This window comes from Macrotis lagotis, chromosome 2, assembly GCF_037893015.1.
Source record: "Macrotis lagotis isolate mMagLag1 chromosome 2, bilby.v1.9.chrom.fasta, whole genome shotgun sequence".
NCBI lineage: Eukaryota > Metazoa > Chordata > Mammalia > Peramelemorphia > Peramelidae > Macrotis > Macrotis lagotis.
The window spans coordinates 191,637,508-191,780,258 of NC_133659.1; the positions used below are offsets into that span (position 1 = coordinate 191,637,508).

General features: G+C 42.2%; 5 protein-coding genes across 18 annotated transcripts; 3 read left to right on the top strand and 2 right to left on the bottom strand.

Annotated features, from left to right (window-relative positions):
* The first annotated feature begins 52,292 nt into the window (after positions 1–52,292).
* Positions 52,293–78,706, top strand: SP2 (Sp2 transcription factor). Of its 5 annotated transcripts, none has more exons than XM_074224145.1 (8): positions 55,914–56,002; positions 56,932–57,041; positions 69,895–69,974; positions 70,923–71,897; positions 74,907–75,219; positions 75,325–75,499; positions 75,680–75,873; positions 76,938–78,704. In XM_074224145.1, exons 3-8 carry the CDS (start codon positions 69,912–69,914, stop codon positions 77,036–77,038), a joined length of 1,821 nt encoding a protein of 606 aa, XP_074080246.1. In that variant the 5' UTR covers positions 55,914–56,002; positions 56,932–57,041; positions 69,895–69,911; the 3' UTR covers positions 77,039–78,704. The 5 variants fall into 5 exon arrangements, with proteins under 5 accessions (XP_074080243.1, XP_074080246.1, XP_074080244.1 ...); XM_074224146.1 differs by lacking the exon at positions 55,914–56,002 and adding an exon at positions 56,493–56,711; XM_074224142.1 differs by lacking the exons at positions 55,914–56,002; positions 56,932–57,041 and adding an exon at positions 52,293–54,004 and having other exon boundaries at positions 76,938–78,706.
* A 2,139-nt stretch (positions 78,707–80,845) lies between these two features.
* On the bottom strand, positions 80,846–87,368 carry LOC141513882 (uncharacterized). 4 transcript variants are annotated; one of them, XM_074224149.1, is made up of 7 exons: positions 87,322–87,368; positions 86,697–86,948; positions 84,096–84,733; positions 83,281–83,351; positions 82,413–82,661; positions 81,789–82,035; positions 80,846–80,960 (listed from the first exon to the last, which is right to left on the bottom strand). In XM_074224149.1, the coding sequence occupies exons 2-7, from the start codon at positions 86,909–86,911 to the stop codon at positions 80,851–80,853; spliced, it is 1,530 nt and encodes a 509-aa protein (XP_074080250.1). In that variant the 5' UTR covers positions 86,912–86,948; positions 87,322–87,368; the 3' UTR covers positions 80,846–80,850. The 4 variants fall into 4 exon arrangements, with proteins under 4 accessions (XP_074080250.1, XP_074080248.1, XP_074080249.1 ...); XM_074224147.1 differs by having other exon boundaries at positions 83,281–83,384; XM_074224148.1 differs by lacking the exon at positions 87,322–87,368 and having other exon boundaries at positions 83,281–83,384; positions 86,697–86,954.
* Positions 87,369–87,727: 359 nt separating this feature from the next.
* On the top strand, positions 87,728–92,488 carry PNPO (pyridoxamine 5'-phosphate oxidase). Of its 2 annotated transcripts, XM_074224152.1 has the most exons (7): positions 87,728–87,898; positions 88,036–88,160; positions 89,660–89,759; positions 90,173–90,226; positions 90,500–90,628; positions 90,754–90,824; positions 91,128–92,488. In XM_074224152.1, exons 1-7 carry the CDS (start codon positions 87,743–87,745, stop codon positions 91,291–91,293), a joined length of 801 nt encoding a protein of 266 aa, XP_074080253.1. In that variant the 5' UTR covers positions 87,728–87,742; the 3' UTR covers positions 91,294–92,488. The 2 variants fall into 2 exon arrangements, with proteins under 2 accessions (XP_074080253.1, XP_074080254.1); XM_074224153.1 differs by lacking the exon at positions 90,173–90,226.
* Positions 92,091–104,499, bottom strand: PRR15L (proline rich 15 like). 6 transcript variants are annotated; one of them, XM_074224157.1, is made up of 3 exons: positions 104,481–104,499; positions 96,324–96,387; positions 92,091–95,932 (listed from the first exon to the last, which is right to left on the bottom strand). In XM_074224157.1, exon 3 carries the CDS (start codon positions 95,899–95,901, stop codon positions 95,599–95,601), a length of 303 nt encoding a protein of 100 aa, XP_074080258.1. In that variant the 5' UTR covers positions 95,902–95,932; positions 96,324–96,387; positions 104,481–104,499; the 3' UTR covers positions 92,091–95,598. The 6 variants fall into 6 exon arrangements, with proteins under 6 accessions (XP_074080258.1, XP_074080256.1, XP_074080257.1 ...); XM_074224155.1 differs by lacking the exon at positions 104,481–104,499 and adding an exon at positions 100,417–100,515; XM_074224156.1 differs by lacking the exon at positions 104,481–104,499 and adding an exon at positions 99,749–100,403.
* Positions 104,500–120,466: 15,967 nt separating this feature from the next.
* Positions 120,467–132,588, top strand: CDK5RAP3 (CDK5 regulatory subunit associated protein 3). Its single transcript, XM_074224151.1, has 14 exons — positions 120,467–120,575; positions 120,866–120,911; positions 122,692–122,823; positions 123,590–123,690; positions 124,907–124,955; positions 126,918–127,096; positions 127,326–127,462; positions 128,180–128,324; positions 128,722–128,832; positions 129,684–129,765; positions 130,456–130,544; positions 131,331–131,536; positions 131,956–132,127; positions 132,274–132,588. Exons 1-14 carry the CDS (start codon positions 120,570–120,572, stop codon positions 132,337–132,339), a joined length of 1,521 nt encoding a protein of 506 aa, XP_074080252.1. The 5' UTR covers positions 120,467–120,569; the 3' UTR covers positions 132,340–132,588.
* The last annotated feature ends 10,163 nt before the right edge of the window (positions 132,589–142,751 follow it).

The following is a 142,751-nucleotide window of genomic DNA, read 5'->3' on the forward strand; positions in this document are numbered from 1 at the left end:
TTGCTCTAAATATTTCTGTATATTAAAGTTCTTTTTCTCTTTCTTTGATCTCTATGAAGTAAAGGCCCTACCAATAGTACATGAATATGTCCATTTACCTCCAGCATTTTCTATCACTTATTATTTTTCCTTTTTGTCAGCTTTACCAATGTGATGGATGACAGGTAGAATCACAGAGTTGCTTTAATTTGCCTTTCTTTCTTAGTGATCTGAAGCATCTTTTTCATATGGTTAGTGATAATCTAGATTTCTTTGAAGCTGACTATTCTTATCATTTGATCAAATGGCTAGGAATTTAGGGAATGGCCGGCTCCTACTCTTATAAATTTCAAGCAGTTGAATCACATTTTTTATTTGATGTCATATAGTCTATCACCTTCTCTTCTTCCCTTTCTCTACTATCCTTCTCTCCATGGGACATGGTGTAAGATAAAAAAAAAGAAAAAAGGTGCTGTCTCTTGCACTAATAGTTTTTAGTCTGTTGAGGGAAACCATGGTGCCATCTTCAGAGAGCTTCCAGTATGATGGGAAAGACTCAGTCCCTATCCTTGAGGATCTCCCAGTCTAATGGGAAAGGCTTAATATACATCTAGTACAAAAGCAAATACAGACATGGGAAATAGTCTCTAGCTAAACAGAGATATAGATGTTAGTCTAGGGAAGGGAAGAGTGAAGGGAAAAGAAGAGAAGAGAAGAGAGGGGAAAGGGAGAGAGAAGGGAAGGGAGGGGGAAGGGAGGAGAGGAGGGAAGGGAAGGGAGGGGGAAGAGAGAAGAGTGAATTGAGTCAGGATGAACTTCCTGAAGGATGATGGTGTGAAATAGGGTTGGGAAACAAGGGAGGGACAAAACTGGGTGGAGAGAATGAGAGGGTGGAAAGTATCAATGTGTCTTAGGCCTCTAGCTGGAGAACAGGGGGACCCTTGAGACTATCTAGACCACTCCCACCTTTTTTTTTCATTTTCAAGCTCTTGGGAACTTCCCCCTTTATAATCTATAAAACTACCAATGAGGAAATTGAAGCACACAGAAAAAGGTTGGGATTGAGATAAGAAAGGTTATTTGGTGAGGAAAGACAAACAATTGCCTTAAAAAATGGAAGGAGGCAGGACAGCTAGATGGTGAAGCTGTTAGGGCACTGGCCCTGAAGTCAGGGGAATCTGAGTTCAAACCCAACTTCAGACATTTAATAATTACCTAGCTGTGTGACCTTGGGCAAGTCACTTAACCCCATTGCCTTCAAAAAAATGGAAGGAGGAAGCAAAGTGATGGCACAAAAGATAAAGCATCAAAATGTATCCCCATTGCTTAGCATGGTGCCAGACATGGTAAATGCTTAATAAATGCTTATTGACTGACTGGAGTGGAGAATTTAAAAGTGGGAGTATCCAAAACAAGGAGCAAGGACTCTGCCAGAGTCCTGAGAAACCAGACTTGAGAAAGGGAAATAATTACTTTGCTGAGGACTCAAAGACTGGGTTGAGAAAATGGCTGATAAAAGGAAAGGGAGAGTGGTAGAGGAAAGGAGAGACAGAGGAAGAGGGAAAGAGGGAGGGAGGAGAGGGAGCCCTAGATAGCTGGAATGAATCCAATTCATAGCTATGACTGGGACAGAAGGTATGAGAGGGGGAAAAAACAAATAGCTATCTTCAATTATGTGGAAACATGCCATTTGAGTCTAGGCTAAAAGGGAAAATTTATTGGGAACCAGTTACTTGACTAGTACCATCACATATAATAACTAGAGCCAGGAGGAGTTCTACATCAGAGGGAGGATGATGACCCTCAGAGGTCTTCTTGTCCATTCCACTGCCTCAAGACACATATGTTCCTCAAACTTTGAGTCTACTTGCCACTTCCCTCAACCTTAAACTCCAAAGGAAGTCCCTACATCTATCTAGCTTTAATTCCTCCTGCTTTTATTAGAGAAAGGAAGCAAGGAAAAAACTGAAAACAACCCTCAGGAAGGGAGAAGGGGAGGAGATGTTGAAAAATTGTCTGAGTTCATGTCCAGGCAAAGCCTTTGGCTCATTGGACATGCCATGATGAGAATCCAGGTGATGGTCGAGGGAAAAGGCCTGCCTTCTTGAAACAAAGGATGAAAGTAAGGGAGTGTAGCCAGGATACACACACCCCAACTCTGATGTCTGGAGGCCCAGTGATTTCAGCTGGTCTGTCTCAGGCTCCCTCCTCAGTCTCCTTGTCTTGTTCCACACATAGATCCAGGAACCAGTACACAAGAAAAGGAAAAACTAGACTCAGAATTTCAAATCAAAGATAGACAGGACCTTAACAACCATTTAGTCCAGCCCCTCCTCCCTCCCCTTAGTGAACAGATGAGTAAAGTGGAGCCAAGAGAAGGAAATGACTTGTCCTAGGTAATACATGAGTAGAAAATTCCTGGAAGGACTTCTAGAGTCTTTGAATAAAAGCCATCAGAGTAATAAGGAGGAGAAAGAGGGAAGAATAGGGTGGAAGCTGGGGCAGCCCAGAAGAAGAAGAAAGGATTACTATGTGTCAATGATAATCAGTGCCTTTATCTGGGAACCTCAGGCAGGGGGAGGGACCACTATGTAGCAAAGGACTCAAAATTTTAGAAGGTCAGAACTGATAGGAATCTTAGAAATCTCTTATTTTACTAAATCTGTTGATTTTACTAAAGAGGAACTGGGAAGAGTGGACAAGGGTCAAGTGACTGAAATCTCAGGAGTGGGTCAGAGTTTGAGATTGAATGATTGAGTCTAGTCTGAGATGTGGCAAGAAAGTGCACAAGATCCAGAGTCAGAAGGAACCAGACATTCTGGGACACAGATAATGTGGAAATTTTGTTTTACTTCACTATGGATATTTATGACATTTTTCTTTTATTCAATGGGTGGGAGATGGGAGGGAGAAAAAAATTAGATGTTTATTCATTGAAAAAATACATTAAAAATATTAAATCTGTGGGGTGGCTAGGTGGTGCAATGGATAAAGCAAGCACCGGCCCTGGAGTCAGGAGTACCTAGGTTCAAATCCGGTCTCAGACACTTAATAATTACCCAGCTGTGTGGCCTTGGGCAAGCCACTTAACCCCATTTGCCTTGCAAAAAAAAATATTAAATCTAAAAGGGGAAGATACAAGAACTGAGATGCTGAAGTTTTTCTTTTCTATTTCCCTTCAACTCACTCTAGCTCCTCCTCTCAAACCTTCCAGATGTTTAGATTGGGTGGGACCAGTGAGATCCAGTTGCCATTGTTTCCATTTTACTCCTAGGAAGAGGTGGTCAAGGGTTGTCACTATGAGCAAAGTGGTCAGACTGGAGAGCTGGTTATGAGGGGGCCAAAGCAGGTTGGACAGGTTTCTCTGGAAGGCTCTAGTCCTTAGTAGTCTATGGTTCTTTGTGGGGGGGGGGGTGGAGAGGAGGAGGGGAAGGGTCGGGGCCCACAAAACCAGATCTGAAGTGTTCAGTGGGGAAGAGGTTAGGGGATGGGAAGCAAGTTGACTATCTTCATCTTAGAATATCATAGAATTGGAGCTAAAAGGGATCTTTGTAACTTATTTCCTTTTCAATTCTTTCATTCAACAAGTATTTATTTATTAAATGTGCCAGACGCTGTACTATATATTGGAGACATAAAGACAAAACCAAACAGCCCCTGACCACAAAGAGCTTACATTCTATTTAGTGAAAATGAAATACACACATAAAAGAAAATGAAGTATAGATATAAGGTATATATATATAGAATAACATGGAGTCCTAATCACTAGGGACATCACAGCAGGTCTCACAAGGGGGTACATAAATGAACCTTTAAGAAAGTTAGGGGGTAGTTAGGTGGTGTAGTAGATAGAATACCAGTCCTGGAGTCAGAAGGACTTGAGTTCAAGTCCAGCCTCAGATACTTGATATTTACTAGCTGTATGACTTTGGGCAAGTCACTTGACCTCATTGCTCCCCCCCACCCCTAAAAAATACACACACAAAAAAAGAAAGTTAGGGATTTAAAAGGAGGAAGTCCTAGGTTCATAGTTTTAGGTCTAAAAGGGACTTTGGAGGTCATATAGTACAATTCCTTCATTTTACAGGTAAAGAGATTTAGTAAGGTTAAATGGCTAACTTAAGTTCACACATAAATTCAAAACCAGTTCTCTGACTTCAAATCCATGCCCTTTTCTAGTGTGCCACACACTATCTCCAGACCTGGGGGCACAGTTGGTTCATGGGAATTACAATGTCATTGAGGAAACTGAACACACTTCAAAATGCCCAAAGTTCCAAAGTAGAAAGTGATAAAGCATGGGTTTAAAGGCTAGCCTTTTGGTTCCAAATCTTTTACTTTTCTTATTACACCTTGTGGTCTCTCATTTTTAGTATGGGCACACTAGAGAGAGTCAAGTGCCATGACCTGCATAGGTGCTTCCACAATCTTGAAGGACTCATATATTTCATCTCATAGATTCCCAGGAAGCTAATCATCTTGGTCACAGGTTTGGAAATGCTGCAAATTACTCTTCCTGGTGTATATTCTGAATCCTTCTTGCTACCATTTCAGCTAAAGATCCTTATCGTGAAACATGATGTAAGAAAAAGAACACTAGAATAGGGGTGGGTGGGGATCAGGAGACCTGGGGATATTAGTCTTAAATTCATTACTAATTCACTGTGACCTTTCAGAGATACACAGACTAATGTATTCACATCGTCCCAGACCCACACAGATTCTCATATACTTATTACTTTTCCCCCTTATCATTTCCATTTTTTTGTGGTTTTTTTTTACTTCTGAACCTAAATACCAAATAGAATGGGAATTTCCACATACATAACATAGCAAAATGGAAAAAAAAAGATGCATGGAACATGAAACTAAGAATCTCTATCATGTATAGCTTGCTCCAAAAAATTTAATATCACACAATTTATTATGTATATTATATATACTGTTTAAAAATTTTAATAGTTTAAAATTTTGATAGCTCAAAATATTTTCTATATAGTATATCAAATATTAAGATTTTAAATATTCTCTCTATATACATATATCTTAAATTCAACATGTCACTTTCAAAGTTATTCTACTTGTCTGGTGTCCTTTCTGAACTTCCTTCTGTTCTTTTCACATTGCAACTCCATATTGAAAGAAAAGCTGAGCCCTGCACCAAAAATGCGCGCGTGCAGACACACACAGACACACACACACACACACACACACACACACACACACACAGACAGTGACACAAAACCCCAAGAAACACATGTTTCCTTCAAATTCTAAGACTCCATTCTCTCACAAACATTTCTTCATCTTTCTAAATTCAGCTCAACAAATCTTTATGAGGACTGTATTGTGTACAAACTTTATGAGGTCTCTATTTTATACAATCACATTAAGTGATTACAGCAGACTCAGAGTCTCAAGTCTCCCTCCAATCTCACACACATTTGCTCACTCTTGTCTCAACCACAGAGCCTCTCTAGACCTCTCCTGTACTCACACTGTTGTGAGGATCAAATGAAAATAGGTTAAGTGTTATACAAATTGGGAAGTACCATAGTAATATCAGTTATTATTGCCATATATGTACCTTTCAAACATTCACCTCTTCCCAGAGACTCTCTCCTATTTCCCCCATGATCAGCCTTATACAAGGAAGCTAGATGACATAGTAGATATAGCATTGATTCTAGAGTCATAGATAGTCATAGTTCAAATTTGATTTGAGACAGTGACTAGCTGTATGACCCTGGGCAAGTCACTTCATCTTCTTTGTCTTCTTTGTAAGATAAGAAAGAAATGTCAAACCACTCTAGTATTTCTGCAAAGAAACCCCTAATGGGGTCAGGAAAAGTCAGAAACAACTGAATATCAAGAATTATCAGACTTACATGAAATCTAGCACATGCTAGATCATAATAATAACTATCATTCATAGAGTACTTTAAATGCTTTGAGTATTACTTTGAATTATTTGCAATTACTTTGCAATAATTTGCAATTACTTTGAGTATATTATCTCATTTGAACTTCATGATAAACTCATTTTACAGAGAGGGAAACAGGATCATAAAACATAAACAACTTGCCCATAGTTAAAACACAAAATATCAAAGGCAGAATTCGAACTCAAATCTTCCTAACTACTGATCCATTGTGCCTCCCACTACATCATGCTACCTCTCAGAGTTACTACTTTCAGTCTCCATGTCCTTCCCCCCACCCTTCTAATCTATTAGTTATCCAGCTGCCAAATTGCAATTCCTAACATACAGGTGCAACCACATCACTCATACCCCTTCTCAAGAAACTCCATTGGCTCCCTATTGCCTCTAGAATAAACCACAAGATCCTCTGTTTGGCATTTAAAGTCCTTCACAATCTGATTCCAACCTATCTTTCATGATTGTTATAATACTTCACTTCACAGACTCCATTTTCCAGGCAAACTACTCCACATCTGTGATCTCCTGCCTTCATGCCTTTGACTGTCCTCTACTAGCCCTCCTCACCCCTAGAATGTCTCCCTCCTCATATCCACCTCTTGGAATCCCTTGCCCCCTTCAGGACTAAGCAGAAAAATTGCCTCCCACATTATGCCTTTCCTGATCCCACAAGTTGATAATGTCTTCCTCAGTGCCCCGGAATTGAATTTACTTTATATATATATACATTCTCTCTCTCTCTTCATATATATATATATATATATATATATATATATATATATATATATATGTATGTATGTATGTATTACTCTGACTCCAGCAAAATGTAAGCCTTTTGAGGGCAGTGATCATTTCTATTTTTGTTTCTGTCTCCAGAAATTAGAATACAACATAGCAAATTGTCATTTTCAGTTGCAACTAACTCTTGGTGACCCCATTTGTGGTTTTCTTGGCAAGGATACTGGCATGGTTTGCTACTTCTTTCTCCAGTTCATTTTACAGATGAGGAAACTGAGGCAAACAAAGTTAATGACTTGCTCCAGGTTACACAACTAGATAAGTGTCTGAGGTTGGATTTGAACTCAAATCTGCCTGACACCAATCCTGGTGCTCTTTCCACTGTACCACTTAAGCTGCCTTCATGGCAACTGGTAGAAATTTAATAACTTTTTACTGAATAGAATTGAACCCACTCACACTCCTGTGGACCCTTTCACTTTTTTAGATTTGTGTGCTAAAAGACACTCTCACAGGGAGTCAATCATTCCCATTCAACAGGATGCTGGTGCCTCCCATACTTTTCTATATTACTAGGACCCTTGTTCTGCCACACTTCCATACCCTCACAGCCTTTGACACTCACCCCACTAGATCCTCAGAATCACAGCTCTTCTTCACATATTGCCTCTTTGATCCCGACCCCCCCCCCCCAAATACATCTCACTCCTGACTCTGGGAACTGTCAGGAGAAATCATAGTAGCAGTAAAACTAGTCTCTGGGGTTCCAGAATTGTGCATGGGGTAAGGGTAGGGTGTGTTCTGGGGCTGGGGGCTTGGGAGCAAGGTCTAGAGGAGGCAGGGAGGGGGCTGGCTCCAGTGCCCTCTCCTGCTATCCGCAGGTGTAATTAGCCCTGGCAGATGAAAGGGCGTCTTTGAAAGCCGGTGAGATCCTTGTCTGTCAGCAGGTCTCTCTGGGTGGCATCGGAGCTTATCCTGAAACCACACACGGCTTCCAGAGACGGGCTGTCTGGGTGCTGCCCAGGCAGAGGGAGGGGCAGACCCCAGGGGGCATCAGGCCTTGGTGCCCCCCCCCCCGCCTCAGGTTCTCCACCTCCCTGGGGTAGCAGGATCTCCGAGTCAGAGAAAATATTATGAGACTGGCACTACCCACTCTGCAATGCCAACCCAGCTTGTTGGTGCCTGTCCCCAGGGGTCTAAGGACACAGGACAACTCCTTCTTCCTCCTCCCCCCCCTTCACTAGAGGCCAAGGACAATGGCCCTAGGCTGGCCTTTCATCCGGTGATCTCAAAGCTCTATCTAATTAACCCCACCCTGGCCTAGACTTCCTCCAGAGGCCACTTGAGGGGTGCGGCCTGGGATCCCAGATCCCAGTTTGGATTGTGAGCTGCAAGAAACTTGGATGTCCTCTCCTTGCTCCACCTCCTGCCCCCCCACCCCCAACTCTTATGAGGGGGATGCCATTCTGATTAGAGTTGAATATGAGAGAAATGAATTCCCATAGGGGATAGGCAAGAGGGAAGAAGATAGACTAAGCCAGATAAAAGGGGATAATCAAGAGTTTAAACATTTATTAAGCATCTACTATCTGCTAGGCCCTCTACTAGGCAGTGGGGACAAAAATAATACAAAATTGAGACAGCTAATGTCTTTAATCATCTTAAATTCTAGTCAATGGAACAGTTGTTCCATTAACTGCTGTTAATCTTGTGAATGTGAATCTTCGTGACCCTTTTTGAGGTTTTCTTGGCAAAGATACTGGAATGCTTTGCCAGTTTCTTTTCTAACTCATTCTACTGATGAGGAAACTGAGGCAAACAGGGGATTCCCCGGGGTCATATAGCTAATAAGTGTCTGAATTGTATTTGAATTTAAGAAGCAGTCTTCCTGACTTCAGGTCCAGACTCTATAAACTGGACCACCTAGGTATCATCAGTGACATATAGGACCCTAGATTTAGAATTGTAAGGCACTTAGAGGGGATCTAGTACAATTCCCCCTTTTACAGATGAAGAAAAAGAGGCACAAAGAGATCAAATGACTTACCCACAGATTCAAAGGGCATTCTAAAAGTCTTAGTGCAGTTTTAAATTCCTATTATAATGTATTCAAGTTTTAAAACTATTAAAATATACATATACAATACATATATACTATACTTTCTATATAAACTCATATATACATATATACATATTCATATATATATATATATATATATATATATATATATATATATACATAAAACACATGACCCTAAAACTTAAAGTTTGGCTAAAGATTTAAATATACGCACACATATGTGTATAGTTATATGTGTGTATGGTATCCTAAGTCTTACTGAAGTTTTAATTATTTATTTATTATACACACACATATACAAAGTATCTCAAAAGCCTTTGTGTGGTTTTAAGCTGTGATAGCTTAAAACTGCTTTATGACTATTGAAACATCTTATATGTATATGCTTAAGCAGGTAGTAATAAATTGACCTATTTATGTCTCCTGCATCATTCCCTTGATCAGCTTTTAAACATACTTTGTTGGTGTCCTGTTTCTCAGTTTCATCACAATCTATCAAACCACCTCCCCCTTCTGCCCTACAAAACCTCCTTTGTATAGGATACATATAGACAACCAATCAATCAAATCAGTCAATATACATTTATTAAGAATATGTACCAGATACTGTACTAAACACTAGTACAAAAAGGGACAAAATATAGTTCCTGACCTCAAAGATCTTACAATCTAGCAAAACAAATGGACACATTAGCCATGTCTGAGAATGCTTGTCTGGTTCTATAGTCTCTAACCTATCACTTTTCTGTCAAACAGGGCAAAGCACATTCCATCATCAAGTTTTTGAAGTCATGAAAGTCTGAGATCTTTCAATTTGTTTCCTAAAACATTATTTGTCAGGTCCATAAATTTGAATGGTCTAATTCTGCTCATTTTGCCAGCAGGTCTCCCAAATTCCTCATTTCTTAAGAGTAAATAAAATTCCATTATACTCCTATATTACAATTTGCACAAACATTCTCCAGTTGATGGATACTTAATTTGTTTCTGTTTTTTTTGCCATGATTATTGTTTTATATATATACATATATATATATATATATATTCTTTTGTAGATGGATCCTTTTCTTCTGTTTTGAGTCAAAGGATATGTAACAGTGTAGTGACTTTTTCGGTATATTTCCAAATTATTTTCTAGAATAATTGAACCAATATGCAACTCCACCAACAGTGTACTACATCTGTCTTCTCACAACCCCTCTGACATTTTTTTTCCTCTTAGCATCTTTGCTAATCTAATGGTAGTGAGATGGAACTTCAGAGCTACTTTAATTTACATTGCTTTAAAATTAGAAAATGGGAGCAATTTTTCTTATGATTGCTGATAGCTTCTATTGGTTCATCTTCAAATCTTTTGACCACTTAGCTAATAGGGAATGGCCATCATCTTTATAATACATAATGGTTATTTGTTATAGAGAAATTTGTTGTGAAGATTTTTCAAAATTCTTTGTCTTCTTTCTCATTCTAACTGCATTTATCTACCTTCTGCAGAAACTTTTTGATTTTATGTAATTGTTTCTTTTGTCTTTTATGTTCATCTCTATCCTTTGCTTAGGTAAGAATTCTCCCTGTGTCTGTAGTAGTAAAGATATTTCCTTTCTAGATCCTCTAATTTTTTATATACCCTTTTATATTTAGGTCATGTAACCATTTGGAGTTTATTGCGGTGTAAGCATGACCCACTTTTTCTATGACAGTCTCACTCATTCTCACTAGCCCTTCAGCGGGGTCACCAGACCATTTAACTTCAGTTTGAAGGCTTAAAGATCTTAGATAAGGTGCTTAAAAACCCTTCTGATAAGTACCTGAACAGATCATAGGCTTTAGAACTGGAAGGGTCCTTAGAAGTCATATAGTCAACTCCCTCATTTTAAAGATGAAGAAACTGAAAATGTGTACAGTTTATATTGAGAGAGAAGGGAGAATTGGTGGGGACATATAGTATCAAGACAGAACCTTCTTCCAGGGATGATCCCATCTATTTCTCAGCCTCCCTCCCATCCCTCCCCTCCTCCCCACTCTCCTAGATTTGCCAAGTGGAGTGATTCTCCACTTAGGAGTTTCAAAGCAAACTCTTTAGAGCCAATAAGTCCTTTGATGCCAAGACATCCAATGAGATTGCCAGGAGGCAGCTCTGTCCCTGCCCCGCCCCCACCCTGCCCACCCTATCTGCTAAAGTGATCCTTTCCCATTCGGGCCTCCCTCCCCTTCTTTCCCTACGGTCAGCTCTCTTTCATCTCCTTTCTTTCTGCTCCAGGGCATAAAAGGGGTGGTGTTGATGAAGGAGCAGTCTGACCCCACCCTACCAAATGATACCCCAGTCTTCTTCACCTGTCTATCTTTCTTCCCAATGATAACTTCCTTTTGATAGAGCTGAGGGGGGAAAGGCACTTGAAATAAAAGGAAGAGTTTACAGCTAGAACCCAGGCCGAACTTCCTAGAATCCTTCCCAAATTAGGGAAGGGGACTAAGAAAAAGGGAGCTAAATCTCTGGGGTCATTTCAGTGCATATGGCATAGTTATATCTTGAAATCACAGAATCTGAGTTGGAAACTGGGAGCAATTCTTCCTGGAGACAATAATAAATGGAATGACCTCAAAAGGTCCCACTAATTGTATTCTAGATGGAAAGAATCACTCACCCACCTCTAGAAGGAGGTGTATTAAAAGCAAGGAATATCTATGGGGTTTTAGAACTATTCCTTCATTTACACTGCCTTCCTAGCTGGGAAGAAGGCTAGGGCTTCATGGTTTCCAGTTCCTGACTCTGCATTCAGAGCTCTACCAGAGACTGAGGTACACCACAGGGCTGTAAGAAACCATATTCTCTTCTACTGCATTAATCAATTTTTTCCATAGTGTTAGAAAACTTTAGTTTAAATAAAATTATCACAGACCTCTTGTGGTAAAATTCTTCAAAGTTATTATTTTTAACTGTTAACAAAACATAATGTTCATTTAAAAAATATGCAACTTTGGGGTATTTTAAGGTTCTTAAAACCCGTATTGAGAAAGACTAATGTTACAGTTTCTCCCACTTGGAACCTGGAGACCCCATTGTTAACTTCCAGTCTCTCTCTCTCTCCCCTCTCCTCTCTTCTCTCTCCTCTCTCCTCTCTCCTCTCTCTCTCTCTCTCTCTCTCTCTCTCTCTCTCTCTCTCTCTCTCTCAGCCAATTTTCAATCTGGAGCTCATCTTTTTGTCAAATCTCTCCCTCCACCCTCCATCTGTCTTGGATTTTAGTCCAACCCCCTTCATTTTATAGATGAGGGAAATGAAGGTCAGAGAACTTAGGTCACATACCCAGGGTCACACAGGAAGAAAGTGATAGAGAGTACCAACATCACTAGAAAACAGATATATTTGCTTTTCTGAGCTACCCCCATCAGGGAAAGTCCAAAATGCAGCATGATACCTCATAGACCTTCCTCATAGTTGACAAGTCCTTATGGTTAACCCAAATTTCCCCTCCCTTCCCTACTTTCACATCAAACTTCTTTTGTTTTGGGATCAGAATAGATGCTGAACTCTTCCTTATCAGTGCTCACAAATCAATCAACTATTCACTGGGCACTTTTTTTTTAAAATCAGAGATAGGAGCTGTTGTGTCATCCTTTAAGAGTTTAGAAATTTTATTTCATTCCAGCTTTTCTCCTAATCCCCTACAATGAGTTTCTTCTCATTCACTTCTCATGTCACTGCCTCAGTTTCTTACAAAAATTTGATCTTACTGTAGATTTTCTCCAACTGATTATGTCTATACCTTGTTTTATGTAGTTTGCATATTCTCTCCCTCCATTAGATTGGGACTACTTAAGTTTCTAATGAGGACAGAATCTTATTTATATGAACATTGTTCTTTCTCTTGTCCTGCTTCCCTTTTTCCCTTTCCTCTATTTCCCCCCTTATTATTGAGAGTATTTTATATACTAGGGAAAAGAGAGGAAATGTGGAGAAAGAGGAGAAATAAGGGCTGGAGGCAGGAGGAAATCCTCCATTCCTTAACTCCTCCCTTCTTGCCCAGACATCAGAGACACAGATGATTCAATAGCTAAATATGGAGAGGATGGACAGGTGCATTCAGCTGTTGTCAGTGAACATGCCCAGTTTTTGTGAGCTAGTATGGCCCAGGTCTGGCTCCTTAACCCAAGAAATGGATACGTGTGTATGTATGCATGAAATACAAACTCATTTTGTCTATTTTGATGGTTCCCTATCTTTTGGTACCATGGGTACTTTAGTAGTATGCTAAGATTATGGATCCCTTCTCAATATATTGTTGATGGGTTGTTGTTGTTGTTTTTTTTAATTCACAGCTACAAAAAAAAGGCTAAATTTCAATTAGCATCGGTGAAAAATAAAGATTTAATATGTCTTTCCATTCACGTTTGCAGACTCCAGGGTAAGAATCCCTGGTTGAACAGGAGTCAAGAAGTCCATGCCCTGTTCCTGGGGTCTGGGGGGTTGGAACGAGTATTTGAGGGGGAAGGGCAGTTGAGAGAGGAGTGGGGAGTTCCCTATGTCTGGGGCCACGGTGGGGGGGGGTAGGAGCCGCAGCCAGGGGGGTGAGTAAGCGCCTGAGCGGACGCGGGAGGCTCAGCGGCGGCGGCGGAGGAGATGGGGAGGAGGGTAATTACTCAGGGAGGCTCTCGCCACAGCACGTCCCCACAAATGAGAGGCCCGGGGCCCCAGACACCACACAACAAAGGAGTAGGCAATTATTTGGCTCCAGTGGGAGGGGACAGCCCCTCACCAGCCCACTGCAGCTGAACACTGTGGGCTCCTTGGAGGATGGGGGTGGTGGCTGGGGACCACTCTCCCCACCCACCCGGGCAGCCTCAGGGTTCTGTGCCCACTCAGCCCGGGGCATACCCTTTGGCTTTCCTTTTTAGACAACTGAGAGGAGGGGCAGAGTACTCTTAGGGCTACGGTCTTTCGAGGCAGCGGGGAGGTACTTCTAGAATAAAATGGCGGGAGACAATTTGGGGATTCCAGTGATCCTTCTGCTCTTTCCCCCTCCACTGACCATTGACTCTCATCACCAGTCTGAGGATTCCATAATGACACCCCCAGTCAGTGAGAATAAAGTTGTTTTGTTAGCTTTGGAGGAACCAGTGGCCATCATCTGGGCTGCTTCTCTCCAGCTGTGGCCACACAGCTGGCAACTAGGCTACTTTCAGTCAGGCAGGGAAACCGCAGAAGAGGGGGCCAGGGAGATTCCAGGGCACATGGCCATGCCATGGAATTCATGCAAGTGATATGCAAATGACTTGCAAATATGTGTCCTTTTATTCTTCCCTTTTTGGGGTCAATATCTCAGACTTTTTAGGGAAAACTGTGGTTCTTCTAGCTGGTTCTCGCCTGGGTACTTCTATACCCCATCTTGAAGCCAGAGATCTTGGTCCAAAACTTAACCTTTGACTCTAGCAGAGTGATCATGGACAAATCATGGAACATCCCTGAGATTCAGTTTTCTCATCTGTAAAATGATAATAATTCTTATACTAACTCAAAAGGTCCTTGTGAGACTTTAATGATATAATGTATACAAGGCAATTTTCAAACCTTAAATCAAAAGTGTAACTAATACTTACTACTATTGTCCTGGAGAGAAGAATTCTTTCATATATACCTATATCTCCCTCCCAGAAGGAAAGGGAAAAGGAGCCCACCTCAACCAAGTCCTTATTGATCCAACAGTCCTCTGAACAGTGCTCAATTAATTAGCAAAAGCCTCTTTCCCCTTCACATCAACCATATCTATCTTTCTCTCTCTCTCTCTCTCTCTCTCTCTCTCTCTCTCTCTCTCTCTCTCTCTACCTGCCTGTCTGTCTGTCTCTTACCCCACACCTATCCCTTTCTCCCTTCTCTCCTTGAAGCCAGCAAGATCTGGGTTCAAATTCTGCCTCTACAAGACTTAGCTAGTTTTGTGACCCTAAACAAATCATTTAATTTCTCAGAGCTTTGGGCAGTAAGCTATAGAAATGTTGTAATCTGTCTCAGTGGAACTTATTGATAATGCCCAGGGGCCTTTCTACTGAAGCATGGTTAGCCAGTGTCTTCAACTTGATCATTCATTCAAAGTAATACTTATTAAGTCCATATTTTGTACTTAAAATTTTTTTTTAGATGTTTCATCATGACACAAACGGGGTCAACTCTGAGTTCATGAAAATTATTTCAGCAGAAAACCTTTCTCAGGGTCTACAAAGTTCCAAAAGTTCAGAAAGGAACTTTTTCTATCATCAAGGACTGGTGAAGGTTGTTCAGTTGATGAAGTATTTGGACCATAGCAACTCAAAGAGTCTGGCCATTGAAGCAGAGAGGGGCTGCAATCTTCACTGTTGGATGGAATGCTCAACTAATAACATCTATGTAGCTTTCAGCAGTATTTGAAGCTTCCTAGAGGTAAGATACTGGACTAGGCAGTCACTACTCTCAGGGTTCTTTACTCTCTCCTTCCTTCAATCCATATCCTACAATCACTGAGTGTTAGAATCTTCAAGATCATCTGATCCTAATGGTCCTGTTTTAAATTTTATGGAGAAAGAACTTCACATTCCAATAGATTGTAAGTTGCCTGGGGAGGGACTGTCCTATTTTTGTTCAGATAGACACAATGTCCAGTACTGTCCCTAAATAAAAGTTAAAATTATACAACTCTTTAAAGTTTGAAATTCACTCCATATACATTATTTCCTTTGATCCTAAAACAATTGTGTGGGTGGAAGCTATTATTATCCTTATTTTTACAGATGAAGAAACTGAGGCTCAGAAAGGTTAAATGACTTTTCCAGGGTCACACTCAGTGAGGAATAATGCCTGAGACAGGATTCAATCCCAAATAAGGACTTCAAATCTTGTCTTCTTTTCATCATATTTTCATAATTAATAAATGTTGACTAAATTGTCAAAATGGAGGTCTTTAGACAGGAGGTAATGAGCTAGAGTCTTCAATGAGTTACTAGCCGTTCTCTGTTTCTTGGTCAATTTGGACATCAATCTACCACTGATACTTCTCAATTTTATTACCCTTCCCTCAGTACCCCTTGAATCTTCCCTTTTTTTATGTTAAAACTTCCCTTTCTTAAGACTCACTGCCAAAAATATCTCCAGGAAACCTTCCCTGATTCCTCCTTTACTCTGGGTTCCCCTCAGCATTTCATTTAGAATTTATATAGCATTTTCAGGGCTGTAAAAAATACTGTAAATGTTAATTCCTCAGAAAAGTACCCCAGGTATTATTTCCACCTATTACAGATAGGGAAACTGAGGCTCATAAATGTTAATAAAATTACCTGTGATCACAAGTGGTTGATGTAGTATCTGAACCAGATCTTACTGGGTTCTATTGCCCATGCTGCCTCTCAACTGCATTTATTTGCACTTGTTTGCCTATTTATTTTGACTTTGTGTAATCCACACTTTATCATATGGCTTTAAACTCTGTATTTTTTCCTAACCATCATCCAGCACTTAAAGCAATGCCTCACACACCATTGGTGCTTACTAAATGGTTATCAAGTGATCGATGATTCTTAAAATATCTTTAGCATGAGAGACCTTATCAGTCATCAAACCCAACTTGTCCCTGTTGCAAAAAAACACTGAGATCCAGAGAGACTGAATGACTTGCCCAAACACACAACTTTGCAGGAGGGTCAGAATTAGAATTCTGGTCTTCCAACTCTAGATCAGTGTTTTTTTTCTTTCCGTTCTATAACCTGCCTCTTGTGACACTAAACTTTCCAGGACAGGAGATATCTCCTTTTTTTTAAATTTAGTATTTTATTATTTTAAAAGCAAACTTAGAGGACAACTAGGTGACTCAGTGGACAGAGCAGAAACCTTGGAGTCAGGAGGACCTGAGTTCAAATAGGGTCTCAGACACTTGATACTTGGTTGTGTGACCTTGGGCAAGTCTCTTAACCCCATTGCCTCACAAAAACAACAAAACTGTGAACTTAAACACAAGTATTTCAATACACAAAGAATAAAAAAAGAATTAGATATGAAACTCTAATTTTCTGTTGCCATCTTTCAAATGGTAGTAACAACTATTACTCATCTATATCACCTTCTGAATAGCCTGTTTCTGTTTTTTAAAATATTTCATTGATTTTTTTTCTTCTCATTTGTTTCCTCATTACTATCACACTCCCCTACTCCTTACCAGTGTTCCCCACCTTAGGCTGTATTGGTTTTCCTGCACCTCACCTAGACCCAGCCTTATACCCATCCTCAGTAACCTGGATGCCTAAAGATCCTTCCTTCCCTATCCTCACTTAACCCTCCCCCCCCCCCAATAACTGCCTTGGTCCCCTGCTGGGCCCCAGCCCAAACCTGGGTGGCAGGCTTTGCCATCTATCTCGTGCCTAGGCATGATTTCTCTTCTTCCTTCCTCAGGAAATGTTGGCCTGGCACCTGCTTCCTTCTCCTCCTCCTCCTTCCCCTCCCCCAAGTCTCCTTCCTCACTGATCTCTCCCCACAGGGCCCCGGGACAAGTATTTGCCATTTGCCTAGTCAGTGCATTCCCCTTCCCCTGCTCCCAGGCTCCCTGTGCTGCCCCAGGGGGCTTGGGAACCTAATGTTTCTCAGCTTTACAACATCTCCATCACTCTCCACCCCACCCCTGGATGCCTGGGTCCCCTGATTCTCCTTTGGGCCCCAGGGGCTGGAGGACCTGCCTTCTCTTAAGGTACCTGTTTGGGTGGAGTTAGAGAGCTCAACCTTAGCTCTAATAGCTCCCCATACCATCGCACCTTGATACCTTCCTCATCCTCTCCCTGAAATGCCTTCTCTTTTCATCCTCTACTCCTTTCTCTTCATTTGCATAAACTATTTACTTGACCAACCCAAGCAAATTAATGCAAATTACACGCAAATCACAAGTGAATTCCAGCCCTGGGAGGTGGCTCTTGGGAAAATACTAGGGGCCACTGGACTAAGTTATATAATGCTTTGTAATTTTCTACCTCCACTTATATCTACCTAAATTTTGGACTCTGAGGATTTCTCATTCTGTATCCTGGCCCACACTGAAAAAAAAAACAAAAACAAAAACTGAACTTAGAACCAGAAAATTCTGGGTTTGAATCTTGTCCCAAATGCTAATACCTCTGTGATCAAGTTTAGGTCACCTTTACTTCTCCAAAACTCAGTTCCTCCATCCATAAAATGAGAATAAGAATATTTTGCTCACCCTACCTCCCATGTTGTGAAGAGAATACTTCATAAACTCTAAAGCATTATATAAATGAGAGCTATTATTCCCATCTCAAAGACAGCACAAGCTGGTGTATTTCTCTCCCACCTTTTATCCTTAATTCTTGAAGTTTTATTCAGGACAACTCTACTCCAAATAGAGTCTATTAATGACCCTCCCTAAGGTAAGATTTAAGGGACACTCTAAATCACACGTTCTTACCCTTTTATGTATCAAGGACCCTTCTAACAGTCTGATGAAACCTATGTGCTATTTCTCTTATTGTTTTAATTGTATCAGAAACATATATAGAATAACAAAGGAAATCTTCCAAAGGTCAGTGAAAATAAAGAGGGTTTTTTTTTTTGTTTCAACCAAGTTCACAGGTTTTCTGAAATATATCCATAGAATTCCTGCTCTAAGGCTTCCCCCACCCCAAAATCCCTACCCTACCAACCTTCCAAAATGTCATGGATTCCTTCCATGAAAGTCACTCTTTGGGAAAAAGGCATTTTTAGAAGGCATGTTTATCCATCTGCATTTGTTACTTGGTTTTAGCATTACAATATTAGTCCATTTGCACCTTAAGGGTGGAGAAATGAAGGAAAGTAACCCATGGAACTTTTTTTGGGGGGGGGGAGACTGGTAGGAGTTATAGAGAGAAGGCCTAGAGCAAGAGGCATACTCTGAGGATAGCAGGTCCTGGTTAGACTATGGGAAGATATTAACTTTAGGGAAGCAAGAATGCATGTGGAAGGAAGAAAGGAATTTGGGAGTGAATGAAGAAGGCAAAGACTTCACCTGCAAAGACATCAGCCTGCTCTGGGGGACCTCCTTCCTCTCACACACTAAACATACAACCACCTGATTTCACTACTCTCCAGTTTCAACTGCCCTCTTTTCCCTAGGGAACCTTCTTCTGCAGCCTTAGTTGGATATCCAGGTTGGCAGAACTGTTTAGAAGAGATCCCAAATCACTGTCTCTACACCTGCAGATTTGGGAAACTTTTCCAGAGGCAGCATCCAGATAGAACAGTGATAGATACCAAATGATTCTGAGAAGGAGGAAACTATAGTAGAGAGCCAAGGTGGGCTCCCCAGTTCTAGCCCCTGGCTCCCCTGTTTCTCTTTCCTCTCCTTCTACCCCCTCCTCCCCTCCTCCCTCTCTTGCTTCAGTGTTTGAAGCTAGGGGTGGGAGAGACAGGCTCCACTCCCGGAAGCTCCAGACCAGACAGATAAACACAGATGGAAGGAGGTAGTCAGCTGCTTTATTTATGGTCCCAGCGACAGGCCCTCTCCTGTCCTACAGTCACTAATCTACTCAGACAGAAGAGGCAGCCCAACCTCTCTCCACCTTCCCCCCCTCTCCCCCCCCACATTAACTGCCTCAGGGGCCACAGTCTGAATATAGATCAGATGCACCCCACCCCCCCAACTTGGTCAGGTACATGCTCATGATTCCAGTGTACCCAGGGGTATTCAGGTCACTGCTGCTTCCTCTTCCTATAGAAAAAATGGGATGACTCCATACACTTCAGTAAATTTAGCCCATTCACTCTACTGGGGAGGAAGGGGAGATTGTTGTCTCTGTTTCTACTTAGTCACTTAAGACTTGGGTCTGCAAAGAGCTACCATCCCATCCCTATCTCTTAGCCTAGTGATCTGGGCCTGGGAAAGGAAGATTCTGTCCAGAGTCAAGAGAATGATTGGGATGGCATAGCATGAAGTATGAAGTTCAGGAAGCTGGACCACCATTTGGTTGCTTCAGGAGGTCATCTAGGTCAATCCTCTGCCTCTGGGCTGACCCATATCACCAGTTGAAGGAGACTCCACTATAACCCTGGACTTGAATCATCCTGAATGCCCTGAAGTTCTTCCTTACATCTAATGAAACTCTCCCTTGTTGTAATTAGTGTTCCTAATAAAGAGGGACCAGACAGCCCAGGCCCATTCCTCCTCCTCATTTTCCCCCACCCCCCATCTTTCCCACCCACCCCCACCCCCAGGCACACACACTTCACATACATACCCTTCCGTGAGCTTAATTTAAGCACCCAGCTCTTAAGGGTTAGTTTTTGCATTCCTACTATTGATTGCTGTCCCCAGCAAAGACTAGGATAGTTTCCTCCTTTTTATTCTTTCCCTGATTCCTCCTGCTCAATGCCCCCTCCTGCTCAACGCTCCCTTTGGGGCAATCCCTTAGGGGTTGGGGGAGAAAGATCAAGATCTTTCCTAATAAAAGGGGCTTCCTTAGGCCACAGGGTCAGAGGTCAGAAGGCATCAGTAGGGCAGGGTAGGGCAAGAAGTCCAGAGAGGAAGAGGCAGATCCATACTTGTCAGTGGCTTTGAGGCTGGACAATTCGAGCCTTTAAAGCCTTAAAGATTCTGGGATTTGGCTGGTTGGATCAGACAGCTCTGACTCCCTGACTCATAACTAGCCAGACATGGACCTGCTCAACTTGCCTTTTTTTTCCTCTTAAACTAAGTGATGGTGGGTCAGCAAAGGGCCCTGGAGGGACCAGTCTTTGCTCAGATCTCTTTTGTGTAGGGTCTAGGAGCTGGAGATGAAAAGAATAATGTAATGAAGTTTCTGTCCTTGAAGAGCTACCTCGGGGCTCCTGGAGGACAGGGATTATATTTCCCCCTTCAGAGGAAAGAGTTCTTCAAGAACAAGAACAAGGTTCCTTCCATCCCAAGGAACATCCCAACTACAGGTACTCTGTCTCTTCCCCAACCCATCCCCATCAGATTGAATATCACTGAGAGCAGGAGCTGAGTGTCTCCCTCAACTCCATCAGATAAAATTTTCTGAGGACAGGGACTATGTTTCCTTCCTTGGATTAGGAGCTCTCTGAAAAAAATCCCTCCATCAGGCTGGGTGTTTCCCAAAGCCAGGGACCCTGCCTTTTCAATTCCTTCCCCTTCCACTTAAACTCTAAGTGAAATTTTAGGATAGAAACTGTTTCTCCCCTCCAACTTCATCAGCCTGGAGTTCCTTGAGTATTCCAGGGACTCTCAACAGGTAAGAACTAATTCTTTGGTAGGAAAAAATATTGGTTTTGAACTTGGGTTCAAAATCCATCTCTGATAATTACTATTTATGAGATCTTGGTTCAGTCATTTATTCTCCTCTGGGTCTTTCAGATTTTTCTCCTAACTAGATTCTACATCCTCCCCTCAGTATCTACTGCAGGGCCCTACTCACAGAAGGTGTGCAGAGGGGACCTACAGATCTTATTCAGTCAGATGGGGTAGATGAAAGGATGGGATGAAGACACTGATTACTCCCTTGGGTAGAATTTACCCTAATGACTCCATTATACCTCTATCTCTGGTACCTCTAACACCCCCCCTCACCATCACCCTTGGCCACCTCAGCTTGTATATCCCCTGAGGCTACTTTGGTAAGGGGAGGACAGGATCCCTCCCCATACTTTGGAATAAACAAGAATTTTTAAAATCATGAGAAAATATCTTTGCCTTCTCCTCTCTGCCCTGCCCACTCCTAGGCAGAGATACAGTACCATAGTTATCTCCAGATTACCCAGTCCACCACTGTCTCAATCAAGAGAGAACTGGGATTTAAGAATGAAAGAAAAACACTTTCCAAAGAAAGTGGCCAGGGAAGTAAACAATCCCTTACCTGTCTCACCTGCCATTCCCAGTGCTCCCACATCCAGTCTGGAAGAAGGTAATTTGTGTTGATAGGAATATGTGTTTTGAGCAATATTCTGATCATAAATGTGCCTCTGGACACATATGCACCATATTCATATTCCACCTCCATCTCTGTCCATCAGATTGGGCTCTTCTCTGAAGTATTCAAAGAATCCAGGGGTGGAAGGGGAAAGAGGTCTGGGTGGGGAGCTGATTTTTGAGAATTCTGGAAAAAAGGGGAGGCAGGGGCAGCTAGATGACACAGTGGATAGAGCACCAGCCCTGGAGTCAGGAGGATTTCAGTTCAAATCTGGTTTCAGACATTTACAATCTGTATGACACTGGCAAGTCATTTAACCTTAATTGGAAGAGAGAGAGAGAGAGAGTCATATTTTCACTCCTTTTGTCCTTTTTTTTTTTTAATTGGACCTGTGATTTCATCAGGATAGGGAACTCTTGTTAAGGAAATTTCCTATATCCTTTCAAATTATCACTTGATCTTCAATTTATAATCTTCATTTAAAGAGTAGCATGGGGCTATGAGAGGTCAAATGACTAGCTCAGAGTCACACAGTCAGTTTGTGTAGGTAAAGGGACTTAAACCTTGGTCTTTCTGGATTCAAAGCCAGCTAGAGACTATCACTGTCACCACAGTGTCATTGTCACTGTATTTTTCAGCATTTTGCATTCCTCCCTGAAGCGTCAAGATGCTTTTTTTTTGGTGAGGCAATGGGGGTTAAGTGACTTGCCCAAGGTCACACAACTAGGTAATAATTTAGTATCTGAACTTGAACTCAGGTCCTCCTGACTCCAGGGTCTGTGCTTTATCTACTGCACCATCTAGCTGCCCCGAGAGCCTCTCTTTAATAGAGTACATCATATCCCCAACTTCTCCAAGTTCATTGTTCACTGTATCTGATCACAACTCTCCCTGCCACCTACTTGAAAGAACAGCCCAATGCTTTATCCAGGACCCCACCCCAAGAAAGGAAGCTAGTTGCTTTCTCTCTTTTCCATTTTGAAAGATGTTCAGTGCTGACACTTGGGACTTCCTCCCACCCTTTTTTGGTTGCTGGCTCTCAAAGGCTGCCTCAAGCTGATTACTCTGTCTACATTTCTCTTCCCCACCCAGAATGTAGCCATTTCTGGGCTGGGACTTCTGTCATCATTGGGTAAACAACAGTGACTGAGTCGTTAGAATGACCTAAACTCTGATCATAGATTTAGAGTGGCTGGAGCCAATTTGTACTGGCTAGTGAGAGCTGATTGTAAAATTTTTAGGGAGAGCATTTACTCCTCAGAAATCTGCAAGGACTACAGATCGGGCTTAATTTATTGTTTTGTTGATTGCCTAGACTTAAGAAGTGTTGTAGAAAATGAGCCCAACCCCTCACATTTTCAGGTAAGGAAACAAATTAAGAAATTTCCAGGGACACATATAGCTATAGTATCTAAGGGAAAAATGGAACCCAAGATTTCCTAATCCTGAGTTCTTTACCTTTTTCTCTGCACTGTTATGCTACTAACTAGCCCTGAGGGAAACATGAGGACCAGGGGATAATCTAGAAATTCCAGTCCCTAATCCCATGCCCCTTCCCTTGGTGGGGGATAAAGAAGGGGGGCCAAGGACTACTAGAGACATCTAAAGACCTTTCAGTCTCAAATAATGTCAACAAAAGCTTTTATTAAGCAGTTTTTGCCAGGCACTGTGTATGTCAAGAACTAAGAATATAAAAACAAGCAGAGATTCCCTGATCTCAAGGTGCTTGCAATCTCATAGGGAAATATAGCACATAAAAGGAAGATGAAAAAGGGATAAGAAAGAAAAGGGAGAGAAAGTCCATAGTCAAAAATGCAGCCTAGGGAGGAGTGAAGATATGGATGGGGGGTGCCCTTAAAATGGAAGTTCTGGTAGGAACCAATCCATCAGAAGGAGAGGCAGCAGGATGGTGTTTTGAGAAATCCAAAAGCTGAGTGCACTTCCAGAGGGAGATTTCTGTGACAAGGTAGAGCTAGTCTGGAGAGTGCAGAAGGACAGCTTAGAGAGAAATGAGAACTCTAATGGAAGAGATAGGGATTTAATATGGAAAAGTTTCCAGTCATCTACTAATTACTAGTCCTAGTGTTCATAACTCCAGAAAGGAAAATTATTTTCTATTCTACAAAAAAATCATCTATTCCCACCTTTGTGTCTTTGTCACTATGTGGGGGATTGTATCAATTGATCTGTATATGTACCTTAATATGTTATGTTAGGCCCCTCTTTCCCAGTGCCTAGAATGCTACTCCTCCTCCTCTCTGCCTTTCAGAATCCTGATCAGCATGAAGATTACAGGACTTGGAGTGGAGTCAGGAAGACCTGGCTTTGGATTCACTCTGATGCTCACTAATTGTGTGACCATGAGCAAAATCACAGTCTCTATGAATCTTAGTTCTCCAATATATAAGGGCCTGTGCAGATTATTCCCCCCCCCCAACTGACAGTGTTCTCTCCTTTCTTAAATTTTCTAACACTATGGTTTATAGCTATATATTTATCTATGTATAAGTAACATGGTAAAATATAAGTTTTTTGAAGACAAGTGTTATAATCTTTTTCAATTTATGCATCCCACAGTTTCTTGCATTATAAATGTTTGTTGAAACTGAAAATGGATGACCTAAGTGGAAATCAGTGATCATATACAATACAAGGGCCCAAACAGGAAGGAGTGGCCACTCTCAATTGGCTAAGAGTGAGGGGTGTGGCTTTTAAAGCAGAATTGTTGTTCAATCATGTTGACTATTCATAACTCCATTCGGGGTTTTCTTGGCAAAGTTACTTGCATAGTGGATTATTTTCTTTTCTAGTTCATTATACAGATGAGAAAACTGAGGCAAACAGGGTCAAATGACTTTCCCAGGGTCATATAGTTCAGATAGGATCTATCAATCAAGCAAGACAGCAATTCGCTTTTATTTGATTTCAGGTCTTCCTGACTCCAGGCCTAGCATTCTACCCACAGTGCCACCTAGATGCACTATTTTTCAAAAACGGGCTAAAGCTCAAATTGTATGAAGCTAAGGAGAGCCAGTCTACCTTAAAGAGTGATAGGTGAAGAAATGAGATGATAGTGGGTGGGAGGTGAGACCAAGCCAAAGGAATGTTAGCTTTGTGGCTCTGATGAGAAGATGGTGGATAAGGAAAAGGGTCCTGATCTGGATCTACCTAGATTTCTGGGAGCTGAAATAGTTTAGAATGAAACAATTTTAGTAAGCTGGTGAGCCTCTCAGTTATTGCACAAGGTCCCAATTATTTTCATTAGCATTCCAAGTATGCTTGTCTCCTGTCACTTCTTCGATGAATCCAAATCTCTTCCACGTGGGTGTTTTCCCATCATAGGAGTCACAAATCACCTCAATCTGCCTATCCTGAATATAAGTAACCTCCTATGAGTCTCATGCAAGGAGCTTGCCCAGTGTATTGAGGGCTTTCCTCTAGTCTAGACCTCCTGACCAACTATGGATGCTAAAAATACTTAAGCTGTCCATTAGTTACAGAAATAAATTGTAACTCTATTCTTCCCTAGGCACTAAATACTAACAAATACCACTTGAGCAAAAGCATTTACAGAAGGGCAAGAGGGAAGGAGAGATAAATGCTACATGAGAAATAGTTTGATACTACAGACTAGTGTGTGGCAGAACATTGAGCTTTAGATGGTTATGGTTTCCAGATTAGCAAAGACATTAATCCACATAGCTTCAGGTTGAACTTCCCCTCCTGAGCTAAGGTAAAGTATACAGGCACATATTGTCTACCTCCACCCACCTCACCCCTCAACCCCCAACTATCAATAGATAGCAAACTCCTTAAAGTCAGGGACTATTATTTCATTTTTGCCTTTGCCTTCCCATCATCCTAGTGCAGGGCATGTCACTTGTTAGTTTCTGGATAAAAGCGAATTGCTGTCTTGCTTGATTGATAGATCCTTATCTGAACTAAGCTTTGAAGGAAAGGAGTTATACAAAGAGACAAAAAGGAAGAGGAGGAAGTGCATTGGAGACAGAGACAGATCTGGGGACACCTGAATGCTGTATGTAAAGAATAGGAAAACCATTATCATCTCCATTTTACAAGTGCAGAAACTGAGATTTGGACAGGTGAAATAGCATGCCCAAACCAGATCTAGTCTGGATAAGACAGCATATGAAGGGAAGTAATTATAATAGGACTGGAAACATAGATTGGAGCTAGACTGTGAAGGGTTTTAACTTTCTAAAATAGGAGTGTATATTTGATCCTAGAGGTAAGAGAGTGCCACTGGGTAGGGTGCTAGAGGTAATGGGTAGCCAGTCTGGGTGTGTCCATCTATTTTCTAAGTATATGTCCCACTTCTCACTCCTTACCCCCTCACATGCCAACACTGACCATAAAATTATTATTATTATTAATAATAACATAATTGGCACAGAGTACTTTAAAGACTACAAAGTACTTTACAGACCCTATCTTACTGCAGTCTCACAACAACCCTATGGCTGAGGACGCCATTGGTATGCTCTTGATGTCAAGAGAACTCTAAGAAGACACCCATCTTAACTTTTGGCAAGAATCTCCCAAAATGGGTGTGCATAAATGGATTGTTATCTGCATCTTTGAAGGAACAGATGGAGTGGGGTATGGGGCTTTGAGAGAGAGGAATTGGAGAAATTATATTCATTTTATAGAAAGAAACTGAGGTCCAGGAAGGTTCAGTGTGACACCCATGTTCCCACAGTTAGTGTCAGGAGTGGGATTGACATCAAGATTTTCCCAACTCTGATTCACCATACTTTCCAATATACCACACTGCCTCCATAACAATTTACTATGTCCCTGGAGAAATGGGCAAGAAGATAGATTCTAAAATTGAGGGAGACTGATTTAGGTTAGAAGAGCAGTGCCATATAATAGAAAGAGCACTGGCTTGAGCTAAGATAACCTGAATTTAGATCCTGGTTCTGTTGCTTATGGCTTGGGTGACTTTGGTCAAGTCCTTTCTTCTCCCTGAGGCTCAATTCCCACCCCTTTAAAAATCAGGAGATTTAGATATGAATTTGGTGAGATCAAAGCTATGCAGAACTTGTCCTGTCTTTCCCAAAAGACCAAAATGGTATAAAGGGAAAGTGTCCTTCCCAGGTGTTGGGGACAGGAGATGTTAGACTTCTTGTTCTTGCTCCTTCTTTAAAGTAAATCTCCATTTGTAAATTGTAAAAATATAAATATAAAACATTATAATATAAGATAAGAATAAATAATATAATTTAATAAATAATAAAGCATAATGAAAAATAAAACCATAAATGAAACATAAAATAAAATGAAGTTGGACTAAACCATCTCTAAATCTTAATTTTGAGGAAGTTCCCAGGCAAAATATATTTATTTCTTCACCTCTCCTGAGGTTTGGCCTCTCAGAACGTCTCCTCTGCTCAAGCATCTTTTACTGCCCTTTTCCCCTTTTCAATTACCTTTTATGTGGTCATTTCCCCCATTAGAATGTAAGCTCCTTTAGGGTAGAGACTATCTTTTTGCTTGTACTTATATTCCCACAATACCTGGCAAATCTGTCCCTTAATAAAATGCTTGTTGACTATGGCATTGTAAAGGTTTAATAGCCATTGGGGTAGGCTAGTTCTTTTCTAGAAGCTGTTGGGATATGCGGGTTAGGCTGTTCTTCCCAGAGGCAAGAGAGTGGCTAAGACATCGTCTATACAGGTTCTTAGCCCAATAAGGTTGGCATCCCATCCCATTTCCTCTTCCTTGTCCCAGCAGGGCTCTGCACAAATTATGATAGCGTGGGCAATAAAAAGAGCCTAATTGGTTGTTGTCCAGCTGGTGCTTCTCCTGTTTCCCTCTGCGGGGCTGGTGGAACCGGCCAGGTCAGTTTCACTTTTGCTGGTACTCAGTTTCCCGGGCTGGTGCTCTGGCCCAGGAGTGGAGCCCTCCAAAGCAGCCAGATCCGGCCACCTAAGAAGCATGTGGTGGGAGCCTGGCGGGTGGGCCGGCCACCCCCCCCCCAAAGTCAGCAAGCCACAATTCCCAGAAGCTGGATATCACCCGCAGAATTCCAACCTTGGGCAAGGATGGATAGGATAAATGCCCAAGGATAATTTTCCCTCCCTGTTTCCCACTCAGATGAATCCTTAGAATTAAGGAAAACCTAAAATAGAATTGATTATCCCTCCGGTCCATAGATACATATAGTGACGAGTTTAATCTGATGAGGAGAGGAGAAAAGGAAGAAAGGAAGGAAGGAAGGAAGGAAGGGGGGAGAGAGAGAGAGAGAGAGAGAGAGAGAGAGAGAGAGAGAGAGAGAGAGAGAGAGAGAGAGAGAGAAGAGGCTATGTTGCCTGAAGGGATGGATAAGAGGAACTTCAGCTCAAAGGACCTGGAATCGATCTTGTTTCCTTTTCCTTGAGAGAGGGGATCCCCAAGGGCTCAGTGAGATCCGGTAAGATCATAGAATGGTGAGCCAGAAGACCCATGGCATGCTCCCAGCCTCCTGATCCCTGCCTGAAAGGCTGTCAAACATGAAAACCAGCAACCTTTGCCAACCTCACCCCAGTGCCAAGATGGCAAAACTGGGGCAGGTTTCCAAGTCCTCCTCCCTACCACATTGTCTCTTCTGATCTCTCCAATCACTGACAATTTATTTTAATTCAACCTCTCTGGGTCCCCCTCGAAATCATGATAGGGTCCTCCAGAGGGCAATGGGCCATGTGCACAGTGCAAAGAAAATTTGGCTTGATATTGGAAGACCTGGGTATTATCTCTGCATCCTTCTTTCTGCTCTTTCTGCCCTAGGAGCCTCTGGTTGGTACAGTGATACAGTGGAAAGAGCCTTGGCCTAGGAGAAGTGCCCTGAGTTTCAGTCCCAATTTCTCCATTTATTAAATCTGGCATCATGAGCATACTCTTTCTCCTGTCTGAGTCTCTGTCTCTTTATTTGTAAAAAAAGGATATGGTAAGTACTTGTACTACCTACTCTTAGTACTGTTGTGAAGAAAGTTCTTTGTAAACTGTAATTCAATATATAAATGCAAGCTGTCTTTCTTATTCTTTTTTGCTTGAAGGGTAAGAGGGACAGATGGTATCAATGATCTGAGGTTCTAGACTCTTTACCCTCGGCTCAGTATCAGGTCAGTGGTGGGACTGCCATGCTCAACTGACTTAAGGAGCAGTATTTTTGTTTCTCAGACCCTTTCCTCCCTGTACCAGAGTATTGCCTGTTCCGATTCCCTTATGGATCCACATTGAAACCCTGAGTCCCAGAAAGAGGGTGCAAGGTTCTATGCTGCTTACCATTTGTGGTCTGCTAAATCCAGTGGAGGGCAAGACCAAAAGCCTGGCTCTTAACTCCAGCCCAGTCAATCCATTTCCCCTGTCTGACCCATATTTCATCATCTCCCACTTTGTACAAACTGTTCCCTTGCCCTAAAACACCCTCTTCTATCTTCTTTGTCCAATTCAGAGTTTCTTATCTCCTCCATTCCAATCACAGAGTCATAAGACCACCAAAGTACATAAAACTGGGTCATTTTATAGATGAGAAACTGAGGCTCAGAAAAGTAAAATGTCAAACAAGGTCACATAGGTAGCAAGTAAGAGTCAGGGACTCTGCCTTCAAATTCAATATTCTTCCACACCAATAATGTCCATGGCTTGTTTGGTTGGGGTTTTTTTGGCAAAGATAATGGAATGGTTTGCCATTTCCTTCTCCAATGGATTAAGGCAGAGATTAAGTGACTTACCCACGGTCACATAGCTAATAAGTGTCTGAAGTCAAATTTGAACTCAGGTCTTCTTAACTCCAGGGTCAGAACTCTATCCATAGAGCCACCTAGCTGATTTGCATAACAATTACCAAGAATGTAAAGAAAAGGAACATTAAAAATGAAGCCATACTTTAAGTAACTATAATGATCAACCTTAGCCCAAAGTAGAAATGGGGAAACAGTTCCCTTCCTTTTTTCCTTATTAAAATTTTATTTTTTCCCAATTACATATAAAAACAATTTTAACATTCTTTTTTTCCCCAAACTTTGAGTCCCAAATTCTCTCCCTCACTTTCCTCCCAACCATTATTGAGGCAAGTAATTTGACATGTGTTATACGTGTAGTCATGCAAAACACATTTCCATGTGTCATTCTGTGAAAGAAAACACAGACAAAAAACCAAGAGACATAAAGTAAAGAAAAAAGTATCCTTGATCTGCATTCATGTTCTACTGGTTCTTTTTCTGGAGATGGATACCACCTTTTATCATAAGTTCTACAGAATTGTCTTATACATTGTAATGCTGAGAATAGCTACACTATTCATAGTAGATCAAAATATAATATTGCTGTTACTATGTACCATGTTCTTCTGGTTCTATTCATTTCATTTTGTACCAGTTCATTTAAGTCTTTCCATGTTTTTCTGAGAGTATCCTGCTCATCATTTCTTAAAGTACAATATATTCCATCACATATCACAACTTGTTCAATCAGTAGATGGACTTCCCCTCAATTTCCAGTTCTTTGTCACCACTAAAGAGCTGCTAGAAATGTTTTTGTACACATAGATCTTTTCCTTTTTGTATTTTATTTCTTTAGGATATAGATCTGATAGTGGTATTGCTAGATCAAAGAGTATTCATAGTTTTATAGACCTTTGGGCATAGTTCCAAACAGTCCTCCAAAATGGTTGAATCAGTATACAACTTCACCAATAATACATTAGGGGGCTGCTAGGTGGCACTTCCTCCAGCATTTGTCATTATCCTTGTTATTTTCTGCCAGTCTGACATGTGTGAGGTAGTAGGTCATAGTTGTATTAATTGATATTTTACTTTATTTTTCAAATTACATGTATGGAAGTATTTCAACATTTTTGTACTTGCATATTTATAAGTTACACATTTTTTTACCACTCTCCCTTCCCAACCCTCCCCTCCAGTGGCAAACAGTCTAGTAAAATTTATACATGTTCTTTTGTGTATAACATATTTACATATTAGTCATTTTGTGTATGAGAAATTAGGACTAAAGGAAAAGAAAGGAAATGATGGGATAGGAGGGAAAACCAAAAGAGAAGTTTTAAAAAAACTGAACATAGTATCCATTCAGATTTTTTGGTGATTTTTGAGTTTTTTCTCTGGATGTGGATGGCATTGTCTATAACAGAGATGTCTCCCAGGGTTGTCCTAGCTCTCTGAACTGATGAGAGAAGTTACATCCATCATAGTTGATCAACTCACAATGTTGCTGTTAATATGTCCCATTTTTCCCACTTCTTCAACATTGATCATTTTGCTTCTTTATCATCTTAGCCATTCTGATAGGTGTAAGGTGGTACTTCATATAGTTTGCTTCGTATAATTTGCATTTCTCTAATCAGTAATGATTTAGAGCATTTTTTATATGATTAAAGACAGCTTTGATTACTTTCTCTTGCCACCTGTTCATATGCTTTGACCATTTATCAGTTGAAGAATGGCTTTTATTTCTATACATTTGTCTTGATTTTCTGTAAGTTTGAGAAGTGAATGCTATATCAAAGAAACTCATTGTAAAATATTTTTTCACAGTAATGATTACCAACTATATATTTTCTTCCATTCTATTTCTCTTCTTTTACCTTGTCCAGTCTCAAAAATGTTATTTCTGACTTTTACTTCACCCAAACTTCCCTCCCTTCTATCAGCTTCCCCTTACTTCTCTTATTTCCTTCCCTTTCTACTTTCTTGTATAGTAAAATAGATTTCTACATCCAATTGAGAGTGTGTATATTTTTCCCTTTCTGAGTCATTGCTGATGAGAGTAAGGCCTATGTGCTCCTCTCCCTGCTTCTCCCATTTTCACAAATCTTTTATGTGAGATAATTTATCCCATTCTTCTTCTCCCTTTCCCCTTCTCCCAGTGCATGTCTTAATTTTATTTTTTTATATAATCATACCATCATATTCAACTCACACTTCTGCTTTCTATGTATACTCCTTTTAACTATCCTAATAATAAGAAAATTTTAGAAGTTATAAAAATAATTTTCCCATATAGGAAAATAAGCAATTTAACCTTATCTAATTCCTTATGATTTTTCTTTCCTGTTTACCTTTTTATGCTTCCTTTGCATCTTGTATTTGAAAGTCAAATTTTCTATTTAAATCTGGTCTTTTCATCAGGAATGCTTGAAAGTCATCTATTTCATTTAAAATCCCTTTTTTAACCCTGATAGATTATACTCTGTTTTGTTAGGTAGGTGATCCTTGATTGTAATACTAGTTCTTTTGTCCTCTGGAATAACAAATTCTAAAGTCCCCAAGTCTTTAATGTAGAAACTGCTAAATCTTGTGTTATCATGACTATAGCTCCACAACATTTTAAGGTGGTTTTTTTTTGGCCCTTTACAGTATTTTCTTCTTTATCTGAGAGCTCTGAAATTTGGTTGTAATATTGCTGGGAGTTTTCATATTGGGATCTCTTGCAAGAGGTGATCTGTTGATTCTTTCAATTTCTATTTGGTTCTAGAATTTCAGGGCAGTTTTCCTTGATAATATCTTGAAAGATGATGTCTAGGCTCTTGATCATGAAATCCAGGTAGTCCAATAATTTTAAAATTATTTCATCTGTTTCTATTTTTCAAATCAGGTATTTTTTTCAGAGATATTTCACATTTTCTTCCTAATTTTTCATTCTTTTGATTTTGATTGTTTCTTTTTTTTAAGTTTTTTTTTTTTGCAAGGCAAATGGGGTTAAGTGGCTTGCCCAAGGCCACAAAGCTAGGTAATTATTAAGTGTCTGAGACTGGATTTGAACCCAGGTACTCCTGACTCCTACGCCACCTAGCCACACCAGATTTTGATTGTTTCTTGATGTCTCATAAAGTCGTTATCTTTCTAACTTTTTAAATTAAATATTTTGTTTTCCAATTATATACAATAGTAGTTTCTACTTATCACTTTTTATAAGGTTTTGAATTATACAATTTTTACCCCACCCTTCCTTCCCTCCCCCACCTTCCCTTCCTTCCATTCACAGAAGAAAATCTGATAATCTTTACATTGTTTCCATCTATACATTGATCAAAATCGAATGTATTGAGAAAGAAATCATATCCTTGAGGAGAAAATATAATAATAGAGATAGCTAAATTATGAAGTACATGAGACACTTTTTAAGAAAAATTGAAGGTAATAGATTTAGGTTTTTGTTTAAACTCCACAGTTTTTTTCTGGATACAGATGGTATTCTCCATCACAGGTAGTCTAAAATTGTCCTTGATTATTGCATTGATGGAATGAGCAAGTCCATTAAGGTTGATCATCACCCCCATGTTGCTGTTGAGGTGTACAGTGTTCTTCTGGGTCTGCTCATCTTGCTCAACATCAGTTCATGCAAGTCTTTCTAGGCTTCTCCAAAATCCCATTCCTCTTGGTTTCTTTTTTTTTTTTTTTTTTAAGGTTTTTGCAAGGCAAATGGAGTTAAGTGGCTTGCCCAAGGCCACACAGCTAGGTAATTATTAAGTGTCTGAGACAGGATTTGAACCCAGGTACTCCTGACTTTATCCACTACGCCACTACGCCACCTTCCTCTTGGTTTCTAATAGAACAATAGTGTTCTATAACATACATATACCACAATTTGTTCAGCTTATTCCCCAACTGATGGACATTCACTCCATTTCCAATTCTTTGCTACAAACAGGTCTGCTATGAAGATTTTTGTACAAGTGATATTTTTACCCTTTTTCATGATCTCTTCAGGGTATATAGATCCAGTAGATCCTGGATCAAAGGCTATGCACATTTTTATTGCCCTTTAGTCATAATTCCAGATTACTCTCCAGAAAGGTTGGATGAGTTCACAGTTCTACCAACAATGTATTAGTGTTTCAGATTTCCCATATCCCTTCCAACTTTGAACATTGTCATTTCTGGTCATATTGACCAATCCTTAAAGCTGCTTTAATTTGCATTTCTCTAATCATATCTTCTAATTTTTAAGGAATTATTTTCTTAAGTGAGCTTTTTAACCTCCTTTTGCATTTGACCAATTCTACTTTTTAAGGAGTTTTCTTTTCAGTGAATTTTTGTATATATTTTTACATTTGACAATTCTGCTTTTTATGGCATTTTTCTTTTCATGGAATTTTTGTTCTTTTCTTACCATTTGACCTATTCTGTTTAATAAGGTATTATTTTCTTCAGTGATTTTTTTATGCCTCCTTTACCAAGGTGGTGACTTTTTTTTCATGATTTTCTTGCCTCACGCTTGTTTCTCTTTCCAATTATTCCTCTACCTTTCTTACTCAACTTTTAAAATCCTTGGTCTGAGACTAAGTCATGTTTCTTTGAGGCTTTGGAGTCAGGAATTTTGACTTTACTGACTTCTGAGCATGTGTTTTGATCTTCCTTGTCACCATAGTAATATTGTATAGTCAGAATTTTTGTCTGTTGTTTGTTCATTTTCCAGTCTATTTCTTGACTTTTAATTCTATGCTAAAGTGGGATTGTCCTAAACTTCATTTTGTGTGTGTGTGTGTGTGTGTGTGTGTGTGTGTGTGTGTGTGTGTGTAACTGTTTTCAGAAGTAATTATGGGGACCTGTAGTTTTTTATCTCTTCCAAGGTAGTATGATCTAGGGAGAGATGTGTTTTCTACTTTCCTGTACTGTGTACTAGTTTGTGAGTGACCACAAGTGCTCTTTTCTACCATGATATGATCAGGGTTTGTTATCTGCAGCAGCAAGCTCTCCTATGTTAGTGCTTCCCCCTCAAACTGGGACTGAGACCCAGGACTATGACAGAGATTCAGGTTTAGTTAATGCAAGAGTCCTGCTCTTGGTGTCAGGAAAGGGTTCCCTATAAATCTCCTTCTGACCTGTTGTCTGATCCTCTTATTGTCTGTGGATGAGAGATCTGAAAACCAACACTCCTGCCACTGATTTGGTCACTCCAAAGTCTGCTCCTAGTTTTTTGGGACCTGGTCTGCAATGACTCAGAAACTCCCTGCACTGGACTGTACTCCTCTCTCATTCTAGTGCAACAGACCTTTCCTTCTGAAGTTCTAAGTTGTCTTGGACTGGAAAATTGTTTTACTTTATCTTTTTGTGGATTCTGCCACTCTAAAATATGTTTAGAGTCATTATTTAAAGGTTGTTGAAGGGGGTTTGTCATAATGCTCAGAAGAGTCCCTGCTTTTACTCTGCAATCTTGGCCCTACCTCTGTCCACCTCCCTTCTTTTATTTTTTTATTTTTTTTTTTAGGTTTTTGCAAGGCAAACAGGGTTAAGTGGCTTGCCCAAGGCCACACAGCTAATTATTAAGTGTCTGAGACCGGATTTGAACCCAGGTACTCCTGACTCCAGGGCTGGTGCTTTATCCACTATGCCACCTAGCCGCCCCCCCCCCCTTCTTTTAATAAAAAGGTGGGAGACTTCAGTCCAGTATGTACCATATTCTGGTGAAGTCACTATGTCAATTGGTCCTACTTCTTTTCTATATCCCATTCCCCTACCAACCCTACACTCTGTTTCTTGACAGTCTCTCTATCTCTGCCCAAACAACGGGAACTCCAAAGGAAGGACTGAATCTCAACCCTCCTCCATATCAGATTGGGAATTCTTCATGGTCAGAGACCTGATTCATCCCGCTAGAGCTTCCAGGTTTTCCCTATTTCAAGCCTAGCTCTCCATCCATAAAACTATGTTGCTTCTATCTCCCTTCTTCCTTAGCTCCTCCTGGATCCATGGGGGAGAGATCCTGCATCCCTCCTCCCCATTTGAATGTTTGGCCTCCCCTGCAATCGGGCCTTAGTTGTCCCTTCTGGAAAGTGAAGGAGATGAACTTCATGTTCTCCTTTCAGAATCTTATACATTTTCCCCATCTCAGATGAAGAAGGGACAGTCTGGTTCACAGCTCGGGAGAGTCAGTATATGACTGACACAGTATTCCTGCAAGTCAAGACATCACCCTTGTGATGTCATTAGTCCTTTTAGAACAAAGAATGAGCTACAACAATTTGCCACAATGACCAGTAAAGGAAAATAAGGATGACTTCCATGTCTATAGCACATAATTACAAAACACTCTCCTCTTGCAACTCCCTGGAGTTTCTAAAGCAGCTGAGAGCTGACAAAAGGCTTTTTACATCCATTATCTCGTTTGAGTCTCATAGCAAACCTCTGAAATAGGGGATATTATCATCCCTATTTTACAAGTGACTTGCCCATTGTCACACAGTCCTTCCTTAAGTATCTGAGGCCAGATCTGAGTTATGCTTTCCCCCATGCCATCTTAACCTCTACAAGAATAAACATTTGTTCAATGAATGAATAAATGAGGTAGTGGAGACAAGTGATCTGAGACTCAGAGAGGTGATTTCCTTCTTCAGATTTGTATCTATTGTGCCTGGGTCAGTGCCAAACATTTGATCAATACTTGTTAAATGACTGATTAAGCAACTTATGTAAAGTTGTACTGCAGAGACCCAGTTTGATCTGTAAAATGAAGGTTTTCAAGGTTCTTACAATTCATCTTTGTCTGAACCTAAAACTTCATGTCCAATCTATTCCCCATTAGAATAAGAATTTCTCCAAGGGCAGGGATCATGTCTCCTTGCTCTGGATCTCACTTTAGTATCTATCTACCAGGGTTCAAGTCAGGGAATGATGGGGTAACCTGAAGGTGGTTATGCCCAAAGTCTCAAGTCCTTTTCCCATCCCTCCGGTTCTTCATTTTAATTGAGAGTGGCGTATACATTAGATAGGCTGCCTCCTCCCTCCCAACTCCACCCTAGGGGCTTGGCAAAGAGACAACCAGTTATCTCAGATGATTCAGGTGCATTCTGACATAAAAACAGTAGACTGGACCAAATGACATTAGGAAGACCCTTTCACCTTTTGGATCATTCTTCAATCAGGGAGATCAGATCAGTTCAGGGTCCAAATTCAACTTGGCCTGGTAGGGAGAGTATTTGGTTGGAGAGGTAAGAAGAGTGCAGAACCCCAATTCTCCTATCCCTAGAGGATTTTTCCCCACCTCCACCTCTTCCTGGGCTCTGTCCTCTCTAGAAGTCAGGTAATAGTACATAACTGTTTATGGTGGCCTAGACTCCTGGGGCAAGGGGGAGGGCGGATTTATAGGGTTGTGTTTTCGAAGGCAGGGGAGAAGCCCCAGGTGGGCTTGAGATCCTGAACCCGACAGTGCAAACATATTAAACTACCTGACATGAAAGTCATAGCAGTATTACCTCCCTATCCTCCTTCCCCACCTCCCCAGGCTTGTGAGTGGTGAGAGATTTATAGTTCTTACACAAGGCCTTTCAGTTGGGTGGGGGGGGAGAGGCAAGGCAGCTGGGACATTACAGTTGGAGTAACTCCCCACTAAGGCTTTTACCTTTTTCCTTCAGGAAAAAAAAAATTACTCACAAATAGAACAGGTTGAAGCTTCCAGGAAGATGGTTATCAAGGCAGGGACCCCACCCCATTGGGGACCTGGAGACTAGGCGGCTCCTAACTTCCTCCCCCTCCCTAAATTCATCTTTTTGCTCCAGGACCAGGAGCAAAGCCCCAGTGACAACTGTCATCAGGGGGATTCCCTTTTTGAAGTGGAGGGGGGGTGAAGGGGAGGAGGGAAGGGACCATCTTCAGTCTCAGACCCCGGACACTCTACCCTTTGGCATCAGGGGGTCATCCCTGTCATCCCTGAGAAGGGTGGTCCATCCTGGAGCTTGGGTCAGAGAATGCCATCAGAGTATATGTGGGAGCTAGGATGACAGAAGAGTCTTGGAGAGAGCCTAAAGTGAGAAGACTGGAGGAAGATGGAAAGATTGAGACAAGGGAAAGTTTGTTCCCTTCTACTATCATGTCCCTAACAAATGAGTCAAAAGGTTAAAAAGGGGTGGGTCTTTCTACCCCTAGAGTCCAGGCTGATACCTTAAAGGGAAGCTAAGAATCCCTTTAAAGATGGAGGCTCTTACCTCTTATTCTGAACAAAATTGCTGCCAGTTTTAGTTTGGACTGCCTCTCTGCTCCCACCCCCTCCACCTCCATCCATAGTAATTTCTCCAGGAGCATTGGGAATCTGGTTTATTAGACCTTTTCTTTATAGAGGCCTTTTTGTTTTTATGTTACAGTCATTTCTGGGTCCACTAACTCACTTGCCCAGTGAACCTGCCATTCATGCTTTTTTGTTTTTACATTACAGTCATTTCTGGGTAAACCCACAAACTCACTTAACCAGTGAGCCTGCCATTCCTTTTAGAAGGAAAAAAAGTCAAGAAAATCATTGTCTAATGACTCGTCTCTCAGTGAATGCATACAACACTCTACACTTATAGTTACCCATCACTCTATTAAAAGTTGAAAGATACAATTCCTCATCTCTTCCCAAGGCCAAGATTGGTCATAATAATTGCTCAAATCGACTTCAATTTCCTGGTTTTTTTTTTTAGATTTTTGCAAGGCAAGTGGGTGTTTTCCTGTTCTTTTCACTAAATTACTAAGTCATGGTGTTTATTATATTCCTGGTTCTGTTCCCTTCACTTTGTAGCTATCCCTGCAAATATTCCCATGGTTCTTATTTTTTTTTGAATGTCCTCATTTGTCAAGCTTTTTACCCCAATTCCCACTGTATTCATATGCCACAATTTAGGTACCCACTTTATTTTTATTTTACTATTTTATTTATTTATTTAATGGGGTTTAGGGTTTTTTGGTAGCATTAATACCAACAAAAAATTCTAACAGGGAAGAGAAAACGGCAGAATCCCGAGTTTTTAGACAATGCACACATGATTTGTTATCCCTGGGGGTGTCCTGGTCTTGCCTTCTAGATTTCATCCTGAGAAGAGTCCCTCTCTTCCCTGCTCCAGAGTGACCTCTGTCTCAGCCTTCCCTACATGTGCATGGAGAAGACCCAGTCCCAAAGAAAAGAGGTGGGGATGTTCAGGGGTTCCATTCTAACCACTTGAAAGGCTCTGGAAAGCATCCCCAAAACAGGTGAGGAGCTCAGAGTCTTTGAACTGGGAAGGAGGTGGGGGTGGTGCCAGAAGATAGAAATCCTGAGGTTGGGCTTTCAGCCTTGAGAGAGAGGAATAAGGCAAGGAAAACAGGGAAAACTTCTGCTTCTGTTCTTTCTCTATCCCAACTCCTGCTTCCATTGCTGAGCAAAGTGATATCTCTTTATAGATCAGCAAGGTGGACACAAGTCTTCAAACCACAAGGTCCTACCTTGGCTGCTCAGGGTTCCCCAGAGCCAGAGCCTGGCTAAGTAGGGTAAAGGTAGGATTGGAGAAGGAAGGTTTAGGTAAGTGGTTCAGTTCACATTTCAAGCCAATGGGAGAGGGACTGGAATAAGAACAAAACCCCCTGAGATTAAGATGGTAATAACTAGCATAGAACCACTCGATTCATTCTATTCTGATTCCACTGACTAGAGGTGAAGAAAGGGGAGAGGCAGGCATAGAATGGGCAGCCTGGGAAGAGAAGATGGGCATGGCTGATTTGAATAGGTGGTTTTGCTTCCTCAGATCTGCCTTCCCCCATCCTTACCTCCTCATGCCACCAGCCACCAGCCACCAACCCCTGACTGTAGGCCCAAGAAGAATAGGGCTGGGCCTGCCTGGACCTGCCTCTGGTCCGCCCTCTTCCCCAGCAGGTTGGGGGAAAATTACTTGCCTGTTACTGCTTTTTATTTTTTGAAGCCAGATCAAAGGTGGGACCCAGCTGGGAGCCCTAGTAAAATCTCAGCAATGTAGAGACTTGGGAGTTTCGGAGGCAAGACCTGGAGCTGGGGAGGGGCTGTATCAGGCCTTGTCTAGGGAAGAGGGAGGGGAGCAGGAGTAGGAGTGGGGAATGTGTGGGGAATCTGGGCCAGCTTGGGTGTCACCTTGGTTTCCCCTATGGCTCTTCACTTTATAGCCACCACCCCCCCTCCCTAATACACACAACTCCCTAAACTCAGAGTCCTCAGGTTGGAAATCATTTCCCCGAGGTCTATGATCAAACCAACTAGGGAGACATGTTATTTGGTCACCTGTTGCAGTGTATGTGTTTATTGAACACCATCAGAGAGTTCTCAAGTTGCCTAATCTTACTTATTCTTCTTTAGTGAAGTCCATTCCCCTTTGACCCTGGCCTTGACTATCCCCTGTCTGTATTTTTATTTGTTTGGTGTTTTTTTTTTAACTGTTTACCTGTAGAGACTTAAAGACAGAATTTAGTCATGCCCCTGACTAGCATGGATAATGCTACCAGTTCTTCTACCTGTTTTCTTTCCTCCCCTCCCCCCCCCCAAGTCCTGTTTTGTTCAGGCTAAATAATTACAATTGCCTTTCCAGGGAAACATTTACATTGGTCTTGGACATCTCAGAGGAAGTGAACCACTTCTCTCTTCCACTGCTCCTTCCTCTTTATCCAAGCCTGTCATCTCTCTTCCCTCTAGAGCAACAGTTCTTCAGTGAGTCCATGTACTCAAATGAGAAAAAGTTAAATCTTTATTTCAATAAAAATGGTAATATGATGGGGAAAATTATTCCTTTATTTCAATATATTTAGTTTCCTTTGTTACCCTATTTATTTTATTTCAGATTCCAAAACCATTATTCCACCTCTTGGTTTCTCAAAGGAAACATGACATACATAAGTTTAGAATACTCACCCAGATTATTTGTGCCCAACCTGTGGTAGAGCATTCTGAGTTTGGATTGGGATGATCAGTCACAGTAGGGCACTGTAATTTGTCTCAAACGTAGTGATATCATTTTGGTCTTCTTTGATAATGAAGGACAAGAACCAGAAAACAAAACCAGACCACTTCTTGAACATCTTGAATTGATGTCCATGCATCTCAACCTTAATATGCTCAAATTCATTACTTTCTCCCCTTTCCACCCAGCTCTCTCTTTTCCTTCTTCCACAGAGATGTCAAATCATCTCTTTTCAACTTTCATAATATTGTTGAGGGCAACACTACACTCCTAGATTCACCCAGATTCATAATCTCATAGTCATCGTCTTTGGCTCCTCTCTCACATTTACTCCACAAATTTATCTGTTGCTAAGTCTTATAGTTTCTACCTTCAATCCCACCTCTCCAGTATGTTCCCTTCTCTCCTATCAGGCCCTTATTACCTCTCACCTGGACTTCTGTAATAGCCTTTTGACTAGTCTCACCTCAAATCTTTCTCCACTCCAGTTGCTAAAGGGGTCTTATGAAGTACAGGTCTGACCATATCATCCCCTTTATTCAATAAATTTCAATGGTTCCCAATTACCTCCAAGATCAAATATAAAATCTATTGTTAGTCTTTTAAAATCCTGCACAATCTTCACAAGCTTCATAAGGGGATGTCCAATAGCAAAACTTGGAATTCATTTCCTCTTCATTTCTTCCTCTAAGTTTCTCTAACTTCCTTCAAGACTCAGCTCAAATCACACTCTCTTAATGAGACAGTCTTCTTGGTGTGCTTTCCCCATTCCTCCACACCACTAGGATTACCTGCCATTTATACTATATATATATATATATATATATATATATATATATATATATATATACATACACACACATATATATATATATATATGTATAAAGTTGTTTAAATGTTGAATTTTCCATTAGAATGTGAACTCTTTAAGAGCAAAAACTGTATTATTACCTTTCTTTGTTTCTTTGTTGTTTAGCCCAGTGTCTGGGACACAAGAAATGCTTAACAATATTTGTTGATTGGTTTCTAGAATGCTAAAGGAGTCCACATCATAAACTTTCCTAAACTCAAAATTTAAAAAAAAAAGGATTAAAAATGTTTTTACCAGGGTGGCTAGGTGGCGCAGTGGATAAAGCACCGGCAGTGGAGTCAGGAGTACCTGGGTTCAAATCTGACCTCAGACACTTAATAATTACCTAGCCGTGTGGCCTTGGGCAAGTCACTTAACCCCATTTGCCTTGCAAAAAAAAAAGTATAAAAATGTTTTTACCTGCAATTAGGGAAATTTTTTAAAAAAGAACTCCTTCCCTAGAGAGATCAGTTCCATATTTCTTTTCATCCACAGTTATCAAAATAATCTTCCTAAGGCAAAGATATGACTTATGTCATACCCCTTTTCCCAAATCTTCAATGACTGTCAACTCCATGACAAAAAGCCCTTCACAATCTGGTCCCAATTATACATTCTAGACTTATTTATCATAAGTTCTCTTCACATTAGATGGTTCTAGACTTATTTATCATAACTTCTCTTCACATTAGATGGTCAAGCCAAAATGGATGACTTGCTTTTTCTTGAACTCAGTACTTTTTCTCCTGAAATGATGCCTTTGTGCTTGGAACTCTCTCTCTTCTCACCATGTCCCTTAGAATCTTTAGCTTCATTCAAGGCTTTGGTCAGGTATCATCTGTTCTGGAAGCTTTTCTCAATCCCATTTCTCCCTATCCCCTACAGATTTCTCTCCTTCCTCAGTGATCTTATATTTATGTTGCTACAGATTATAGCTCTCAGTAGACTGTAAGTTCCCTGAGAATAAGATCTGTTTTGTTTTTATCTCTGCATTTCTCTGCCCAGAAAGGATTTTAAACCTAGTAGAAGTTTTTTTGTTTGTTTGTTTTTTAGGTTTTTGCAAGGCAATGGGGTTAAGTGGCTTGCCCAAGGCCACACGGCTAGATAATTATTAAGTGTCTGAGGTCAGATTTGAACCCAGGTACTCCTGACTCCAGGGCCGGTGCTCTATCCATTGCACCACCTAGCCACCCCCAACATAGTAGATGTTTAAAAATGCTTCTTTAGGGGTGGCTAGGTGGTGCAATGGATAAAGCACCGGCCCTGGAGTCAGGAGTACCTGGGTTCAAATCTGACCTCAGACACTTAATAATTATCTAGCCGTGTGGCCTTGGGCAAGCCACTTAACCCCATTGCCTTGCAAAAACCTAAAAAAAACCAAATGCTTCTTTAGTTAAAATGTAGTATGGAAGGGACTAACAGGGAGCTCTTCTTCTTTATCACCACTTGTATCCATTATTGATTGTCCCTTTGGGTTTTATTAGTGGGGAAAAGATATGTGCCGATCAATTTGAGGGGGTCCTTGGTTTCAAAAAGGGAGGCATGGTGATGAGATAGTAAAATCCCTTGTCCCTAAGATTTTTAGCAGTCAATCAATCTGCATTTCTTATGTGCCAGGGATTGTACTAGGCATTACAAAGGCAAAATTAAAGTCCTTCACTGTGCTCTCAAAGAGTTTGTATTCTAGTAAGGAAAGCAGTATGTACAAAGGGGATAAGGATTGAAGCTATAGTTTTAAAGAATTGAAGGTCATGGAATGACTTGTAGAGTTTCAGTGTACAGACATCCCAAAGAATATCCTTTTCCCAATGCAGATTGGTGCCTTCTCTATCTTAGGAGAGTTGCCATAGCCACTAAGAGATTAAGCAGCCTGTCTACGGCTTCATAGCCAATTTGTGTCAAAGACAGATCTTGAATCTAGGAGTTTTTAGATCAGAGGCACAATTTCTACCAATGCCAAAAAAAAGATAAGATAATTTGGGTGATAGGGAAACAAGCATTTGAGAGGGAATAAAAAAAATGGATTTATTTAGATGAATGTAATTCTTGAGATGAATTTTGAATGAAATTAAGTAATCTAAGTGAGAAGGGAATGTATTGCAGGTGTGGATACAGAGAAGGAAGAGTTTATATACTGCATAAGCAATGTTACAAAGGTCAGTCTGGCTGGATTGGAGAGTGCATGAAGTAGAATAATGTATAATCAGACTGGAAACCTAGGTGGAAGTAGGACTATGAAGGGCTTTAAATAACAAATACAGAAACTGGCATTTGATTTTAGAGGTAATAGAAAGTTACAGAAGAGTGACATGGTCAGATCTATGCTTTAGTAAAATCACTCTGGTAGGTATGTTGAGGAACTGGAGATAGGTTAACAGTTAGGAGTCTATGACAATAGTTCAGGTGAAAGAATGGTGGTCAGCTGAGTACAGGAAAAGGGGTGGATATGAACAAAGATGTGGGAACAGACTTAACGAGATCTCTCAAATGAATGAATATGTTGGCTGAGGAGTGAGAAATTGAGGAAGACATCACACTTTCAAATCTTGGTGACTGATAGGATGGTAGTAATTTAGAGAGAAATGGAGATGTTCAGAAGGTTAGTTTTGGTGAAAAAAATGAATTCTGTTTGAAATGTCATTCCGAGGTGTCCAATATGCAGTTGGTAATGGAGGAGATGAGGAATTAAGCTCAGTAGAGAGACTGTAATAGAGACTTTGGTGGGAGAGGTGAGAAGGGGTAAAATTTCTCAATCTCCAGCATTATTTGACTGGGTCAGGTCCACCATTGTCAACTGTCAATTAATTAGACATTTCTGTGACTCCTTACAACTTTTAGCTACTGTTGAATGCTCCTATTTAGTATTTCCTTCCTTAACACTAAATGAATCCTGATTCTTGAAAATGTTAAATATTGATAGCTTCCCCCTCAGAGATCTGGGTGCTTTTGATAGAATGGGAGACAAAACTCCCAGAAGGTCTAAACACCTTCACAATTGGTCCTGTACTAGTCTCTAAGACAATATACTCATTAGAGATCATTATATACCCTAGGTACTAGGGGAGAAAGTACTAGTGGTTCGATAAGCTAACCTCTGAGAAAATAGAAGTTTCTCTTAGATGTTAAAGTCCTTAAGAGTCCATGTTTCAGACATAGGTGCTATAGATATAGATATAGATATAGATATAGATATAGATATAGAGAGATATGCATCTATCTGCTCACATGCACGTGTGTGTGTGTGTGTGTGTGTGTGTGTGTGTGTGTATGTGTGTGTGTGTGTGTGTGTGTGTGTGTGTTAGGGGAATGGGAGAAGAGAAAAAATGCTCTGGGAGACAGTAATTCAAATTCTGGCTCCAGCTTTCTCATCTTATCTGAGTCTCAGTTTCCCCATCTGTAAAATGGGGCTAATTATTCCCTCCAGGGAGATTAGAAGACTAATTGGGTAATGCCTCTGAAGTGTCTAAGGAGAGAAGGGAATCTATAAAGGAAAGGGATCATTAGAGTCTATCTCACGCCCTTTTGTTGGCCTCAATGTTGTTATTAATATTTATTGTTGTTACCAATACACATATCCTATTTCCTGAGTAAAAACTGTCTGAAGTGTTGAATTGGTTATCTTGGTTCACTTGGGTTTACAGAGTGAAGGAGGTAACTAATACCAGTGACCTTGGCCAATACACTCATTTTATAGTAAGGAAACTGAGCCACAGTGATTGCTGAAAATAGCAAGTAAAAGAGCCAGGAGTTGAATCATAGTCTTCTGATTCCAAAATGCAGCATTTATCAAACCAGATTGTGACATGACAGTTTCTACTGTTCTTGCCTTTACTCTCTAGGGCATGGGGAAAAGGATAGGAGTTTAGTGTGAGCATAAGAGCAAGAGATTCAAATCAATCAACACTTGTTAAACAGTCACTACCTACAATGCACCATAGGGCACAGCAAAAAAGCCCTAGAGGATCTTATATTGACTAGCATGGGAGTAAGACATTACTAAAAGAACTATAATTCAAGGGGGAATGTACCAAATGCAATCTGAGAAACTGAAGGAGGGAAGGATCCCTTACAGTCCCTTGGTTAGGGGGATCCTATAACCCTGGGGAGAAGATATAAAAAGTACTGAAGAAAGTAAGATGGATCTGGAGAGGAAAGGAGATGAAATTTCCCCAGGGGAATTTTCAGTTTAAGGGGGTTGAGGAGAGAAAGACAACAATATCCCATCCAACTGTATATAGTTATAGACATTAGTACTAAAGGGCAGAAGTGTTTAATAGTATTAGGTAAATATTGGAGAATTTGGGGTAGGAGACAGTCAAGAAGTCATAAAGAGAATTGTTGGCTCTGTTTTATTTAATTTTTAGTCTCCTGAGCATAATCTTTTGCAAAAGAGTGTTTATGTAAAGAGGGGATGGTTGGGTGACTGAAGAAAATAAACAGAGGGGCAGGACATTGCAGAGAGGAGGCTTGTGATCCCCATCCCCTGTCCCTGGGATTCTTCTCCCAACAATAGCAGAAAGTTTCCAGTCCACATCTACCCAGCCTGGACAGCTCGACCAGTCTGCCATTTGTAAATAGCATGAGCACCCTCTGGTGACAAAATTTGGGAAGGGCTGCAATGTCATACATCACGAATCTTGGAATTCAAAGGACATCAGAGAGCATTTAAAAAACAACCTATACATTAATGATAATCTCCTCTCTAACATGTCTGTCAAGAGTTCCTACAGCTTTTGTATGAAAGACAGTTCATTATACTGCAGGAATTGTTAGGAGGTTAAAAAAAATGCTAACTTTTGTTTTAACAAAGTAGGCTAGCATGAACGTCCCAGAGAAAAATTGTACAAAGTATATCTCTGAAAATTATTAAGCAAAACAACACAAAATAATTTGTGTAACTGACCATTCATTATAGTTTTTTCCCCCAAAAAACCCAATTCCATATTTATTCAGCATCTACTAGATATAAGGTAGGTAGTTAGGTGGTACAGTGGATAGAGCACTGTTCTTTGAATTAAAAAGATTCATCTTCCTGAGTTCAAATCCAGCCTCAGACACTTACTAGTCGAATGACCCTGGACAAGTTACTTATCTTTTTAAAATTTTATTTTATTTTTCCACTTACACACAATGTAGTTTTTCAGCATTCATCCACTTGCAAATTTATGTGTTCCAACACCCTCTAATACCCTTTCTTCCTCTCCCCCCCCCTTCCCCATGACAGCAGTTTGGTAAAAGTTGTACATGTATATTCGTGTTTAGCATATTTATATATGAGTCATACTGTGAAAGAGGAATTAGAACCAAGAAGAAAGAAAAACCATGAGGAAGGGAGGAAAAACATAAAAGAAGTTTTAAAAAAAGTGAACATTCAGACTCCATGGTTTTTTCTCTGGATGTGGTTGGCATTGTCCACAGCAAGACTCTCAGGGTTGTCCTTTGTTCTCTTGGTTCTGCTCTCTTCACTCAGCATTAAGTTCATGGAATTCTTCCCATGCTCTTCCAAAGTATGACGACTCATGAGTCTTTTAAAACAATAGTACTCCATAACATTCATATACCACAACTTGTTCAGCAATTCCCCAACTGATGGGCATCCCCTCAATTTCCAATTCCTCACCACTTCAGAAAGAGCTGCTATATTTTTGAACATTTGAGGCTTTTCCCATTTTTTATGATTTCTTTGGGATACAGACCTAGAAATGGGATTGCTGGGTCAGTTTTATTGCTCTTTGGGCATAATTCCAGATGAGCAAGTTAGTTAACCCTATTTGCTCAGTGTCCTCATCTGTAAAATGAGCTGTAGAAGGAAATAGCAAACCTCTCCAGTATCTTTGCCAGTAAAAAACCAAACAAAACCCTAAATAGGGTCATGAAGAGTAAAACATGACAGAACAATGACTGAACATCAATGTATGCAAGGCATTTTGATGTGTGCTGGATATCCAGAGACCAAAATGATACAGTCCCTACATTCAAGGAACTTAATTCTACTAAAAACAAGAAATGAAGTTTGTGTACTGTCAACTTAAGAGGCTCATTTCAAGTTATTCCATTGTATTTGACCTGCATCTTGTTGCTATTTAATGTTGCCTTTATGGACCTTCAGTCATAGTTACAGATGTAGAGCTGGAAGAGTTCTTAGAAAACCCAACACCCCCTTCTCCTTCTGGGGAGGTCCAGACACATGCAGAGTTGGCCAGGTCACACAACTGCTAAGTGGGCTTGAGGTTCACATTTTCCAACTCCAGTACTCTAGTTAGGGTTATTCTTTTGGGTTTGTTTTCTTCTCTCTTATTAACTACACATTCCTCATATGGAATCAATGTCTGGTTTCTCTAAAACTTCCACCCATTTGTCCCAGTAATGCTTTCCAAACAAGTCTTATCCTGTTTCAATAGGACAAACTTCAAATATCTTAAGATAGCTATGGTATCCCCCCCCCCCCGGAAGTTTTCTCTTGTCCACAGTAGACCATTCCTCTCTCCTGTTATTCCTCCTATATTATGATTTCCGATGACCTCACCCTTCCAATTACCCTCTTCTGTGGGTCAATATCCTTCCTATAAGACATAATAATCCAGATGTGGGTTGGGAGGGCATAGTAGAAAAGATTTCTCTTACTCAGCATTTCTTAGCCTGACATTTGTGGATTTCATGGGATCTAAGTACTTGAATGGGAAAAAAAGTATATGTATTTATTTTCTCTACTTGTAACTAAAATTTTCTTCAGTATGACTATAGAAAACACATTATTCTGAAACTGTTAATAGGGTCCATCACACAACAGAAGTTAGGAACTTCTGCATTAGGTCTTTCCAAGCTAAGATGTCTCATATTACCTGAGAAGCTCACCTCCTACTGACAGAAGCTATGGAGAGCTTGGAAGCCTTCCAGGTTCCCAATACAATTCCCTCAAGGTCTAGGTACACAGTTGGCAGTGAAGAAAGAACCTGTGGCCCAGGGAGAGAATGACTAATGTGGAATGACAGCTCTAGATACTCAGTGTTCCAAGGCCAGAAATATTTGTCCTCACTGTATTCCTCAGGAGGAAAGCAATACTTGAGAACTGAGGCTGGATAAGAAGAATGAGGCACCTAGGCGGTGTCCTGCATAGAGACCTAGTCAGTGAAGAGTGAGAAGCTAGGTGGCGCCCTAGTGCATAGAGAGCTGGTCTAGAGGCACAAGACCTAATCAGTGAAAGGGGCACTAGATGGTACCCTGGTGCAGAGACCTAGGCAGTGAAGGCGGGCAGCTAGATGGTGCCCTAGTGCACAAAGACCTAGGAAGTCAAGGGGGGCAGCTAGATGGTGCCCTAGTGCACAGAGACCTAGGCAGTGAAGGGGGGCAGCTAGGTGGCGCCCTAGTGCACAGAGAGCTGGTCTAGAGGCAGAAGACCTAATAATCAGTGAAAGGGGCACTAGATGGTGCCCTGGTGCAGAGACCTAGGCAGTGAAGGGGGGCAACTAGATGGTGCTCTAGTGCACAGAGACCTAGGCAGTGAAGGGGTGGCAGCTAGATGTGCCCTAGTGCACAAAGACCTAGTCAGTGAAGAGGGGGAAGCTAGGTGGTGCACTAGGGTACAGAGTTAGTGAAGATGGGGGGCTGTTGAAAATTCAATAAAAGGGATTAAGTCTGAGACCTTAAGAAAGAGGGGCGGCTAGGTGGTGTAATGGATAAAGCACCGGCCCTGGAGTCAGAAGTACCTGGGTTCAAATCTGGTCTCAGACACTTAATAATTACCTAGCTGTGTGGCCTTGGGCAAGCCACTTAACCCCGTTTGCCTTACAAAAGAGAAAAAAACTTTAAAAAAAAAAAGAAAGAATCTCTGATTGTGAGATTGGTGAAAGAAAGTGGAAGGAACTCATCATCCAGAATTACTCTTGACCAAATCCTTCAAACAAAGAAGGAAATAAGTGTTTATTAATAACCTATTATGTCCCAGTCACTTTACAAATATTATCTCATTTGGATCCCAACAATCCTGGCAAGAAGGTGCTATTATTAACCCTTTCATTTTGCAGATGGGAAACTGAGGCAGACTTGTAAAGTTACTTATCCAGGGTCATTTACAGTTACTTTAGAGTCTGGGGATGGATTTGAACAGAGGTCTTTCCACTTCAGGCCCAGCATTCTATCTACTGGACCACTCAGTGGACATCCAGCTTCCACTTGAAAATCTCCAGTGACTAAGGCTTTCCAGTACATCCCCAGGGAGTCACTTCTACCTTTGGGTGACAGTAATCATTAGTAAGTTTCCCTTAAATCCTTCTGAAAACTGCTTCTCTGCAATTTCCACTGAGGGTCTTGAATTCAGTCCTCTAGTTGAGTAGAGCTAGATTCTAATTCCATTAGAAAGTGCTTTAAATGGATCAACATAATGATCATGGTCATCCCTCATTTTCTCTTCTCCAGGGTAAACACCCCCAGGTTCTCCAAACAGTTCTCACTTGTTGTGGTTTCCAGTCCCTACATCCTGGTCCCCTTCTGACACTCATACAGCTCTAATATTTGACACTTGTACCTTTGGCATTTCAGTGATGGTTTTCTAGATGGAAGTATTCCATCTATCCAGGCAGACTGTAATCTCTCTACTTAGTAAATTATATATATATATATATATATATATATATATATATATATATATATTTAGGTTTTTGCAAGGCAGTGGGGTTAAGTGGCTTGCCCAAGGCCACACAGCTAGGTAATTATTAAGTGTCTGAGGCCGGATTTGAACTCAGGTACTCCTGACTCCAGGGCCAGTGCTCTATCCACTGTGCCACTTAGCTACCCCCTAGTAAATTATTTTTGAAAATTGCTGTGGGCAAAAAGGTTTTTTTTTAAATTATATTGTGATCAATCTAGTAAAGAGCATCTCTGATCATGGTTGGGCTAATCTTTGAACAACAGACATAACAGTTCATTTCTAGTCTACTCAGAGCCTTTCTAGATCCTAATAGGGCAGCTAAGTGGCTCAGTGGATAGAGCACCAGCCCTCAAGTCAATAGGAAATAAGTTCATATCCAGCCTTGGACCCCTGGCACTTATTAGCTGTGTGACCCTGGGCAAGTCATTTAACCCTGATTGTTCCCCATCCAGGGTCATCTCCAGTCATCCCAATTCATATCTGGTCATTGGACCAGATGGATCTGGAAGAGAAAGTAAGGCTGATCTATTTTGTACAGCATCCCTCTCACTTAAATCCAATTCACAAGCATGTCATGGCATCATGGTCCTCTTCAAAAATGAAAGACAAAAGGGGCAACTAGGTGGCACAGTGAATAGCACTGGTTTTGGAGTCAGGAGGGCCTTGGTTCGCACTTAATACTTACCTAGTTGTATGACCTTGGGCAAGTCACTTCGCTCCCATTACCTTGCAAAAAAACCCATAACATATTCCTGAACCTACCAGAGCTTGTACTCTTATATAACCTTCAAGACTCCAGGATTACTTCCATACCAGACATCAGATTATTTAGTAGAAGTAGAAGCAGTAATAACTGACATTTATTTGGTAGTTAAAGGGTTGTGAAGAATTTTATACACATGATTTACTTGAGCCTCATAACATCCCTGGAGGTACATACTACAGCTAGGTGGTGAAGTGAATACAGTCTGTTATATACATATTGGTTGTGTGACCCTTGGCAATTCATTTCACCCTGTTTACCTCAGTTTCCTCATCTGTAAAATGAGCTGGAGGAGGAATGGCAAAACACTCCAGAATCTCTGCCCAGAAAACTCAACGTCAACAACAAAATTTACAGCTGAGGAAACTGAGGCTCAGGAAGTTGAATGACTTACCTATAGCCAAAAAACTAGTAAGTGTTGGAGGTAGTATTAAGAACCCAGGTCTTCCTCTTTCCCCGAAGAGCACCCCATTCACCAAGACATGAGAAGACTTATTTGCTACCCATCCTCTTCATTGTAATCTTCCACAATGTTATACAGCAAACTAAGATTTAGAGCTCAGAGGCACCTAAAAGATCACCTCATTCAAATTGCTCATCTTACAGATAAAGCAACTGAGACCAGACTTGCCCCAGGTCACTCAGGTAGTAAGAAATTATGAGATGTGAAGTTAGCTCTTCTGATGGCAAATGATGAAGCATCTGAGTTAAACCTTATTGGTGGGATGTATATAACAGTAATCAACATATCAAGTACCTGTGCAGATTACTTACCCTCTCTGAGCCTTTTTTCCTAGACTATAAGACTGGAACTATCCTCAAGTTCGACCAGCAATGTTTGTATATCTCTCTTCCCACAATCCTACCAACATTCAATTTTCCTGTCATTGCCAATTCAATCGGTAAGATAAGACTGAAATTATTTTAATTTGCATTCTTCTATTAATGATTTCTGAAAACTTTTTTTCTGGTGATTGTTTCTAATTTGCCTTTCATTTTTTTGAAAACTTTGTTCTTTTTTCTCCCCCACCATTTATCAAGAAGGCAATGGCTCCAAATTTTATATATTTTTGTCAATTCCCCAGGGATTACTTTCCCTCAAAGAGAATGGGAAAGAAGTAATGTGTCCTAGTGGATAAAGAGATGGCTTCTGGGGCAGGAAGATTTAGATTCAAATCCTGACTCTGACAGGAAGTGACTATGTGACCCTGGGCAAGGGGTTTAACTTGTCAATGCTATAAGTCACAGAGAAATTATCTGCATTGGCAAGAGGAAGTGCCTAAATGAGAATACTCCACACAGAGGAAATTACAGATCCAGTTGAAAAATTTAAAAAAAGGAAAGGATTGTTTTATTTTCATCTAGCATGGTGCTTGTCTTGGCACCTGATAAAAGCCCAATAAATTCTTGTAAAATTATACTGAATCTCTGATGCCAATAGGAAATTTATAGCATCTTGAGATTGAGAGGGGGGAAAAGACAATGGACATTGCCAAATCTGACTTCCTTCCCTGATTTTACAAATAAGGAAACCAAGATTCAAAAATTGCACAGATAAAGTGGAAAAGGCAGGATTTGAACCCAGGTCCTCTAGCTCCAAGTCCAACTCTCTTCCCACTACGCTAGGGGGCAGGGAGGGGGAGGGGGTGGCTGGAATGTCCCTGTCTGAAGGTTCTGTGGCAGTTTGCAGGGAGCCATTAGCCAGAGTTGGAGGAATAGGGCTGAGGGTCACAGAAACTTAGATGAATAGGAGGAAAAGTGTCAGTGGGCATCAAAGGAAAGGATGAGGGGAGGTGGCAGAAGGTGGGAAGAACAGCTGGATGTTTAGAGGGAGAGTGAGGAGCATCTCATTTCTTCATTTCCCATGCTGGTAGAAGACAAGGAGGAAATCTTGGATGATTGCTGAGGGTGGGGTAAAAAAAAAATTCCCAAGCCCACCAACCATTCATGAACTAGCCACATGTTTGGATCCTTTTCAGCAATTGCTATAGGAGAGCACCAGGGATGGTAGGAAATGTTAGCTCCTTTGATTTCCCACAGAGAGGAGTAGCTATTTAGTAGAGAAAATGCTCAAAGGTAGGGAGACAGTAGGGAAAGGATGCCGTATGAGGAGCTGCTTTTGAATGTACGTGGAAATCTAGAAAATGGAAAATTCAGAGAAGATCTGATAGCTATTTTCAATTATTTAAAGAGCTGTCATGTGGAAGAGAGATAGCACTTGTTCTTTTTGCCCCTAGAGGAGAGATGAACATGCCAAGGAGCAAATTGAGGTTTCCTCTCAGGAAAAATTCCGAACAGTTAGAGTTGTCTAAAAGTAGAGTAAGTTACCCCAAGAGATAGTGGGTCCTCCCTCCTTCAAAGTCTTCAAGCAGAAGCTGGACTTCTTGGGTATGTTACAGTAGGGATTCCTTTCATATATGGATTGGATTTAGATGTCTGATAAAGTTGCTTCCAGCACTCATATTCTGTGAGTCTCTGAAAGGCAAAGGGAATTGGATAAAGAGTAAGGGTCAGCAGACATGGGTTCAAATCTCAATTCTGCTCCTTGACCATTGGTGTGACTTTGGGCTAGTCATTCCTCTTTGGACCTCAGTTTCCTACTCTATAAAATTAGTGGATTGGTCTGTAAAAATGATCTTTTGAGGTCTGGTCCAGCTCTGCGCCCTAAAGGCCTAATCCCCAAGCTAGATCACTAGCTCCTGGAGAGTTGAGAATAGGCTGTCATTCTAGGGGATACCAAACCTGGTTGTAGGGAAGACAGACAGGTTGATGAATGTAAGGGATCTTTGGAGATTCTTGGGCTATACAAGCAAAGGTGGGGCAATAAACCTTTTCTTTTATAATAGAAGGCACACCCTCTTTATCAGAAAAGGTAAGGATGTTGGAAGATTGAGACCTTCTCTAGAGGGCAAAGGCTAATCTCCCTCTTTAGATAAGATTTTCCCTTTCTCTGACCCCTACTTCAACACTCAGAAATAGGGACCCCTACATACATGCCAAAGGCACAGTCAGGGCAAAGAGAAACTACATGCATCAGGGGCAGTAGGGGAGATCCTGAAGAAGCAGACTAAGAGGAAGGAAAAGCAAAAAAGTGAAGTGGGCTGAAAGAGTAGCAGAGCCCTAAAAAGGAAAAGGGTGAGCAGTAGAGAAAGAAAAATTGTAGAGGGGGACAAAGTCATGAAAGGGAATCCTCAAGAGAACTTAGGGAGTCAGCAGAGAAGACAATGGGGACTTGGAAGCATGAGATTGGGGAAAAAGAGAAAGCCAGGGAACCAGAATGGGGTTAGAAATAAGAAGGGGCTACCCTTTAGGAGCAAATACAAGAGACACAAGAATGGAAGAGTCACCCCTGGCAGATGTTGAAAAGACAAGAGCATTGACCCACCAGCCTCCCAGCCTTGGCTCCAGGAAGATGGCAGCAGGTAGGGGGAAGGACAAGTGAGAAAGCAGAAAGGGGGTGCTGAAGGGGGGTTGAATTCAGGTTTGCTTTTTTTTTTGGCAAAGCCTCATCTTTCCCCTCTCCTGTGGGAGGGGAAAGCTGGGGATGGCAAAAAAAGGAACTTTTGAAAAAAGTAGGTGTTTTTCTCTCCTATCCTTAATAAGAGTAAGCTTCTTGGAAGAGAAACTATTAGATGAGTTGTGCAAAAAGGAAAAATTGCATGCAAGGGTTGTGTGTGTGTGTGTGTGTGTGTGTGTGTGTGTGTGTGTGTGTGTGTGGTGTCTGTGTCTATGTGTGGTATCTGTGTGTGTCTGTGTGGTGTCTGTGTGTGGTGCCTGTGTCTATGTGTGGTATCTGTGTGCGTCTGTGTGCTGTATGTGTGTCTGTGTGGTGTGTATGGTATCTGTGTATGTGTCTGTGTGGTGTCTGTGTGGTGTCTGTGTGTGTGTGGTGTCTGTGTATCTGTGTCTGTGTGTCTGTGTGTGTGTGTCTGTGTGTGTCTGTGGTGTCTGTGTCTGTGCGTGCGTGTGTGTGTGGTGTCTTTGTGTGTCTGTGTCTGTGTGTGGTGTCTGTGTGTGTGTGGTGTCTTTGTGTGTCTCTGTCTGTGCGTGTGCGTGTGGTGTCTGTGTGTGTGGTGTCTTTGTGTGTCTGTGTCTCTGTGTGGTGTCTGTGTGTCTGTGCGTGTGTGTGTGGTGTCTGTGTCTGTATCTCTGTGCGCGTGTGCGGTGTCTTTGCGTGTCTGTGTCTGTGTGGTGTATGTGTCTCTGTGTGGTGTCTGTGCATGTGTGTGTGGTGTCTGTGTGTCTGTGCATGTGTGTGTGGTCTTTGTGTGTCTGTGTCTCTGTGTGGTGTCTGTGTGTCTGTGTGGTGTCTGTGTGTCTGTGCGTGTGTGTGGTGTCTGTGCATGTGTGTGTGGTGTCTGTGCGTGTGTGTGTCTGTGTGGTGTCTGTGTCTGCGTGTGGTATCTGTGTGTGTGTGGTGTCTGTGTGTCTGTGTCTGGTATCTGTGTGTGTGTGTGTGTGGAGTCTGTGTCTCTGTGTGGTATCTGTGTGTGTGTCTGTGTCTGTGTGTCTGTGTGTGTGTGTGGTATCTGTGTGTGTGTGCCCCATCCTCCCTCTGGGCCCTGCACATAACCGGAGGGCGCAGGGGTGCCACTCTGCCGGGCGCCGCTAAGTGGACGGCGGCGGGCCCACGGCTCTGAGGCCCGCACCGCGCTGGGGTCTCGCAAACACCCCCGGGAGGCAGATGCTGGCCCCCCCATGGTACAGATGGGGAGCTGAGGGGAGGCCGCACACGTTCCCACAACCAGCAAGTGTCGGCATTTGAACTCAGGTTTTCCCGGCTGCAAGCCCGGCGCCGGTCGGCCGCCCGGGCATCGCCCCCTCCCGGGCCGCCCCGCTCTGGGGAGGGGGAGGGGAGGGCAGCGGGAGCCGCCACTCGCCGCAGCTTCCACGTTCGTGCGGTGCAGCGCCGTGTGCGGCCCAGCTACTGTGCTTGTTTGGGTGGTTGACCCTAAGGGTTTCTGATTGGCTCCACATCAGATCAATCTTCTTAACTCGGGGGTTAGAAGTGAGGAGAAGGGTCAAACGTGACCAATAGGAACGCAGCTAGAAGATAAGCTCCGCCGCCCCAGGCTTCCTGTCGCCGTCCGTCAACCTCATGAGGGGTGGGACTTTGCCTAGTGGATCGTTGGTCAGCTTCTCTGTCACTCATTCACGATCTGACTTTAGATAGGTAAGCTCGTCTGCCCATCAGTGAAATTTCACGCGTCGATTGGTAGAGTTCGGCGTCGCTCTCGATGTCTTTCGGCGACTGGCTGTGAGGGCTGTCGGTCCCCTGTGGGTCGGGTTCTCATTGGTAAGGGCCGCCGTCGCTCGGGCGGTGGCGGGCACTGGGATTGGCGGGCCCGGGGCGGGCGGTGTCAGGCTCTCGGCGGCGGCGGAGGCGGCGGAGGCCAGGGAGGAAGATGTCGTAATGAGCGGTGGGTCCCGGCCGCTACCGGAGGGGTCTTCCTGGCCTCCGTGGCTTGAGGAAGCGGCCAAGGGCCTCGGGGAGGGCGGGTCGGGGCCGGGGGCTCCGTCCAGGGGCTGGGCCCGGCGCCGGGGCCCGGCCGCAGGGGGGGGGGAACGGGGGAGGGAGGATTCCCGCCCGGAGGAGGAGCGGGGCCGGCCGGCCGGGCGGAGGCACCCGGAAGGGGGCGGTGGACTCCCCGCCCCCTCGGAGCCCGCTGGGCCGGAGGGCGGCGCTTCCGGCGCGGGCACCCCCGGGGCCCCGGGGCGGGGCCGGCGCCTCCCCTCGGGGCATTCCCCCCGCTCCGGACCCCCACCCCCACCCCCGAGCCGCCCCGGGCCCCGAGCGCGGCCGTGCAGCGCAGGGAGTCGGGGCAGAGGGGGGCTGCAGGGGCGGCGCCCCGCGGTAGTGGTCCATGCCAGCCCCCCGCCGGGCCGGCCCCGCGCGCCCCCGGCCCGGCCGGCAGCACGCCGCGTGGAAGCGGCCCCCGGCGGCCCGGCCCGCCCTCGGCGTGTCTTTCCTGAAGCTACTCTTTGCTCGCGAGGTCACTTGTTGCTCGGGCAGCGCGGCCCCCCCCGGTGAGGGGCCAGGGAGCCCGCCCCCGGCGGCGGGGCCCAGGGGCCATCGGTTGTCTTAGGGAGCCCGGTGGGGCCGCGGGCTGCCCCCCGGGAGGGCCGAAGGTTGGCTTGGTCTTTGGCTGATTGCTTAGGCTTCTTCCAGGGCGAGAAAGTTGAGGTTGTCAGAGAGCGGCTTCGAAGGCGAGGGAGCTGGCGCCCAGGCCGAGGGAGCCGCTGTGCCAGGAAAAGCAAAGAAAGGAACGGGTTGTTGTTGTTGTTTTCTGCAATAATGAAGATAACTGCGGTATCTTGTTTTGTTTTTAAATTCTTGTGCGCAATGAAGGGGGCGAATCTGTCAGACAACCTACCAATTGGGCTGATGTGAATGTTCCAGTCGCTTCTAACAGGCCTTAATACCTGTTGGAAATGGATTCTCATTGGCTGGGGCGATTGGTAAGTTTTCTAATTATTGTTCTTCCACTTGGTTGTGCAGATGCTAATCCTCTCTGGGGTTTTTGTTTTTGTAATTTTTTTTTTTCCCCTCCTGGTCGGTCTGACCCAACTCCAGATGGATTCTGAGAGCAGGCCATCCGACTGTTAAGGGCTACTTCTTGCCAAGGAGACACAGTTTGGCTAGTTCCTCAGTTACCTCATTTGATTATTTGCCCAGGGGGAGAGAAGTCAAGCCTAGGAAAAAATTGACTCCAAGAGGAAAAGTTTGGCATCTCTCCTGGCAGCCCACGTAGACTGGCTCTGTCTTCAACTCTTTTTTTTGGAGGTTTTGGTCCTTTGGACTCAGTAAAGTCTGAAGGAATGGTGAGGTGAGGCAACCTGATAGAGACATAAGTTTGGGGAGCCTAATGACAGCAAGAATGTAATAGGTGGAATAACTATTCACTTTTATCACTTGGCTGGTGTGAAGTGTTTAGTACCATTCTTGCTTACCTGTAGCCTTCCTGATAACCAGTTTGCCATCCTGCCCTTCCTTACAGAGTCAATGGTAGTTGAATAGCTATTTTTTTTTCCTACATTCCTGTCATAAATAGTTCCTTTTTGTGGACAAGTGGCTATTGGCAATCTTGCTTTAAAGTAGTGTTTCCCAACCAACGTGTCACAATAGATGTGTCCTAATATATTGTAGCAAACCCATGAACTTGAACATCCTTAACTTGGGCACATCTCTGTTCTTTTTTTCCCCTTTCACTTTGGTTCAGTCACAATCACCCTAAATCAAGCATATGCTTTTCAAAGGCTTACTGTCCTCCCTACTTATTCCAGGAATGCACACACCCCTACCAGATTCCCATGATTGGGATTCTTTCAACTACAAGGTGTCATGGAAAGTTAAAGTTAAGAACTTTTTTCTCTCCCCAATCTCCTTTTTAATTGATGGATGGAGAAGATCAGAATGGGAAAAGGTTGGGAAGCATTGCTTTAAAGGATAAAAGTTTGGGTCTACAGTAATGAGTAGTTAGCAATCTGTATGAGTAGGTGGTGGGTAGGACAGACTATACTCTGAAGCCCTCTGTCCTACAAGCTTGAAGTTAAACATGTGCACAGTAACTCCCAAGAATTGCTTCTGAGACATAATCTGGGGATTCTTTTGACTGGTTAACCAGTCTATGACTGCCAACCAACCTATGAATTAGGAAAACCCAGCTTTTCGAGACATAAGTAGTTCTGGAAAACAAAAAAGATTATGATGTATCCTAAAAGATGTAGATCTTCCCATTATGCTTCTACATCTGATGAGGGTAAACAACAGCTCTCTTACCCTTAATTTATTTCTTCTTTTATGGTGCCTAAACCTTTTTTTCCCCTTGAAGTGAAGCCTCAGTTTTCCTTTTCAAACAAGAGCTCTTTTTTGTATTTGCAATATTTTCTTAGCAGACCTATGAAAGTCAACTATTGCCTGTGGGCAACTTACAGATCCTAGGGTTTGTAAAAGAGAAAGAGTGTTTTATCTTATGCTAGGGAGTGAATAGGATGGGGTTTGGGGGTTGGGGGAGAAGGATGTTTTTAGTTCCTGGCTGTCACCTATGTAAATAAGGAAGGGAAAGAGATATGGTATGAAAACTGACTCTTTCTAATTTAGTAGATCTTTTCCAATTGACAACCTCCCAGGATAGAAAGTAGACTTAGCTTTGTTTTCCCCAGGAGTCTGCAAAAGAACTCACCCTCCAGTTTCTTGGTGCCTATGCAATTGTCCTTCCCATTTCAGGCAAAACCACGCTTCCTTTGTCTAAAATAGCCTGATAACAGGGTATTTTCCAAGGGACTCAGATATTTCTGACATGGGTATTTAAAAAGGCTCTTGTCACCATAAGCCCCTGGGCAGACTTGCCATTGAGTGATGAGCAATGTTCTCAAGGCCAGGGATTTTGAAGTTGCTGAGTGTCCAGTTTATCTCAGTTCAACACCTGAAGAGTAGCTGAAGCAGTGTTGAGGTGCCAGAATTGTTTGAGTCATAAGATCATGCAGACATAGCTATTAAAATCTTATTTTCAGTTGATCTCATATCCTGTTCTCACTGTTTGGTTCATTAGAATCATCTGTGTTATCTAAGCAGGAGCTTCACTGCTCTAATTCACACATAGCACTACAGAGACTTAACCCCAGGTGACTTATCTTCTTTGTGACAATTAATAGGAGTCACTAAACTTCAGATTCCAGTTTTCCACTATGCGTTGGAGTCAGCTACTAAGACTGAGTTCATTGCTTCCTGGCCTCAAGTTATTTATATTGGGGGGGGCGGTATACACATACATCTAACTCTTTCTTTCCACATGTCTCCTTTCTTCTTCTCAACTGGTTCTCTAGGTATCATACTTTCTATAGACTTTTGCGTGAATTGAATAAAGGTATTGTTCTTAATGGATACCTGATCTTTTCTGTAAATGGTAAACCAGTACTCTCTTCTGTGGAGTAAGTGAAATCACCCCTCACATAGCATAAAATGATCCTTGCTATAGATCAAGGGGTGAGTGATTATCACAAATCTGGGTCCTGTGGTAAGAAGAACTTAGAGAATTCTTGCATATCCTAGTTTTTAGGAAAGAACTCTTTTTCTCTTATTCTTTTCTCCTATCCCCCAAGGCAGAAACCCAGTGAATACTCACCATTTGTGGAAAACAGTTTTCATTTTCCCAACTCCTGTGTGTGTGTGTGTGTTTGGAATGTTTCTATCAGATCTAGAGAGCTTGAACCCTCATCTCTGGCCCAATTTCTACAGACTTCTCTCCAAAATGAACAAAATGAGAGTGAAACTCAGATTAACTACAGAGAAATGAATGAGGTGGGACCAGACAAGTGAGTTATGTGTATTGTGTGGTCCATATATCAGGACTCCTTAATCTTGCCTTAAAAGCAATTGCCTAAAATATATATATATATACACACACACACACACACACACACAAACACATATAATTGGGTTAGCCAGGGATGGAGTAAGTGAAATAAATTTTCTGCTGTATGAAAGTGAGGCATATGTTGTTTCTCTAGCAGCGGGATTGGGTTGCAGTGAATCATTCAGTTGAGTTTGCAAACAATGTTATTTGTGAGATGGACTGGTTGGGATAAGGGCGTTATTCATTCTGGGAACAGGACAGAGCCCAGTTTAACTGAACTGTGTGGGGAGACAACCTCGTGTTATCACCAGGTACTCTAGCCCGCTGAGCCAACCACTATAGTTAACTGGAGAATGACTAGATAAATCTAGTTCGTCTGGGTTTTTTCCCTTTCCTTAAGGGGAACCCATCTCCAGAAGGAGACTCTCCCTCCATATGGGAAAGTTTGACTTTGGGGTGAAATGTCTGTTACTTACAAATGATCTTGTGGAGTGTGGTGTTCTGTTTCTTATCTTTTCAAAGACAGGATCTCTGTTATTTATTTATAGTGCTTTCCTGGCTTGCTCTGCATTCCTATGTTTAGTTCTGTAGACACTCCCATTTTAGCATTTGTTTGTTAAAGAGCTTCTCAATTGATTATTAGATTGATTATAAAGTTGCCCCTGAAAGGTATGTAAGCTTGCTTTGGAATCTAACAACTGATCTCACCTTTCTTTCCATCTAAACCATCTCTATTTATCTGTTTCTCAACTGCCTTGGATAGTGCAACTTTATTCTAAAGAATCAGCCAGAGCTTGGTTCTCCCCCATCAACCATGAATCCCTTCTGTGGAAGTCACAAAGAAAGCCTGGACTGAGAAGCTGCTTTACTGGCAACAGCCCTAACTAAGCTGACCAAAATATCCTGCAGAATGAATGTTGCAAGCAGTTGAAATTCCTCCTGAGGAAATGTCATACATAGGCCTCCTTCTCTAGGCCCCAAATCATCACCAGGTTGAACAGAATAGATGGGAGAAAATTCACTTAGGGTGGATTTGACTCATTTCTATTTAGCAAAGCTGAGATTCACCGAGTGGTTTTTAAATTCTCATTTATTACAAAATTTATGAACATGCAAAGAACAACATTCAAGAAACAAAAAAATTTCTTTGAAACTACTTTTGATACATAATTTTTAAAATATATATGTATATTAAATTTAACATGTTAGTAACAAAACTGTCCCATTTGTCTGCATCTTCCTCTTCTCTCTCCCATGTTTTTTTTTTGAATGGCTTTTATTTTTTAAAATTTGGCACATATATATTTTTTTATAGATGAAGTCATCATCAAAAAAAACTTGTTATAAAAAGTTATGATTACTGATTATTTAGTACTTCCTATTTTTGGCATTGATCCTACTCTCTTCTCCTTTTACCCTGTCCAACTTCAAAAGTATTTTGCTTTTACTACCACCCCATTTGCCCTTTTTTTCTTTCACCTCCTTCTCTTATCCCATTCCCCTCCTTTCTTGAAGTGTAAAATGTTAGTGTATATAATTCCCTTATTGTACCAATTGCAATGAAAGTAAATCCTCCTTCCCCCTCCACTGAAAAAACTCTTTCATGCCTCTTATAAGTGAAATAATTTATTCCATTCTAAAATTCCCTTTTGATTTCTTTAGTGCATTTCTACTTCTCCCCCTTGATTTTATTAGATAATCAATCCATCATATTCAATTCACACTCATGCTCTCTAACTTCCCTAGCAATGAGTAATTTTCCCCATGTTCTTTTAATAATTCCTTTGTGCTCTATTATTTTTTCTTTTACTTCACCATCACTGTCCTTCAGATCCTCCTATCTAATCCCCTCCACAGAAACACCCTCCCATTTAACAATTATAGTGAAGTATAATAAAAACATTATTGTAGTGATCAAAGTTCTGGAGCTATTCAGAATTGCTTTCCCTAACATCACTGGGAAATCATTTCTTGCTTCTACTCAACTATATATCTTTTTCCACAAACCTTAACCAAATTTCTCTGAATTTGTAATGTTGTGAACAGTACGTTCACTGATGGTCACCACTTCCTGCTCTTTGCTACCACAAATATTAATATTCTTGTATGTGGGGATTTGTTTTGACCTTTTGGCATACTATGTGTTTAGTATTGATATATTAGTTCTATATGTGTTTAGTATTGATATATAGTTCTGGAAGAGTTGGATCCCCATCACCATCCATTTTCCTCCCCCCCCCCCCCCCCCCCCCCCCCCCCCCCGCAATGGCCATTTTTCCTTTATTTTGTTAACTTTGCTGAGTTGATGGGTATGTGGTAGATTCTGAGTTATTTCAATTAGTGTTTCTCTTGTTAGCGATGGCTTGAATAATTTTTTTCATGTAGTTGAAAGACTATTTCTTCTTTTGAAAACTAACTGTGCATGTCCTTTGGTTCTTTATTTACTGAGGGAATCACTCTTGTTTTCACATATTTGTATTGATTTCTTAACTGTCTTAAAAAGCAGACCATTATTTTTTTGTTTTGTTTTTTTAGTTTTTTGCAAGGCAAATGGGGTTAAGTGGCTTGCCCAAGGCCACCACAGCTAGGCAATTATTAAGTGTCTGAGACCGAATTTGAACCCAGCTACTCCTGACTCCAGGGCTGGTGCTTTATCCACTGCGCCACCTAACCACCCCAGAGCAGACCATTATTAAAGAAATTTGCTGCAGAGATTTTTTTTTCCTCCCTAATTAACCCAAAGGGTAAATTTTCTCACCCTTCCAAGCAGAAAAAAGCCCTTTCTCACATAGTGCTTTTTTTGTTTGTTTCCAAGCTTTCCCTCATGTGTCTTTCTCTCTTATTCTTAAGCATTTTTAGATTTTTCACCAGAAAGGGTCTCAAGAGTGGTTTGATGATGCCCAATCTCATAATATAGGGATCCTCTTTGGACTTTGCTCTTTTCTGCATTACCTGTGATCTAAATCATCCTAGATTTTCAGGAATGAGAGAAAGGGGAAACCTTTAATGGATTAGGAATTAAATTATTGCCTCATCTTTGCAAAGGAGACTCCAGTTGGTGGAAGCCTTAGGAAGTTTCCATAACCACTGGTTTGGCTGCTGCCATATTAAGAGATTTACATAGTCCCTGGTACATACCAACTAAGTGCTTCTTAATTGATCCTTTTCTCACTCAGTGCAATTCAACAAACCTAGACTGAGCAGCTAGCACTTGGGAGGTGTTATACTGAAGGATTCCATCTTTAAACTTTGAAAGAAAATGCAAGAGACATAACACAATATATGTATGATATTGGAGAAGAAGTAAAAGTGAATCTCAGACTAGTCTCAACTGCAGAATTCTTAAGAGAAAGGCACTTTTGTCATTTCAGGATGCTTAGATCTATTTTAGAAACTAGATGAGACATTGATAATAGCACATCAATTGTATGTCTGAAAATTTGAAGACCTGGGTTTCAAATACTGTCTTGGGGTTCACATACTGACCTATGTGTCTCGAGGAAATCATTTAACCTTTCACTGTCTCTAAGCAACTCTGTAAGACACTTAAAACTGATTATTGGACAGACAGGTTTCCTCACCTTAATTTATCAGTGATGAAGAAATCATTGGTATATGACCCTTCCCCCTGGTGCCCCCCCAGCCATAAAGTGGCTGCTATTGAAATTTTTTTTAAAGGCCAAAGATTGTTTTTCAAGAAATGCTAATGATTACTGAAACAAAGCTTGCATAAAGATTAAACTTGAACCCCAGCAAGGCCAATTTTATTATCTATTTAAATACTTTGGGTCATAGCATTACAATTTTAATTTTTTATGTGTCTCTTAGACCTTTGTTCCTTTTCAGATCTCTGCTGGGAATGTCTCAGTTTTTTCCACTGGAATTTCAGAGAAGAGCAGAAATATTTTTCTGTTTTCCCTGGACCCAGCTTGTAGCCAGCCTTAGGGGCCACAAAGACCTCAGTGACCTAGGGAAATCCGTTCACAAATATTTGGGGGGGGGGGGTGTTTGGTTTTAGGGGGTTTTTTTTTTGCAAGGCAGTGGGGTTAAGTGACTTGCCCAAGGCCACACAGCTAGGTAATTAAGTGTCTGAATCCGCATTTGAACTCCAGTCCTCTTGATTCCAGGGCTGTTGCTCTATTAACTGCGCCACCTAGCCATCTCCCATTGACAAATATTTGTCGGACTACTTCTGCTTACCTGCATCAACTCGGGAACAGATTGGGGAGGAAATAAAACTTGTGAAACAGAGCAGCTTCAAGAGTAAGCAATCGGGGCGGCTAGGTGGCACAGTGGATAAAGCACCAGCCCTGTAGTCAGGAGTACCTGGGTTCAAATCCGGTCTCAGACACTTAATAATTACCTAGCTGTGTGGCCTTGGGCAAGCCACTTAACCCCATTTGCCTTTCAAAAACCTAAAAAAAAAAAGCAATCCTGGGGGCGGCTAGGTGGCGCAGTGGATAGAGCACCGGCCCTGGAGTCAGGAGTACCTGAGTTCAAATCCAGCCTCAGACACTTAGTAATTGCCTAGCTGTGTGGCCTTGGGCAAGCCACTTAACCCCATTTGCCTTGCAAAAAAAAAAACAAAAAACAATAATAAGCAATTCACATTTGGCATCCAAAGGAAATTCACTTATCCCCAAACTGATTTCAGTTCAGTCTCCTAACATTTTTGAGACAATCTTATCCAACCCCAAGTGACTCACCCTAGATCACACAGGTAGTATGTGCCAAAGAGAGGATTTAAATCTAGCACCTGTCCTCATTCCACTGTACCACCCTCCTCTTCCAGGCTGAATAATTCCCCATTATTAATAAAGCAGACTTGAGCCAAGGACATTTTTTAAAGAAAAACAACCACTTCTTATTATTATGTGTATATGACAGAAGTTTAGACTTGAAGGGACCAAGGACCTCATCTATCTGCTCATTAGTAAATTTCTAGATAGATCTTAATGTTTACAAGTTTCCTCTTCCACTAAGTTAAGATTTGCCTCCCTACAAAATCTACCCTAATTCTGCCTTCTGGGGCTACACAGAATAAATTGAATTTTTCTTTTATATATTTGAAAACGTAGGGGAAGCTGAGTGGCACAGAGAACAGAAAGCCCTGGAGTCAGAAGGGCCTGAATTCAAATGGGGCCTCAGACACTTGATGTTTACTAGCTGTGTGACCCTGGGCAAGTCACTTAACCCCATTGCTTCACAAAAACATTAAAAAATAAAAAAGAACCGCATATCCTTCCTAAGTTTTTTCCCTTGATTAAGCAATTCTTTGAATTGTTCCCTCTGTGACATGGTTTTAGGTCCTTTCACCAGCCTAGTCATGGGTTTGAGGGTGTGCTCTGGTTTCTTAGTATTTTAAAATATATTTGCACATCATCTCTTGAGATATGGTCTGGTTAGTATTTAGAGCACAATTGTTAGTATCCTTGTTATGGGCATGATAATTATGTTAATATAGACTAGAATTATATTCATGATTTTTAGAGGTCATCTTGCACAGTTGGCTTATTTACCTACCTCTAAGCACAGAACTTTGTGTAGATCCCTGTTGAGGATCCTTTTTGCTTTAGTCCATTATTCCAAATTTTTGAGATATATTTGAACTTTGACTATGTCCTCCCATAAACCAGCTATTCCATTCCACATTGTGCTGCCTTGTTCATGTGGTTTTGAACAGGACAGGACTGCATCCAGAACCCCAGGGCACATGGGGTTCACAACTTACACTCATATAGTACTTGATTGAATACTGTTCAACCAGCAGGGAATCCACCCACTGTACTCATCCTCTTCAACCTCTTTCTTGATGAGAAACTTGTCAGATGCCTTGCAAAAATTAAGATATAGTACATCCATAGTATGGCTTTACTATATCACCAAACTTGTCTTCAGAAGCAGTAAGCCTAGTATGGCAAGACTATTGTTAATGAAACAGCCATGCTTCAAAGGGCTTATGAACCATCTCTTAGAGAATTCCTTCTAATATTTTCTTGGGAATTGACAAAAAGGTCACCATCTGCATTCTTGGGAAATCTACCTTTATTCTTTAGTGAAAACATCTGCTCATCTTCAGCTTTCCAGCACCTCTCCTTGTCACTATAATTGCTTAAAGATTATTTAACTGACCGTGTTTCCTTGGTCAGATCCAAAAATATTTTCAGTCCCCTGGGTTGTGATTCATTTGGGCTTGGAATCTTAAACCTACTTAAAGAATCCTGATTCTCTTTTACCATCATCTTTCCCACCTTGGGCTTTTAATTCCCTCCCAATTATATTTGTATTACTCTTTTTTTGATCATTCTCCTTACTGGAGAAAATGGAAGCAAAATAGAAGTAAAGCAGTTATTTTTCTCTGTTATCATTTGCCTCAATGTAATTCTTTCTTGTTTTTCATGTTTCTTCAACAATCCATTTTTATTAAAGGAAGCATTTTTCATGAGTCTGACACTCCTTATCAGCTTGTTCAGCTCTCTTGGATTTGACTTTGGGCAGCTTCCCATCTTGCATTTTTTTATTTTGTTCATGCTATATAAACATCTCAATATGTCAGCTTTCTGGGAAATGCTTTTAATTTCCACCCCTTTTTTCCTCATTGGGATTATTTATTTTATCAGAATTTTTTTAGTTTCTTTTTAATTTTTAGTTTTTTGGGTTGTTTTTTTTTTTTTGCAAGGCATTGGGGTTAAGTAGCTTGCCCAAGGACACACAGCTAGGTAATTATTAAGTGTCTGAGGCCAGATTTGAACCCAGGTACTCCTGACTCCAGGGCCGGTGCTCTATCTACTGCGCCACCTAGCCACCCCCCAGAATTTTTTTAAAAAGAGTCTGTTTCTTAAACTTTTTCCTGTTAGGGTCTTTGGCCACAGGATATAAATTTCTTCTTTTGCGAATGCTTTGAAATAATTCTGCCTCTGTCCAGCATTCCTAGCTCTGACATTTACAAAGAGATGGGATGGATTTTTTTGAAGTGCTCTTCCATTTCAGTTTCTCTAATCAGTTCTTCTTTGAGGAATTAAATCAAATGTAGCTTGAAGAGAGGAATTCTTGATTTTCTCTGTCATTTTATGAGATACTCTACTTGTAGGGGGAGCAACACCTCTAGTGAATGCTGTTACCTGTTGTCTTCTTAATCATTCAAGGGCAACTTGTTTGGCCACCAGCTAGGCTGACTGAGAAACATGTACCTTTTCTTCTTCATCTTGTTAGGAACCAGTAGTACAGCAGTGTTCTTGGTGCAGATCAGTGGGCAAAGAATGAGGTCATATTATCATTGATTTGCTAGGTTGGTTTGGGTTTATTTTTTTTTTAATTTTATCTTGGTGTTTTGTTTGCTTCCATTTAATAAACAAAGGGTCTCACATCCCATGGTATTTATTAAACAAGCCTGACATGACCCTTCAAATATAGTTGAGGAAGAGGAGAATTTTCTAGTGTCCTCATCCCTGACCTGCTACAGAAGAAACTTAAAATTGACTGTAAGGGGCAGCTAGGTGGCGTAGTGGATAGAGCACCGGCCCTGGAGTCAGGAGTACCTGGGTTCAAATCTGGTCTCAGACACTTAATAATTACCTAGCTGTGTAGTCTTGGGCAAGCCACTTAACCCCGTTTGCCTTGGAAAAAAAAAACCTAAAAAAACCCAAAATTGACTGTGAAATATACCTGCTTTACCATTCCACTCATAACAGTGTTTGCTATTTCCATGGTATCCCTATCCCCTTTTTCTCTCTTCATTTTTCTTCTCACAGCAACTCCATCCCATTCTTCCTCTGACTTCCTATTCCAGCCCAGCCCCAAGGGTTGTCATCATATGTCCTCTGCATACTCTAACCCTCTCATCCTCCCCAGGACAGATTAGTATCCTAAATCTTCTTTCCATAGTTAGCACTCCCAGTCTTCACCTTTGTCTTTAGGGCTAGGATCTCAATTTATTCAGTTATTACTATGTCCATATACTCTGCTGGATGCTGAGGACAAAAAAACCAAAAACAAAGAATCTGTACCAACCCTCCAGGAACTTATTTTCCTAGGGGTATGGGGGTGAGGATGGTGGAATGTATGCAAGTAAATCTCTTTAAAAGAAGTACCAAGAAATTCAGGGTCAAGGGAGTACCAAACACCTGTGGGAAGTCTGAAAGACTCTTGGAGAAGGTAGTACTTGGGTTGAAATAGGGGATTCCAAGAGCTGGAAATAAGAAGATACATGTCAGGCCCCAAAGCAAGATATGAGCTGTCCTATATGGGAGACAAATAGCTAAGTTTGGCTGGAACAGATAGCAGGAGGGAGAGTAATGGCAAATAAGGCATTGAGGAGCTATGAGGAGCTTTAAATGCCTGGCAAAGGAATTTGTAATTTATCCTTGAGGTAGTAGGGAGCTACTGAAGCTTCTTGAGCAAGTAAGTGTTGTGATCAGAAGTATACTTTTAGATTATCAATTTGACAGTATTATGGAGGGAAATGGGTTAGTTGCTGCAATAATCCAGGTGAGAGGTGATTTGAACTTGAACTAATATTATGGTGGGAGTGGAGGAAAGTTAGGTTGTAGAGGTAAATTAGCCAGACCTGGAAATTAATTGCTGGCGAAGTTTGAGCAAAGGATTGAGAATGGCTCATAAGGTTTAAACCTGGGAGCACGAAGTATGGGGTACCCTCAACAGAAAAAAGGGAAGTTAGCAAGAGGGATGTAACAATAACAAATACTATATAGGTCACTGAGCCATCCACATGGAGATGACCATTGGGCAAAAGTTGATGATGCCAGAGTGGAGATCTGGAAAGGAACAAGGACTGCCTCCTCTCCAAGGCACCTGAGGCTCGGGGCCTGGGTGGTGATGAGGAAGCAAGGGAGACCAGTACACCTGGCTTATGTAATTAGGTTGTCTTTGAGGTCAGGGGTCCCCTGCAGTGTCCAGCATGGGGTCTTTGTATATGGCAGATGGTTAATAAGTATTTGGTTGTATGATGTCTGTCCACTGGCCTCCTTCACTATTCAGTCTTATTTTCAGTGTCAAATAAGCCTCATGGGATATTGGAAAGAGGTCTGAACTTAAAGCATAGGACTAGAGTTTGAAACCTGACCCTGCCATTTACTGTCTGTGGGGCCTGGGGAGATGTCCTCTGTTCCCTTGAGTTCTTATGATCCTCCAGTCCAGTAGTCATCCACATCTGCCCTTCACTGTATTCTGCGGCAACAAGCACTGGCGTTTTTCTCCTTTTTTTTCTATTCTCCTGCAAAATGTGTGATTTTAGACTATTCTCTCACTATTATTATTAGATATTTCTTTCTGAACAAGTCTGCTCTTCCATTGCCATATTCCAGACTCACGCCCCTGGGTGATACTTAGGAAACTTGGTGTCAAAAGTGTTGTTCACTTTGTTTATTAACTATCTTCTATGCCCCAGCTGTTGACCTCTGAGACCTCTTTGGCCTTTATTGGTGCCATACAGTCAGATACAGCTGAATGCCCTTAGTGGGCTCTGCCCAGCAAGAATCTTGGTCATATGATCCTCTGGCACTTGGCCTCCCAGCTTAAGCTGAAGTCAAGTTTAGCAGGGAAGCTGAGAGTTTCCCCAAAATTATTCTGCCTCCACCCCAGATAGTAGCTTGTGCTTCTGCCATTGTCCAGCAGAGGGAAGCAATGTCTATGGATAGCAGAGCTGATCTTACAGAAAGACACTCGAGTATCTTCACATTGTCCCAGAAATCTTATAATCCCCCAGGGGTGCAACTGTCCAATGGGGCAGGCATATATAGAGCAGATTTTGATTAGAGGAGCATTAGGATGACTAAGAGAAGTGTTTGGCCCCCTCAATATTTGAAAGTGAAGTGCTTTGTGAAAGGATAAACACAGTGTATTGACTTTGGGGTGGGCGATATGGATGATGAGTGAAACATAAAAAGTGAGAAACCTCTGGAAACCCTCTTTTTCAATCTTCTTTCTCTTCCTTGCAGAAGATCAACAGACCAGTATGGCTGCCACTGCTGCTGTCAGTCCCAGTGAATATCTGCAGCCTGCTGCCTCTACTGGCCAGGTGAGGGGGCTCTGCATAAGCCCAGACATTCTTAGGACTAAAATAAAATCCTACCCCAAAGAGCTCCCCTTGTACAGGGTGTCCCAAGAAGTACCCTATACCTATATCATAGAGTCCATTTTCATAGTATTCTTAGATAAGAACAGGAATAGAGCAGTTATCTCCGTTTTATTAAAGTAATTTAGACCGAGAAAGATTAAGTGACTCCTTTAATGGTAAGTGAGGAGTAGAACTCCAATGTTTACTTCAAACCAATCCATACTGCCTATTATAGGAGAATAGATTATGGAAATCTGTTCACTTTATTATGAGAAAATTACTCCCTGGTCTTTGGGAGACCAGGATCTCTTTTGGACATTAGGAAAAAAAGTGTTGTTCTCTTCCTTTACCCTTACCTCCTGTGGTGGATGTTACCATCCTCCCTTACAAAGCTGAAGAACTTAGGGTGATGAGTGACTGAAGTTGGAGACAAGGATAGGAGAAAGAGCTGGAGAAAACTGGGGGTGAGAGGCTAAGTTAGTTCTGAATAATCACACTTCTGTGGTGTTTCCAAGGAATTCTTTCAGAGGGATTCCTTGGATCTTTGAAGGCATTGTCTTTGTTGAAAAGTCCAGAACAATAGTTTTTGAGCTTCCATTCCAGATTGGGGAAGAGCCAACAGGAAAGAGGGAGGAAAGGTCCCTGATGAATTCTGCCTATCCATATTAGAGAGGGCTCTTACCAGGAACAGCAAAGAGCGAGCAACCAAAGAGGAATAAAAGACAAGTCATTCCACTTCTCTGTCTAGTTTACTCATTTGTAAATGAAAGGGTTTGACTAGGTTATCTTGGTCTTAGCACCTGTGAGTCTAGGTAAGATAGAGACGAAAATGGGAGCAGAATAGAGGGAAGAAGGGGGCAACAGGAAACTCTTTATTCTCACTTCTTTTCTCCTCTTGGGTTTTTGCAGGACTCCCAGCCATCACCTTTAGCCCTACTTGCTGCAACATGTAGCAAAATTGGTCCCCCTGCAGTAGAAGCTGCTGTAACACCACCTGCTCCCCCCCAACCCACACCACGGAAACTTGTTCCCATCAAACCTGCCCCACTTCCCCTCAGCCCTGGCAAGAACAGTTTTGGGATCTTATCCTCAAAAGGGAACATACTCCAAGTTCAAGGTTCACAACTGGGCACATCCTATCCAGGTGGTCAACTTGTGTTTGCTATCCAGAACCCTACGATGATCAACAAAGGGACCCGGTCCAGTGCCAACATTCAATACCAAGCAGTTCCTCAGATTCAAACAGGCAGTGGGCAGACCATCCAAGTCCAGCCTAACCTCACCAACCAGATCCAGATCATCCCTGGCACCAACCAAGCCATTATCACTCCATCCCCATCCAGTCACAAGCCTGTTCCAATCAAGCCCGCCCCCATCCAGAAGGCTGGCTCTACAGCACCTTTGCAGAACCCGGGTGGTATGGTGAAGCTGACGGGTAGCGGTGGCAATGTGACCCTTACTCTGCCTGTCAACAACTTAGTGAGTACCCCAGACTCAGCCACCCCGACTCAGCTGCTCACTGAGAGCACCACTGCCCCAGTGGTCAAACCAAACAAAAAAATGAGGAAAAAAGGTCTCCCCGCCTCCTCCCAGCCAGCTGTGGCAGTAGCTGAACAAGTGGAGACCGTGCTGATTGAGACGACAGCAGACAACATAATCCAGGCCGGGAACAACCTCCTCATTGTGCAGAGTCCTGGAGGGGGCCAACCAGCCATGGTACAGCAGGTGCAAGTGGTTCCCCCCAAGGCGGAACAGCAGCAAGTGGTGCAGATCCCCCAACAAGCTCTTCGAGTGGTGCAGGCAGCCTCAGCTACACTCCCCACTGTCCCCCAGAAGCCTTCCCAGGACTTTCAGATCCAAACGCCTGAGCCAACACCCACTCAGGTACCTTGCTGACATTAGGTTCTCTCCACTCCCTACCTTTCCACCTTTGCCTTTCCATAGGGAATGTGAAGTTACTTGTAGGTAGGAGTTGGAAATCTAGATCACTTCTCTTTCCAATTGAGCTTTTATAAACAGAGATTGACTTTGGGGAAGTGAGGCAACAGATGGGTATATTTTGGAATAGGAAGAGGGGGGTGTGACCTCAAAGTGGGAGGGATTGAGGTTCAGTTGGAGTCAGTTCAAGTAATGAGTGATAACATTTTGGGAACTGGGTCTGTACTGGCAGAGAAGGAAAAGTATCTAGAGTTCTTGCCTTCAAGGAATTTCCAGTCCACTTGGATCATAGAGTAAAGGCATTGAAACAAAATGCTGCTTGGCGTAATGGATAAAGCACTGGCCTTGGAGTCAGGAGTACCTGGGTTCAAATCCGGTCTCAGACACTTAATAATTACCTAGCCGTGTCTTGGGCAAGCCACTCAACCCCATTTGCCTTGCAAAAAACTTTAAAAAAAAAAGAAAAAATGCTGCTGCTGCTGCTGCTGCTGCTACACAGGATCCATGTCTATGTCAGGAAGCAATAGAGCAGGTCTCTATTAATTGAGGAGAGGAGTTGTACAGAGAATCCAATCCCATGTAATATTTTGTAGCACAATTGACAGCATTAAAGTGTATTTACTTGGAACATTCTATTCTAGGGATTAACAATCAAGGGAATGAATAAATGGGAGATAAGGGGGAAACAGCCCCAAGACATGCTAGGGATTTGAAAATTGATAAAGATAATTCACAAAGTGGAAAATCTGTAAGGTAATCATTAAGAGTTGACCATGGATGTCAAGATTAAAGGATGGGCTAATGGCTGGGAACAAGTAACAGTTATATAATAGATAGCAAGCATTTATTAATCAAGAGTTTAAGAAAACAAAGACGGTTCCTGTTCTCAAGGAACTTTCATTCTAATAAGAGAGAGACAACATGTAAATAATTAGGCATAAATGAGATACAGGATAACTAGAAGGAAGTCTGAGAAGAAAAGTTCCTGTAGAAGGGGAGGATTTGAGATGAGTATAAAAAAGGAAGCCAAGCAAGCTGTAAAGACTAATCTTTTATCAGTTTCAATAAGATTCTGTACCTTGGTGTGAATTCTCATTCTCTAAAATTATCTACAAAGGAATAGGATCCTGCTGATTTAAAAAGATACTTCATACATACGCTTGGAAAACTTGCAATCAACTCTTACTGACTGCAGGAAAGAGACTCTAGTTAGTTGACAACAGAAGTATAAGAATGATTCATAAACACTGACGTATCAAGTTCAACAAATAAATTAATTTGCTATCTGGTTATTCAGGTTAGGTCCTGATCAATTCAAGGACATTTCATCTTGACCTCATATAAATCAGTAGTTTGACTGACTCTATTTATACCTGTGGTTGTAAAAATGCAATATGGCAAGCAGACCTCATTTTTTTTCTTTTGGTTTTTGCAAGGCAGTGGAGTTAAGTGACTTGCCCAGAGTCACACAGCTAGGTAATTATTAAGGTCAGATTTGAACTCAGGTCCTCTTGACTCCAACACTGGTGCTCTATCCACTGTGCCATCTAGCTGCCCCCAGCAGATCTCATTTCTATCTCAAAATTTGTTATTTTTAGGTTTTTGCAAGGGAAATGGGGTTAAGTGGCTTGCCCAAGATCACACAGCTAGGTAATTATAAAGTAAGTGTCTGAGGCTGCATTTGAACTCAGGCACTCCTGACTCCAGGGCTGATGCAGATCTCATTTCTAAAAACCTAAGGAATGATGTTTTTCATATACTTGTGTGTGTGTGTGTGTGTGTATACATATATATATATTTAGAACAAGGACTTTAAATACCTCCTTCCCTTTTCAAAATAGAAAATTATTCTCAGTTTAAAATGAGCAAGACAAGATTTTAGAATATCTATGCTTGCAAACATCAGCTCAGACTTTTCTCTTGTAAAAAATTATTATTAAAAAAGTTATTTTAGGGATGGCTAGGCAGTGCAGTGGAATAGAGCACCGACCCTGGAGTCAGGAGTACTTGAGTTCAAATCTGGCATGTTAGACACTTAATAATTACCTAGCTGTGTGGCCTCAGACAAGCCATTTAACCCCATTGCCTTGCAAAAAAAAACCTTAAAAATTATTTTAAATTCTTAAACATCAGAATTAATAATCATAACAGCTTATATTTTACACCAAATCACTCAATAGTACTTAATCCAAATAGCCTATTCCGTGACCATCTGTGAGAGCACATGAACTAGAGGGTACAGCTAGTGCTAGCTTTGGAGTAAAGATCTCACTTCGATTTCTTCCTGTTTGACCATAGAATAGTCACTTCTCGAGGAACCTCAGTTTCCTTCTCTGTAATACCCCTCATACCAGGTTAGTAGAAGCTTAAATAAGCTTTTCCCTTTAAGGTGCTTTGTGATTATCTGTTGTTACTGTACATGGTTGAAGTGTAGCAGTGAGACATAAGCTTTCTATAAATTCATTAAATACACACACACACACACACACACACACACACACACACACACACACCAACTACAACACAAAAACCACCCAGATAAGATGTGAATACAGCTCTCCTATACTGACTTGTGATGGTCTTGAGTAAGCCTGATGACCTCTCTGTTTCAGTTTTCTCATTTTTAACATGATTAAATTGGACTAATGGACCTATATAACCCCCCTTCCAACTGAAAAAAATTGTCTGATTTTTTTGTTTATCTATTAAACTGTTCAAATCATCAGTTATTCATCTATAACAAACAGGTAAGGCAGTGGGCTGTTGGGTACTGTTCAAAACTGAGAAGGGATATTTGGGTTTTTATTGAATATATTCACCAGTAACCAGTCTGAGGAACCTTTAAGATGTGTCGTCTATGAGCAAGAAAGACTTAGTCTAGCCCTGCCCATGCCTCTGATTCTCAGTAGGTTTTTTGTGGGTTGATTGATCCTCTTTTCTCTCACCCCCACCCAGATCTACTTCAGAATGCCTTCAGGGGAGCTGCAGACAGTCCTCCTGCAGGAACCCCCTTCAGTGACAGTGCCTGCTGCCTCCACCACCTCATGTAGTAGCCCTGTAGCCCGAGGCCCCCACTTGGGAGGCCCCAGTAAAAAGCATTCAACCGCTGCTTCTCGAAAGGAACGGCCCCTGCCAAAGATAGCTCCCGCTGGAGGCATCATCAGCCTGAATGCAGCCCAGCTGGCAGCGGCTGCCCAAGCTATGCAGACCATTAATATCAATGGTGTCCAGGTCCAAGGTGTGCCTGTCACTATCACCAACACTGGAGGTAAGAAAATTCTGTCGGCCTTGAAGTCTGTTGGCCTACCAAGTCCCACTCTCCCTGCTGCTCTCCCATTTCCTTCTCCCTGATTATTTTCCTTCTCTTCATCAGGGCAGCAGCAGCTCACTGTTCAAAATGTTTCTGGGAACAACTTGACTATCAGTGGCCTGAGCCCTACACAGATTCAGCTGCAGATGGAACAGGCACTGGCAGGAGAGGTCCAGCCAGGGGAGAAGAGGCGTCGCATGGCCTGTACTTGTCCCAATTGCAAGGATGGAGAGAAGAGGTAATTCTGAGAAGAATGTCTGGCCTGAGCCCTCTACCCTCCCCACCACCACCATCACCACTTTGTTGTCCATTCTGTCCTCTTCTACCTGCCATTTATCTTGTCTCATCATCTTCCACCTGTCTTGTGGCCCTCACTTTCCCTTCATTTCTTCCACTGCTTCTCTACATCCATCTCTAGGTCTGGAGAGCAAGGTAAAAAGAAGCATGTATGCCATATCCCCGACTGTGGAAAGACCTTCCGAAAGACTTCGTTGCTGCGTGCCCATGTGCGTCTGCACACTGGAGAGCGGCCCTTTGTCTGTAACTGGGTCTATTGTGGCAAGAGGTTTACACGCAGTGATGAACTCCAGCGGCATGCCCGGACCCACACAGGTCAGACCCCTGCCTCCCCAGCACTCCACCATTTCCATGCCACCTCAGGCAGTGTTAGTAGGCAAGGATAACATTTTAGGAAGAGGGTGCAGGATGGAAGGTCTAATCCCACCACTGGCCTTTGCCTTTTTATAGCCCTGGATAAGTCACTTCCCTTTCCTGGGTCTCAGTTCTTTTTTTTTTTCTTTTTTTTTGATTTTTGCAGGACAGTGGGATTAAGTGATTTGCCTAAGGTCACAGAGCTAGGTAATTATTAAGTGTCTGAAGCTGCATTTGAACCTCAGGTCTTCCTGACTCCAGGGCTGGTGCTCTATTCATTGTGCCATCTAGCTGCCCCTTCAGTTCTTGATTCTATAAAGTGAAGAGGATAGACTTGAGAACCTCTAAGGTTCCTACTAACTTCAATCTATGGTCCTATGATTCACTTCTGAGTGGAGCTGGGATTTTCAGCAGAAACTAACTCATCCCTCTGTACATATAGAGCACAAAAAATATGGAAGGTATAGTTCTTCTGCCTAGGCCTTAGGGAGCTGGTTATCTTTTGGGTAAATAGTCCTGGCCATTGGGGAAGAGATAAAATGCACAGGCACGAAACAAAAGAGCTATTTTCAAAACAGCATGGCTAGAATTGGAATAGAAGTGAATAGCTATGTCTTGAAGAGATCAGAAGAAGGTGGATTCAAACATTCTATTTGGAGGGAAAGGATGTCTGTGGATGAGTAGGAAGCAGTTAGTAGGGTATCATCCCAGATGTAGAAAATAATACAGAAGCATGGAATGAGAAAAGAACAAATCACACACAAGGGATTAGGAAAATGATGAATTTGGTGACACCAAAAAATCATGTTGGGGACTAATAAGGAAGAAGGTGAATTGAAGTGACCTCAGTGGCTGGATTCGCTGCTAGGCTGTAAGGTGCAGTTTCTAAAGCTAGTTTGACATGTGGCCTGAAATGGGTATGTTCCTTATCACTGTCTTGCCTTTGGGGGAGGAGTTCTGCTGAGGCACCAGTGCTCTGGAAAGTGAGGTACAGGGATAACAGGCCTCTCCTCTCCTCTCCCCAGGTGACAAACGTTTCGAGTGTGCCCAGTGTCAGAAGCGTTTCATGAGGAGCGACCACCTAACCAAGCATTATAAGACTCATCTAGTCACAAAGAATTTGTAAAGCCAACAACAATTGGAGGCCCCACAGATTCAACTCCAGTTCAGCCTGGGCTCCTGAGTCAGAGGCACCAGGGCTGACTCCTTGTCCCCTTATTCCCTGACTATGGCCCTACAAAGAAGGGCTCCAATAACCACGTTTCCTCTTTCCTAAGCCATTTGGCTGCCACAACCCCCTTCCCTCCACCATAAGCTCCTGGCCCAGATCCCGGACATTGGCCACGTACAATGAGACGTTCTAAACCAGGACGAGTGGGAACTTATTTCCAAAGGAAAAACATGAATTTCACTCCGTCGAGGAGCCAAGTGAGTCCCTTTCCTTTCTCCTCCCCCATCCCATAGCACTGATGTGGCCCAGGGCAGGGGAGCCAGAAAGGAAATGCATCCCCCTGTGCCATCCCCTCTCTGTGGGCCTGTCATATCCTACTCCCCCCTGAGGGCAGCATGGCAGCAACATAGTGAACACCTGGGACTGGGTCCCAGGGCCCCCATCCAAGGGCCACCCACAGACAAAGTGGGAAGGACACCTGCCTCTTCCCTCCAAAAAAGTTTCTTCCAGCACATTCCAACTTTATATTTTAAAAGTATATATAACCACAGACTCCTTCTGATCTTCCCTGTTTTTCTATGAAGAACGTTGCCTTATACTCTACTACAGATAATGAACACTGTGTATTGTGTGCGCTTTTAAATAATTTTATTTAATTGCTTCCTTCTTTCCTTATCTTTTCCTGGTCCCCCATTCCTTTTTTTCAGTTTGGGGTTTTGTTTTTTGGACAATGATGAACAGAAACATTTTTCCCCCATCCATAGACTTCACTTTTAAATAACGTAAAATTTCAGTTTGAATCCGGAATCTGATTTTTTTTTTAAAAAAAACCCTCACACAAACATAATGTCCCTCTCCCTTTTCCACTTTTTTCCTCATTCTACACCCTCAATCAGATCCCATTTGTGTATAGTGTATATTGTATAATAGACAATATTGTGTCTACTACATGTTTAAAAACATATTGCTTGTTATTTTTGAGACTTTTAAATTAAAACAAAAATCCACTTTATTTTTAGTTGTAACTGCTTGAGGTATGTTTTTTGAATTAAGTGAAAGATTTGTTATCCTTTATTAACAATGTACTTTGTTGGTCAGCACAGAGCTGACAAAATTTTTTCTTGCTAATAAATTTAGTTGCCTGAGGCAAAGTCAGCAGCTTGGCAATGAGGCTTCATTTGTCTTTTACCTGGGAGAATCTTCACTGGGGAGGAAGCAAGGTGGGGATGGAGTTTTGAGCATTAGGAACTTGGAGAAGGAAGGGAAAGTAAGGTCTAGACGCTTTTGCTCTTTTTACTCTTAGCAGGGATTTCCATCTAAACCTGGAGAAAGTTGGGTATTCCCATTCATACTTGTCCAATAATGAATGCCATTATCTCATAAGGGTCCCATTTGGGTAGATGCCCTCATTTTTTCCTGTCAACCAAGTTTTCCCAGAGGAGAAAATGATGCCAGAGGACCAGACTTTCCACAAGCAGTCCCATCGTTGCTGACAGAAATGTGCCTCTGAGGAGTCCAAGTCTCCTCTTGGGTGGTTTATCTCTAATAGGTGCTTGAGTGATTGTGGAAGAGTATGAAAATAAGGAGCAAGCTGCTCTGCACTTCCTTAGGAACAGAGGAAAGGGAGAGACATTGGACGCTCCTGACAATGACCTCACTTCCTGGAACAAGGAGACCAGTAAGGGTCAAGATACCAGATGTTTTCCTTGTTGATAAGATATTCTAATATGCTGGAAAGACATGAATGCTGAAGGTGTGCTGTAGTGGGGATAGGTTATCCTGAGCCATCACTTGCTCTATTCTTTCAAAATTTGCTAAACAGCTTTCCACCTCTAATAGCATAGAGGCTGAAGGCTATAGAATTGCCGATCTTGGAGTCAGCAGAATCCCAGTCTCAATCTCACAAAATGTGTCACTTAATTCTTAAAATTGAGGATAATACTTGTCACTATCTGCCTTGTAGATTTATTGCAAAGAAAGGGCTTTCTAAACATTAGGGTACTTCTCAATATTTGTCCTCATGAGCTAGAGCTAGTAGTGCCCATCCATAGCTACATTTTGGACGGCCAAAAAGAAAGATTCCAAGCCTTCTGGTAGGCTGAGGCAGCTTCCCTGTTCATCTCAATGCTTGCTTTATAATTTATAATAATAAATTTATAATTTATATATAAGTAATGAAGCTCACACTGTGGCCACCTGGAGCTCAGGTGTTAAGAACAGAAGGCTATCCAAACAGACAAAAGGGCATTTCTATTTGACTAAGAAAACTATTTGGGGACGCAACCATTCCTAGACAGGGTCATATGTTGTGTCTACCTTATTTTTCCACTGGCAGTTACAGAATAGTTGCCCATCTGTATTAAAAGAAGTTTTCTCACTGAGAACTCTATACATTGATGAAATCACAGATCTGAACACCATTTCCCCAACCCAAATATGCTATACCAGCAAACAATATTTTGATTTAAATACTGCCAAATTCTAGCCTTAAATAACAAATTAGTCTCTTTTTTGCCTCAGCAGAAGGTCCCTGCTCCCAGGTTTTTTCCCTTTCCTGGCAACTGTTTCTAGGGAATGTTCCAAAGCTCTAAATATAGACACTGACCAAGTATCTTCTTCATTCACCTAAGAGAGGCATTCTTATCAAAAGAAAATTTAGTAGTAACCCTGCATGTCTTCCACCTGCTTTCTAAAGGGTATATAGACCTTGAGCTACTGGAAGAACAGTCAAGGCCAAGAGGCCACACTGATTTGAATCTTTTTTTTTTTTTTTTGCAAGGCAAATGGGGTTAAGTGGCTTGCCCAGGGCCACATGGCTAGGTAATTATTAAGTGTCTGAGGCTGGATTTGAACCCAGGTACTCCTGACTCCAGGGCCGGTGCTTTATCCACTACGCCACCTAGCCACCCATGAATCTTAACTGTTCTATTTAGCACGTTGGATGTCTTGAGCCAGGATATTTACCCTCTCTAGCCCTCAGTTTCCCAATCTGTAAAATAAAGTGCTTGGACCTTATTTATTTATTTATTAGGTTTGGGCCTTATTTCTAAAGTTTAAAAAAATTCTAGTTTTAAAATTCCAGGATCTAAAAAGAGTGGAAGATAATGATGGCAATTAGCAGCAGCAATGAGCTTGGTTTAATCCAACCTTTATTTGAAATGTTCTGGCTTATGTACAAGAAGGTCTATGAAGTATTTTTGTCATGAATTTTGATCTCCAAGATGACTGTAGAAGTTCCCCGCCTGCTCTACAGACAGAGTCCTCCTCTGGCAGGATGGAGGAGCTGATCTTTCAGGGCTCCCATTCACTACCCAAAAAATCACTGTTTGCTAACTGGCTTCCAGAGTGTACATGGATATAAGAACATGATGTTGGAAAATAGCTAGAACATTGTCCTAAAGGGAGAACAGTACAGTCTGTGGCCTCCTATTCCTCAACTCTGGTGACCCTTCCCAAAACTGTCAGTGCCAAAGGGAATGGACAAGGAAATCATTCCCTCCCTTCAATTTTTTTTCCTCTTCTCTGCCCAGATGACCCCAGACCCCACAGCTCACGAGATCCTAGATACTAGGATTCAATCCTATCCTCAGTAGAACAGGAATATGCCCAGAAAAATGCAAAGATTAGGGAAAGGATTATCCATTCCCACCACTCTCCTGAAGACAGATCCTGATGGTGCAGTACTTGAAGGATGCTTTTTAAAAATATATATGTATCTGCCAGCAGATTGCAGGGCCTGGCCCACCCACCCCCCCCCCTCACCCCACTCACTCCATCTTTACAATCATCTTCTTGACTGCCCTCCTTGAGGTCCCACACTTGCTGTTGATGACGGCATTAAAGTTACAGCCACGGCCACACACCTTGGTGACATATTCTGGGGAAGACAGAAAGGGGGCTCAGGTCTAGCTCCAAGTCATGAGTAGGGGGAGTAAACATGAGGGCAAGAGAAAAATGGCATGTCTTCCACACACTTATTGCCCATTTCAAATCAAAATCCTTCAAGTTTTGGTCATTTCAAAAGCTGGAACTTTAAAGAGGCCACGGAGCGGGGAGAGCAGGAGCAGAAGTGGAGAATTGTCTCATTGCTCCCCGAGACCTGGCCTAGTTCTCTTCATCCTTACTAGAACCACAGATAGAGAAAAGAATTGAGGGAAGACAGTGGGAGAAGAGAGGGACATGGGAAAAACTGAGAAAAGCTTTACAATCCTTAACCTTTGCAAGGTCCCATCCCCTTTCTCATCACCATATATGGGCCATCAGATTCCTATCTTTAAAAGAGTTACATTTATCAACGCAGATATTCCTACCAGTTATTTCTCAGCTTTCACCTCAATCCTGTTTCCTACCTCATTACAGTTGATGTATCCCTCAATGTAGTGAATGGCATTTTTCTATCAACTCATCATCACTGTACTAGAATTCTCAAAATGTCCCTCAGATATGTTCTCCAGATCACAACTCTGAAAGTGGAATTGTATCTTTTGCCAAAGGAAAGATTTTCCAATTCCAAAAAAAGAATATGAAGATTCAGACACCCTCCCTCCCAAAAAAAATAAATTGACTAAAAATCTCGGGTATCAAGTCAGCTTTCAGGTCACCACTGCATGGTCCCCTGCCAGAGAGAAGCCAACAGTACATACCATTCCATCCCTCCTGCCCCAGGCACAAAGCACTGCCCTTGGGGAAGTCTGCTTCTGGGTACCTTTGATGGCATTGACCACAGCAACGGGCAACCGGATGGGCTTCTCCATAGTGGTGTTGTTATGGGCAATTCGTTGACCGGTAGCAGAGGAGCGGGCCAGTGTTTCCCGAGAGAAGAAGTAATCTAACATACGCCTGGTCATCAGCTTGGGTTTGTCTGTTGATACTTGAGACAGGTCATCTAGCTGGTGGTGAGTGATGTAGACCCCTGAATTGGGGATTAGCTCCAGTTTGGGCCTCCCGTTCTCCTGTAGAAGGAAAAAAATGCACTCATAGCCTCTAGTTTGATATTCTCATTAGTATCTTTTCAGGACCAGCATCCCAAAGGTGTCTGTCCTAGAAGTTGAATGATTAACTTCTTGATGGGCTCAGGGTTCATTTCTCAGTCCCTAGGGAACCCAGAGCAGCAGATATAACTAATTTAATTATATATTTCACCCCAAATTCCCTCATCTTTAAAGATGCCTTGGAGACAGATTTCCCAATTGGAGATAATCTGCCAATCCCAAACCCTCTTGTCCATGGGTACTAGTTGACTACTCACTCTCATCCCATTTATAAAGGCTGCAAGATTATTAGGGAATCTAGACTTGCCCCTTCCCACTGAGTTCTCTGCAGTACTTACCTCCACAGGCGATGCCCAAACAGGGGTTCCATCGGGTAGTGTATCCTGAACATTTTCCTCCCATAGACAGGTGGCCTCACTCAGTGTAGCAGGACTGCCCACCCCATCCTCAGAATTCAACCATGCTGGGAAGCCACTAGGGAGTCCTGCTCGAAGCCTATGGACTGGTGGGGACCGTGGGGCCTCAGCAGGAGTTTCCTTGGGTTCCACAGATGGTGATGTGGGAAGTGGTGCAGGAAGGCCATTCACCTGAAGAGGGAAGGGGAAGCAATCCTTAAGCATGGGAAGCAGCAGCATCTCAGCCTGTGGAATCCCTTACAATGAAGGTTGGCAACCTCCCCCAAAGATGATGGAAAAGTTCCTACCAGTGCCAGGCCACTGGTGACCCTCTCCCCTGTTAAAGGACAAACAATTCAGGTTACCCTCCTGGGAACATGCCTCTAATTTCCCTGAGGGTATCCTACCCAAGCTAATTCTAGTTGGCCCCTTTGCTTCCAACATAAGAGTTGCTGAATCATTCCCAAAGGGTTAGATTCTCTCCCCTTCCCCTGCTCCCACATTCTCCATATGTGGGCAACTAAAGTCAGTAAAGGTTTGTGAGGAAGACATGAGCTACCCTAAAGAATAAGACCATCCCCAGCGACTCAAAAACCAGAATGAACAGTCTATATTCAATGAATATAAAGAAATTAAATGCAGATTAACATTTAGCTCTTATTTTGTATATTTGGGTGTGGCCTTTGGGAGTTCTAGGCATCTGCATAATGGTTTATGTCAAAAGTCTATCTTAGCATCTACCCATTGCCAAATCTCCATCCATGTCCCTCATCCTTGGTCCCCAGGAGCTACTAGCTCATCAGGGACCCACCTGTAGTGCCATGTTGCTCTCCAGTAGCCCCACCAGGCCCTTGAGGAACTGGATGTTCCCTTCGTTGACATCTGAGGAGAGAGAGGCCACACCCATGGGGATGGCTAAATGTAGACAGACATGTTTTAAAGGCTACAGGTGGATCTTGATGGGGCTATGAGGGCCTATTAGAATCTGGACTCTACCTCCCCACTCCCCAATATGAGTACCCATAAAAATCCCTCCCCCCCTTTTCAAATCCCTTTTCTGATGTTCCTTTTGTTATAGATCCTGGACCCACTGGAAATGTTCCTCCCATTTCTGGGAACCCACTGCTGAGATATGCTAAGCACTGGCTTCTAGGGAAGAGGAGGGATGGCTGTTCATCAGGAAAAATCACCAGAAGATCTCTTGAGGTCAGGATGACAAAGGGATCATATAGTAGTGTGGAGTAGGGAGGGAGGATACTGAGTGAAGTAGTCCTTGGTGAGGACAGACAGAGACTGAAACTGAGGAAGCAAAGTAATGAACAAGGACCTAAGCAAAAGGAAAGAAAGCCCTGGCATTAGAGGAAAATGTAGAACTAGTGGGACAAAAATGGGTCTATAGAAAAATTTGCTGTCCAAAGAACTGAGGAGGAGGAGGAGGAGCAGGGAAATAACGGAAATGGAACCAAAGGCAAAGCTGGATGGAAATCACAGGTCATCTCCAAAGGCAAATGAGGAGGCACTAAAACATCTCCTGGGGACCCTGAAGGAAGTAGACAGCCCAGTCTAAGGGATCCCCTTCCAGCCACCTCCTGTCAGTATCCCAGAGAGGAGGACAGCTCCTGTTACCAAGGCTACCGGTCCCCGAGCTGAGGCTGGTGTTAGCAGAGGATGCTTTAAGCACTGCACCACCTCGTGTGCTAGACAGCAGATCATTCTGCTCCTCTAGACTCCGCAGTTGACCCTTGAGCTGCTGATTCTCCAGTTCCAACTCCCGGATCCTCCTCTCTTGCCTTAGAGCTGCTTCTTCCCTGGAGACCAGCAGCCTCCGAAGCTCTGCCATCTGTAACTCCAACTCTTTCACTAGTTCAGCATACAACCCCGTTACTTTGCCACCTCCTGTAGCCCAAGGGCAGGCTCCTTCTGAGGTCAGAGGCTCTAGAGGCTCTGTGCTCAACCGGCTTAGAACAGGTGTGGGATGGCACAGTCGGGCTGGAGTAGGACGGGCAGCCCGCAGGGATTCCTGTGTCCTTGGAAATCGGGGAGTGTCCTGGAGGCCTCCAGCTCGAATGTCCAGGCTGCTGGTACCACCACTTGGGAAGAAAGGAGCAGCTGGCAGTTCTGAGACACTTAGACCCCGAGGGAAGGTAGGACCAAGGTTTGGCCCATTGGTGGGCCATGGACGCTTTCTGTTCTTGGCGTCTTCTTCTGGTGTCAGCAGTGATGGAGCAGGCCTCCCCAGAGTCAGTATCCCCCGTGCCTGTACACTAGAAGCAAAACACAAATCTTAAGTCACTAGTAGCCGTTTCCAAAGCCCCAGCCCAGGGAAAGAAGCTTGGGAGGAAGCAGGATGTGGAAGGGGACATCCCCATTTCCTAATTTCACCCAAACTAAAATAAGGTAACAAGGAGATGCTAATTCTGGTTTCTGAGTCAATGCCCCCAGGATTTCAGGGACTCAAGTAGGATGTTGATATCCCCGACTCAACTCCTCTGAAAACATGCCTCTCCTGGCACAGCTAAGAAACCGGACCCCAGATACAAGAGAAATAAAGCCCGGAAGCCCCAACAGACAAGGATTCCCAGTTAACATAAAGGAACACAACAAAAGCTGCACACAAATAGTTCCTCTTTTAAAGTCAATATTTTAAATAATCCTTGTGGGCAAAGCCTGGGAATGGCTGCAAAGAGAAAAACCAGAAGATGGAGGAGTGAGTAGTCCTTGCCCTCAGGGGGCGCTCAGTCTAATAGGACTGCAGTAAATAGGAAAGAGCAGGACAGCTCTGGCTTCATCTGTGTAGAAGGGGATGAAAGTAAGAGAGAAGAATAAGGGATACCCCAATACCAAGGACATGGCACCCAGCTTAGATAAGACCTAGAGTCATATTCTTGGGTCTTCAGATTCTTGATCAGAGCCTGGGCTTCTCTATAGATAGACCAGAATCTGTCCTGATGCCACTGATCTTGAAATGGAAGTTAAATGATTTCTCTAAAAGATTTAGATCCAATTCCACCTCCCTATATTCCCCCAAACCCCAATACTCAGGGCTGCAATCTAGTTCCTTTCCTATTCTCTGATAACTATCTTCTATATATTATATTTTACAACTTTCCTTATCCTTCAACTCTCTTGACTAACTTCTTGATAGTCCTTAGTTCTCCTGATCCTCTTACCCCAAGGAGGGCTGATCAGTGTGGCCCCCAAGAACATAAAAGCATGTCATCTCAAGGCATGATACCAACATTTTGAAATAGGGGAAACACTGCACAGAAAACTTTTATATTTAGTAATTTGTACCCTCTGTACAGAGCTGAAGAGTAAGCTGAGCTTTTAAGGAGGACAAAGTTTGGGGGGGGAGATATGCAGATGAGGGGTAGTAGCTCAGAGAGCAGAGGATAGGTAAGCCAAGGACTTAATCCTTTTAGGCTAAGGCTAGGAACCCTTATTTTGTCTTAGGGGCTTGCCCCCCTGGGAGGGGCAAAGTACTAAATCATTGACCTCTTACCTAGAGCTCATCCTATTGGAAATAATGAGTGGATTATATGCTCTGTGAAACAGCTCCCAGCCATTGTGTTAAGGTGAGTTTACTGGATCCATTTTCTTGTGTGTAAATTTCCCCCTTTGTAAAACCCATGAGCACTAATATAAGTAATATTGAAGTAGGGGGCCTATTGGGCAGAGAATAAGTTTTATAGTTATTAATCTGTATCCTCTGTACAGACTACATATCCTTCCCCCCATCCCATAGTCCAAGCTAAGAGCTCCCTCCCAGGCAAAAGACAAGCCTTTAATCCACAAAACAATGGATTCCTGCCTTAGCCTGAAAGAATTAAGTCTTTGACCTACCCCCCTCGGGTCTCATTTTCTCATCTCTGCTCTCTGCTTCCCATACCTGCCCCTCTCATTACCTCATCTCTGAAGTCCGAGAACCCAGGTTTATATCTCAATGCTGACATTTCCTATGTGAGCTTGGACAAGGCCCTGGGCCTCCATCTCCTCCTCATCTGTGAAATGAAGGGTAAGACTGTGGCTTTTAAGGTTCCTTCAAGCTCTGTGACCCTGTGAGGCTTTGATGGAAATAGATTCCTATCGGAGTGGATTAGAGGAGGTTGCTCCCAGGTGCTTCCCTTTCTGACAAGGTGCATACCCTTAAGCACACAATGGTGGCTGGGAGGAATCTGCATAAGATGGAGGCTGGAGCCCAGGCTGCTCCAGCAAGGCCTCCCTTACCTGGCGCACTCCGGGGGCACCTGTCTCGGCGGCTCCTGCGGCTCAAGTTCCTGATGTTGCTGAAAACTGGGACTGCACAGCGGCGCCCCCCCCAGGGCTGCCTCTGCCAGGTCAAAGGTGGGGTGGGCATCGGCGGGCTCGGCATCCCCCAGGCCTGGCTCCACAGCCTGGAAGGGGCCTTGCAGAGCCGCCCTCTCCCCGGCCCCCTCAGCCATCTGCCGGCACGGACCGGGGGACCAGCCCCCGAGGCACCTGGGGAGGAGAGGAGCGGGCAGCCTGAGCCAGCTGGGGCGGGCGGGGCGGGCAGCTGCGCCCGCGCCGGGGAGCCGGATCCCGGAGTCGCGCCCACCCGGCCGCCCGATGCCCCGGCCCCGGCCCCGGCTCGGTCCTCGCCGCCACAAGTAACTTCATCCCCGGCGCCCCCCCGCCGGCTCAGCCCGTCACCCTGCGCCTGTCCCGGTTCTGCCCTTCCCAGCAGCGCCCGGCGCTTCCCTCTGCCCCTCCCCGGCCATGGCGCTCCCGACCACGCCGGCCTTCCCACAGACCGCCCCCAGCCCCGCACGCCGCGCCCCCCGCCCCCAGTTCCCCGACCCCCCTCCCCGGCCCGGGCCGGCTGCCCCTGTACCTTTAACAACACCTCCATGTGCGTATTGACGGCGGTGACTACATTTCCTGGTCTCTTTGTTCCCGCCCCCGTCGGCGCTCCCCATTGGCGCCGAGGCTCCGTCCTTCCCGTTCCGATTGGCCCCGTTCCCGGAAGATTTAAGCCAATGATCTTTGCGTGTTGTCTCACGCTCCCCGGATCCTGGGATCCGATTGGATTCCGGAGGGCAGGGGGCGGGGCCGGCGGGAGGTTAGACGTAGTAACTGGGCCCTCCGGTGACAGAGGAAGCGACGGCTCGGAAGCTGAATCAGAGCCGGTCCCGGCCCGGCAGGAAGGGGGGGCGGAGAGAGGAAAAGGGAAAGCAAACAGCGGGGGCCGCGGGGCGGGCCGGGGAGGGGAGGCTGGCGTGTGCAGAGCCCAGTCACGTGGCTCCGCGGTCGTCATGACGACGCGACGGGGGCTGGGGAGCGCGCTGCCGGGCGTCGTGACGTGGTGGGGCCGGCGGGCCGCGAAGGTGGGTTCCCCGCCCGGCCCGTGGGCGATCCGAGCTGTCATGGACCTGGGACACATGCGGAAGAGCTACCTCCAGGACCAGGAGGTGCCGGCCCCGAGGGGGCGAGGGGCGGGGGCGGGGGGGGGCGGGAGGGGGCGGCCCGGAGGGAGGGGGGGCCCGGGGCGCCCGGGGGGCCCGGGGCGCAGGGACAGGCCCGCGCTCTGCGCTTCGCCCCTGCCCAGGCCTTCGAGGAGTCGCAGCTGACCTCGCTGGACCCCATCCAGCAGTTCTCCTCCTGGTTCGAAGAAGCCGCCCGGTGCCCGGAGGTGTACGAAGCCAATGCCATGTGCCTGGCCACCTGCACCAGGTGCGCCGCCCCTGCCCCCCGGGCCCGCCGCCCCCGGCCTTTGGTGTAGGTCGTAGGTGCCGCGGCGGCGGCGGGTGTTCGGGACAACATGGGGGTCTGAAGCTGGTTTTAGAAAGATCGCACAGAGCTGGGCAAGAGGGCTCGCGGGGACAAAGCCACTGTCGCTGCACGCCGCCTGCTCGGCTGCGCTTCACTTCCCGTCATTTCAAGTCGGGCAGCGGGTAGAGCACAGGACCTGGGTTCAAATGCCACCTCAGACGCTTAATCATGCCCTAGCTGTGTGACCTTGGGCCGGCCACTCAACCCCATTGCCTTGCAAAAACCTAAAACAAAAAAAAATGCATTATTTCAATACATGTCATTTCAAGGTCATCAGACTATTTCTTTTTTTTGAGGAGGCGGGGTTAAGTGACCTGCCCAAGGTCACACAGCTAGGGAATGATTAAGCGTCTGAGGTGGGATTTGAACTCCGGTCCTGTGCTCTATTCACTGTGCCACCTGGTTGCCCTAACTCATTTCTTATAGCATAATAGTAGTATTCCATCACAAAACACAACTTGTTCAGCCATTCCCCAATTTCTAGCTCTTTGCCACCACAATGAGAGTTACCATTTATATTCACATTCAATTTTTGTAGATGGGGAAACCAAGACCTGAATACCTGGCCTCCCTGCCTTGGGTCTTTTACCCTTGACAACGCTTCATTTGGCTTATTTACTTGGTATAATTGTTAGAGCAATGGAGTTGGAATAAGGAAAACTTGAATTCAAATCTTACCCAAAACAGATACTAACTTTGTGATACTGGGCAAGTCACTTAGCCTCTCAGTCTCATAGTTCTCATGTGTAAAATGGTAACAATAATAGCACTTTCTTCACTGGGCTGTTGTGAGGATAAAAGGAGATATGTTTTTTGCAAACTTTAATAGTTTATTATTATTATCTTTTGTTAATGTTATCCTTTTCATTGTAAACATTTAATTTTTCTTTTTTATATCTTCCCCAATAGATTTTTCTTTTAGGTTTTTGCAAGACATTGGGGTTAAGTGGCTTGCCCAAGGCCACACAGCTAGGTAATTATTAAGTGTCTGAAACCAGATTTGAACTCAGGTACTCCTGACTCCGAGGCCGGTGCTCTATCCACTGCACTACCTAGCCACCCCTTCCCCAATAGATTATATAAACTCCTTGGGGATATATATCTCCCTTTCATAAGACCATACCTATAGCATTAATTAATTAATATTAATTAGCACCTGGTTTGCCTTTGAAGAGTTTATAGTTTCATTAACAAGAAGACATACAAGAGCAGAATGAGCCAATGACTATATTGTATTTCAGGCCACATATCTAAGGGCTGAGAAAAGGTGGAGTTAAAAGCACAATCAGCACTACCTTAAGTTAATCATCTTTCTTTTCTTCTTTGATTTCCTTTACAGGAGGGAATTAAGGGCATGAGGATTGGGTGCTGACTACTGTTCCTATTCCCATGTTCCCTAGGGATGGAAAACCTTCTGCCCGGATGTTGCTGCTAAAGGGCTTTGGCCAGGATGGCTTCCGTTTCTTCACTAATTTTGAAAGCCGAAAAGGAAAAGAGCTGGTGAGGGTTTCTTGTAAAGAAAAAAAAAAACAAAAACTTTCCCTCTCTCCATGCCAACAAGACAGGCATCTCCCTTCTTGTTTCATTCCATAAAAATGAGGAAAGAGGAGCAGATCTGAAACTCAGATACTTTCTTTCCCCCCTTTTACCTCCTAATAGTCTCTCAATTAGCTTCTCTACTCTCCAGGCCTAGAAGTCTGGATTCCCAAACCAGAATAGAAAAACTATTCTGTGAACCCTTGTGGTCAGCAAATGAGAAGTGTTAGAGAAATCACAGATAACTGCTCTTCCTAGAAAGTGTAATTCTCATCTTTCTTCCTGCCCCATGAAACTAAGTTGGATTCCCCCCTCATTGGGAGGAGGCTCCATGTATCACCCTGTCTTTATACTCTTTTTTGTTTTCTTATCCCCAGGATTCTAACCCTTTTGCCTCCCTCCTCTTCTACTGGGCACCCCTCAATAGACAGGTGAGCAGTATTTGGGACAGGGTCAGAGATGGACTAGGGGAGTTGGTGAGCAAAATGGTAAAAAGGTTGGCACATTGTATGAAAGTTTCCTAGGAATCCTCCTCTTGTCCTTAGTGCCTGCTCTCTAACATAGAAAGATGGGGGGGTCTGTTCCTAGGGCAGACTAGATTGTATTTCAGAGGTGGATGGGGAAAATGAAGATGACTGGATCATCTACTAGAAGAGTTGGTCCGAAAGACCCCATCCCCCCTCCACCTGTGGCTATCTGTGCAGGTGCGTGTTGAAGGGCAGGTACGGAAGCTGCCGGACCCTGAGGCAGAGCTCTATTTCCACTCCCGCCCTAAAAGCAGCCAAATTGGTGCAGTCGTCAGTCACCAGAGCTCTGTTATTCCAGACCGGGAGGTGAGTAGGAAAGAGGAGGTAGAGAGAAGAGGCATCTTTATTCTTCCAGAGTTACTTAATCAGACAGAGGGAACACCACTAGATGCCTAGACCAGATTTTTCCTCTTTACATTTCCTCTTAACAGTACCTGAGGAAGAAGAATGAGGATTTAGAGAGGCTGTACCAGGAGCAGGTTGTGCCCAAGCCTAAATATTGGTGAGTGATATATCTTCCATTGAATCATAGATGGAAAGGATCCAGAGTGGTGAGGTGATTTGCCCAAAGTCACACTGTTACATTGCAAAGTTAAGACTTAAACCTAACCTTTTGGCACCATCTTGCTTTGAAAATGGAAAGTTACTAACCCTTTGATTCTGGCCTCAGGGACCAGCAACAGACATTGTCTTGGGCCTGAGGTGAAGCTTGACTTCGCCTAGTGGCCTTGAACGAAGCCTGTAGATAGCAGTTCCAAAATTTTGAAAGCACTCTCTCTCCCTTTTCCTCTTCCTTTCCTTCTAGGGGTGGCTATATCCTGTACCCAGAAGTGATAGAGTTCTGGCAGGGTCAAACCAACCGTCTACATGACCGGATCGTCTTCCGGAGGCTGCAACCTGGAGAGCCTGCTGCAGGACCTATGACACACCCTGGGGCAAATGACTGGCTCTATGAGAGACTCTCACCATAGCTGTCTGACTCCTCATGATTGAACCTTCTCAGCTCCTGGTAGAACCAGGAACAGAGTGGTGAGAAATGCAAGGGTGTTCCCAGCAGGCTCTAAGCTGAGCCCACTCAACCCTACCTTCAGGGCCTTGCTAACTTTGTTACCTAAGCACGTTGTACTAAATTAATTCTCTTTTATCCCTGTGAATAAGGTCTTGAAAAGAGCATTTGTGAACAAATCATGCAAAGAACACCCCAAAATAAAAGGCTGGATAATCCAAAAAATATTTCTGTTTGGGTGGGAGTGTTTTCAGAACTATAAGATACATGTGCATATTTTTGGCAACAAAGTTGCCTTCCCAAAACTGAGTTCCAGTACTAAATGACTGTGATTCACAATGAAGGGAAATTATATTTATACAATATATCCCTTAAAGAAACACAATGGATAGAGGTCACAGGGAGGTTAGTGATCTTCTGTTTCTTCTATTGGAAATTCCAAAATGGGGTAAACAGTTGGACTGAATGAACTCTAGAGACCTACTTTTCCCATTCTGAGATGATCTTGAACCAATAGTAATTATAGAGTTGCACAACGATGAAATCAGTTTGTATTGTCCAGCCAGATCCTGGTGGGAGTGGGTCTTCTGGGCTGAGAGGAATCCAGCTTGGGGTTAAACATTCACTGTGACTCAGCCATGTGTGAGAGAAAGTTGATTGCTATTTAAACCACTGTTATTGCCCTGTCTGCTTCTGTGAGCATGTGAATGGGTTCCTGGATAGCCAAGCCTGCTTTGTTCTGTCTCCCCACCTTGATTATAAGCTCTAGAATTACAGTCAGCAAACTCCCACCCACATGAGCCTATTTGGTAAAAGTCCCAGGAACTAAGAATAGTTTAAAGTTTATTGTATTTTTTTAAAAAATGTGAAAATCATTTTTATTTCTCTAGAACCCTTAGTGGCCATCTCCCCTATATGACTGTGCACAGGTTGGGTTCCGGGGCTCTGAATTCGTGATTATGGTTGATGGTGGACCATCTCTGTCTCTCCCTGCCAGAACTTTGACACGTTGAGTAGTTCACAGGTCAAGCTGGGTGGGTGTTGACTCATCTATCGGGGCCCCTTGGATTCACCCTGGCCTAGGCCCTGGGCCACTGTGTACTCTACTTGCATCCTGTTACCTCTTGTACAAGTCCTGAAATAAAATCTTCAGCTGTGTTGTTTAATGTTCACCTTGTTCTGGCTGACCTGCTGTCTGCCCCTGTGGTAGTGGGTGGGGATTCAGTGAGTCATTGTCCCCCCCCCCTTCTCCCTGGTGGGGTTCAGAAGGGTCAAGGCTAAGGAAATCTCCCCCTCTGTCCAGCAGAGGGAGCCAGATGCCCAGGATTGGTCTAAATCAGGTGAATTCCAGTTCTGGCTGGTCCCCCTCCAGTAGTGTTGGGTCCTGTCCCAGTGAAACTGTTGCCCAGATAACCCCTGGCCTCTCCCAATTCCTGCACATATTTGCCCTCTCAGTTACTCCTCCCATACTCCCCCTTGCTTCATCTCCTCCCTAACCTTTTGCCTCTGACTCGGCCCTCCAGACTGTCAGCCTGTCCTCAAGAAAGGACTCACTGCAAATAGCACCTGTAGAGAACAGGATGACTCTATTACTTCCCACCAGGAATAGGTCTTTCTTTCTGGGGCCCAACGACTCTCCATGAGGGAAGGAAGAGTAGGACTGGTAGAGAGCTGTAGGTATCTGGAGAAGCTCAAGCTAGTGCTGGGGTTGAGAGTGTCCCAGTATCCCTACCTTCCCTGTCATCACCAGCTTTCGGGGCCAGGAAAGGGGAAGTCTGATTTCTCTTCTTGGGAGTCATCTCTTCTTTCTAACACTGGCTTTTTTTCCAGCACCCCAGAGGAAACAGAAAACAAAGCTTCTGTCACCTGCCCTTATACAGGACCAATTCAGTCAGAAGATAATTTACCTGCAAGAATTCCACTCTCTGGGGGCAGCTAGGTGGTTCAGTGGTTAGAGCACCAGCCTTGGCGTCAAGAAGACCTGAGTTCAAATCCAGCCTCAGATACTTAATACTTACATAGCTGTGTGACCTTGGGCAAGTCACTTAACCCTACTGCCTTACCAAAAAAAGTTCCACTCTCCCCCACAAAAACGCCACAAACACTGACCCCTATAATGAATGATTTAAATGTATGAGCTTTTTTCTCCCTCTGTTAAATTTGCTTCCTAGAAAAATGGGGAGAGGGTTCCCCTTTTAGATGTGGATGGAGTGAATGTTTCAGGTGTGAATTCAAATGAAATGTTTAGCAATTCTCCAAAGAGCTCCATAGGAGACAGTTGTTATAGAATGCTGAGTTATATAAAGGAAAGGATATTAAAGCCCCTGTGTTTAATCCCTCCCTTTTCCATCATCACTCCCATGTTCCCCACTGGCCAGGGTGAGGCACCATGACAAAGGTCTTCTTGTACCAAAGGTCCCAGTTTGTTTTGATAATAAATTCCTGGGGAATGGCTTCTAATAGCTGTTCTCCTGGGTAGGGTGGCCTTATAGGCATTGAGATTTGATTGAAAGCTGCAGGGTGGCATTGTTTGGTCAACCTCCCTGCTTTTCCCTCTCTCCAAGCAACTAAGATATGAGTCATTCTTATCCTTGGCTCTTTTCCATTTTCTTGGGCAAAGCCTGAGCCTGAGGATCTGGTGGAAGGGATTGGAACACATCCCTGGGAAGGGTCTTTGAATAAGTTTCTTTGTTAAAAAGTGATGAGAGGGGCAGCCAGGTGGCACAGTGGACAGAGCACTGGCCCTGGAGTCAGGAGTACCTGAGTTCAAATCTGGCCTCAGACACTTAATAATTACCTAGCTGTGTGGCCTTGGGCAAGTTACTTAACCCCATTTGCCTTACAAAAAAAACCCCTAACAAATAAAAGTGATGAGAAGTAGCCATTGGAGATATTGGAAGTAAGAAGTAGAATTTATTATTGAGTGGAATTTCATCTTCTAAAATCTAGCCTTCTTTTTCCTGACCCACTTATACCCTTAAATTTGTTGTGAGTGGCAGGGGAGATGGCTTTAGTCATTTTAGTTTCTATTATGGTAGCCCAACCCCTTGTGTCCCCAAAGGATGTGGATAAAGTGCAAGTAAAATTGGTCACTAAACTGGAGGACATTAGAACTGGACCCCTCACAGTTTGATGCTAGCTAGGAGGTAGAGCAAATGAGAGGAGCATTTACTTTAAAGCAGAGAGAAAGCCTACAGCAATCCTTTACATATACACAAGATCCAGAAAAATGGTTCATGGGGTTCAAAAAAAAATAAATACATTAATGAAAGGCCCATAATAAACCATGAAGTGACAAGTGCTAGCCTAGCAGATGTTCTTCACTAATAAGGACAATGTAGTTCTTAGAGCCATTGCCACAAATTTCTGTTTTCTATCCCAGTTTCCACCCTCTTTTTCATCCAAAACTCTTGCCCCGGGCCAAACCTAGCCTTCATCCTAACTCTAGTGATAGCAGTTACTATCTTCATGAAGACCCTTCACTTTCAAGTCATGTTTATTACCAAAAAGAAATTTTATGACCAAACTTGAAAAAAATTCAAGGCTTAGGATGTCATCCAGGTCATTTGTTTTAACTACATATTCTGGCAGGGAGGGGAGATAGGTGTGCACCAGTGGTCCCCTGAGCAGGATTCCTTAGAACCATGCAAGCTCCCCCAAAGGGAATTTACCTAACAGAAATTGATATTTACCAATTTATCCCTTTACTCTGAAGTTTGAGGGATTCTCCTCTGATCACATTTTAGGCAAAGCTCCAGGAAGTTCAAAAGGAGATAAGGTAAGGGATTGAATCTCCTTACTCCCCTGACTCTTGGGAAAGACTACACTACCCTCACTCTAGCTTCTAGTAAAAGTCCCATAGGGAAAAGGCTATGGGTGAAAGTAGAGGTGAGAGCAGCAATTCAAACTTGACTCTGTTCCTGGGAAACAGGGGAGACATTCTGCATTCATCCCTCCCTCCCTCCTAGTAGCACTGCCTAGAGCTGTAATGAGGATTGACCCTCCTTGGATTATTCTCTCTCCATAGATATGATCCTTGAACTATGAGGACCCTATATGTGGGGATGGGGACAAGCCCAGACATCCAGGGTCAGCCTTCTAGGAGAGATTGTACATCTATAAATAAGAGACATTTCCATGCCCACAGGTGTGGAGGCCAGTAGAGGATACTGTAAAGCTTGGACTGTAGGCAAAGAGGCTGGAGTGTCAGTTTTCAGAATCCAGCTGATGGTAGGAAGAAGGCAGGACTTAATATCCCCCTTCTTGTCTTTCACTGTCCTTTCACATCTCCATCATCAAAGAGATTGGGATTTTCCGCCAGAGTGGCTCGAACCTTTTTCTTCTCCTTAAATCGACCAGAATTGGAGACCTTGACATGTTTGCCCTTAGTGTTCTTGTCCACAATTTTCTCTAGCCGGGCATTAAAGTCGATATTGGGATTCCCTCCCTCAGGCCGGGTGGGTTCAGTACCGCCATCTAGGTGGGCATAAGTATCCGGGCTCTCATACAGAACCTTGGGAGTTGACTTTTTTTTGCGCATAAAGGTCAGCTTCCACCAGCCAACATCTGCCATGATTCCCTGGTGTGGAATGTTCAGAGACCTCCTGGAGGCAGTGTAAGGGGAAAAAGATACAGACATCAGTCAAGAGACAAGATTGAGCAGCAGAATCCAAATCTCCCCCTTGCCTAGCTCTCTATTTTCAGAGTCTGTTTTTTTTAGCATGAGCCTAAAAAATGTGCAAACTTAAGTGTAATTGGGATATCAAGAAGTAAGCATTTCCAGAATGCTTTTACTGTCTTTTAAACTCACAATGCCATTCAAAGAGCAGAATGCTTTGAGGAAATGACATGTTGGCCAACTGAAAGAACTGGCCCAAGCAAACAGGAAGCTAGAGACAGGGAAGCAGATGTAAAAGTAGTTGGAGGTAAGAAAAATAAAGAATCAATTCATATAAGAGTTTGAAAGTAAGTCTCACCTAGTCTTGGGGCTCTTACCTCTTTTTTGTATTATATACTCCTTGGACAGTCTGGTAAAGCCTATGGATGCCTCCTCAGGATACTGTTTTTAGATGCACAAAACAAAATACATAGAATTACAGAGGCAACCAATTGTATTGAAATATTATCAACATACTTAAAAGCATTCATGATCAGCTGATGGAATCCAACTCTCTGAGAGCCATAAAAGTGACCTGCCTACCTTCAAATACACAATCATTGTCAGGGTTGGGTCTAATGTCAATCTTCTTGGGAATGCTCTTTCTAACACATTTATCTAATGTAATAAACTGCTGGAAATGGATATACAGTGACTCAAAGAGTCTGACGCCAGATGGACAGATGCTCCATGTATCATGCTTTGTCTTTTGCATATATTTTGTTTGACTTTTAACTCTTGTATGAGGGACACAACTCTTCTGCTGCTGTGCAAGCAAGACACATGAACCAATAAAGAGGCAAGAAGCCTTTTACCTAGGTGTCTGTGAAGTGGCTTCTAAGAGGAGTGGTCTCCAAGCACTCCCTGCCTGCTACAGACACTTCTTTCTCTTCCCTCTCCCCTCTCTTTTCCTCCCACTTCTAAGCTTTAGGCCTTCCTGTGGTGATCTCCACAGCTATGGGAGGCAGTGTCCATTCCCAATGATGGCTCCCCTAGCCAAGATTTCTGACCCCTGAGCTAGTTTTAGCCCTAGTTCTAGCCCCCCCTCTATGACTGACTCTGCATGACCTTATGTGATCATTGTGCCTCAGCTTCTTTCTCTTTCAAATAAAAGTCTCAAACTGAATGATCCCTATTGCTAGTCCAACTAGGGCTGGATCCTTCCTTTAATTATTCAGTAGACATTTCTGAAATGCACTAAGACATTTATTTATAAAATCTCCTCTAATACATTGCAGTGTTGATGCTAGACTGAAGGCTGGATAAAAGAGAGTCATTTGAGGGTTTGAATTGACCACTATAATGAAATCAAATCCTGTTGGTACAAATGATTAGCATTAAGAGCAGTTATGAAAAAAAGAGCATAGTTATTTTCAATTTAATTTTTAAAAGGCATTAGATAAACTGGGAAGAGGGTTATTTAAACTTAGTCACAGAGTTGTTTATTTTTTTAAATTCTGTCTACCCAATCTTTTTCACAAAATACAATTAGATAAGGCAAGGGGATGTAATGGAGAGAGTACTTGGCTTATTGGTCAGAAGAGACCTGGGTTCTAGTTGAATGACCTTGTGTTAACTTCTCTGAGCCCTAGAAATGTGTTGTATTTAAAAGTGCTATGAAAGAGAAATGTGGATAATGATAGTTATTAGATTTTCCAAAAGGGCTTTGAAGAAGATTGGGAAATTTTTTTCCCAATGGATGGTTTAGCTAGGATAAGGTTGTCCTGGACAGAGAAGATGATGAGGGGTAGGTAAGGGGCCTCTGTGCTCTAAGGGACAGTAGAAAAGCAATATGGGAAAAGGATAAAGGAGACAAAATAATTGAGAAACAGTCAAGGCAGGAACAGGCAAAGAAGCAAGAGATATAGCACAGCATGAAACCCAAAGATTCAGAGAGAGAAATTGAAAGTCTGATATAGAAAACATCAGGGAAAAGTTGAGGAAGGACTGAGAGGAAAGCCATATGGTTAGACCAGACTGAAGAAAGCTAAGTCCTCTCCCCTTAAGACCAGGAGATCCAAGTGTGGACTAGGGAATCAGCTGACCCTTGTCTCTCTGCCAGTGCTGAAACCCTCCAGCCTGTCATAATTCCCACCCTCTTTCTCACAGCAACATCCAATAGGTTTCCTTCTGCCTGTTTGTCCAGGGTAGGAGTTCCCCGTTCTACCTCCTCTCTTCTGTAGACTATAGCCAAGTCCAGGTACCAGGAGGTAATTTGAGCAGATCTCAAGCTGCTTTTTTGGGGGAGGGGGGGAGAGGAAGGGGATTGAGAGAGGGAGAGGGAAGAAAATAAAGAAATAAAGGGGGACCTTTCTTCTTTGGGAGTGACCAAATTAACACTTTCAATTCTAAGTTCCCACTTAGGAAGGAGGGTACACCAAGGAGACAATCTGGAAGGTTTTACTTTGGCAAATTGCCCCCAAACCTGGACATAGTACAGCCTCAAAAAGGACTAGATGTTCCAGAACAATACTTAGGAGCCTGAAAGGCAAGAAGGGCAAAGCAACTGTGATCCTTGGACAATATACTATATACCCTTTCCTTCCCCATCCTTTGTGGAGTCAAAGACAAATTCTAGTCTTCCCATATTACCAAACAGAACTCAGTCTAAAGATGAAGGATCCAGCTCACTGCATTGACTTTTTCCACTAAACAGTCCTTACACTCATTTCTCTTCGAGGGAACAGCATCTTCCTGATGCTGTGAAAACTCATTCGGTTGTTACTTTCTGATCAGTGCATAGCTCATATTCATGCAGTCTCATCCCTGGCAAGAAAGGAGGCAAGAAAGAAAATCTTCTCTATAGAAGTCTAAGGAGCAAAGCAGAATCATCTCAGATATTTCCCTGGAGCTCATCAAGATAGCACCTCAATTTAAATAATCCCTCTTCTATGGCATCACTTCTTGTCATTTCTCCTCAAGATGTTCCCTTATAGCTTGCCCCATCCCTCTTCGGAGTGATATCTAAGTACCACAATTCAAGGAAATATTTAGCAAGCCTGAAATAAGATAAACCTACGTTTACAAAATAGAAAAATTTAGGGGTTGACCTTGTGACTTGCAATTCACAAGATTCCTTTAAATAGTAGACTTTAGTGGGGTAAATGGGATTCCACCAGTTTGTTGTCTGGAGCCTTATTCTGCCATGGAGATGACCCTAGGTTTTTGAAGGCTATGCATTTGTCAATTGTCCATATAACCACCATCCAGCCCTGCATTGTGACTGTGGGATGATCAATTTTTTGAACATAGTAACTCAAGAAAATCCTCTATAAAAGCAGAGGGGGGGTTGTCATCTGCTCTTTGCGGAGGAAGTACTCAGTGACAAAAGTATATTTCCTTAGAGCAATGCAGTAAGCCACATAATGGCAGTTCAATTGGAATTCAGTTTACAAAAATCTGATAGCTTTATAGATTGCATCTTCATATATTTACATCTATCATACCTGTACAATGCAGAGAATTGAAGTATATGTCTCTATGATCTAACTGCCCCATGTCTATGAGCCTAAAATATTATGCAACACTGAGGGGCCCTTCTTGAAATGTACAGAGTAAAGTAAAAGGTTTGGCCTCTGCCCTGGAGTCCTGGAATCCACATCAGTGATAAAAATTATTCCCATGAAGACAACTGTTTACAGTGCCCCAGGGGGTCTGATACAGCCTACAAGGGAATATAACCTATAAAGGGAACCCATCCAGAGATAAAAAGAAAGGGAAGCAGGAGCCTATGTCCTCACCAACCTCTGCTGGTAGCACTTACCACAGCATGCCAAGAATGCCACACAAAGTATACCCAAACAGGCCTTCATGGAAGAAAAGACTTCAGGAAAGGACCCATAGCCCACCAAGATGCTCCTGCAGAATAAGTCCAGGTTCTGTTCCACCCAGTTGAGTTGCTCAATCTTTATACTATCCACCTACCCTCAAGCCTAGGCACCTGCTCTTCTTACATATTGTTGGCCATAAGTAATTAGTTAACCATTGACTAAAATGGGCCCCTGGACTGAAAGTGAGGGGTGGAGCTGAGGACACCCAAACCCAGGCTTTGAAGGACACCATGCATTTATTCTCCACCTCCAATCTGCAACAGTCCAAATGCCCTTCCCTGCTGTGAGTAGTATGAACAGAGAGGTCCTGCAGAGGAGAATAAGGATCTCATCCATTCATGTTAGAGATACCCAAGCACAGCAAGAGTTAAAAAAAAAAAATGAAACACTTCCTACTGAAACTGGCGGGGGGTGCCACCCTGCCAGAGACCTGGAACGACTCCAAGAACTCAGATTGATTGAGGCCTGTGTCTGCCCACTTGCCCATGGAGAACTGAAGAGCCCAAGTTCCCTTTGGAATGAAACTGGCCACTGTAGGCTGGGAGATGGTTAGGTCCCTAGTTTCCCCTTATCCGCCCACCGACCTGTCTTCTGCCTGTACCTGTTAATCCAGACTTCTCTGATGGAGACCTTTCCCAGGGAAGGGGTGAGGAGAGGAGAGTGAGACTGGGGGAGGCAGGAGTGTCTCTGAGGCTGTCAGGCAAGGAGGCTAGGAGCCCAGGAAGCGGGAGAGTTGAGTGGAGAGGTGGGCCGGGGCAGGAGCCACCTCAGGGGCAGCAGCAGCATGGCAGGTGCTGGGGGCACAGGTGCGAGAGCTGGGTACCTGCTCCGGCTGCTTCTCCCGAGCCAAGGTGAACTGAAACTCAGCTCCTCCCGGCTAAGTAAATAGGAGTCCAGGCTGGGTGCAAACCACTGAATATTCATCACACAGGAAATCCAATCCCGGTGCTACCTGCACCCATTGGAACCCGGGGCAAATGGGGATGAGGCGGTGATCCAGAGTGGGGAGGAAGGGATCCCAAAGGGGGATCCTTGTAACAGGAGAAAGGCCGCAACCCCGCCCCGCCCCACCCCACCCTTAGAGTGCCGCTTCACCGCGGCCTGACTGCACTCCCCCACCCCACCCTAGACCTCCCATCACCTCTCCTACCTCCCCGCCCCCCACACACACATTAAGGGGGCTGGACAAGAGTTGACTCAACCCAGCTCTGCACCCACCCCACCCCACCCCAGGCTGCTCAAGCCCCGGCGGGAGCTAGGCTGTGAACGGGTTAAGTGTGTTGCTTCCTTTGCATGTGGTATACTCTTGCTGCCTTTGAACTCACAAAGTCGAAACTAGTCCCTGGTTAAACTGGTTAGTGGACCGGTTCCCAGGCTGTCCCCAGCTCCCCTGTTCCAATTTATTGCAAATGCCGGATCGCCTGAACTACCACTCCCTCCGGCAAAGGCCTGACCATTCCCCCCCCTCCTCCGTCTTGGGTGTCCCCTCTGCCCAATGGAAAGGGGCACATGGTGCCCCTTCTCCAAGTCAATCATTCCTGCAGCCTCAACTTCTGATAGCTTACTCAACCCTCCCCAGATCGAATTCCACTTTGCTCCTCTCTCATGCACTTATTATTTTGTGTGGTTATTATGCTCATCTACATAAGAGTTGCTAGAGGAAAACAACATATCTATCCTCCAGGACTGCGTCCCTTGCCTTACTTAGTAGGTTCTTGGTAACTCCTCTTGGTTTGGATGCAACTTTCTGATCACCTCCCCACCCCCACCCCGACTTCCCAATGCTGCCCACTTGCCAACTAAAAGTGATTCTCTCCTTCCTTCCCTGTCCCCCTTCCTTTCCTGCCTCCCTCCCTCTCTGTCTCCATCTTCTACTGTAACTCTATGAATTGATTTCCCCTCGACTTTCCTGTGCTTCCAGTTAATTAGTCTGAGACTCAGAGCTTGACCCAGAACATCATTACTCCCCTTTCTATATAACTTGTGTGTTTGAAAAGAACGTTCTGGGATCGTCTGACCATCTAATAAACCCTAGCAGCAACTTTTCATCTCCATTATTCTCGGGTGGGCTTTCCAAGTCCTTCACATCCTAGTCCTATTGGCCTTTGCAGTCTTCTTATACTCTACTTCTCTCACCTACAGGTCTGGACATTTTCACTCACTGTCCCCATGCTTGGGAGTCTTTCCTTCCTTATCTCCATCTCCTGTCTTCCTTTAAGTCCCAGCTAAAAGTTCAAATTTCTCCAAAAATCCTTTCCCCTTTCCTTTCTTTTCCCTCTGAGATTATTTCCAACTTGTCCTCTACCTATCTTGTTCGCACATAGCTGTTTGCATGTTGTCTCCTCCAATCACTAAAGAACTCCTTAAAAGCAGGAACTATCTTTTGTTTTTCTTTGTATATCTGGAGCTTAGTGGAGTTCCTGGAACACATAGGACTGATGTCAAAGTGGATGGAATACCAAGCCTGAAATCAGGAAGACTTCTTTTCCCCAGTTCAAATCTGGTCTCAGATTCTTACTGTGTGACCCTGGGCAAGTCACTTAACCCTATTTGTCTCAGTTTCCTTGTCTGTAAAATGAGCTGGAGAAGGAATGGCAAACTACTCCAGTTTCTTTGCCAAGAAGACCCCAAATGGGATCACAGACAGAAAACAAACAATAACAATAAATGCTTGTTGATTTAATTTTTCATAAGAGCACCAAAACTTTTTCTTCTTGAATCTTCACTATGTTTTTTTTTGGGGGGGGAGGCAAGGCAATAGGGTTAAGTGACTTGCCTAAGGTCAGTTAGGTAATTATGGAGTACCTGAAATCAAATTTGAACTCAGGTCCTGACTCCAGGGCCCAGACTTCTATCTGCTGACTGACCTAGCTGCCCCTGATTTTCACTATGTCAAATAAACTATATAACTCCAGAAAGTTGATTGTGTGATTATAAATATGAAGAGAAGGATCTTAATCTGGGGTCCATGATTTCATGATTTGTTTTTTTTTTACCATTTTCATAACTATATTTCAATCTAATTAGTTTCCTTTATAATTCTGTTCATTTTACTTATGGTTTTAAAAATATGATCCTCATGGCAGCTAGGTGGCATAGTGGATAGAGCACTGGCCTTGGAGTCAGGAGTACCTAAGTTCAAATCTGACCTCAAACACTTAATAATTACCTAGTGGTGTGGCCTTGGGCAAGCCACTTAACCCCATTGCCTTGCAAAAAAAAAAACCCTAAAAAAAAATAAAAATATGATCCTGAGAAGGGGCCCATAGACTTCACTAGATTGCCAGAGGTCCATAGCAGAAAAAAAGATTAAGACTCTCTTATATAGAGGGTTGCTATTTGAAAAGAAAAAATTTATAAAGGCAATGTGGGAGCTGTAATCATAAAATTTTCCTATTTGAATGAATTTGTCCCTGACCAAGCTATTTGAAACTAATGGTAGGAAGGTTGTAAATGTGGCCCAGGATCTGAAGACATCATTTGTATGGTGGCTTGTGTGTAGTGCCACCTATTGGACGAATCAAATATATTTCCTCCATGGGTCAGGTAGTCAAGCTTCACACAACTCTCAAATTTGACCTCTTCTCCTCTGACACTGCCACCAACTTGGTGCAGGCCCTCATCATCTTTTGCCTGTATTATGGTAATAACCCTGCTGGCTGTTTTCCCTGCAACAAGTCTCTCAACTACTCCAGTCCAGCCTCCACTCAGTTATCAAATTGATCTTCTTAAAACTTAGATTTGATTCAGATTCCCTCATTCAGTCAACTCCATAGGCTCCCTAATACCTCTAGGACCAAAATGTAAAAATCCTGTTGGCTCTTGCTGGGATTTTTGTTTGGTGTCCCCCAAAAAAGAAAAGGATTAAGTGATTTTCCCAGGGTCACATAACTACCAATATCTGAGGCTAGATTTAAACTCAAGTCTCTCCCAACTCTGGGACTGGTTCTCTCTCATTTCACCACCTATCTGGTATTTAAAGTCCTCTATTCCCTGGCCCCTTCCTATCTTTCTAGTCTTTTTACTCCTTAAATGCAACATTCCCTAAAAGACTTACTCTACAATCTGGAGATACCCACCTCCTTGCTCTTTCATTCACTAAGCACTTCTCTAATTCACTGACATTTTTGCTTGCTGTCCCCCATGTCTGGCACTTGCTTTCTCTTCCTCTCTGCCTCCCACCATGGTTTCCTTCAAGTCTCAACTAAAATCCCACCTTCTACCAGAAGCTTTTTCCCATCCCTCTTAAAAATGCCTTTTCTCTTTTGATTATCTCCAATGTATTCTGGATAGATTGGCAGTCAGCAGCATAGTGGAAAGAGCATTGGGTCTGAAGTAAGAAAGACCTGAGTTCAAATGTGACCTTAGACTGTTACTAGATGTATGACCCTTTACAAGTTACTTAACCCTATTTGCTTCAGTTTCCTCATATGTAAAATGAGTTGAAGCAGGAAATGGCAAACTATTCCAGTTTTTCTATCAAGAAAACACCAAATGAGGGGCAGCTAAGTGGTGCAGTGGATAGAGCCCCAGCCCTGGAGTCAGAAGTACCTGAGTTCAAATCTGACCTCAGACTCTTAGTTATTACCTAGCTGTGTGGCCTTGAGCAAGCCACTTAACCCCATTTGCCTTGCAAAAACCTAAAAAAAAAACAAATGGACTTACAGAGTCAAACAATTCAGCAACAGCAAGCCACTTTTGGTAAGGGGAAAAGTCTTCTTCCTGCATTTTCAAACCAGCAACTATTTTTGAGGCAATGAGAAAGACTTTAATTGCATGGGATGATTGTTTTATTTCCTTCTCTTCTCATTTGGGCAGAAGTAGGAGAGATGGATATTTAGTCAATCATACTAGTAGCAAGCATAGGTGAGCCTGAGCTTGTGGGATGGACAAATGAGCTCAGGCCAGCAGCCTCAAACAAGCCTAAGAAAATAGCTGAAAAGAAAAGCTCAGAAAATGTGGGTACTATTCTGTCTGGAACTGGGCTGCTTGGTTCTTTTTTTGAAGGCAGGGAAAAGGTCCTCTGTACCAATTCTGTGCAAGAATTGGAGATCTCCGGAATTGTTTTTAATTGATATTTTATTTTTCCAGTTACATACTATGGTTGTTTTTCAAGAATTCTCTGGAAATTAACTGAAATTTACAAGGATTTAGGACTAGGGATCATCCTAAATTTAGGGGCAGGAGCACCCTAAAATAGAGTCTTAGACTTGGAAAGAACTTTAAAGAGATCTGTACTATTCCTTATTAAACAGGAAAGGATAATAATGGTATAGAGAAATCCAAATAAAGAATCTCTACCTGCCAATGCATATTGACCACTGAATTGTAGTTTATAGGGTAAGAGAGTTAGTGAGATGTTAGGTGATTTAACCAGGATCACACAGCCAGTATGTTTCAATGACAGGACTTGAACTGTCTCTAAGGCCTGCTTTCTATTCACTATGCCTTGAAGCTCCTTAGTGATGATGAAGGGAGGGTGCTACTGCTGCTGCTGTTGATGATGATAGTGGTGGTGGTGGTGGTGGTGGTGATAATGATGATGATGAGGATGATGATGATTCCTATCTTTAGGAAGATAAAATTGGGGAGCTCACTTGCAAGCTACCACCTTAAATGATGGAACTCTAATGCTAGACTCTGGCAGTTAGGCAAGTATGTACCACACATCCCAGAGAGACAGCTGTTGACTCTATCTACATGGCTCACCAAGCCCTATTCTACTCTAGAATCCTTATCAGAGTCTGCTTGTTGGCACCAGAATGAGAGTGAGAAAGAAAGTCTTGAAGTTGGCTTTTTTTAGCCTGGGGTAGCAGGATCTACCTAACCTTAATTGAGGCCATGTCCCATTATCATAGCTCATAAATCTGTTACACATCCTCTATTCCTATACCTTCTTAATTTTGTCCTGACTGTTTTGTGAGGCTGGCAACATGGAGGGATTAAGATCCTTATTTTATAGACAAAAGCCTGGAGATAGCATGGCGTGTTGAAATTAGCAAATAGCAGAACTGGAATTTGAACCAGAAGATAACAAAATGGGGCCAACCTATCTTTGCAGGGTTGTTGTGAAGATTAAAACACTAAAAAAATGGGTTTTTTTAATGAAAGTATTTTTATAATTATGAAGTGTTACGTAGATGGGTGATATTGGTTTAAGTTTCCCAGTACCGTTGGAATACCACATTAGTAGCAGTAGCTCTCACAGGTTCATTAAAAAAATTCACATCATTCACTACTTTCTTCAGTCCCAGGAGGTGTTTCAAAATTGTCCATGTCATTTAACAAATATTTGTTAGGCATCTATTACTGGGCAGACACTGCACTAAATGCTGAGGCTACAAAGAACGGCAAAAGGCATTCCCTGTTCTCAAGGAGCTCATGGTCTGATTGGGAGACATCCATACACAAACAAACTCAATACAGGATATTATTACTAAGCTAAATCCAACTTTTCCTGACCCCCTTTTTGGGATTTTCTTGGCAAAGATTCCCGGTAGCTTTCCATTTCCTTCTCCAGCTCATTTTACAATTGAGGAAACAGAGGCAAGGGTGTCTGAGGTTATATTTGAATGGAAGAAGATGAGTCTGGCTGACTTCAGACCTGGAATCACCTATTATAATATTCTTCTCCCTGCCTCAAGTTTCTCTCCCTTCCTTTCCATTTTCTACCTTTGCTTCTACCAAAATGATTTTTCTAAAGTACAGGTGTGACTGAGTCATTTACTTACACAGTAAATCCCTAGTGACTTACTATGACCTCCAGCATCAAATATAAAACCTTCTTTTGGCTCTTAAAGCCCTTCCTACCTTTCCAGTTTTCTTAGCTTCCTTTTCTCCATATAATCTACCAGCAGAGATGCTGGATTCCATGATGTTCCCTTGCAACTAACACCATCTCCTGATTGTGCCTTTGCACTGATTGTCCCCCAATGCTGAGAAGATTCTCCCTCCTCATTTCTGGTTCTTACTTTCCTTGACTTATTTGAAGATTTAGCTTACACCCTACAAGAAACTTTTCCTAGTCCTGCTTATTGCCACTGCCTTCCTTCTGACCATATAATCTATCTATATCTAGCTATCTAGCTATCCAGCTAGCTAGCTAGCTAGCTAGCTATCTACCATTTTCCTCATATATAAGATGTACCCTTTTTTTCTTGAAAAATTTGGGGTCTAAAAACTGGGAGCATCTTTTACAATAGTTGTAGATTTTTTAAACTTACATTTCCCACTTTTTTGCACTTGTCATTGAGCCCATTGTTTCACATTTGTTACTGGTGTATTAGGTTACAGTTTTCCACATTCTGTCCAGAAATGGCTCAGAAAAGATTTTCATACAATGGTGAATTCAAGTTCAAAATGATCCAATTTGCAAAAGCGAATGGAAATTGTGCTGCTAAACCTCAGTTTGGTTCTCTTCCACCTGAGAAAACAATCCAAGACTGGTTATGGGAAGAAGAAACCCTCCTGAAAACACCACAGCAGAAGGCCATGAGACGCAAGTCAGCCAAATGGGCTGATGTAGAGAAGGAATTGAAGAGATGGACTGAAGAGCAAAGGGCAATGGGAATTTCTGTGTCAACAAAGATGGTTCAGCAAGAGGCAAGAATTGCTGATGAAAAAGAAGTCACTGATTTCAAAGGAAGACACAATTGGTTCTTCAGGTTCATGAAACAGAATGGACTAACCATGTGTCCACACACAGACTTGCCTAGTGAGTGCTTATGGTCAACCACAGTCAATGCCTCTCCTGAGACAACGATTCATCATCAAACACAGATGAGAATAAGCTAATGGATGGGAATTTTAACAGTGATAAGGAGTTGTATGAATTTAATGATGAATAAAATTTGAGTTGAATAACTTTATGTAATACGTCTTTTTTCAAATTTTGGGCCCCAAAATTAAGGTGTGTCTTATCCATGGGGAAATATGCTATCTATCTATCATCTATCTATCTATCTATCCATCTATCTATCCTGTATATATATAGATGAACAAATCCAGTCTCAGACACTCACTAGCTGTGTGATCCTGGACAAGTCACTTAACCCTGTTTTCCTGTTTCCTCATCTGTAAAATGAACTGGAGAAGGGAATGGAAAATCACTCCAGTATCTTTGCCAGGAAAACTCCATACATCACCAAGAGTCTGACACCACTGAAAAACAACATCACATAATTGTCAGCTCTCTGAGGACAGTAACTCTTTTTGCCTTTGTGTTCCTAATCCCTGAAATACAGTAAATGTTTAACAAATGCTTATTGACTTTACTTGAAATACAGTCATGTAGTTCATGAAAAAGCACTTCCATCAAACAAGAAACTCCCAGAAATTGGATAATGTTTTCTATGTCAGTACAGGGTTTGGTATAACTGACTGAGTGTGGCCTTTGATTAATTTACACAAAGACAGAAAAAGAGAATACCCATTTCATTTACTTGATTCCTTGGGGTTCAGTCTCCAATAGTCTTTGTTACTATTATTAATAATAATCATTAACTATTAATAGTAATTATATTTTATTCAGTAGTATAAGGAACTTCTAATGAGGAAACACCATCTATCAATGGAAGTTTAGTAACTCAATTGTACTTTATAGTCTGAGGCTTAAGTGACTTATTACAGAGCTAGTAAGTACATTCTGGAAGCAGGATTTGAACCCAAGTTTGCTTTTGTAAAATAAATTTTATTGATATTTTTTATTTTTACCTAGCCTAAATTTCTCTTTCCCTCCCCACTCTCAGAGACATATCCCATAAAACAAAAAAAAATATTAGAGAGAAAAAGGAAGAGAAAAAAATCATCATAAACAACCCATCAAAAAAAAACCTAAACCTTAAAAATATATGTATTGCATCATACCCATAGGCTTCCCACCTCTTCAAGGAGAAATGAATGTCTTCTTATATTTCTTTTTTGGAAACCATGCTTGTTTTAGTTTTTTTCCTAATCTTGACTGTTTTGTTTTTTTCCTAATTTTGTAACTTTAACTTTCAATTGTTCTTCATCATTTTATCTATTATTTCTATTGTTGTGGTCATTGTGTATACTGTTTTCTTGACTTTAATTCATTCTGCATCAGTTTATGGACATCTTTCTATGTTTCTCTATATTCATCATTTCTTATAGCAGAGTATATGTTGTATTCATGTACTGCAATTTATTTAACCCAATGGGCATCTACTTTGCTTCCATTTCTTTGCTTTCAAAGGAAGTTTTAGTATAAATATATTTTTTTTATTTTTGCAAGTCAATGAGGTTAAGTGACTTGCCCAAAGTCACACAGCTAGGTAATTATTAAATGTCTGAGGTCAAATTTGAACTCAGGTCCTCCTGACTCCAGGGCCAGTGCTCTATTCACTGTACCACCTACCTGCTCCTAGTATAAATATTTTTATTTTTATGAAAACTTTCTTTTTATCAATGACCTTCTTGGGGCATATGCCTAGAACCCAGGTCTTTTTGCCTCTGATTCATGTCTTCTGGGGCCAGCCCTCTAACCATTATATCACATCTGATGGAGAGGATAATGATGATGATGATATATCTCTGGGGAGATAAAACTGAGGAACTCATCTGTAAGGTGATGCCTTAGACTGATGGTTTAACTCAGGGATCTGACAGTCAGGAAGATCTATACCACACTCATGCCAGCCTAAATGATTTGTCAGGAAGAGTCAAGAAGACCTGAATTAAAATTTTCCCTCTGATACTTATTAGCTACATAACCTTGGGTAAGTACTTAACCTGTCTTTGCCTCAGTTTTCGCATTTGTAAAATGGGGGTAATAATGGCACCTACATGCTAGTTATTATTGTTGTTGTTCTTATTGTTATTATTTCCCTACATATATAACGCTCTAAAGCCAATTCCACTCAAGTCAAATCAGACACTAAAATGGGAGTTCCCAAGAAAGTCCCTCCCAGTGACAACAAAGCTTGACTTGTTTCAATGCTTTTTTTAAATGTCTGTCCCTTCAGAACAAGATTCCTTTTTTTGGTATGTGTATAAGGATGGGATTTTTGCTTCTTTGTATTTTGTAGCTGTAAGAACTATCCTTCCTTTTGAGCAACGTAAGAGAATCAGTAGTGTGACTTTAGAATATCTTCTCTTAAAGAATCTGAGTTTTGGGGTGGCTAGGCGGCACAGTGGATAAAAGCACCGGCCCTGGAGTCAGGAGTACCTGGGTTCAAATCCAGTCCCGGACACTTAATAATTACCTAGCTGTGTGGCCTTGGGCAAGCCACTTAACCCCATTTGCCTTGCAAAAAAAAAGAATCTGAGTTTTGCATTTCACAGACAGAATCATAAGAGGAAAAAATCACCACCTCCCTAAAGGTTTTTTGATGTTTATTCTGAGAGAATAACCTATGGCTATTTTCCTAAGACTTATCCCACATTGCTTATATCAGTTCAACTTATATCAGCTTGTATTCATGTAATCATTTCTGGCTTTCATGCCTAAAACCATCTGAGTTCTCCACTTCTTTTCCCATAATGATTCCTTAGAAGCTTCCATCTGAGTTTAAATAACCTCATAGTTCATGATATCAAAGATCGGACCCTCCACAGACACCTCATTTCATAACTGTGAGTAAATCACAGGAGTTCTGAGGAAGAGTTTGTCTATGACTGTAATTCCCTTGCCTGAGTTTCCTTAACTCACTGATGGGATCCTTAGCCAGGGTCATCAGAATCAGAATCATTATCTACTGTCCCATTTTTGCTATTTGAATAAATGCTTTTGTTAAGGATTAAATGACAAATCATTAAATATATTAAGAGGAAGCCACTGGTGGGGATCGTGAGCTAGCTTTTAAGAGGAGACTCCTGGAAGAAGTAACAACTATTTTTTGTTTTTAGGGGTTTTTTTTTGCAAGGCAATGGGGTTAAGTGGCTTGCCCAAGGCCACACAGCTAGGTAATTATTAAGTGTCCGAGGCTGGATTTGAACCCAGGTACTCCTGATTCCAAAACCGGTGCTTTATCCACTGTGTCACCTAGGCACCCTGGTAACAACTATTTCTCTGGGGATTCAACCTTCTACTAGCACTGTGAGTTGGGTGAATGAGTCCCCAGGGAAGATATTACATTTCTACTTTCACATCTCTAACATATGTTCTCTTATCTCTACTGACACAGCCACCAGCCTAGTAAAGGCCATCATTATCTTTTTTCCTAGACTATTGCAGTCTTCTAACTCTCTCTCTGTCAAACATCTCCCTGCTCTAATCCATCTTTTACTCAGCTACGAAAGTAATTTTCGTAAAGTACAGATCTAAACATGTTACACACATCACATTCCCATTCCTCCACCCTGTACTTGATAAACTCCGGGGGCTCCTTATGGCCTCCAGGATCAAATATAAGCTCCTCTGTTTGGCATTGAAAGCCCTTCCTATGGTCCTGTATCAACTTTCCAGGCTTCTAACACTTTACTTCCCTCCATACATTCTATGATCCAGGTACACTGCTCTGCTTGCTGTTTCTCACATATAACACCCCATATACCAACTCCATGCCTTTGCCTCATGGCTGAAATGTTCTCCTGTCATGCCTTTGTCTCTTAGCTTCCCTGGCTTCCTTCAAGATTCAGCTCAAATTCCCCCTTCTGCAGGAGGGCTGTCTTCATTCAGATAATCTTCCATCTGCTCTGTATAAACCTAGTAAGTATGATGTGGTTTACCTGGTGTCTCCCCCATTAAACTGTGAGGATCCCAAGGACAGAGATTGTTTTTGCCGATCTTTGTATCTTCAGTTTTTAGCACAGTTCCTAGCATATTTATTGTCACTGTTCAATTGTATCTGACTCTTCATGACCTGTAGACCATAGAATGCCAATGTTATTCACTGAGTTTTCTTAGCAAAGGTATTAGAGTGGCTTGCCATTTCCTTTTCCAGTTGATTAGGACAAAGAAAGGTGAAATGATTTGTTCAGGGTCACATAGTTATTGTGTTTGAGATCAAATTTGAACTCAAGTCTTCCTGACTACATGCCCAGTGCTCTAACCACTGAGCAATCTAGTATATAGTAGGTATTTAAGTAAATGGTTGCCTTATATTCAGGGCCATTTCCAATTTTCCTGATGCATATCTGGCTACTGGACTTAGATGCATCTGGAGAAGAAAATTAGACTGGTGACTTAGCTCAGCACCCCCTCAGTCAAATCTTATTCACATGCATGTCATGGCATCACCTCCTTGATATCATAGTCTTCTTCAAGACGAAAGGACAAACAGCTTATTAATTGAATGATTGATTTTATAGGATCATATGTTCCAGAATTGGAAGAGATCTTGGAGATCATCCAATTAAGCTTCCTCATTTTATAGCTAAGGAAACTGAGTCCCAGAGAAGAAAAGGAATCTTCCCAAAGTCCCCTAGTTAAGAAGCAGAGTCAGGGTTCCCCCCCTTTTCTGTGCTAGCAATCCCTAGAAATAGGAAGGGCAGCACAGAAGAGAATTATAAAGGGTAGAGACTCTCAGGGACTTCTTTCTGATTCTGAGGGTTGCCCTTGAAGGAGTGCCAGACAAGTATGGTATGTTAGGCAGCTGAGGCCCAGCCCCCCCTTCCTAGACCTGAACCAGTTTTTCCTTTCCAACTATCCCAAGGTGACTCCCAGGTTCTCAGGTAAGGACCTACTCATACATGGTTTCCAGGGGAATCATTCCTGGAAGAGCCAGGGAAGGAGGGAATATGTGATAAGGCCTTTGGTGAGTGTGCCTGCTTAGTGCTGGCTGGTGGCAGGGTTGGTGCATTTCTCTGTCCACATGACAGTGCCTGTGGGTACCCTTGTGGCTGTGAGTGTATGTGGACCTGTATATTTGTGGATGTATGAGAATATAGATATAAGTGTGCTTTGCTTTGAGAAAAACCAGTATATCAGCATTAAATTTATTACTTTGCTTCCCCAAGAAGAATTTTCATCCAATGACATTTTTCTTTTATTTTTTAATTTTAAACTTAATGATTAATAAACATTCAAATTCACAAAAAATAACAATATAATATAACATATAATAATATAATATAGTGCTTTGGGGTTTGCAAAGTGCTTCACAAATAATTCATTTAATTTTTATAAAGACTTAGGAAGGTAGGTGCTATTATTCCCATTTTACAGATAAGGAAACTGATATATTAGAGATTAAGTGACTTTCCCAGGTTCATATAGTTCATAAGTTTCTGAGACTGAATTTGTATTTAGATTTTCCTTACTTCAGGTCTGGTGCTCTAAAACTGAACCACCTAAATTAAAAACAACATGAATTTTTACTACATAAAATTTGTTTTTTAAAAATATGTATATTAAATTTATAAGGTTGTAACAAAATTGTTTCTGGATTACCCTCTGAATTAATTTTTGTTTTTTTTCTGTTTTTAAAAATATTCTAGTAATGTTCTTTTGTGTGCTTTTTAAAACTTTGTTATTTCCTATTAATTAACCCTCCCCCAAAGAGTCCTCTATTTTTTTTTTAAAGTATAATAAAGCAAAACAAATGACCTTTTTCAGGTGACTGAAAATGTCTTCCTTTGTCCTTCTGGTCTATCACCTCTTTACTGAGAACTAGGAGATATGCTTCACAATTAGTCCTCAAAAGTCAGAATTAGTTACTTTAATCAAAGTTCTCAAGTCTTTCAAAGTTGTTTTTCTTTATACTACAGGTGTTCATTATGTTCAATGTTTAACTGGTTCTGTTTATTTTATTCTGTATCACTTCACAAGCCATCCCAAGTTTTTTCTGGTACTTCAAATTCTTCATTTTTATAACTTGATAATATTCCATTATATTCATATGGCATAATTTGCATGACCATTCACCAATTAAAGAGCACACACTTTGTTTCACCCATTTTGCTATCACAAAAAAAAGTGCTACTAGAAATATTTTTGTACACATGGGACTTTTCCCTCTGCCTCAGTCCACCTTGGGCTATATGTCTAGCAGTGATATTACTGTGTCAGATGCTATGTATAGTTTAATAACTACTTGAGAATAATTCCAAATAATTTCCCCAAACAGTTGGACCATTTTATAGTTCCACCAATAATGCATTCATGCAGTAAAATGAAAAATGCTATCCACCTCCATAGAAAGAATTGATGGTAACTGAATGCAGATTGAAGCATACCATTTTTAACTTTTTTTTTGGACTGTTCCTTTTGCAACATGGCTAATATAGAAATGTTTTGCATGACTGCACATGCATAATCTTTATCAAAGTGCTTGACTTCTCAAGGAGAACAGAGAACAAGGAGGAAGCTAGAGAATTTGGAATCAACCCAAAATTCCTAAAAACAAATATTAAAAATTTTTGTTTACATGTAATTGAGAAATGAAATAAAAAATGTAAAAAAATGCATTAATTCAGAGATCTATCCTGCCATAGTCTCTCCAACATTTGTAATTTTATCTTTTGAATCTGGTAGATGTGAGATGTAATCTCTATTATTTTAATTTACATTTCTTTTATTTTTAGTTGATGATTCTTTAATGTCTAATGATTATTGATAATGAGCAATTTTTCTTTTGACAACTCTGTTCATATCCTAAAAACTTTATCTATTAAAATGATTTATATGTTATGAATTTGTATCAATTTCCTATATATCTTAGACAGCAGGAAGAGACTGAAATCAGGGTCACCAATTAAGAAGACATTGCACTATATCAAGCAAGAGGTAATAAGGACCTGATCTAGGGTGGAAGATGTATTATTACTAGTGAGATGGAGAGGTATGTGAGAACTATCGGGAGAGGCAGGATCGATTGGCTTTTGGTATCTGAATGAATATAGGATATAAAGGAAAGGGAGGAATCAAGGATGATTCCAAGGTTGTGAATATGAATGTCTAGGAAGAGAATGGTGCCCTCCCTAGTTGAATTTTAGGGAAAAGATAATGACTTCCACTTTGGATATGTTGAATTTGAGTGGCTAAAGAACATCTAGGTGGAGATTTGTCCATGAGGGTCTGGAATGCAAGAGAGAGATCTAACTATATAGATTTGGGCGACATCTATATAGAGATGATAGTTGAACCCATGAGAGTTGAAATCATAAAGAGAGAATATATATATAGCAAAGAAAGAGGAGATAGTCCAGTTCAGAGACCTGCAGTATGTTCACTGCAGTGGTAGAGCATTCAGAGCTCATATTGGTCTGATCAGCCACAGGAGGACACACTGTAATTTGTCTCATAGTGATGTCATTTTGGTCTTCTTTGATAATGAAGGATTTGAGAAAGTAATGGAGAAAATGTTAATGTTAAAATGTTAAAAATATATTATGTGTACTTTTGCCCCCTAGATAACAGACTGTTAAATATTTACCAGTACACCACTACTTGGATCTCCGAAATATAATGTAGCTCTAATGTATCATGATCCTCAGGTGACTAGTGAATAGTCTACCCGATTCATCTTCCTGACTTCAAATTAGGCCTCAGATACTTACTAGATGTAAGTTACTTAACCTTGTTTACCTCAGTTTCTTCATCTGTAAAATGAACTGGAGAAGGAAATAGCAAACCACTCCAGTATCTTTTGTCAAGAAAACAATTTGGATAGTGACTTTTCCTAGAGAATGTCTCAATTTTTTCCACCTGGAAGATCACTTAAGAAGGAAGAGGAAGTACTGAATAGTGGAAAGAGTGGATTTTGAGTCAAAAATTTAGCTTCCGGGACGGCTAGGTAGCCCTGGAGTCAGGAGTACTTGAGTTCAAATCCGACCTCAGACACTTAATAATTACCTAGCTGTGTGGCCTTGAGCAAGCCACTTAACTCCATTGCCTTGCAAAAAAAAAAATTAGCTTCGGAACCTGACTTTCCTCTTTATTTCCTGTGTGACCCAAGCTAAATCACTTTTCCTCTAAAGTCTCAGGTTTCCTTTGTAAAATAAGGGGATTGGGTGAGATGACTCTTCAGATCTCCCCCAGTACTAAAATCTTTTAAACCATGTAGACAGATGGAGTCTTCAAGGAGTCAATTACAAGCTGACATAAATTGAGATGATAGTTGAAAAGAGCTTTGCATGAAGGATGGTTGGCAAATTGTAAGGGCTTAATGTCTGTTTCTTTCCTTCCTTCTTCCCTCCTTTTTCCTCTTGTTATATAATAACTAACACTTATATAGCTCTTTGAGGTTAATAAAGTGCTTAATATATGTTTTCTTATTTAATCCTCACAAAAACCCTGGGAGGTAGATGATATTACCTCCAATTTACCATAAGGAAATTGAGGTCAACAGAGATTAAGTGGCTTGTCCAAGGCCACACAACTAGTCCAGGTCTGAAGCAGGGTTCCAGGTCTGAAGCAGGGTTCCAGGTCTTTCTGACTCCAAGTCCCACACTCCATACTACTGGTATACCTACATTACAAGAAAAGGAAATGGGGCAGCTAGGTGGCACAGAGGATAGAGCACCAGCCCTGGAGTCAGGAGTACCTGAGTTCAAATGCAACTTCAGGAACTTAATAATTACCTAGCTGTGTGGCTTTGGACAAGGTACTTAACCCCATATGCTTTGCAAAAACCTAAAAAAAAAAAATAAAGGAAAGCTGTATGAGTCCTTTTGGTAGAGCTTTTATCTTTCTCTCTTGATCCAGGGAGGTTTCCTAAAGAAGAGGGGATGTGGGAAGGAGGTACTGCTGGCAGGACAGACTGTCCAGTGATGTCATCCAAGGTGAATGTAGAAAGCAGAGGGCTGAGAAGATGAGCGGTTTGGAGCAGGTGAGTCTAAGACAGACAAAGGTGTATGAGACAAGGCCATATGGGACAGGCTGATTGGGCAAGATCAGGGAGATGCTATTTCCTAGCCAAAGTTCACAAACACCACAAACCACTTGAATTTTTCCAGAGTGAAGTCATAGCTGAACAATACTATTTAGAGTCCTGACTTCCAGTGGTGAGCTAGCTGTGGGCAATGAATGCTCACTGCCTTAGACAAAGAAGGGAACTGACCCAGCTTGTAGTAATGGAATATACTTTGAGCACCAATATTCTGATTATAATTTTATAAGGTACTGGCCCCAAGTCAAAACACCCTGCTCTTTCCTCTCAGGAAATCAACTAGGGGCAACTAAGTGGCAGAGTAGACCGCTGGGCCTGGAGTCAGAATCTTCCTGAATTCAATTCTGACTTCAGATACTTCCCAGTTGTGTGACCCTTGTCAAGTCACTTAACACTGTTTGCCTTAGTTTTCTCATCTGCAAATTGAACTGGAGAAGGAAACAACAGACCACTCCAATATCTGCCAAGAAAACCCCAAATGGGACCACAAAGAGTCAGGCACAACTGAAAAATGACCAAACAAGAAATCAACTCTACTCAAGTAGGTACAGTAATCTAGTTTTGTGACAAGATGATCTGGGGTTCAAATCCCAATTTTGCCACTTATCTAAAAAGTAATTTCCTCTCTCAGGGCCTCAGTTTTAAGATTATTTCTATAAAAGTAGTTGCTATGTCTGCCGTAACTGAGGTGACAGGGGTCAGAAGAACATTCTAGTCTCTGTTCTCTCATGGATGTATAATATTTCATTTTATTACAGTACAGTTCCATTCCACAATTCTGTAGTGCCCCAAATGGAGATCATAGCATCTTACAGATAGTTTGGGTACCAGTTTTTTATCTGAATCATAAGGACATTGGACTAGATGTATTCTAAGGTCACTTTCTTCAGATACTATAAATGTAAGAGAGTTGTAAAGGACTTCAAGGGTAATCTGGATCAATTTATGCCCCACAACTTCTCCAGAAAATGATCATCCAAGGTAGCATCTAGCTGAACCTTAAATAACATTTGTAATAGGGAATTCATTACCAATCAATATAGATGTCCATTTTAGATAGCTTTAATGCAGAGTTTTTGTTCGTATACAGCTGAAAACTTCTCTGACACAGAAATTTATTCGACTCCTCTGGAAAAGGACAAATAGAGCAGGTTACTTCTTTGGTAACATACCCCATTGATTTCTATGACTCCTCTTGAATGGAGTGACAACCTTAAAGTTCCCAGATATATTTATGCACTGACATGAATCTACTTGATAATAAGTGATATTGGTTCTGAAATATTGATAGATTCTCACTTCTCCACATAAACTTGCAGTGGTCAACCCAGACACCAGGTGGTGCTGAAGGGGAGAGATTTACTTTAAGGAGAGGAATTGTATTATCTATTGATATATAAAATTAGCAAAAGGAATGAAGGAATAGAAAGCTCTATTATCCTGATGTGGTGATGAGAAAGACCCGAACAGTTCCTCCTGGAATGGGCTTGTGGATTGGGATCACAATAGATATTTACAAACAGGTTGGTTATTGTCCTTTGTTTTATCGAAGAAGACCAAAAATGACATCGTTATATTTGAGATAAATTACACTATATCAGACTGTGGCTGATCACACCAACATGAGCTCCAAATGCTTTACTACAAGTTGGGCACAGATAGCTCATGTGAACACTTGGTTGTTTAAACTTATGTATCTCATGTTTCTTTTGAACTGCTTCAATTCTGCCTTGCTTAGAGTGCAGCACCCTCTCTGATGTGGGCATGCCTTGCTGGGTGGTCTTATGCCAGTGTCTCTCATGCTGTACAATCCAGGATATCTCAGTATTGTTTTTTCTGACCTCTTTGTGAGTACTTGCCCTGTGTGGGGTCTCCATAAAATAGTCTTTTTGGTAAGCAAATGTTTGGCATTCCAACAATGTGGCCTGTCCATTGTAGCTGCATTCTGTAGTAATGTTTGAATGCTTGTAAGTTTAGCTTGAGAGAGGACCTTAGTGTCTGGTATCTTTTCCTGCCAGGTAATCTTTAGATTTTTCCCAAGATAATTTAAATAGAAGCGATTCAGTTTCTTGGCATGGCACTACTTTTTTTTAATATATTTTATAAAACACAAATTATGGTGTGCCCAGAAAGACACCAAATTGAAGAAGAGCTTCAATAGGCCTTGCATTTTAATAGAGGAAGAGCATATGGGATCTCAGGTCTGAGGAGGCGCAAGTGTCTACCCCCTTCCCAGAAATAATGAAAGTATCAATTGACATGATTAAATAAATTTCACTTCAGCTTTGGAGACATAAATTGTATTGTCAGTTGTTAAATGGAAAACTGATCCTCTGACATCAGTAGGACAGACACCATAATCTGAGTTTGTCTAATAAGATGGTTACCCTGGGTCATTCCCTGCATCTTCCCACCATCTCTTGGGACCTATGGTGTCCAGGAAATCAAGGATATTCATCTATAGGTAGGTGAACTGAAGAAACTGGATGTCCTACTTGAAGAAAGATACAGTGGGAGGATGTGCTCCCTGTCTTTATTTTTTTCTTGTTTCCCCCCCCCCATAACCCTGGTACTGGCTAAAATTTGTTCTTTTTTTTTTTCTTATATCCCTAGTGTCTATAACTTTTTCTGAAATCCTGGTACTGTCTATATTTTTTCTACATTTTCCTGTAACCCAGGTACTGCCTATAACCTTCTAAAATCCTCTTAGAGAGGGGCAAATTTTGTCTTGAAAGAAGAAAAAATTTCTAACTTGAGAGCCCTTCAAAATATTAAGTTGGTTGCTTCAGAAGGCAGAGTGCTCCCTATCCCTGGGGGTCTCCAAGTTAAGGTTGGATGACTTGTCAGGACTGAATAGGGGAGATGAAGGTCTGAACAGGGAGACAGGGAGGTCCAGTTCCTCAGGAGAGAAGCGAAGATGCCCCAAATTCTGTCCTTGTGAAGTTTCCCCGGAATATATATATAGGGGTTCTGGCCCTGGGCCTTAAGAAATGGCTATTACATAGAAGTGACTAGCCCAGGGTCACACACCTAGCAGTATCAAATGTCTTGAGGTCACATTTGAACTCAACTCCTCCTGATACTAGATCAGTGCTCTATCTACTGTGCCACCTGGCTGTCCCCTTCTTTTTTTTTTAAGGTTTTTGCAAGGCAGTGGGGTTAAGTGGCTTGCCCAAGGCCACACAGCTGGGTCATTATTAAGTGCTTGAGGTCGGATTTGAACTCAGGTCCTCCTGACTCCAGGGCCAGTGCTCTATCCACTGCCCCACCTGGCCGCCCCTTTTTCTTTTTTTTTTAAAGATTTTGAGTTTTGAGTTTTACAATTTTCCTCCCAATCTTACTTCCCTCCCCCCACCCCCCCACGGAAAGCAATCTGTCAGTCTTTGTTTCTATGTTGTACATTGATCCAAATTGAGTGTGATGAGAAAGAAATCACATCCTTAAGGAAGTTTTTCTTCTTTTTTAAATAAAAAATTATGTTGATTAAAAAAAAAAAAGAAAAGGAAATGGCTACAAGAGCGGCCAGGGTGCTACAGAAGGCCTGAGGACAACAGGGGTAGATTAGAGACCCGCGAGCATTAGGACTCAACGACACTAACAGCTGAGGGTTATGGGAAGCCGGGAGGGGAAGAGTCGCAGACCGTGGCTCTCCGACGCAGCCTGCTGGCGGCGTGCTCCAATCACAGCTTCAGCCTGGACCGGTCTGCCCGCCCACCGCCGGACAGAACTCACCCATTGGCTTTTACTCCTCTTCTCCCGCCTCCCTCCGCCTTAAGCCATTAGAATCCGAGCGAAGGGAGGGACATCAGCTTAGAGCGCCCTGATTGGTCGTTAGGAGGAGACGACGTGGCTATTCGGGAGGGACACGTGAGTTTGTCACCGGTAAACAACCACCCCTGGGTAGGAAGCAAAGTGGAGGGAGGCCCGCCTTTCTTAGAAGAACCGGAAGCGGAAGGGAAGAAACATGCAGGTCTGGGGGAAAAGGGTCTCGAGAGGGTGGGAAGGCTAACCCTCGAAACGGCGCCTCATACATACCCCGACCCTACTTCCGCTTGCCAACCTTTCCTTTAAGAGGTCTCCGCTGAGTGGCCAGTAGCACCATTAACTGCCCCCGCCCTCGAGCTCGGGCCCTCCTTCCTCCCCCTCCCCCCATGCCTCATCCTCATGCCTCCGGAAGGGGCGGGGCCTTCGTGAATCTGTTCCTTTTCCGGCTCTAGCCCCGCCCCCAGTCACTTTCTGCTTTTTCTTATTTCTCTCCAGGACCACCAGCACGTGCCCATTGACATCCAGACCAGCAAACTGCTTGGTACGAAGTGGTGGCGGCCAGGTTGGCCTAGGCCGGCCTGGGGTGTGGGACAGTGACTGGACTGGGCAGGACTCAGGCTGGGGGTCCCTGAATGAAGGTGTTGGTGGGTAGAGCCGAGGCCTGTATTCTTTAAGGCCATCTCCCCAAACTCCCACCTTTTCTGGAGCAAGGAAGCCCCAGTTGTGGACAGAGACCTCCGGCCTGATTGTCCAGGCCCGTGTCTGCTCCTCACTGGCCAAGGGACCATGGAGAGGGCAGGCCCCTTTCATTCCTCAGCATCCTCCGGCAGTAAGGAAGATGAACTGGGTAACATCCAAGAGCGCTTTTCATCCCAGACTGCTTAGGGTTCTTGGGGTCATAAAGAGTACTTCATCAATCACTTAATTCTCCTTTTACAGATGAACCAAAAGGGAAAAAGTAACTTGCCCAAAGTGGCAAAACCAAATCTCCTTATTCCGAACCCAGTGACTAGCATTCTTTTCATTGTAGCTTTTTTTTTAATTTAAGGCAATGGGGTTAAGTGGCTTGCCCAAGGTCATACAGCTAGGAAATTAAGTGTCTGAGACCAGATTTGAACTCAGGTACTCCTGACTCCAGGGCTGGTGCTCTATCCACTGCGCCACCTAGTCGCCCCTTTCATTGTTTCTTGATATCTCCTTTGCTTTGGGGGAAGAGGTTGACTTATGCGATTTATTTTATCTGTGGGTTGAATTTACATTGTCTCTGGATTCAGGGAGTATGATTTCAAATCTTGCCTCTGACACTTTCTACTTGTATGACCCAGGCAAAGTTTTTAACCTCCTGGAATCTCAGTTTCTGAATCTTTAAAATGACTAGATGACCTCTGGAGTTCCTTAGTTATCTCTATTCCCTGTATAATTAGCATAGATCTATCATGGATGCTATTGACTTTTAGCTTGACTAAAGTAGATAGAAAGTCAGGAGTCCTGAATTGGTTCTCTCTATGAGCCTAGTAAAATACAAGGAACAGCTGGTTCAGTGAATAGATCACTGACCTTGGAGTCAGGAGGACAGGAGTTCAAATCCTGGCTCAGACACTTGACACTTAGTAATTGTGTAACCTTGTGTAAGTCACTTAACCATGATTGTCACACATCCAAAGCCATCTCAGTTATCCTGCTTCATATCTGGCCAGAAGACTCTGGAGGAGAAAGTGAGTTTGTTGACTTAGCACAACATCCCCTCATTCAAACCCAGTTCATGTGCCTGTCATGGTATCACCTCCCTGATGTCATGTATCTCCAGCTTTACAGCTACTATCAGGACAAGCCCTTCTGACATCAAGGCTGATCCCCATCCACTAGATCATGTAATCACAGATGAAATAGAAATATGAACTTTAGAGATCTAGTCCAACCTTGTCATTTTATAGTTGTAGAAACAGGCCCTGGGGGAAATAACATGTCTAAGGTCTCATAGATAGACCTTGAAGTAGAAAAGCTAGATATCCTGTCTCTTCAAATCCAGTATCTGTTCTGCTCTACAACATTTCTTTTCTTGTCATTGTCAGCTTGAACTTTTCCTATATCTTTGTATTAATTCTGTTACCCTAAAAAGATCATACTGAATAGGAAGACAAGTTCCCAGGGCCATTTTGCCACTAGCTTTTCTATTAAAACTTCTTTGCCCTCTTTGTCTTCCTTCATAAGATCAGATAATGCTCACTTGAGAATAAATAGCAAATTTCCTTTCTTTGCTGATTTTATGGGATTTGGGCAACTTTTGGGAGACTCTTGTTACTTGAATGTTTCTGGTACAGACTGGCTGGTGGACAGGAGGCACTGCAACCTGAAATGGCAGAGCCTGGTGCTAACAATTCGAGAGAAGATAAATGCAGCCATCCAAGACATGCCAGAAAGCGAGGAGATTGCACAGCTACTCTCTGGCTCTTGTGAGTGCAACAGGCACTTAAGTTTAATTTCTTTTTGTTATCTTTTGTTCTTACATCACCTTAATTTTCCAATATATATCCTCCCCCTACTCTCAGATATGTATCCCTAATTTTTTGTCATATAACATCAACAAAGTATCATATTCTAGCTGCCCACTTCTAAAAAGATGAGAGAGAAGTCCATTTCCATCTCTTCTCTGAGGCCAAAGCATTAGGTTTTTGTTGTTATTGTTTCTAGTTTACATTGTTGTGACTGTGAATATTGTTTTCCTGATTCTGATGTTACATTTGTATATCAAAATTTGCTTTCCATTCTCTAGTTGATGAACAGCTACTTTATTTACAGTTCTTTATTACCACACACAATAAAAGAGCTATTAAAATTATTTTATTATCTTTAGAATTTTTCTTTTTATCCTTGGGATATTTACTTAGCAGTAAGCACATTTGGTTCAAGGATTAATTCACATCTCTATCAAGAGTATATTTGTGAGACACTGAGTTACTAGAACCTTTTTTTGACTAAGGCAGTAAGTTTGACACATTTCAGCTAAGTTATTTCCTGTGCCCTTAACAATTCCACCTGATCCAGAATAGCTTCTTTTTGTGGGGTGGGATTCTGGTTTCCCCAGACTAGCAAGAGAATGAAAGCATATGCCTTTCACCATAATTAGTAAGGGATTGAATAGTTTCCCATTAACCCTTAACTGGATGAGGAGTGGACTTCACAAGCACTGATCAACTTTCGTTTTTATATGACTTTCAGACATTCACTATTTCCATTGCCTGAGAATTGTGGACCTCCTCAAAGGAACTGAGGCATCCACGAAAAATATTTTTGGCCGATACTCTTCACAGAGAATGAAGGTGACTGGACCAAGGGGACGGGGATATGCCAACCAATGAATATGAGCTTAAGGGATGTTGTATGATCTAGTGAAACATATCCTAGAATTGGAATCCATAAAGAGCTAGGTTTGAATTCCATTTCCTACACTGTGTGATCATGAGCAAGACACTGAACTTTTCTGACCAGTTTCCTCATCTAAAATACCTGTATTACTTCCTTCATGGGGCTCTTTTTTGAAGGTAAGATGAAATTGATGTGCAGAGGATTTTGCATATCTTCACATGCTATATAAATGCCATTTGTTATTAAAGCTACTTTCTGGTAGTCTGTGAATCTGAAGATACTATCATCTCTAAGATCTCTTTTAGCTTTAAATATTATTCTCTGAGGTTTTTTGTTAAAAATACATTTTTCTTATATCTTTTTTAAGAAAACCAAAATTTTCCCCCCGAGTATTTCTCCATTTCTTCTTCCCTTAGAGAGCCATCCCAAATAACAAATCATATTTTTAAAGAAAAAAAATCATCAAAACTGATCAGTACATTTAAATATCTGAAAATATATACCGTGTGCCATATCCCTGGACCTCCCAGATCTTCAAATGGGTGTAGCAAGAATAGTATTCTAATTATTTCTTCTTTGGAGCTATGCTTATTCTTTGCAATTTTGTAAAATTCATTTCTGATATTTTTGTTCTATTTATATCATTGTAGCATTGTATATATTGCTTTCTTTCCATGCTTCTCTGTATACATTGTATTTATCATTTCTTACAATTCAGAAATGTTCCATTGCATTTATGTATCACAATTTGTTTCTCATTTCCCACTCTTTGAAGATTAATATCACCTTATCTTTTCATATTTACATAGAAACATTTCCTGAGACTACTCTCTCAATAGTAAATATTAATGGAGGCTTCCTTTTTCACTTTGCTTATTCTTCAGATTTATGCTGCTTTGTAGATTACTTGCTTAGCACCACATTCTTTTTTTTTCTTAGATGTAAAATGAATAATTTTGATTACATTAATTTTTACACCTTCTTTATTTTAGCATCACACTCCTAAAATAAACTGGGTAATTTAGCCTTTGTTCTGAGTTAGTAGAAGTAGAATAGGTCATTTAAATGTCTGATGTGGAGCCTGGTTTTCCTTCTGGAGCTCGAGGTTGGGCTGTGATATTACTGCCATTGCTTGTCCTTGCTCACTTTTCACTTCTTTTCATATTTCAGGATTGGCAGGAGATCGTATCCTTGTATGAGAAGGATAGCACTTACCTAGGTAAGGTGACCCAACTCTAGGATACATGTAGTAAAGCAGACTTTCAAGTGTTTCCAAAAACTTCCATGAGCTTCAAGTTAGAAGTATAAGCTGTGGGTATTTGGGAATCTTATAAGATTTTTACTAAGTTTTCTGTATTGTTAGAAAAATGCTATAGATATAGCTAAATTAGATTTTAGTGAAACATTTTATAGAGTCTTATACTATATTTTGGGCAAGATGATAGTCCAGTTATGTGGGCTTGGGTAGACAGTAAATATAATGAAATATTACTCAGCTATAAGAAATGGTGAATAGAGAGGAGCATGAAAAGAAAACAATGTACACAATTACTACAGTGATGTAAATGGGAAGAACACAAAACTATCAAAATGAATTTTACATAATTACAAAGAACAAATGGCTGCACCAAAGAATTATTCCATGTCAACCTAAAAAGATTTCTTCTAATGATCTATCTTCAGCCCTATGTTGTTGTTTAACATTTTTATTAGTACTTTTGATTAAGACAGATGCCATGCATTTCAGATTTACAGACTATCCATAGCTGCAGATAGAAGCTACTAAATAGATGGTAGTTAGGATCCAATAAGCTCTGGACAGTCTAGAATGTTGGATGGAACCTAATAGGTTGAGACTTATTAAGAATAAAATCTTTAGGGGCAGCTAGGTGGCACAGTGGATAGAGCACCAGCCATAGAGTCAGGAGTACCTGAGTTCAAATCCGACCTCAGACACTTTATAATTACCTAGCTGTGTGGCCTTGGGCAAGCCACTTAACCCCATTGCCTTGCAAAAATAAATAAATAAATAACTGCTCCATTGTTTAAAAAAAAAAGAATAAAGTCTTTACTTGGGTTTCAAAATCAACTTTCCACATACAAGATGAAGTAAAACATTGCTAGATGGCAGGCCATGTGAGAAAGATCTGAGATGTTAGTAGACTAAATGTAAATCAGCAGTATGGAATCCCTTAAAGCTAATTCAGCCCTAGATTTCATTAAGAGAGGCAGAGTGTTTAGAACTCGAGAAGTGATGGTGGTGGTGTCCTCTGTCCTGAATTATTGTCTTCAAACCTGGGGACCACATTTTAGGAAAGATATTGAGAAGATGTGAAGTGTAGCCATAGGAGTGTTAGTGAAGGACCTCAAGATCATTTCAAATGAAGATTGATTGAAGGCATTTGGTTTGTTTAATCTGGAGAAGAAAAAGCTTAGAAGTTGCTTGACAGAATCTGGTAGGAGGGTTAGATTTTGTTCTGCCCATAGAGCATTGAGGGGAGTTGTAGAGAAGCATATTCAGGTTCTATGGAAGCAGGAAACATCCTGACAATTAAAGTCATCTAGAAATGGGGTGTGTTGCTTTGAAAGTTGGATGGCCTCTTAGTATATGTTGTAGAAGAATTCTTGTTCAGGTAAATATCAGACTAGCTGGGATTTGAGGTCCCCATCAGCTCTTGGATTCTGTATCAATACTGTCTGATTATAAGGATGATCAAAATCAATGGGGTAGCTTGAGCTTATGCTCAGAAAATGCCCCTCATGTCCACAGAACTAATATGTGTGCACATGCATATGTGTGTTTGTAAGTATGTGCATGTATTGTGTTGTAATGAACACCTTCACCTACCAGCTGCTCAGATGTGTCTCTATGGAATACAGTATGGGCAATTCCCCCTTCCCATCTTGTATCATGTATATGGTTTTTTTCATTTTTGCAATGGGGTTAAGTGACTTGTCCAAGGTTACACAGCTAGGTAATTATTAAGTGTCTGAGGTCAGATTTGAACTCAGGTCCTCCTGACTCCCCAGTGCTTTATCCACTGTGCCACCTAGCTACTCTATCATCTTATAACATGTAGAATGATGCCCAGAGATTATTTACTCCATGGTGAATCTTAGAGAAAAATTGTCTTATTGTTTGAATTCTGAACTTATCTTGCTTCCTTCTTCTTCCTCCCAGTGGAAATCTCTAGCCTCCTGGTACGGAATGTTAGCTATGAGATACCCTCCCTCAAGAAGCAGATCACCAAGTGCCAGCAATTGCAGCAAGAATATAGCCGTAAAGAGGAAGAGTGCCAGCTGGGAGCTGCAGAGATGAAGGAGCGTTTCTATAACTCCTGCAAACAGTATGGCATCACTGTGAGTGATTACTTTAGGGCCTTCTGCCTCACTCTTTAGCAAGAGTTGTAATAGAACATTGGATGACATATTGGTCCAACTCTACTGGTCCCAGGTAGAGTTGAGAAAGATTTCCTCTCTAGTCCATTTTACATGCTGTTTCTGACCCATCTCACAGGACTTTGGGGTTCCTGTTAAGCTTTGACTTCCTACTACTTCCATTAGTTTATGTCCCCTACTTTCTTCCTAGGGAGACAGTGTCCGAAGGGAGTTGCTGGCACTGGTAAAGGATTTGCCAAGTCTGTTGACTGAGATTGGGGCCAGGGTTGAGTCACTGTGGGAAGCTATCGAGCTCTACCAGGCCTGTGTGGGATTTGTGTGTGAGAGGTAAGTAAAGGATCTTTGTTCTTTTAGCACATTTCAGCAAATGCTTATTAAATGTTGAGATACCGTGCATCTCTGAGAGAGAAATACAGAGTTTAGATACATATATTAGATAAGGTATAGTGATGGCCCTCATAAGTCTAATAACTAGTAAGGGAATATGACATATATACTATGTACCATATTTGTGACCATAGTAGATTAGAATACTATAGATTAATATGTGGATATTTTCCAGTTTAATATGTGGAAAATGCTATGAATGTTTTGGATAATGAGGGGGAAATGGAATTTGGAAAACATATTTTTGGTGGATTTTAAAAGATTAATATGATTTCATCAAGGAGAAGAGAATGAAGGTTATTCTAGGCATTTAAGGAACAATGCAAGTAAAGGTACAAAGGTTAGAAAACTTAGGGAATTTGGGAGTTGTATTTGAGAAATCCCATTTGGCTCAAATATGAAGTATGTGAAGGAAAATAATATGAGAAACAGGAGAGAGAGTTGTTCATTCTCCCTTGCTATTGCCTTTTCTTTTCAGTCTATTTGTAATAGAACTCTTGGGTTTTCTCTTTCTTACCACCCATATTTAGCAAAGAAAACAGCAACCAACTGTGTAGACCTTGCCTCTAAAGAAAGTGGTTCCATGGGTAGTATAGTTTAGGAATCCATAGTGATGCCATAACTGGAGAGCAAGAGGTAATGACTTGTGCATTGAAGCCCCACCGAGCAGGTAGTGCCAATGCTGAGACATATGCAGAAACGGGGAAACACGACCGTGTATGAGTGGAGGACAGGTACAGAGCCCACGGTGATTGAGCGGCCATGTCTGGAGGAGCCCCCAGAGCAGGTGGCAGATGATGCGGTAAGCCTTGGCTTTGGTGTGGAGGCTCCCATTCCAGAAAGGATTCGTTATTCTTCTGCTATACCAGTAGCCTGATCCACACAGCCCATTTTTAGTTTTATTAAAAGAACATAGGGAAGAGTTTGAGGGAGACCTTGGGAGAACAGACCAGAGAGACATGTTGGTCTTATTTTCTGTTTTGGCTCTTGAGCAGCTGTACTGTAAGGGTGGCAACATAGGAAAGAATTCAGTCTGGAGAACCATCTCTGGACCCAGCCACCTGCTTATACTGTGCTATCTGGCCTTTATATTTGGAGATTAAAACATCACAATGATATATTAGGTCTCTCAGCCAGTTAGAAAAGAATGGGAAAACAGGCCCATTTCACTTCCTTTGTGTTTACACTTCATTTTCCAGATTGACTGGGGCAACTTTGGAATAGAGTCTGCATCCGAAGGGATTAACTATGGTATCTCTACTGAGACAGATGAAATTGACTGGGGAATCTCACTAGAGCCTGATTCAAAGGTAAGTTTCTAAGCTTGAGAAGTCATCTTCTCATGGTGATATCCATGACACCTACTTAAATCATAAGAAAAGACACCTGCATTTAAAAACGTTCTACTTGGGAGCAGCTAGGTGGTGCAGTGGATAGAGCACTGGCCCTGGAGTCAGGAGTATCTGAGTTCAAATCCAACCTCAGACACTTAATAATTACCTAGCTGTGTGGCCTTGGGCAAAAGCCACTTAACCCCATTTGCCTTGCAAAATCCTAAAAAAAAAAAGTTCCACTTGTTACATTCTTGGCTTCAGAAAATAATATAGTCCAGGATGCGGCAACTTTTCAAAAAGTGACACTATTAGTTCTAAATTCTTTTCTTCTGTTGTCTGAGAATCAGAACATATTGTTGCAGGTTTGAATACACAAGTGTGGTAGGCACAAGTGGTTTTAGTTATGGGGTTGGGATGCTGGAATCAGGGAGAACAAATGAGAAGAGAATCTTCCTAATATTAAGTCACGACTGGTCAATTTTTGACACAGAATTCCTTAGGACAAGCAACTCTCTCCCCTTCTATACCAGGGAGAATTTGAAGGGAAGGAGAGAGAATCAGTAGACAACTTGTGAAAGCTTTGGGATGGGTGGTAGGGGAAATCAAAGGCATTGGTAGTAGTGGCTTCAAGTGCCAACTTTGCCAACATACTCTAGTTGCTGAGTCCTGCTGCTGACACCGTATTGTGAAACTTTTCAAGATAATTAAAGTCAGGTATTTGGGTTATCTTTGTTCTTCTTTTTCCTGGTATATAAAGCCTATATTCTGTAGGAGAAATTTTCTTGACCTTGCATCTTAATGAGATTTTTTTTTTGGTCTATTTCCAGGAAACTGGTAATGAAGGAATAAACTGGGGAGATGGAGATGCTGATCCCTTGCAGATAACCGTAGTAGAAGCAGGAACCCAGGGTAAATTTTTCCTCATTCCTGCTGTCTAGTTTAAAAGCAATGAGCTTGCAGGCTTCTGTGGGGTCAAGATCTAAGGATACAAAGAAAAATATCCTGCAGTGTTGGAGAATTTTTTAAGCATTCCCACATTCTTCTTGTGGGAAGAGGGCATGATTGTGATAAAGGGCTTGAAATTATGCCTAGACACACTTGGCTTTCCCTTTCCCAGGACTCCTTTGGGACCCAAGTGTCCACATGGCCCCTTGAAAACTGGTCTTGCCAAGTAGTTTCAGGAGTCACTGGACTCTGAAGTCAATCCTTGGGAATCACGTGGCATGGAAGGGGCAGAATTAATGTAGTAATAAGGTCTTACCACTAGAGGACACTATGGTATGAAATTTGATCCAGCTTCAGAATGTGTTGTTTGAAAGGTGCTTGGAACCTTGGTTGTAACACCCTAAATTTATATTCATTCTAAACCTGTTTCTGTGCCTTCCCATCACCCAACCAGGTGGTCATTAGTCTTAACCTCACTAGGATTGAGACTGTTCAAGAAGAAAGGGGAAGAGGTAACTGCTTTGGTGGAGAAAGGCTGTGTTCTTACTAAACCCAGGGGTTCCTGAGGCTTCATACCTATAAGGCTTTCTTTCCTGTCTAGGCACTCAAATCTCTTTTAGGTTTTACTATATTATCTTATTTTTATTCTGGCAGCTCCAGAAGGTGTTGCAAGGGGTCCAGATGCTCTGACTCTTCTTGAATACCCTGAAACCAGGAATCAGTTTGTTGATGAACTCATGGAGGTACTAAGAGTTCTGAGAAATGGACTCTAGAACAGAGAATAATTGTAAATATGTGACCTTATTCTTACCTTTTTTGTGTATAAAATACTTCCTGTGGAGAGTTACTTGGCATCCCTTTTAGTGGTATGGTAAAGGTAATATAGTTTATACTTGTCTCCTAACAATGGAAAAGTATGAACAATCAAGGAGTTTGAGCTCTATGAAACTCTGTTTCTTAGAGGGTAGCTGTTGATGTCTCTCAGCTTCTTTGTCCAGGAAGGGTTGCCTGAGATCATTAGTGCCATTTCACCCAGAGAGCTCAGTCCCATGCATACTTCTTCCAGTCTTTGTGATAAGACAAAGTATGCTCATGATCTTCAGGTTTCCTTCTTTCTTTATTTCAGTTCTTGTCAGAGTTTTTAGTACATGAACCTTTTGGACCATCTATGCCACATTTCCTTTTTTGCTCAGCCTTTGAGTCACTTCAGTGTTGTTGACCTGACCTATGTCATTTCTTCAGTCCAGGGAGGGAAGGGAAGACTTAGGATTGGGCAAGGTAAATGGCTTTTGTGACAGATTTTGGGAGAAGGACTGAGCCCAGAGTCTACTTTAGTTATAGTTGATAGGTTTCCAGAGTCCCACAGAACAGATAGTCCCTCACCTTCCCCTAGGCACCAAGTAAAGAGCACTCCAAGTCTTGAACTTTGGGTCAGACCAAGGATCACAGTAATTTAAAAATTCACTCAACTACCAAAAAACAATTGAACTTGGTGCAGCTATTCTGACCATTTTGTTCTCTTTTCTCAGCTAGAAATCTTCTTGTCCCAGAGAGCATTGGAAATGAGCGAAGAGGCAGACATCCTATCAGTGAGCCAGTTCCAACTGGCTCCACCCATCCTGCAGGGGCAGACCAAAGTGAAAGTGGTTGCCATGGTGTCGGTTTTGCAGGATCTGATTGGCCAGCTCACCAATCTTCGAATGCAACACCTGTTTATGATTCTGGCTTCACCAAGGTCTGGTTTTCCCTGTAGTATTTGATGGTTTGGGTAAGAGTATGGTCAGAGAGCTTCTTCTTAGGGTCTTATGTCCATAGCAGGCTCTCTGAAAGCCTGTGTAGTTCTTCCTATTCTTTTCTCAACCACTTAATACATGTCCCTGTTTCCTTATTTCCTGTACTATATACTTGGGGTTAAAATTGCCTCAGGGTAGGATACCAATGGCCAGGTGCATGTGCAGAATCTGTTCCCATAGTGCTCAGAGCAAGGTAGCTCACTTCTTGGAGAGGAAGGATTTCAGAGTCTGGGGTGGGGGTGGGGGGATAACAAAACACTGAGCATACTTGGACATTGCCCAGAAAGCATGGTTAGGTTGTGAGACCATGGCCTCATGATTGGTAATTAGACCCTTTGCTTGGTCTGGGATTCCTACCTAGGTATGTAGATCGGGTGACTGATCTACTTAGGCAGAAACTGAAGCAGTCTGAACTGCTGGCCCTGAAGAAAGAGCTGATGGTCCAGAAGAGGCAAGAGGCTCTTCAGGAGCAGGCATCCCTGGAACCCAAACTAGACCTACTAATAGAGAAAACAAAAGAACTACAAAAACTGGTAAGAGATGGAAACTGAGACCTGCTGCCCAACCAGGCAGACCCTGAGGTCAAGATATATAGCTTGGCCCTGGAGAATGCAGAGTCCTATAGTTTTCCTTTTTCTCTGACACTCCATGAGCCTTACTCAGTGTCACTATCTCACAGATTGAAGCAGACATTTCCAAAAGGTACAACGGCCGCCCTGTGAACCTGATGGGAACCTTCCTGTGATATTTCCTGCCTTTGTACTTGCTCAGCCTTTCAGATGGAGCTGTGCTGGATAGGATGGTAATGGGAAGAAATGGGAAGAAAACCTCAAAAAAACTGTCAGTCTGAAGGGGAGACTTAGAGAACTTGCTCATTGGCATTTTGCTCTCTGTGAGAAGTTGTTGTGATTGGCTTTTTGGTCTGGTTAGTGGGTAACCATTACTTTCAGTTTAGTGGGGCTTAATTAAAAAAAACAAAAAACAAAACTTTGTATCTTTATTGTGGTTTCTCACACAGTTGCTTCTCTAGTCCTAGAGTTTGCTGTGCTTACCTATGTTTCTCTAGCCCTCTGGGCAGCTCTCTGCTTCTTTGGGAGCAGGGTTTGAGGATTTTTTTCTTCTCCAGTGGTGGCAATTGGGAAGTCCCCAGGCACTCATCTGCACATAGGTCAGTGAGGGAAGAGAAGACTTCACTGATAGCAGGACAGGCTAGGGCCCTCCCTCTCTCTTTAACCAGGCCTTCCCTTCCACATGGCAGACCAGCAGCCAAAGGGGAGCTGGATGAAGTCAGCAAAGCTGTATTTTCCTCTTAATCACAGCTTACCTTTAGGCAAGATGTGGCTGTGAAAGGAAGGTTCTGACAAACAGAATGGAGACAGGAGTTATCACCTTCCAAAACTGTTTCCCCACTTTCTACACAAACTTGCTTCCTTCATGATGGGATGGGGTTGCCACCCCACTGGAGCACCCCTCTCCCAAGCCATCTCCCTCTCCACTCCCCAGGAAGGGGATGGGGGGGTGGGGTGGGGGTGGCCAGCAATTCGATTTTAATTTCATAGCAGAGCAGTTGATTCATGGCTCTTTGTCGCTGGCGTTGACTCCTGTAATGACTTTCCATCAAAATGAAAAGTGGAGTGACACCACTCATTATTCCTGCTGCTTGTTATCTCAGTTCTGGGGAGGGCCGCCCCCTCCCCACTGCCTTTCAGCCTACCCGGACAGTGAGTGATGGCCCCTATTAATCACCGACCCCGCGGACTTCAGCGGACACACACTATCCAAAGGAGAGAGATAAGGCAGCATGAACTGCTTGAAGCCATTCCTATCAATTAATGTCAAACCATCTCTTTCCCCCCCAATCCCTGCCTAGTTACCCTTCTTCTGGGGAGATGGGGACTGAAATGAGAGACTTAAGCATTGGAAAAAAAGGGAATTGGTGTTGAATGTTGAGGTAAAACTGATCTTGAAATAGAAGGACATGCATTGAACGTGAGTTGGGCCTAAGTGAAAAACATCCTGTTCAGTGAGCTAGTCACATGTAGAAGGTTGTAAGAGTTTAAACTTGGCCCTGCCAACCCTTTCCCCTTGGGAGAAGGCCCTGCCACCTAGGCCCATCCCTTACCTCCTGGCCCACCCTTGCAGCTGCTAGCTCCATTTGGACTGCTCTCTGGGCTCCAGCTGCAAGCATCGCATCACTGAGGCACAGCACCCTCCTCACCCTTCCTGCTGTCCTATCTCCAAGCACCTGTCCATCATACTTTCTCTACTGCCTGCATAAAGGGACGTGCCCTCCTGGGCCAGTGGAATTATTTCAATTCCTGAACCCCAGGCACTCTTCCTCTGCCCTTGAGCATTAGCTCTCACCTGCCAGTCTTGTAGTCAGAGTCAATGAGGAGAAAGTAATATTCTTCTAAAAGTTTGACTTTAACTGAGCTCTTTCCATCAGGAGGATCTAAACACGATAGGTATCTCTAATATATATAGCCTCCTCTAGATGCCCTGTCAGCACCCTTTTGAGAAGTTAGGGGCTTTATTTATGTCTAATTTATAGGCAATCTACTTTAAGTTGCCTATTTTTTTAAATCATTTTGGCCTATTTTTAAGTTTCAGTTGTGTCTGACTGTGACCCCATTTGGGGTTTTCTTGGCAGAGATACTGCAATGGTTCCCCATTTCCTTCTCCAGTTCATTTTATAGATGAGGAAACTGAGGCAAATAAGGTTAAGTGACTTGCCCAGGATCACACAGCTACTGTCTGAGACTGAATTTGAACTCATGAACATGAGTCTTCCTGACTTTAGGTCTAGCATTCTGCCCACTGTGCCACTTAGTTGCCCTTTGATCTATAAGCAAATATAAGAAAATTGTTCTCCAAAATTTTTGGACAGGTAATAACTATCTGTTATACAAAGGCAAAACCAAAGAAGGCTATATCTGTGTTTGTCATTATTTCCCTTTATTCTCATCCTCTCTGCCTCCTTACCCTATTAGAGCACTAATATTTACCTCCGGTAAATAGCAATAACAGTTCACATTTATGGTGCTTTAGGGTTTGCAAAAAAAGAACATGACATGCAGGGTATCCCAGAAGCCTTAATACAGCTTTAAGCTTTAGAAAAGCCAAGATTTTATGCTGGAACATCTTTTTTAAGTTATTTCATTTGTTCTTCACAATCCTGAAAAGTAGGTGTGATTATTATCCCTATTTTATAAATGAGGAAACAGGTTAAAGACTGGCTAAATCGTTTAAATGTATGAGGCAGGATTTGAATTCAGATCAAAGTGAGCTCTCTATCCCACTACCTCGTATACATACTACTCCCCTCACCAAATAAAAGGAGTGATAGGGGCAGCTAGGTGGCATAGTGGATAAAGCACCGGCCTTGGAGTCAGGAGTACCTGGGTTCAAATCCGGTCTCAGACACTTATTACCTAGCTGTGTGGCCTTGGGCAAGCCACTTAAACCCATTTACCTTGCAAAAACTAAAAAAAAAAAAAAAAAAAAAAAGTGATAGAAGAGCTGCAAATACTTTTCAGGTTCACTTTCTGATTTGATCCCCCATTTCTTACCTCGTCTTTCCTCAGAGATTTATCTGTCAGCCATGCCCCTCACCCACCTCCCAATTCTGATCTTGGAAGAGAGACAAGGTGTGCTCTGCAGACCAGAATAATGGGTTCTTGGGATCCAACTTTCCTGGGTTTCATTTCATTTATTTGGTCAACTTTAAGCTCAACTTCTTGCTAGACACTAAGGAATAGAGATCATTAAGCCACAGGATCAGCAATGTTTGTTGTTCAATTGTGACTGATGCTTCACTGACTCTATTTTGTTTTCTTGACAAAGATACAGGAGTACTTTGCCATTTTCTCCTCCAATTCATTATACAAATGAGCAAAGGAGGCAATTAGGGCTAGTAAGTGACAGGTAACAATTGATATGTCTGTTGTTGGATTTGAACTCAGGTTCTCCTAATTCCACGGTCCACACTTTATCCTCTGTACCATCAGCAATGTTACTTTCTCATTAAAAAAAGAGCCCAAGGTGCGGCTAGGTGGTGCAGTGGATAAAGCACTGGCCCTGGAGTCAGGAGTACCTGGGTTCAAATCCGGTCTCAGACACTTAATAATTACCTAGCTGTGTGGCCTTGGGCAAGCCACTTAACCCCATTTGCCTTGCAAAAATCTAAAAAAAAAAAAAAAAACCTAAAAAAAATTACAAAAAGATCATCTAGTCCAATCACTCAGCAAGCATAAATTCCTACTGTGTGCCAGGCCCTCATGCTTATAGCAGATGAGAGATTGAGATATGATTCCAAAGGTTCTGTTCTCTAATCATCCCCTAAGGGGCATTCTAATCAATAATAGTGAATCTCCAAAATCTCCTATCTCCAAAGTAATGGGAGATATTTTCTCTTCTGTAAAATGAGATAATTGGATTAGAGATTTGAAAGGTCCCTCTGTATCTGTGATCCTGTGGATGACCTTCAGCAAATCATTTCTCAGTTTCCCCATCAGCAAAATAAAGGAATTAAATCAGATGATGGTTAAGGACTCTTCTAACTCTGACAACTGAATATATATCTGGCACTCTTGGGTAGCATCACTTTCTACTTCTGCCTGCCCTATTTTCCCTGATTTGCATGGATTTGGGGTGGGATTAACCATATTACAGTTTGTAGAGGACCAGAGAGGATTATTGTCTTATCTTGGCCCTGACAATGAACCACCTTTGCCTCTTTCTGTGTTTATAAGGCTGTTGCTGAATGTGATTATTGGAACCAAACTATTCCTGAAATCAGGTCTTCACTGCCAAAGCAGAAAAGCTCCTTTAGCCTCAGGGCACTAAAGAATTGCCCAGTTACCTCTTTCAGTGAAGACATGGTTCTAGTGATGAGGACCCAACTAGAAGAGAAAACATTGTGGGTCCTGCCTGCTCTGATGTGTTGATTTTGTACTGTTTCTTTTTTCAGCTGGTACTTTGACTACTTCTTTCATAATTTATACTTAAATGACATTGTAAGATTTGTAGAACACTTAAACATACATTCAATTTGATCCTCATGATAACCTCATGACATGGGTTCTATTATTATTATTTCTATCCCCCCCTTTTTTTCAGATGAGCAAATAGGCTCAGAGAGACTTGCTCAGATCATACAACTAATAAATGTCTGAGGCAGGATTCAACCCAGATCTTTCTGACTTTAAATCAGAAGACTTCATTCCCTGACATAGTCTTTTACCTCTTCTATCTAAGCTTTATTTATGCCTATCTCCCATCTATACATAGTTTTTCAAATTTGTATTTGCTGTCCCTTGGTTCTATGACTTAACTTTCCTCTGTTTCCTTTGTTAGATCATCTATACTACAGCCCCATATGGGGTTCCATAGTTCTATCTTGGGTTCTATAGTTCTATCTTGGGTTCTTTTCTCCCAACACTCTCTAATATTGACTTGATTAGTTAAAATGGGTTTAATTATCATCTCTGGGCTGAAAGATCTCTATATCCAGCCCTAGTCTCTTTCCTGAGCTCTGGTCTATTATTACTAATGGCCTTTTGAACATTTCAAAATGGAGGAACCATAGACATTTGAAACTCAGCATGTCTACTCCAAACCCAATGCCTCTTCAGCTTCTTTATTTCTATTGAGGTCCCCACCATTCTTCCAATCACAAATTATGTTATCCTTGACTTGTGTCTGGACTTGGGAGATGGAATATCTAAACTAGTGAAGAAGAAGAAGAGCAAGGAGACTTGGGTCACAGAGTGTTTGAGTATATGTTGAGAGAGAGAGAGAGAGAGAGAGAGAGAGAGAGAGAGAGAGTGTTAGAAAGTGGAGCATTTAGATTAAGAATACCAGAAAGATATGTGGGGGCATGGGATGTTGTTACTTGACTGTGGTGGTGACAGGTAGTCAACAGATTATTAGGGTGATGATAGAGTCAGACCTGTGCTTTAAGGTCACTTTAGCAGCTTAGTGAGCTGAGGATGAATAGAAGTGGTGAGGAGAGCAACCAGCAGGCTAGTGCAATTGTCTGGGAATGAGAAGGAAAAAGGGGTATATTCAAGAGATGTTAAAAGAAAAGAAATAGACCTTGGCTGTTGGTGAAGATTTAAAGATGCCACCTAGGTTTCCAGCCTGAGTGATTGAAATGATGTTGGTTTCTTCAGAAATACTTGAGAAATTAGGGAAAGGGGAGGGCTTGGGGTGGAAAGGAAATAACATTTTTGACCATAAGTTTAAGATGTCTGTAGGATATCTAATTTGAGATGTCAATAGGTAACTGGAGATAGAAGAACTGGAGGTCAGGAGAGAAGTTAGAGCTGAAAAAGTAAATTTAAAAATCAACAGCATAGGGGCAGCTAGGTGGCACAGTGGATAGAGTACCGGCCCTGGAGTCAGGAGTACCTGAGTTCAATCTGTCCTCAGACACTTAATAATTACCTAGCTGTGTGGCCTTGGGCAAGCCACTTAACCTCATTGCCTTGCAAAAAAAAAAAAACAGCATAGAGGTAATGGTTGAATCCACAGGAGCTGATGAGACAAGTGAAATAATCAAGACGGAAAAGAGAAGAGAAGCCTGGACAAAACCCTGTGAGACACCCTTGGTTAGCAGGAATGATCTGGTCTAATCAAACAAACTTCCTTGCTCCTTAAGCACAATGCTCCAATTCCTGCCTCTTTGCCTTTGCATAGGCTGAGCCCCCCCCTTCCTGACATGCCATACACACTTCTTAGAATTCCTACTTTTCTTTGAGGATAGTTTCATCTTCAGTCTTTCCTGATCCACCTGATCAGTTAATAAGTACTTATTAAGCTCTAAAGATGTGCCAGACACTGGACTGATTTTGGGGATACAACAAAAGGCAAAAAGATTTTACACTTTAGGAGTTCACAGTCTGAAGGAAGAGACATTTGTAAATAAAAAGATACATACAGGATTCCCACAGAGCAGAGGGGAAGGCTCTGATAACTGGGGGAGGAGGGAGACCAGGAAAAGCCTCTTGTAGAATTGCCTCCCGAATGGAGACTTTGTATCTGCTATAGTATTATAGATAATAAGAATGAACTTTAGAGCCAAGAAGACCTGGGTTCAAATGTTGTTGAACCTAGTCATTTAAAGCTCTCAGTGCTCTAACAGGGATTGGGAACCTTTTTTCTGCCAATGGGCATTTGGATATTTATAACATCATTCCCAGACTATGTTTGATCAATTAATTCAGTCTTAAAAAGCTACTAGATGTATTGAATTTCAAGTTCCACTTGCTTTGACCACAGGTTCCTGGCCCCTGCTCTAAGCAATTCTAAGAGACTATAACTTGTATACAAGGTCCCAACCTGCATTATTGGAGGAAATTTTCTTACCTAGGAGTTCCCCATATCCATCGAATCATAGGTCCAATCTGTATCCTTTTGTATGCTCATATGCCAATAGACATGTAATTTCTTTTTTTAATATTTACTTTTTCAGCTACATGCAACAATAGTTTTCAACAATCATTTTTTTTTGCCAGCTTTGAGTTTCACATTTTCTCTCTCCCTTCATCCCTCTTCCATCTGACAGAAAACAATCTAATATGGGCCAAAAATGTATAATCATACTAAACATAGATCCATTTTACTTATGTTGTGAAAGAAGAATTAAATCAAAATAGGGAAAAAAGCCATGAAGGAAAAACTGTAAAACATAAAACAAATTTTAAAAATTGAAAATAGTAAGGTTTGATCTTCTCCCTTCATATTCCTTCTCTGGATGTGGATGACATGTTCCAACACAAGTCCCTTAGAATTGTCTTTGATTATTGTACTGCTGAAAGGAGTTAAGTCCATCATAGTTGATCATCACACAATGTTGCTGTTAATTGTACAGTATTCTTCTGGTTGTATTCACTTCATTCAGCATTAGTTCAAGCAAGTCTTTCCAGGCTTTTCTGAAGTCTCACAACTCATGGACAATGAGACTCCATGCAACAGTAGTTTTTAGAACAATAGTTTTCCTTCAAGTTCATATGCCATAATTTGTTCAGCCTTTCTCCAATTGATGGACATCCCCTCCATTTCCAATTATTTGGAAAGAACTGCTATTTTTTGTACAAGTGGGGTTTTTTTTCCTTTTTTTTGTGATCTCTTTGGGGAAACAAACTTAGTAGTGGTAGTACTGGCCCAAAAGGTATGCACAGTTTATTGCTTTTTGTGTGTAATTCCAAATTGCTCTCTAGAAATATATAATGGATAAGTTCATAACTCCACCAATAATTTGTAAGTGCCTCAATTTTCCCATATTCCCTCCAACATTGTTCATTTTCCTTTTTTGTCATAGTGGTCAATCTGATAGGTATGGGGTGGTACCTCATAGTTGTATTAATTGCATTTCTTTAATCAATAATGATTTAGAGCATTTTTTCATATGACCACAAATAAATCAAATTCTTCATCTGAGAACTACCTTTTCATATCCTATGACTATTAGAGTTGTAACTTCATGCCTCCTGATTCCCATCCTGTTGGTATTGGTGGTGGTATGATGGTGGTCATTGTTTTCAAAGAGGATCAGTGACAATCCAGGGTGATACTTGACTCCTGGATGATTTGGATTTAAGTAAGGGAGAGTTGCACAAAGTCATTGGCCTTACTGACTATTCCTAAATCATTGAAGTCCATCGGCAAGATAAAAGTCAAGACAATGGGATACCCATGCAGCAAATGACCTTGATGTCTTCAGCTTCTGAACAAGCTCTAAGTGCTCCACAGAGTCTGCTTCAGCTGCCTTCCTGGCCATTGGAATAAATTGTTCTCATTTGCCCATTCCACCTAGGGAAGCCTTCACATGCTTCGTAGACATCCCCCTAACTCACTTATAGGTTTGAATCTCATCAATTACCTTTAGCCTAGTTTAGTCCAATATGGTTTTACCAGAGAGTGGCTGCTGTACATTCCACAGCCTCTTGGAGCTGCAGGTGAGGGCTAGGTGGCAGGTGGACACCAAAGGTGGATGAGCAGCCCTGAAACGGGCTCAAAAAGCCCTCACACCACATGCTAGTTATCCTGAACACTCCATACAACACCCCCTTCCCCCTCTGTTGTAAGCACCTTGAAGACAGGGACTATTTGATTTTTGTGTTTTTGTATCTCCAGCACCAAACAGTGCCGGACATGTAATGAGTTCTTAGTAAGTGCTCTTCAATTGAGTAATAGATATATTCCCCAAAGAGGAGATCTGCAGTGGGGAGTTCTACCATACTGTCGCCTTTTCTCCTGACATGGCTAGAGTAAAATTGTAGAGTAAGACATAGGACCCTAGACTCAGAACCAAGAGACTCCAGAGATCATCTGATTTGATTCCCTTAGCTTACATATGAGGAAATTGAGAGTTTGATAGATGAAGTGTCTTCTTTGCCCAAGGTTGTATGATGAGGAAGTGGTAGAGCTGAGATCTATAGTGCCCCAGTCCTCTACATCCCTCCCAGTTCAGGCTGATGACTCCATCTACTGCAGATTTGGAAGCAACCTATCTTCACAGTCATGAGGACTTCATTTTTGCAAGGCTTCACCCTGCACAAACTTGCTCATCAAACAAGAGACCATCTGTAAAGAGCTTTGCAAACTTTAAAGCATTACACAAATGTGAGCTACTATCATCGTCATCATTAGCAACAAAGTAGAGAATCTGTGTCACTGGGGGAAAATGAAAAAGGACTTCTGTATCATACGTGATAGGAGAAAGAAAGCCATCTATTCTGTGGATCTACTTTGGCAAGTGAGTGATATGAAGGGGAAAGGAATAGAATAAGCATTTATACAGTGCTGACTGTTTGCCAAGCTAATTTTAGCAAGCAGTCCTGTCCTCAGAATGTGGTCCCCCAACCCCCTGGGCTTCAACTCCCTGGGGTTCTGCCCATGCCCTCCCTTTCCTAGGGTGGGAGATGCTCCCTTCTCCCTCATAAGTAAATATGCCCTAAGCAAACACTTACTGGTTTGTGCTGTAGGCTATGTTTCATGTTTCAAGCTTAAAGAAAACCAGTTTGAATATTTAAACTTCTATGTTTCTAAAAAAAAAAGTTCTGCACTATTTAGCGCCCTGGCTATCCATTACTGTCGGGAGCTGCCCTCTCTCTCCCAGCATCCCCCTCCCTCCCTCTTTCCCAAACTGCACAGGGCAAAGCCATTTGTCAAACCGCTCTCCTGCCGGCTGCGCTTGGCTGTGTCTGAAAGGACAAGCGGCCGCCACAGGGGAAGGTGAGAATGAATAAAGGGGCTATGCAAATTGCTGCTTAATCTGCAGAGAAACACCCAGGCTTTGGGGAGACGCTCATTACTTCTTTTAACTGTGATTAACGGGCAAATTAAATAGGGGCCCTTAACTCTCTCCTGGCAGGAGCCTTGAATGTAGGGCCCAGGGCTAAGGGAGGAAGAGATCTCCTCACAGGCAGTGAAGACCAGAGCCCCCAGGCCCTCCTTCATCTGCTGGAGTGGAGGGGTCATGCCAGTTGTGGCTCTCCCTCACAGGGATTAGGACAGGAGGAGGGGATTAGTTATAGGCAAGAAAGCAGGTTTAGGGTTCCTTCTAACCCTTCCTTGGTTATCAGAACCTTCAGGACCTTGGGCAGAGGGTTTCTATCTTGTGGCTCCTGAGGAAAAACTCAGAACTCCAAAGCCCTTAATTGTATTCTCATTTTTTCATCACTAAGACCAGAAGAGCCTTGCTCAGATTTTGCCTCTTCAGCAACCTTGGTTAGGGTATGATCAAGTGTGACAGTGACCACAAAGTAAACCTAAATTCAAGCAGCATGCAAAACAGCAATATTGTAATGATGACCTATGAGACTCAGGTTCTCTGATCAATAAATACAATGATCTAAGACAATTCCAAAGGACCCATGATGAAAAAAACACTATCTACCTCCAGAGATTGAAATATAATTTTTTCACTTTCTGTATTTTTCTTGCTTTCTTTTTTTTTGCAACATGGCTAATGTGGAAATATGTTGTGCATAATTTCACATGTATAATTAATAGTTTGGTTGCCTTCTCAATGAGTGGAGGAAGGGTGAAAGGGAGGGAATTCAAAAAAATTTGATGAATTTTAAATTTTAAAAATGGATACTAAAAATTAATAATAATGATAAATTTTAGAAGCAAACAAGGATTGATTCT

Coding starts and splice junctions, on each gene's coding strand:
- LOC141513882 (XM_074224147.1), bottom strand. CDS start 86,911: ATGGCTGAGGGGGCCGGGGAGAGGGCGGCTCTGCAAGGCCCCTTCCAG. Junction 82,662..83,280: donor AGAGCAACATGGCACTACAG/GTGGGTCCCTGA, acceptor TTCCCTCTTCAG/GTGAATGGCCTTCCTGCACC. Junction 82,036..82,412: donor TTTGGGCATCGCCTGTGGAG/GTAAGTACTGCA, acceptor TTCCTTCTACAG/GAGAACGGGAGGCCCAAACT.
- CDK5RAP3 (XM_074224151.1), top strand. Junction 130,545..131,330: donor TTGTTGATGAACTCATGGAG/GTACTAAGAGTT, acceptor CTCTTTTCTCAG/CTAGAAATCTTCTTGTCCCA. Junction 132,128..132,273: donor CAAAAGAACTACAAAAACTG/GTAAGAGATGGA, acceptor ACTATCTCACAG/ATTGAAGCAGACATTTCCAA.
- PRR15L (XM_074224159.1), bottom strand. CDS start 100,739: ATGAATATTCAGTGGTTTGCACCCAGCCTGGACTCCTATTTACTTAGC. Junction 95,933..100,638: donor GGGAGAAGCAGCCGGAGCAG/GTACCCAGCTCT, acceptor CACTGCCTCCAG/GAGGTCTCTGAACATTCCAC.
- PNPO (XM_074224152.1), top strand. CDS start 87,743: ATGACGACGCGACGGGGGCTGGGGAGCGCGCTGCCGGGCGTCGTGACG. Junction 90,227..90,499: donor GGGCACCCCTCAATAGACAG/GTGAGCAGTATT, acceptor CTATCTGTGCAG/GTGCGTGTTGAAGGGCAGGT. Junction 90,825..91,127: donor GTGCCCAAGCCTAAATATTG/GTGAGTGATATA, acceptor CTTTCCTTCTAG/GGGTGGCTATATCCTGTACC.
- SP2 (XM_074224142.1), top strand. CDS start 53,860: ATGGGGTTAGAAATAAGAAGGGGCTACCCTTTAGGAGCAAATACAAGA. Junction 54,005..69,894: donor CTCCAGGAAGATGGCAGCAG/GTAGGGGGAAGG, acceptor TCTTCCTTGCAG/AAGATCAACAGACCAGTATG. Junction 75,220..75,324: donor CACTATCACCAACACTGGAG/GTAAGAAAATTC, acceptor TCTCTTCATCAG/GGCAGCAGCAGCTCACTGTT.